The sequence below is a fragment of the Perna viridis genome, chromosome 7 (assembly GCF_037379345.1).
Source record: "Perna viridis isolate PV_CMFRI_1.1 ecotype Kerala chromosome 7, ASM3737934v1, whole genome shotgun sequence".
NCBI lineage: Eukaryota > Metazoa > Mollusca > Bivalvia > Mytilida > Mytilidae > Perna > Perna viridis.
Window position 1 is genome coordinate 5055877 of NC_142451.1, and position 143905 is coordinate 5199781.

The following is a 143905-nucleotide window of genomic DNA, read 5'->3' on the forward strand; positions in this document are numbered from 1 at the left end:
TCTAACTCGAATAATTCAGCGCCCGTTACAGGTCAAAGTCCTCTCAATCGAAGATCGCCCGAATATCACGACTGATATTATTCGGGTTACTATACTTCGTGAAATAATTTTTGACTGGTTGCAGTGTATATATTCTGGCGGGAAAATTACCCGTACATTTAGTGTAGTAGAACTTATTATAACCAGATTGTAAGTGTTAATATTTCCACTTGGCAATTTTCCTTTGCACTTTTATTTTTGAATCAAGAAATGTTTGAGATTAAGAAATGCATGAATCATGAATCTCAAGCTTTTGTCTGGTTATAAGACAGAGCTGCACATTTAAGTTGTCAAAACGCACTTAATTTACTTTTATATCTTATTCAGAAATACTTACATACCGTAAACAAGTCTTAGTTTGTCATTCGGTTGTTGCACTTTTGAGATAAAAACTATATAAATCATGTATGAAATTGCAAACAGGAGATAGGGGTCAGAAAAAATAATTACACAACGGTTTGGAACTGAAAAAAAAATCTGACATCCTTTATGAAAATTCTTGCTTTTCCACAGAAGAAAATGATGATAGGGTAAAAATAAAATCCATGGTGAAAAAATCCCCTCATGAAGTTAAATGGTTCTTCCAAAAACACATCTGCATGTTTTTGTTTTTTGTTGTTGTTTTTTTTGTGTTTGTTTGGTGTTTTTTTTTTTTACATTTCATATGTACAGGAGTAAGTCTCTTTTCTAGAATTACTCTTTTTTTCTTCATTAAAAAAAATCTTAACCCATTTCACTATGTTTTTTTTTCAATTATTGCCGTCATTATGCATTATTTTATAATCATTGTTTGTATAGGAGACGGCTTCGATTATATTGATATTACTTTATTCAAAACGCCTTGAATGTACTCATAAGTAATTAGTTGCGTGTAAGCTAAACCCATTTCTTTGTTGTAAATCTTTTCTTGTCGCTTCTTGACGTTACTTGTCGGCTCTTGTTACTAATTAGCGAGACCACTGCAGGATAATTTCCCTTTATTCCATCATGGCGACACAACAAATCGACCTCGCTCAGTTGCCTATTGAACAGTTGAATCAACTGACAAAGCAGTTGGACCAGGTTAATACGTATTAACTCTTTTAACAATATATTTTCCTCATTGCTAGTGACTACATTTTTCATTCTGTAAATAGACGGACCGAGTTAGATAAAGGCACATGTATACGAGCCTAGTATGACTACAGTATCTGAGTTACATTTCTGTATACTCGGCGTCACATAAATAACATACTGTTAAAATTTGAATAAAAATATTTTCTACGACTTTATTGACACCAACCGTCGTTTAAATTGTCTTAAATGACTTGCTCATTCGTTTAGCCAAACAGCTTCTCAAAAACAAGTCGCTTATTAGCTTAAATCATGCGTAACAAATCCTTACGGGAAAATCCCATACTAATATCCGCCATGTTGGTTTTTACGGGACGATTTGTTTACAAACGAAGTGCGTAAGTTCCCGTCGAACTCCGGTGACAATCGTCTGCTTGATCAACTTCTCGGTATTATACGTTGTTCGCGTAAAATAAATCCGAGATATCCGAAATAACGCCGAATTGCATTCTGGGTTCTTCGGTTTTTGGACAAACCATTTTAACGTAAACAACATCTCCTAGCAACCCGATCACTGTAAACATGGCCGACTTTTTACAATGTAAATATTGCCACCTAGAATTAAAATCTGACCGGAATTTAACGATTCAATGTTTAGGGAGAAGCCGTTTGGCTAAACGAATGAGCAAGTCATTTAAGACAATTTAAACGACGGTAGGTGTCAATAAAGTCGTAGAAAATATTTTTATTCAAATTTTAACAGTATGTTATTTATGTGACGCCGACTATAGATGGTTTCTTGGGTAAACATTTAAACAAATACGCACCTCACACTAAGTCAGAGTAGCATGTTATCCAACTATAGTATAGCTAATACCACAGTCTGAATATTTTATAAGTAACCAGCTAAATTCATATATCATTTGGAGGGAGGAGGATTAATCTGGGTTTGTTTGCCATGAACTTTGTTACCGAAAATTAGGTGTATATATCTAAAAACCTCAATTAAATATGTATTTTGTGATATACATAATTGCTTCCTACATTATTTAAATTTACATTAAATGAGTTTTTTCATGAAAAAAATCTTTTTATGCATATTACAATACTTTCTAACTTTCTACGAAAGTCTGACGTTGGAAAGAAGGTGACTTATTTCAATGTACTGTAATGCTGTTCATTCATTTTCAATAAAGAAATCCTGATTTTTGATAAAATAACTCATATCTATTTTCAGGAATAATCATAAAAAGAATATTTTGTTCATGAAAAACTTTTTTCAAGCTAGTTTAGATAATTTAGTGAGCAATTGTACTGTACACTCAGGGACATTTGTTTCTCCAACATTCAAGTCAGAGTTTTAAATCCATGTAGTGTGTCAGTTTGATTTTTTCTAGGTGAAATGTGAATGTTACACCCACCCAACTGGGACATTGTTTATTTTTTGGTTTGAATGTGTTAATAATCCTAAATGCACAGGTCACTTTGCGCTAGAAGACTCACCTGTAATGTTTGTTTTAGCAGACGAAATGATGGAAGAGGAAGTCTGCCATGGAGTTGTCTGAAGCGAAAATCAGACAAATATGCCAAAAATTGGGACAAAACAAACATATACATGTATGATTATAAAATTTGTCAACAAAAGTATCAATTTACTTGTATGGCTTTTTTCCCATTTGGCCTTGTTACATGTCCTTAGTACATGTATTAATAATCGACTCTTGACTATGTCCTGAAATAAAGTTGGTTAATAAAAGTATCAATGAATGGCCTTTTCCATATTGGCCCAGTTACATGCCCTTGGTATTAATAATGGCCTCGGGCATGTTACAGAGCCGATATAGAAAAGGCCATACATTAATACTATAATAATTAATTGAATACCATTTGATGACCAGACACACATCGGAGAAATTGTATTCAATCTGTTCATTTAAACTTCTAAAAATAGACAGCTATATGCGAGGTTGGTCCAGGGATTATGAATGTTGGTCAGCATCAATTAAGTTTGAAATTGTTTAACAAAACTTCTTATTAAAATAAAGGTAAAATTGGCTGTATTTGAAACATACTTTAAAAAAAGATATGTCTCAGAGTTAACTGGAAGCATTTTCAGCGGTCAAAACAAGGTAGCTGTCTCGTCATCATTTGGACAACATAATGCAACTTATTACTGACAATGTTTGCAGTCCTGATTAAGGGCTTCTTTGCAATTCTTTTGTACACATTGTCTAGAAGGCTTGGGATATTTAAGTTGTTTTTTTTTTATTTCCGGAAAAGCCATTCAATTATTTAAACTATCATAAACAAAAAGTGTTACCGAACTGTTTTTACAAGTCTGTCACTCAAATCAAAATTGTTGGTACAACAATTAATAGGTTCAAAGTGTTTCATTTATAATTATTATAGTAATTATCAATCTAAAGTGCAAAAATCAAAAGATTACATTACTACTTAATAAAAATACCAAATAATAATCTACATGATTTCTCCCACTTCTTGGACGTAGCTGTAAATAAAAAAATGTTACATCAGCATGATAAACATGTACAAAATAAAAAAATAAAATGTACCAAATTTTAAATGACATGAGTAAATTTTGATCCTAACTAGAGTTCTCCAACTTTACTGAGGATATACACCTGAGAAACAGAAAAAGAATATACATAATTTCTTACAATGAATTCCCCATTATGTCTCATTGAATTTTATGACTATTACAATGTACAAATGATCTGTGTTGTCTAGGTAGAATCTGGATGTTAAACACTGACTTTGTTGGTGTAACACTGAGTTTCACTCAGGTTGGACTTGAATGTTAAGAGAACCATTCCACTCTGAGTGTAGTGTACTACACGAAAGCATATTTTATTGAGGTTTTTGGGATATACATGTATATACCTGGTTTTTGGATAATACCGAGGTTTTTGGTTATTCGAGCCACCCTGTTTGTCCTATTACATTTTTTTGCCCAAAGTTCATTGGCTCTCTAAATATATTTATGTCTATCATTTAATTATGTTATCCATTTATTGTGATCCAGATTAGCCAAGAATCTCTTAGAAACAAATCTTAGATTTGAGAGTGAATTCCTGTAATGTCAAATAATAAGTAAAAATTAACTTCAGATTTTTTTGGTCAGCTTATTGTAAACATATATGTACAGTAGTATAAAAATATAACTTTGCTAAAAAAAAATAATGATATAAAATACTGAAGCATTTATAATTCATGGCAATGCAGCAGCTGTTCCTTTGAAATTGTGTACACATTTCCAATTTTCTTTATTTCTTTTTCTTAAATTTTATTAACTCTTTCTATGCTGCTCAGTAAAAACAGTATTTGCCTACTACTGCTGCATTTCACTATTATTATTATGCTCAAATTGTACACCTAATTTCAAGCTTTCTTACGTTTTTTTTTATCTAAAGGGGAACTGATAACATGGTTCCATCATATATGTCATTGGCATTTCTACATCATTTCTTGCCTGTTCAAATTTCAATATTTCTCAAAGAACAAAATTATTATTTATGTAATCCCTTGTATTCATTTTTATCGTCATATTCACCAAAATATAATTGGATAAAATCCGTGGCCTCATTGTCGGCCATTTTTATTCACATTTTGTTGATTTGCTTTATTTTCATTCCTTTATCTGAAATGTTCCGAAAGTGAGTACCTAGACTTTAAATGCAAAGGTGACATTCTGAAAGGTGAAATATTGTGCTCTACCAAAAGCTTTTTTAGTACTGTATTGGATGAAGTCTCACATTTCAATTTGAATTCCCCCCTCTCTCTATATATATATACGAATATAATTACAGTCAAGTTATTAACATCATGTTCATGAATGTTCAGATGAAATGATCATTTTGATATGATGGAAGTCAAGTTTCCAGAGTTTCAATGTGAACCTGGCTATTAAAGATGACTTTAGGATCAAGTTGCTTGATAGCACCCGAAGAAGAATCATTTTGCAATTTAAATGTTTGCAAATCCAGGGTCTCTTGATTTTAAAGTTTCTGAATGAAATTCTGATAAATGTAGTAAAATAAATTAATAACTATTTATACTAGACATACTGGATGAGACTATCAGGCTAAGTTAGTCAGCTGATCTGGTGCGTAATTGATATCAATGAGTTTGTTAAAATACTTCAGGAGTTCCCATTGAGATTCTCTGAGAAAGTGCTTTTGTGTCAACCATACCTGGTGCTATTTTTTGTTTGTTTTTGAAAGCCATTTAGTAAATTGCAAGAAAAAATATAGGTCTGGTTACAGTTAAACAAGTATCACGATTACTGTAGTATTCAAATGTATGTAGTCTAATCTTTTAAGTGTTAACTAAATATGATCCACTTCATTAATGATTACTTTTCTTTTATAGGAGATAGAGCTATTTACATCTTCGCTGAACCAATTGAAGCATGCCCAGGGTAAATTTGTTGAATCTCAAGAGAGTTTGAACAAGATATCACCTGACAGTCAGAACAAAGATATACTTGTCCCACTTACTGGATCTGTATCCTTTATTTAGTTTGTCTTTTTATTTCTTTTTTGAAAAGCTTAGAGGTAATCATGTGTGGTTTGAACAATTTGAGAGTTTTAAAAATTATTTCTACTGTTCCAATGTTATTTTCTGTATTTTAAATTTACAGTTCACCAATACTTGCAAAAATTTGTAATGATGCTTTAAGGAGGTAGACCTAGGGTAAGGGAAATAACTCTCTCAATCAGTGATATGTTTGTATCATATTCAATTTCACCAAAGACTTTCAAGCTTTCCTTTGAAACAGATTGAAATCTGTCCGAGTTACTTTGATGCTTACATGAGATTGATGTGAAGTTGTGAATACAAAGGTTACAATGATTTGTAACAGTTGTGTCCCTTACCCTAGGTGTACTTCCTTAAATGATATTATATCATTGATGTTTGATTATGTGATTATGTGATCATAAATTACTAGTGAAACAAGTGAATCAAGTAAAATATGTTTTATTAAATGAATTTTTGTGTTTTTTATACATCTTTTTAATTTTCTTGACCTGATAATAGATTTATGTACCTGGACAACTCAGTGATGTAAACAGTGTTTTAGTAGATATAGGAACTGGATACTATGTAGATATGGTTAGTTGTATCATACATATCATGTTAAATTTTTATCAACTTATTTTATTTTGGATGTTCTTTTTCCGTGTTTATATCCTTGCTCCACAGAAAGAGGTATACTAACTTACCTTTTTTGTCTGTCACACATTTTTCTTAACAGTTTTCTCTATGACAACCTCTCCTAGTCAGTTGATGTTTTGACACTAGTTTTTTAAAGGTGTGATAATGATTTCATTCCTTGAGAACAACTGCTTTCAGTTAAATGACTTTATATCATATACTTACTGTAAGTATATGATATAAACTGTTGAAGATATAGAAAATTATAAAAATATGGAAATTTTAAGGGAGGTAAATGACATTTTGAATAAACAAACATGTGCAACATGCAATTGTTTACACCTGTTCTTCTACAAAAATTAGTCCTTTTAACTTGAAAATATTTTTAAAATTAATTGTGCAGTAGAAATTAATTATGAACCAATGATTGGCTGTCCATAAAATTGCTATAGATCCAATCAGGATTCATTTTCTACTTGTCAATCATTATATGATAACCCTGGTCAGCTGATTGATCACCAATAATTACCTGAGGTTTACCTGAGGGTTAATTACGACAGGATGTAGTTAATGAAGGTGACACTTCTTAATTGGCTTGTGGTAATTTATTAACAAGAGTGGAAATCTTAAAGGGCCATTCAGATAATTGTAAATGGGCACTAAGGGGGTACCCGATGGGGGCAGAGGGGCATGGACGTGATAGGGCGCGTCACGGCGCCCTTCTATTTTGCCCTAGCTAGGACATATAATACATGTAAGTTGGTGTTCAGTGGTCTCACATCTGTGATTTCTTATTCCTATCCAATATCAATAAATATATCTATATACATGTAGAAATTTAAATTCAGCATGAACTTATGATAGGATTGATGTTTTTGGTTACTCCTTAATGGCACATATTTTGTGTTATTAAACATTTTTGTTTGTAAGAATATTTACTTTCACAGGATGTAAAGAAAGGAAAAGAGTATTTTAAAAGGAAAGTAGACTATGTAACAAAACAGATGGAAAAAATACAACCTCTACTCCACGAAAAATACAGGATGAAACAAGGTAAAGAAAACATACTGAATAACGAATACACCATTCACCATTTGATTAGGATGTTGTGATGTAAAATGAAATGGTTATAATAAGTATATCTTCTGATTTATTACATGTATGCATCTTGATTACTAGCCTCAACTTGCACAATAACTGCTTGAAACCTCTCAGATATTACGTTCACATTTTCTGCATGTGTCTTTATGATTTGAAGTTCTAGGCTGTCTCCTGTTCTGATTATTTATTTACTATTGTTAATCTTCAGTTGTAGTGTTTACACTACCAGCAAGATATATTTTGAATTTGGAATTATTTTGGATTTAAGAAAATAAGTAAAAAATTTATTTGTAAAACTCACATGCTGTCATGACTAAGAGAGGTTAGCAAGTTTTCCATGCTTTTTGTTAACCAACTAACCTTACCCCGTAGCCATGCCGGCATGCCTAACCTTCTTAGTAAGTATTAGTTTTTTAAATTATTTTTTTTTGTAATTTTCTAAATTCCAAATTCAAATAATACTTTGTTTACCATAGATTTTTTGCTATTTCAGTGTTTCTATTTAACTTACTAATAATCTCTCCATTCTGTTTCAGTTGTGATAGAGATTCTACAGATAAAGGTACAGGCGACGTTACAACAGCAACAGGCTGCCGCTGGAGGAGCCAAGTCTTAAACTGTAAAGTGACATTATGTACCATCCTACCATTTATACAATAATAATTTATCAGTCATTAGTGGTCTTGTTTTTAAGCCTTCTCGGTCTACATCATCAATCAATACAGTGGCCTTGTTTTTGTTTGATTAGAGTTTGGTTACATTATACAGTGGTTTGATATCATATGTAGCAGTGGTTGATGGAAGATATCGATGCTTGTAAAACTGATAGGCTTACATTAAGGTCTCAATAACCACTTCCGGGTCAAATGGCAACTCCTATGTAGTACCAAAAACCCACTGGACCTAGATCTACGCATTGTAAGTGCATTATTTGTGTGTATGCTGATCAGAAGTAGTAAAAATAAAGCTGAGAATGTGTACTTTAAAATCATTTTTGTAATTTACTACAAAAGTATATGAATATTGTTTACATGTGTGAGTAATTTGCTTCCAAGATGTCAGTTAGCAGAAAAGGTAAAAATGTGGATTTTCAGTACATGTATTATTTATTCAAGTAAATTTTGTGGAGAATTTCTACCATCATCATAATGATTTTGAAAGCCTTATTTTCCAAGCTTCACAATGGTATGCAACTTAAATATGTCATTTGTCCAGGGAATTTACAGTGAAACTTTGAAAATTACTTTTTTAATATGTAAAATAATGGAATCATTTGAAGTGGTTAAGGAGACCAGAGTGGTGTACTTTTCTTCAAGTCATGATGAAGTTTTGGACACTTTCTAACTAAACATGGAATTCTGGTACATGTACTCATACATATATTTCTGTCCCTTCAATTTTACATCAGTAATATAATTTTATTGCTACTGAAGTCTCTGTTAAACATAATGTATTAGAAGGAAACTTGGAACAATAAAAAAAAAATCACACTAACCAATCATTTCCTCAGTTGGAGAAAATGTTAATATTCCAAGGAACCAATTCCACAATTCAAAGTAAAACTACTTGTACTGAAAGCAAACAAAGTTTTATACTTTTATTCCCTGGTGTGAAATTATGTTGATTCCTCTGAAACTACTGGACAGATTCTTTTGATACTGCTACGAAGTGTAGAGGTGCATACTACACTGCCATTCTGTAGGGACTAATTTTTTTTTCAAGGTTTGGGAGTTTAGACTTTTTTCAGCTTGTTTTAACAAAAGAAGAGTCCTTTGAACTGATTCTTTTGATACTTTGGTATAATGTATTGATATGAAGTGTAAATGTGCATACTACACTGCCATTTTAATTTGACTAATGTGGTTGGAGTTTTGGGACTAAGATGTTGTGGATACAACTCCTCTGAAATTTACATTATTTCAGGAATTCCATGCATACTGGTTGACAATTACAATAAAACACTACATGGAAGATAACAAAGAAAATAACTGTATATTGACTAGAAATAAAAACAATATACGAATGAGGCTTAGAATTGGTGTACAACAGGAGGCTTGTCACCTTTTTTTTTCCGATTTGTGCTGAATTTGTACATCGTTTTTATTTCTGGTCAATAAGGTTATTTTCTTTATACTGCAATCATTATCATTTTTAATCAAGTTTTATTTTTATATGACATGTTTTTTTCATTTCTTCCCTACTTGTGCCCACCCTCATAGTAATGCTACGATAAACAGGTAGTTCATGCAAGGGTAGGAAAATAGGCGAGGCCTAAGTGTTCTATACTGTTAGTGACCATATATCACAAATAAATATACAGTCAACACATTTTGGTTGCTCAAATAGAACAACTGCAGTAGAAAAAACTTTTAGTAGCAAAAGAAAATCTGTTACAGTGGGGAAGATATGGCTACACATAGCTATCCTGTTCTTATCTAAAATAACCTAACTCATAAATTTATGTTTCTAGAAATAAAATGGACAGTTTTTTTTATATCTACTTTAATATAATCCATCACAGTCAATTTAACGATACACTTACAACAAAGAAGTCAAATCACAGACTATATACATAACAGACAGATGGTTCAAGTGAAGACTTGTCAATATCCTACCACTATCCATACAAAATGGTAAATCAATCACGATATGATAATCATTCGTTAAATATTTTTACTAGCCATTATCATGTATATACTGTATATATATCAGTGGCGGATCCAAAAAATCACCGAAAAAGGGCCCACAAAAAACCTTCATTAACACATTTCAATGCATGTGCTTACACACAAACTGAAAGTGAGGGGTTATATTTTAATTGTGTGTAAACCAGTCGTGGTTAAATTCATAGGAAATATCCTTTCAGTCAGTCTGAAATCATTACTGGTTATAATGAAAATATAGCCAAAATTAAGTTATGGGAAGACAATTTCCGAAAATGAATTCATGCCGACACTTTTGGGTACGTAGATGGGTAAAGATTAAACCAAGACGATAATTGTTAACTTAGTATTTTAAGCATATCATGAAAATAAACATGTTGCTAAAAGCACTAGATATAAAGTGACATAGAGACCTGTAAATCATAACGGGAACAAATTAGGGAGGAATTTATACAATGATACTAAATAAAGAAATAAAAATCTAAAATATAACTAAAATCCATCGAACAAATGAAAAAGATTTGTAATAACATATGGTATAAACTAAAGCAAAACATAGGAAACACATTACAATGGGAATTATCAAAACTAAAGAACTAGAGCATGTATGTAGCTTACTTACAACGTACTGTCAATTCAGAAATTATCCATTAATTAGAGTGATTTTCTACTTACAAGGTACTGTCAATTCAGAAATTGTCCATTAATTAGAGTGATTTCTTACTTAAAGTAACAAAAATGTTATTTTAGTTTTTGAGAATAATAGAAAAATCATATATTAGTTTTATTAAATTTAAATAATAATGTAATTAATTATTGTGATTTTAACTTAGCCATATTTTTAGAAATAATTTCTCAATTTACAGTACTTGTATTAACAGATAAAATATGTAGTTCTTTTTGTGTTGAAATATAATTCACTTGTGGACTAAATTTAAGTTTTAACGTAATTGTTCCTGACATCATACAATTTACAGCTGACATTCAGTACAAATAAGTCCAACCCATTAGTTACCCACAATATATCATAAATTGAAAAAAAGTACATGTAAGAAGAATGAAAGATGACAAAAATATTACAATGACTTAATATGATGACAAAGACTTGAATATTGTTACAATTTCACTGGGGAAAAGCAATACACAAGAACAGAAATAAAATAAAAAATAACATCTATAAACAATGGGTGTGACATGACAGTTTTATCCCAACAGAAAATCTCTCAATAGTTACCTCTTACATAGAAATTGGTTCCTTTTACAACTACAACCCAACAGATTGGTACATAGCTATTAACAATGTAGTTCCACCAAAATATGCTATTTTTAAATAAAAGCATAAATGTAGACATTTTGAGCTGAAGTAAAGGTGTGATATCAGTTTTAAGGAAATTAATAGTAATTTAAACATAATGATTTGTTAGAACTGATTATAAAAACATTGAATAAACACATTCTGTGTGCAATAATGTTCCAGCTCATAGTTCAGTATCTATACTTGTTTCCAATCAAATCTCTTTTGGGTAGAACTATATTGTTTGATGGCCCCATCTTTTCATGTTTCTGTGAGAAATAAATTTCTCACTTTTGAGAAAGGATATATATATTTTTAGCCATGGGTGAGACAACATAAGCATACATTTGGACATCACAATAAATGTTTTTCATGACTTGGTGTAAATACAAAGCAATTTCCACAAGCTGGCATTTCTTATCAACAATAATAGGCACACTAATTAAAAGTGAGAAAAAAATCAAACACAAAAAAATACAAGATTAACAAATCTCAGACACCCTCGTTAAGACTACTTGACATATTCCACTTGGATATCTTAGATTTCTCTGTCATGTACTCTCAGCTTTAATGTACCCTAAGAATGGGGTACTGAAAAAATAAATTGTAAACTTTTACATCTCAAAATATTTAGATCTGCCAATAGAAAAATTATATGGAAGGACAGATATTCTCTTAAAACAGTATATAGAAGAAAAAAAAATGGGGAAAAAAATCTGCAAAATATGAAACAATTCAAATTGTACATATATGATTTAACCCCAAAACACAATACTATTCTCAATTTTCAAAAAGCACATCACATTAATCAATACACTTATTATCTCTTCAAATCTGATGAAGTATAGACGTGTACAGAGAAAATCACAGACGAAACAGAGTTATCTGTACTTTCAAAATACAATCTTTCATCAACTTATGAATTATATTTATTTTCAATAGATATCACATGATCAATAACTTCTGGTCAATAAAACTAGAATCTTTCAATTTTGTGCAGAAAAAAATCATTTTATCCAAAATCTTTAAGAAAATGCAGTTTAATCAAATTCCATAGTTGTATCCTGCTCAGGATTCATATTTCTCTGGTCCAGATGCTTGTTGACATGGTGTTCAAAATCTTCATCTGTACAGTTGTCAATCATATTATGACAAAGAGGGCAGATCCTTCCAACATGGGCCAGAATGTGTGCCTCAAAGTTACTCTCAGAAACATCAGCTGAGAATGATGTCGAGCAAACTGGGCAAATTTTCATTCCTTCTCCAGGAGCATCTTCAAACCTAAAAAAGAAAACATTGACATGTGGTTTTTTTTCTCCACAAAACATCATTATATGGTGTACATGTAATATGTTTGGGAATGTTAATAAATATCTAACCATTTCTGATCTAGATATTTAAAAAAAAAGAAGAGAAGACTTATACTGACAAATAAAAAAGAATCCCTAACATCAACAGTTGGTAACCTTCAACTAGCAATGTTAGTTGCTGCAACAATTTGTTCAAAATAAAATTTCGGGTGATAAACATCTTACAAATGAAGTTGATTAGCGGTTTAAAACTATACAACTACTTAGATCTATGCCATAACTGCTCATATTTGATCATTCAAAATGCATTAATTGTGTATTCACAAGTGTTAATCTGTCTCAAGTCTGTATGCAACGTTAATGTCACACTGTTGTAAAAATAACATTAAGTCCCTGCTTCGTGACAAAGTTGTCTCTTTTTTTTTTAATTTAGTGTATCAGTATCAGGATTCTCCCCAGGATTTTCAGATAGCACTGTATTCAGTGCGTGACACAACATTAATATGTCTTGTGTCGAAACGCGCCACTTTGTATTTAATGTATTGTATAAAGATTGATCAGTGTATTAAAAATGTACATTTGTACATTGCTGTTTATGTTTACATGAATTATTTGTAGGTAAATATTTTACCTTTTTCTTCTTTTACAGTAATTATAACTTTAATACCATTTTTTATTTTTCCTTTTTATATTAACAGAAAAATTAACGATACTCTATCAAATAATGATAAGTAATTCTTCATAAATATTTCCTCTAATTCATACACACCCAGTGTTCTTCAAAATTTTCCTGACAACAGACCCATTAAAAATTACAATTTTTCTTTTGTTTTTGCCTCATTTGAATGTGACATTCATTTGATTAAGAGCATTTTCTATTAAACTCTTTTTCTAGTTTTTGTAACTTTCAATAAATTTATACATTTAGAATATTATCTAATCAGGTACATGTTATAGACTACTCTGGTCTTAATATTCATGTTTCCAAAAAAATTACAGGAAGTAGTGTGGAGTTGACCTACTTTTACCAGGAAATAAAAACTAAAATCTTATTGTTGTTATTTAAAGTCGGCACACTAGTTGTTTTGCTTTTAAATATTATGTTTATTCATGTAGTTTATTCATGGAAAAAAACCCATATCATGATTTACAAAGAAAAATCCCTCCAAAAAAAACCTGTTGTACTATTTTTATATGGGAGATTTTATGATCTATTTCTTAACTAATTTTTCCATCAAAAAACGTGCTCTTGATACACAACATGGCAATGTAAACATTTCCTTTTTCTTTTCAAGTGTTTTGGAAGTATCTGATGAAATAAATATTGTTTGGGAATTTAATATGTACTTTTATAAGATAAATCAGCTTCTTAATGTTGAAAACATCATCTGATTGTGAAATTATTCAACGTTGCATTTATAAATAGCCATGTGCTTTTGGCCAAGGTTGAGTGAATTTTTACCATAGTCAGTTTTGATATTAGCATCTGATTGACACCTTCATTAAAATTTATTTGTGGCTAGGTGGGGTGACTGATAAAGAATATTGTCGGCAATGTTGTAACTTTTATTGGCTTCAGACACCTGTGCGGTCACGCGGTGATCAACTGACCATAGCATGTTTACTGCTATCGGTTTCAAGAGCTAATTACCTTGTAGGATGCCGTAAATGACCTCAGGGCACACACGTTTCCTGCAATAATTGATTCTTAATCCTCAAATTTAACTTAATAGCACAGTACTGATCTCAATAGCGCAGCGCTTTAAGGGCCTGGGGAGAACATTGAGTATAAAAACAATAACAATGCACTTATTAAAACAAAATCCAAAAATACACTGATTTGCTTGAATCAATGAAAATTATTTGACTAAGCCTCGTATATTCAAGCCTTCTAAGCCACACCCTCATACAAATTTTCCATAAAGTCAGTACACAAGACAATCTGCTAGATACCATATTCACTGGCCATAAAATTTTGAAATGTCATAAATATTTATTATGACAAATTCGTTTACCTCTCTTCTTTCATGTCCTGTATTGGTTGGGCTGTTGGTACACTGTTTCCTCCTCCTGCAGTCCCTGTTAACAAATAATCACTTGATCAAGTTTTGAGAATACAGGTTTAGAACCAGGAAATTAAAAAGCATACAGAGTTTTTTTTTTTTAAATCAAAACCCTTTGAAGTTGAATAAGAAATAAGCATCTCATAGCTCTGTGGTTCAGGCCGTACCCCTAATCCTAAACTTCCACTTGTTTGTCAAATAGATTTAACAGAGATTCACTGAGTAATACTAAAGTAATTGTACAAAAACCTTATGTCTTCAGACAATGCTGATGACACTAACATCCCATTTGGTTATATGACCAATGAATTTTTGTTTATATATAACAGCAAAAAATGAATTCTACTTGAAATTTCTCCTCATACCAGATCACTTGCTTCAGTAGAAATACTTAGAATCATGCCATACATCACCAAATTTTACAAATTTGTTACTGGTCCATGCAAATATGGAATAATAGATACTTTTGATTTGATAATGACAATATCAAGTGGAATATTTTGATGTGGGTATGAGTCAAGATATTCAACACAATATTATCACTCTCCAAATTCCCTTGGGCCAACTACCATACCCAGTAAAAAACCGCCAGTTACAGAAACTAAAACAAGTGTCATAAATGTTAACTCTCTACAGTGTTCTAGGATTCCTATTTCCCGTTACCCGGGACAAGTGAAATTTGGGTCAGGAAAAGTTAGGTACTTAGTTATACTTTCTCATGGCAAATTGAAAACTTCATATGCTGTAAGGATTTATTTTGTTAGGAAAGCAGTCAATGACTGTGGGAAAGTTTATTTTATATGGATTTTTCCACGATGAAACCTCAATATCTGAAAAATCCTAGAACACTGCTCTAGCCAGGATATAGGCAACAAGACATCTTCTTGCAGATTGAGTCAGAGTATTTTAAGATCTTAATAAAAACTTCGTGTTGGAGCATGGAAAGAGAATATGAGGTAGACCATGCACCACCTGGCGTAGAACTGCTATGGATGAGGACAAGTGGGGATTGTGGCAAAAGACAGTGGGAGATGGCAGCAACTTGTGGTAGCCTTATGTCCCATCCAGGATGAAGAGGATATAAAGTAAGTAAGTAAATGTCAGTCTCAAAATGAAAAGTAACTTTAATTCTTTTATCAGTAATTCAATTATTTCATTTTTAATCATTTTAATGTAAATTTAGTCTTTGGACTATTTTTGTTCAGCAAAAAAACTAGTAGTGTCACTACACACTATTTGTGTGAGATGTCGTTTTCATTCAAAACTCTAACAGAAGGTGTGATGATATCACAGTCACTCTCTATGTTTTTTATGGATATTTTGGAATAGCTTATCATGTACGAGAGATCGAGAAATATTTGTCAACAGGATCAAAGGAAAAAAGTACAGACTACTGATAAACAAGATACACAAACTTACCTCCAAAATCACTCAGAAAATTAATGACCTCAGCCTTCTTAGCAGATTGTAACCTTTCAGGAATCATGGGAGCAGGTAGGGGCTGAAGGGGTGGGTCTAGTGTTCCTGATTCTGGTATGGCATCATCTGGATTGACTGTTTTCTGTAGGTCTGTTCTTCGTGGGGGCAGAGGGGGAGCAGCTGCTGCACTCTGTCCCTCTTCAACACGTCTTGGGTAAGCAGGAGGTGATATATAGGCCATCTGAAAACAGTACTTGAGTATTTACAAACATCATAGAAGTGTCTTTACTGTTTTCCAATACAAAAATTCATGTGGCTTTTTTCTTCTCCTATAGGTTCCCTTCAGTAAAAAAGTTGTGTAGTAAAAATCTGTATTATCACATATATTTTTATCTTCTTTAACCAAACAAGTTTTGGAATATAAAGTTTTAAAGAGCCCAGATTGCTAGGGTACACAGGAAAAATTGCAACATATGTTTTCATATCAAAACATATCATCTGGATAGTCTGTTTATAAATGGAAACATATGTTTAAGACCACTATAGACATATACCAGGATCTATTTTTGGACATAAAACTCACAAACTGCATATTTTACCTCAATCCAAGAGAAAACAGATGTTTTAATAGATTAAAATCTTCCTATTTATTGTTTAATGAAAGATAAATGATTAACAAATATTTATTTTTAATTGAAAACATGTTTTTCAAATATATCAGAAAAACATATATTGCAATTTTTCCTCTTTAGCAATCAAAAAATGACAATTGACTGACAAAAATAAAATTTAATTTAAGAATGACACCTTAAGAAGAAAATTAAACAGGAACTTGAGGCTTTAAAGAACCTGCATTGTTCATTGGAAGAATTGAAATCTACTATCCATATCATTTGATCACAAGGAACAAAATTCCTGCCAACATTTCCAAACTTTGGTAAGCATTAGCAGAACTAAAGGCCAAAATATTTCCCAAATGAAATTAATGATGCATGCAACAGTAATTCCAGAGAAGTTGATTTTTGAAAATTGTGAAAATCAGAATCTTAGCTTCTGACGGTGATCAATCAAAAGTGGACTTAATAACTGTAGATACTTTTCCGTACATGATTCCTACATGTATCTAATTCAGTGGAAAATGATCAAAGGGTTTTCAAATTGGCGAGGAAAATGTATACAGACAATGGGAATAAGCCATAAATATTTTCTTACTTTGAAGTATGTAGACTGATGGAAATTTTAAAAAAGACTGTTGAATTTTGGGTTATTAAGATTTTTTGCTATTACTGTAAAATCTAGAGCCTTGCAAAAACAATGTAGATTATAAAATACAAACTAACATTGTTAATTTCCCATGAAAAAAGTTTTAAAATGTTTAATAAGTCTTACAAGGACAGTAGGATAGCTGTTGAGAGAAAACTACATGTATAAGGATTTACTGGTTTACTAATATGTTCAAATGTGTGGTTTTAGATTTATTACTAACCCCAGGATGTGGATACACTAGTGGTACCTGAGGCGGATACATGGGTGATCTCCCCTGGGCAGGGTAAGCAATGGGTCCTGGTTGTTGGCCTGGATACACTAATGGTACCATGTATGGGTAGTTGTTCCCCTCTGCAGAAGTTTTAGGTTTCTCTAGTGATGAAGCAGCTCCACTTCCTTCTGAGGACTGAATCTTACAAGGTCCCTGAACATGAAAATAAAAACAATATATAATGTATGAATACAAATTCATAAGAAACAATTTGCTAAATACACAAGCATAAAAACCTGTAATTACAATTAAAACAAGAAAGAAAAGCGAAGTAAATTCATAGTTCTTTCATAAGAAACATTGATTAAAGATGATCATTTTTAAGCTTTGACAGGGAAACCTTAATTAAAGGAGTACCTAGAATCAACTGTACTGACAAAAACTTATGTTCCATGCCTACAAGAATGCATACATTTTTCAATCAATAAAAAAAAAATTCTTATTTTGTTACAAAGTATTGTTGGTCTATACAATTCTAGAGAAATCCAGAATCTAAAATACAAATTTAGTTACTACAGGTAAATTGTCATGTCTATAGACAAAAGTTTTAATTAAATTATCTATGTTGACTTACATCATGAAGATTAATGGAGTCCCTGATTTTTCTGTTAAGTTCATCTATTGTCATCTCTTTCTCTGCTACAAAATTCTGTAGGTAAAACAGAAAATCAGTCAATTAACAACTCTATCACTAGAATTATTTAAATATCTAATACACATTTATCCCCAAAACGATTGCATTAATCATTAATTCAAGAAATATCAAACTTGCTCACATCTGCCACACCTTAAGTAGCAGTCTTTATAAAAACCAGACAGGAGGTGATTCATGCGTGTCAAAAACCCACTGAACTCACTTTTATTTCTTGTTCAGAAACAGTTCCTGATCACATAACCAGTCTTAGTTTTTCATTTGGACATTGTGCTTTTGAGAAAAAAAAACATATGGAATGTACATGAAATTGACACTTTGCAAGAGTTATCTATCTTGTTAATTGTTTGATTTGTGTAATATTAGTGAGAGATAAATGTATGATTTTATCAAAAGTACAGATCTGATAGCACAAGTAGATTGAAAAAGCATCATTTTTTCTTCAACATGAATCACTTTAATATTGGCACTGTCTGATTTTTATGCGGACTGTTACTTAAACAAATAAATCTCTATTCTGTATTTGGTTTACTCCAATGACAATAAGTCCTACATACTGGTGGTAATTAATGTTCTAAATCTGGACTTCATAATTAGAAATGATACATATTAAGTTATTCAACAGAAATCAGTTGACAACTGTATGAATGAGCAAACAGACAAACAGACAGACAGGTATCTCAGCCATGTTATTTTTACAGGGTATAATCTAAATACTAACCTCAAGTGATCTGACTTTAACATGATTCTGATTTTGGACTTCCTGTAAATGTTCCTTTAGCTTCTCTATTTCCTCTTGGTTCTGCTGTAGTTCTTTCTTCATGGCATCAATCCTCTTCCTTTCCTCAATCAGACACATCTTGTACCTTGCAAATAAAAACATTGCATTCATGATCATTGGGATAAAGATTTTTGCAATATAAAATGAATTTTTGTTTTTAATGTAAGGATCCATACTGATAGTTATATGTCATAAATCTGTATATTTTCTTGAACTACATGTACCAGAAGAAATTGAATATAAAAAAATTCAACAGGTCTGAAAACCTAAGATAACTATTTAAACTAATGCACTGCCTTGAATCAAATTTTAAATCTAACTGAAACTACCCAGCCTAATTTCCTCAAATTGCATACTGTGTTTCATTGAATGTTTAACAAATAGTTCCTTGATTAAATAAATCAAAAGAATTAGTGTGTTTCTCAATATAAAAAAATTCTTCTGTCACATGTTAAATAGAAGTATGAATCAATATAAATAATCAATTTCTTAATTTTACAGTTTTATGAATTAGTACATTTTTTAAAAAATTTCTTTGTATGTTAACTGAAACTTACTTTAACTTCTTTTCCTGTCTGATACTGAGCTCTCTTCCAACACCTTCGAATTGTTCATGAAGTTTAGTTTCTATGGCAACCTCACCAGTAGATGATTCACTAGTAGATCTCTGGCACTGTTCTACAGTAACTACTCCTGTTTCAGATGTTTGGTCCTGTGGGGATTTTTCTGAAGAGTAAGTGAAGAAGTTGCAATGTAATAGAGACAAATAAACCAACCTATTGAAAAATCTCACTTCAAGGCACTTTCTATAATAAATGGAACAAAGTACAATAAGCATTATTTTTTTAATATCAACACTTTTTACAGATGCCTCCAGTATATTTTAGGCGATGTATATAAAAAAAACATGGCAGACATACAAATACGTAGGCATATTAAAGTTATCAAATTAAATTTCTGTTTACATGGCATTTACTACATGATCAGTACAATATAGTAAGCACTATTCAAATTAGAAAGGATACCTTACTGCAATAACCATGAGGTCAAAATATAAAGATAAACAGAAAATGATGTTGATTCACTAATGTTAGATGTTAAGTGATTGTAAGAAAACTGTAACGAAAAAGTAGTGGATGGAGGAATGATAGACAAACACCATAATCCTTGTCTTTATATCTTGACAACTTTAATATAGAAAATCATGGACATAACTGAAAAATTCACAATATGAAAATTATGAATCCAATTGGACAACCATTTTTTAAAGTTACTAGTTCTGTGTACCTATTTATGTAGGTTACTTTTAAGTGTCAAACCCTATGACCTTAAAACTTACTTTTCTCCAATTTTTCTACTTTCTTGTGTAGTTTTCTGTTTTCCAGGTACAAGTTTCTATACTCATTAGAGCCCATTGTAAGTCTTTCTTTCAAGTCTTCTATTTCCCGACCCATATCCTTGATTTGTTGTTTAAATTCTTTCTGCAGACAATGAATGAAAATACAACAACGAATTAGTTCAAAAAGCTGATTCAAAACATTAAATAACAAAGAAACTGGATAGCTACTAACATTGATATAGAAACTGGATAGCTACTAACATTGATATAGAAACTGGATAGCTACTAACATTGATATAGAAACTGGATAGCTACTAACATTCATATAGAAACTGGATAGCTACTAACATTGATATAGAAACTGGATAGCTACTAACATTCATATAGAAACTGGATAGCTACTAACATTGATATAGAAACTGGATAGCTACTAACATTGATATAGAAACTGGATAGCTACTAACATTGATATAGAAACTGGATAGCTACTAACATTGATATAGAAACTGGATAGCTACTAACATTCATATAGAAACTGGATAGCTACTAACATTCATATAGAAACTGGATAGCTACTAACATTCATATAGAAACTGGATAGCTACTAACATTGATATAGAAACTGGATAGCTACTAACATTGATATAGAAACTGGATAGCTACTAACATTCATATAGAAACTGGATAGCTACTAACATTCATATAGAAACTGGATAGCTACTAACATTCATATAGAAACTGGATAGCTACTAACATTCATATAGAAACTGGATAGCTACTAACATTGATATAGAAACTGGATAGCTACTAACATTGATATAGAAACTGGATAGCTACTAACATTGATATAGAAACTGGATAGCTACTAACATTGATATAGAAACTGGATAGCTACTAACATTGATATAGAAACTGGATAGCTACTAACATTGATATAGAAACTGGATAGCTACTAACATTCATATAGAAACTGGATAGCTACTAACATTGATATAGAAACTGGATAGCTACTAACATTGATATAGAAACTGGATAGCTACTAACATTGATATAGAAACTGGATAGCTACTAACATTGATATAGAAACTACAATATTACTCTAGAAATATCAAGTACCATAAAAAACTTTACTTTTGTTCAAGTACAATTTGCAATATGGTATTTGTTTTCACTTTAATCATGTAATACATGAGACACAAAAGTAGAAACAAGTTACATTTCAAAGTCAGACATTCAAACAATGACTTGACCATATGTTTCCTATGTATGAAAATTTATGACTTTGTGAACCTTCCTTTACATACAAATAACAGGCATGTACACAGGATTTTTGCTAACTTAAAACAGTAGGGAACTTTCTTCTATTAGTCACAGTTGAAACAAAACAATGAAACAATGAGCTTGTTAGTGCTTGATGGTTTTCAAAGGGTGTATAACTGCAGAGCCTCCCTCCTCCTACCCAGTGTACAGGTCTGAATAACCTAATTTATCACCCTGTAGGTTACTAAGTATATTGTTAGCTTTATATAATACTCAATACTAAAAGTTTTTTTTTAATTTATTCATATACCTATTAAATTTCAAAATTTTTAAGGACATACCTGGATTAAATACCCGACAAAAAAGTATCAGTATTTATTACCTGTTTCTTAGCAGATTCTGTTTGGTAGTGAGTCAAGTTATGTTCCATTTTAGAATATCTCTCCTTTAATGTTGACTGAGCCATGACCAAACACTGCATAGAACCAACAGAACTGGTTTCTATTGTCTCTTCTAACTTATGGGTTAACTTGACATTTTCTGATCTTAATTTCTCTACTTCCTATAAAATGATCACATGTTGAAAAAATGTAATTGAACTACATGTGCATTCATATAGATTTTAATGATATAAAAAATCTTTTTCAAATATTGGTCAAAATAATATATTATGAGTAAAGCACAATCATAATTGCCACAGAAATTGAACCAATTGACTATGTTTAGGATTTATTTCAGTTCAAAATTAAATAGTTTGTGTAGAAATTTTTCAAGACTTATCCATTTTTCTCTAATGTTTGTAGTTTATTGACAGTTAACAACAAATATGATGTTATAACACAGACTAGGTCACATCTACATTGAGTTTATATTAGAAATTGCAAGTATATCAAAGCATGTTTTGTAAAACTAGGAAACCTAGCGGAAATCTACGAAATAATCAGAAACTGATGGGCGTAGAAGCTGCTTGTAACACGTATAAAAATGAATAGATTATTATGCAGGAATATAATTTTTACAATCCAAAAACATACAAATTCCGTTACCCAAGTCAAAGAACATGCATAATGTCAGTAATTTAGACAAAAGTATAAATGTAACACTAAATAATTATCAGTGATAATAATAAAATATCAAATCGAGGCTGGGGTTGGGCTAACAAAAACAGCACCTTCAAGTAAAAGCGTTACGGAATTCACCATCTAAAAACACTTGAAATACAGGAAGATGTGTATAAAAAGAGCTATAAAGCTTACCGTTGACTATATAAATATCCACAAGTCCAAATGTGGCAAATAAACAGGTCAAGGGAACGACACAGCCGATCCCTGGGACAGTCGAATTTTCGAATTTTCCAACTTTGTTTTCAGTAGAAACACCAACGTCAGATTGTTGACGACAACGCATGAAATTTCCCGCAATACACTAATTTCGCGGAATAAAAGACGTTCACAACCCTGACACGACTGACAAATATGCAGAACGAATAAAACATAACTATATACAACAATATTCTATAACAAGACTAATTTACTCAAAACACAGAATTTAAACCCACATCTAACCAGTCCTGGTATAAAAATTAATGTACGCCAAAAGAACAATAACTCTACTTTTGCGGAAAATGTAGACGTCAAAACAGCGACAGACTTCTGTTAAAATGATAATAATTAATAACTTAAATGATAAACAATGCTAAACCATTATCCCTAAGTATATTTTTGTCTTCCCATAACTGCTATAATTCCCAAAATACTTCAGGATAATTAATGTGAAAACGTATTTCACAACACATGTTAAACAAGTTCACTAAACAAATTTTGTCTTCAAAACAAAAATTAGTTGATTGCAAGGGAAACTGGCCACTTGTGTATTGGTCTGAAATACACACCAAAAAATAGTTCTCATACCTCTTTCACTGCAGTTAGATTTTTATCTTTTTCATCAAGTTCAGACATACAGAGGGCTGTTTTTGTAGCCAGAGACTCTTTATCTTGACTATACGCCTGTCTCAATGTGTGGTTTTCTTCTTTACATGCCTGGAAAATTTATGAACAAAGCTTTGAAAACATTAACATTTGAAAACTTTCTTCTCGATAGAAACATGTAAAAAAGAGAAACATAGTTTGATGATAAATGTATTATTTTAAAAGTAGTTATTAACTCAAATCTCACTTTCTTTCCAATTTAAAAAAATAATCTTGAAAAGAAATTTTGTTCCGGTATATTTGATTTGAATCATTGTGGATTTGGAAATTACTATAAATTTTGGGTCAGAATTTATTAGTTGTCTGGTATCAACAAGATCTTATCTTGTCCATACTGGCTTCCTGCAATATTGTCCATAATTTCAGTCTTGACAATTGGACAGACATCATTTTATCACTTTTTGTGATTATTTTCATAGTTTTTTGTTTTTTTTGGCCCCGTGCAGGTCCGTGTGTCAAAAGAATAGACCTGCAGCAGCGCTAAGCTTGTCCTATAAGCTGACCAAATAGTGCTCAGAACCCTAGCCGGGGGCTAGGCCACTCTGCCCACAGAGCAACTGGTTTGTGTGTCCCAGGTGGTGGAATGGGGTACCCCTGGCGTGTTACATGCTGAGGTAGTCAGGCTATAATACAGGAAACCTGACTGCAAACCATGGTGGTGCACCGTGTTGGGAAAGATGTCACGTTCCTTGCACATTTAAGAACCCTACTGTGGTAATCTCCCGGAGTAGGAACCACAGGGCTCCACCACAGGAGGCTAAATTGTCCGACCTACCCACCTCTCCCTATTTCCAGTGGCAATCAAAAGTTGCCAACCCTATTATCCTTGTGTCCCATCCTATTTTTCATTTCATCATCATTTCATGTTCATTTTGTCATCCACTTCATGTTCATCGCCTAAATATAGCTGAAATATTGCTGCTCGGGTGTTAAACCCCAACAATCAATCAATCAATCAATCATAGTTTTTTTCACGAAACAAAGAGCACACAAAATTATAAGTGTAACCTTCATTAAATACAAAGCCATTTTATGATAATCACTTTGTCACCTCTATTCAGTGTGATTTTCTTGCATGTTAGCTATTCCAGCTGTTCCAGCTCAAGCAAGAAAATTTATTCTGTTCAGATGATAAGTTTTAATAAGTATTATTTACCTCTAGATCTCTAGCCATTTTCTGGTTGTGTTCCTTGTATGTATGTATTTCCTCTTGAAGTAACTGTTTAACATTATCAGCTGCGGACAATTTGTCTTCTAAGTTCTGTACCTTCTCAGTAAGCCAATCAATGTTCTCCTATAATAATTTAGATAACTGATATTATGACAACCATCTATAAATTACTTATTTTTTTTTTTATTTCTAAGGAGTATATAGTAAATGTTAATAATTCTTTAAGTAATATAACATCTGACTTATTTATAATACCAGTATGTATAATAAGGTTTAAAAGTTACCTATCAAAGGTAAATAATTCTGAGAATTAGAGAATTATCTTCTGTTAGTTTAATCAATAAATATAACAATTTTCAAAACAGTAAAATTGTGATTATCTACAGAACAAACTTCTAATTAAAGCTTTATCAGCAGTTAGATGAGAATGACTACTGTCATATTACGGCTCAAGTTGACCAAAAGTTTTAAATAACTTATACATAGTGCACTGTACTTTTTGCAGCAATCAAGGTAGATAATAATAGCTGTACCCTATCAGATTCTGAGATCTCCTGCTGTCTACTTAACAGAGTCTGTGTTTGTTCTAGTTCAGCTTTAGTACTTTCTAACTCAGACTTGAGGTGGTCTACAATGCTCTCCTGTTTGGCAAGTGTTATTTGTAATTCTTCTATCTGACGGGATGCTTCCTTGCCTTTTCCTTCTTGTATGGAAAAATGTTGCTAAAATGTATGAACATATATTATTGTAATATCAGTAATTGGAGAATACCTTACCACACAATAGCAGACTGGCCTGTAAATGATCCTGAAATCATTTTACTTCTCATTTTTTGAAAGACTGGAAGACTTCACCATCTGAAGAATCTGATGAGACAGTTACATACACAGGTGACAAAAAAAGAGTAATTGTTATTGGGTTACCATCCATAAAATTACAATTTACCATTAAAATTACTTGTGTTCACTACAAAAAAATTAATTTAACTCTTTGTATTAAAAAAACTTAGAAAGTGATATGTAAACAAGTGTCTCGTTGCTCGAATTTACCATCGGCAAAAGCTACTATAGAATAGGTCCAGGTCAATATATCCAATAAATGTATATTAGTCCAGTGGATAGCATGAAATTGAATAAATTTGTAGTTTTGACATACTTTGTACATTTCAATGCCTTTCTTCAGAGTTTCATTCTGTCCTTCTAACTCATCCTTTTCACTTTGTAACCTCTTAATGGCATCCTTCAGAGAACAGATTTCACCATCTAGTCTATTTACCCTTTCTTCAATACTCTCTCGTTCCTGTGTGATATAAGCCATAACAAATTGCCCCATTAAAATGTTTCTTATTGTAATTTTAAATAACATTGTTTACTTTATACATATGATAAAATGCTAGAGATTTTGAATTCTGTAAGTTTTTGATGAAATATGTTTGTTTGTATAGATGAAAATATACGAAAAATGTAAGCACAAAACTATAAATGGCTAAAAAATATTCTGACAGAAGTGATGAAACTTGTTGACATGGAAGTAGATGACTTAGCAAGTGCATTAATACTAGCTTAGTTCATCACAGGCATAGCCTAAAATCACCTACTTTTTTTTCAAATTTAGATAAAACTTAAGTATATTCACTTAAATACAAATTTTCTGGTACATTTGAACTACCACAAAATGGGCTTTTCAGGAAAGTAACGTAATACAAGGTAAATTAGATCAAGAGAAAGAGAACATTTAAAGCCTTTTAAACTTAATGATTCTTCACCTTTTTAACAGAATCAGCCTTCTGTTGCACCTCATCCCTGACCATGATTAAATCCTTTGCCTCTTGCTGAAGTTGTGTGATGGTCTGCCTGTCAACTTTCACCTGGTCAGCTAAATGTTTATTCTCCTGAGTCATTTCCTGTAGATTTTGGTCCAAGGTATACAGTTTGTTTACCAGGTCATCTTTCTCCAGCCCAAGCTCTTGTTGTATCTACAGAAAACAGTATTACAAACTGAGGACTAAGTAATAATCTTTTTAAATGTCGTTATGATTTTCAGCCAGCAGAACTAGAATGAGAATTAACTTAGCAATAGAAGTCACATATGGTATATTACAAATTTTTTTTTATAGAAATTAGAGTTGATATCTATGTTTTTTTACATTAATTTTTTCAAAACAACATGCTTTACCTGACAACTAAATATTAAAGTCATAGTACAAATCTATCTATAAAATGTAGTATAACATGTACTTATCAAAAGTAGGACAAATTTGTTGAATGATCCGCTTTTAAAATGGCCAGAGAATTCTCCATTTTTGATTTTATAATTATCCTTTGTATCCATTAACTTTTTACAATGCACTATTTACCTGTAATAGAGCACTTTTCTCATCTTCTAATTTACGAAGGTTCTCTTCCAAGACGATCGTCTTTGACCTAATAACTAACATCTCAGTCTCATCGTCCTCTATCTCTACAAAGTCATCAGCACTTGGTTTTTTGAACTGGAATGGTGTGCTAGCTCCTCTGATCTGTCCAGAACTGGTTACATAACAGAACTGGTAGAATTCACCATCATCATCTGGAAGCTTGTGGGCTGAAAGATTATTTTAAGTAATATTATACTCCAGTTGGGAATAATTGGATGAAAATGTACATGTACCATGATAAATACTTATTTTCTTTCAGTGTGTATACCAGTTTATTAGTCACTTTTATACTTACAATATTCCATGGGTTATGTAAATAAAAACATGTGATAAAACATACACTATGTCAATTTCCCAAGATTTTTCAGTTCTTTAATAGACTTCTGAAGTGTTCTGACAACTGTGCTAAATTAATTTACTTACATATAAGATTCATAACTTTGCTTACACCACATTTCACATATGTAAGAATAATGAATGTTGTGGATACTTGCATTGACTACTAATGACCTTTGACCCTAACTTACAGCCAATTTTGCTTTTGTCTGTTTCTAAGACTCATCAATGTGTATTTTAGTACAAAAATATACTAGATATTATAATGTTGTTGCATTGCTTTTCAGTGTCATTCAATGTTTCCTGTAACTATATAATGAAACTCACTGTAAACTATTTGTTTCATTACCATATGTGTGTATAATGGTTTGATTATTCCTCATGTAGACCTTTAAATAGAAATGAAGACATCTATAAATTACAGACATATACAAATGTACTGCATTAATGGTTTTGGTCTCTGGAAAAAATATTTTAATTAAAAACCATGAACAGTAAACTTACAAGGGAATAGAACACGGCCCTCAGCATCCTTCCCCTCCTCGTAATTGGATGGTATGTTGACCCAATCATAGTATATATAATCCTTGGTAGATAACCAACCCACTTTATACAATCCTATCCAATCACTTTTTGTTGGCTTCAGGTCAAAGGTTATCGTATAACCACATTCAATGTGTGCATCAGCAGGATATGTTTCTGGAATGTTATGGAACACAACCATTGCAAACTCCTTCCTCTTACTAGTTGGTTCTGCTGATACTACCTCCCCAGCTGTAGCTCCCTCTGTGGTTGGTTGCTCTTCCATATCTTCTACAATATATTTACATTTGAATGTGACAAAACATGAATATGATGTTTATACAGCATGAATTTAGGAGAATAATAATGTGTACCATATACATCAGAAATTTAGCATTTAGTAGGGTTGACAAATCTCAGTAGACATCCCATAATCTCATCCTTAACTAAAAATATTTTCTCCCTGTTAATGAGTCAAGACGGATTTTTCTTCAGATTTTTTTTTGCACTTTGAATGAAATTCATAATGAACTAGCAAATCAAGAAACCAAACTGACTTTAGTAATGTCAAAACCCACATGCATGTAAGGCCAAATAACAAAAAGTCTAAAGTTTCTCTCAGAATTGTTACAAAATCACATTTTCTGAATTTCATTTTTATGGATGTTTGGTGTTTACCGTCCCTTCCAGTTTCAGCATTTATATCTACATGAATGATAACATGGCAGAGGCCATGTTCGATTCCCCTGTACTTTCCAATGTGTTGTACAATTGAAACATGCCACATGTATGAATTCAACTAAAGGAGTGTGCAACAAAAGATAAAAGACATTGTGTCAATAAAATCATATCTCGGTATAGGTATAGCACATGTATGAAAATGTTCAAAGTTTTGTTTTAAACTGAATTATTTTCCAATCTTCCATCCCTATTTTTTTCCAGGTGGTACTATTTTGTGGGCCTAAAATTGAAACTGAAAGTAAAATTGTATACTGAAAATGTACATCTTAAATTATTTGAACTATTCATAACTGTCAAATATTTAACTATTCACATGTTACAGCTTACCCCATTAATATTATTTGGTTCTGTCAAGTTTAAATCTTATGCTTTAAAACTTTCTGGTATAAAAATGGCTGTATCAGACAACTATTTTTGTTGCACAAGGAAGTTAAATACATAACTAGTGTGTACAGTGACATTATAAATAATTCTTAATGCATGTTGTGTACTTGTAAAAAACAATTTATAAAATGTGATGTGAGGGTCTACAGGGAACTACACTGTATAAATTTCTAATAAACATACAGAATTAAGTTTCTACTTCCTTAATATTCTATGTGACACTTACATCTGTACATGTTCATGCATTGAATCAGTTTCAAAAAATAAAATAGATAATCATGTATTCCAGTGTATGTGAATGTTGTTGTGAAAATTGAAGTTCATTAAAGCTCCATGAAAATGCTTCCATGCAAATGAAGTTTTAAATAAAGGTTTGTGTCTTATGTTCATATACATGTATTGTATGTACAGAATAAAAGGAACCTTTTAAACAAAGGTCAAAGTAGTCAGTTTCCTTATGTTAAGTAAATTACACTTAAAAGGTAAAAAGTACATTTTTTTGTACCAATGCCAATGTACACCCATATATTTGTTTATATTTTCTTTTTTCTACTTGCTTATCATTCATGAATATTTAATTGGAGGGTCTAAATTGGGGTAGATATGCATACCGTCATTAACAGTGATACATGGTCTACATGAAGACTCCAAGTCCTAATGATCACAGCATCCAGTACTTTGATTCTTATAACACCACATATTATTTTTTTTCTGTATTTACTTTTTAAAAGTAATATGGGCCCAGGCTTTTAGAAATATAAGTAACAATAAAGAGATGCCCAATATTAAATTGCCAATATTCAACAGTAATAATTAAAAACTTAAATGATAATGTTGGTATATTGCCGTAACACAATATCCAGTCTGCGTGGTGATACAATGTATCATTCTAATATACCAGGATAAGAGGATATAATCAGAAAAGCAAGAGACCAAAAACAATTTTAATTGAATCTTGAACATCATTATAGGTAATTGTACAAGTACATGGACATCATGGGATAATTAAAATAAACTAAGCTTTTACATGTGGACATGTACGTATATGTATTAATTTAAGAGAGAATTTACATAAAAGGGCAGGGCATTTACAAAACCCATCAAAAAAAAAAAAAAAGCTGGTGTCCGCTTATATTCAAACAGTCTGTTTTTGCCCATCTAGTCTACTATAGTACAAGAGTGAAAGTATACCAGTGTTTAATAAATTACAAGCATGCAACAAATAAATACATATATGAAGGTCTGCATCAAAGTGATGCATTTAAGACTGAAAATTCTGTAAGAAACATTATGAAACTACAGTGTACATACATACATGTACAATGATTTAAAGACACATTGTACAATGTACAACTTGGTCAAGTACTTCAGGTTCATGTAGTTATGACAAAGTTATTTATTTTCTTTAGAAGAGCAATGGCATACAAATGTGTCTATAAAAGGAAGGAGGGCATTACACCCCTTTTTTCTGGCTAAATGGGACTATTGATAATACCAGTTTTGAATGTACAAATGTATAAATACTTGACCTGGGTAAAATGTAAAAATATGAATGTGCATTAACATATTACACAAGTACTCTAGTGTACATGGATAGTGGAGATCTGATCTATACTATATGTGTTTGGTCATCATAAATTTTCAGGATTGTCCTGCTGAATACATTAGGATTTAAAATAACTACATGTACTTGTAGTTTATGGACCAAGAGTAATACCCGATAACTCTAGTCATGAATAATTTTGACAATCCTACCACTTTCAATAGCTCACACCTCTGACAAATACATGAACAAATATGTGTGTACGCAAAAATCCTACATGTAATTGGTTTTTACCACCCATGATGAATGAATTAAAATTGAACCTATTATTTAATTGATCTTGCATGTAGAGACTGAACAGAACAATATCAGTAGACTTGCTTCTAATATTAAATTTTTAATGTATATGTCATGTTTCAAACCTTGAGTTAGCTCACCCTTTTCTATAACTTCTACATCAGGATCATCCAAACCAAACCTCATTGTCAATCACAATCATTCAGTCTTAAAAATACAAACAAACAAATGATTTGAATTTTATTAGGATAGGTAGTATTCTTACATGTTCTGGTAGATCCCTCTGCTTATTAATACATATTATGCAATCGTTCAATTTTGTAAATAGTATCCTGATGAAATAATCATTAAAATTGGATTCATACTTTTTGGCAATATTTATATCGTCGTTGTGTACTAAAAACAGATCAATTCTGTCCATATAATTTACGCAATATTTACGACATACTGTCGTTGAAAATGTTCAGAAATTTCCATTTAGTTTTGAAATGAAGTAATTTTCAATGACAAGGGCCAGGGGAATTGGGTCAGTGTGCCAAAACAGACTGCAGCACTATGTACTGGATACTACAGATTAATCATACCATTTCTACACCAGGATGGCTAATTCAACGAATATACAAACTCAAAAAACAAATGCCAACTACCTTCCTGCCGCTAGATTCTTAGAAACCGAAAAATATAACGTGTATCCACAAATGACAAATACTGTTTTTGTTGTGACGGATGAATCTATTTTTGGAATTTATCAATCACGTGGAACGGAAGTTAAAACAAAGGGAAATAAGATTGAGCCGAGAAAACCCGAAAAAAAACCAAAATGGTAAAACAAATAACAACGACAAATTACATTTCCAGTAAAACAATTTTCAAAACAAGTAAGTTATTCATAATCCGTAAAAAGGGAAACAATAATAAATTCAAACGGAAACATCTCGAACACGACTATGGAAGGTCAATCTAAAACCCTGCATAGGAAACCGAACGATTATTTTCCACATTTTTTTTTTAAAATACTGTAATACTACAGGGAGTTTATATCAATTAAAATACCTGAATGCTAGATCATTGAATTGAATTTATTTTAAAAAAGCTAGGAAAATCTGTAAAGAGGGAAGTTTTTACACCAAAGTATTGTTTAATCTCGTTACGCTATGTTATTAGACTCCTTTCTGTTCCATTTCCATAAGATACAGAAATGAGATAGAAGTAGATAAAATGATTATGGTTTAACATTCTATGACAGATATTGCATACATATCAGGACAAGAGCTGTTGACAATTCGAACTGACCCTGTTTTGTTCTCGTCCGACAAGCTCAGCCGGATCTTTGTTGTGCTAACTAACAGAAGCAACAGCAAAAAGGCAGATATGCCACCCTACTCGTACACATTATTCTGACTTCGAGCCAATTAGCCGACGCTGTACTCCGAATACCGTGTGCTTGGCGGAGAAGCAACTAGTGACTGACACACGACCTCCCACACTGAGGCGAGCTCGCTACTCTGAGACCAACGAGCGGTAGAAGAGTGTTGTTCTCAATCTCAAATTTGTTATACCAGCAGACAAAGCCTGAAACAACATTGTTTTTTTTCTCTGCAAAATGCACTACATTCTATTATCGGAGGTAGACGTAGAAAATGATACAGCAGTAATAAGACCTATAATGATACCACACTCTCCAAAGAAGAGATAATGGGAAACGATAAATTCGTGCTATCCTCTTTTGGTCTCGATTGTGATCTACCGTCTACGTACTGGATTCCTACATTCAAGAATCCATACAAACAACACTAAATAGCTGGATCTACAAACTTTACCACAAAATCTCTATCAAAACTTTTAATTTCTATACTCACAGCTGTCAAAGAGGTCAATCTTACCACGACACTCGCTACTCCCATAGTGGCATTAGTTCAATGTGTATCCTGAAAAATTCGAAAGATCGACAACATATTTGTCCACTGTGGTGGGACGCGTTTTTTTTGCAACAGACGGTCGGCATTCAAATGGGAACAAATTGTGCTCCTCTACTCGCTGACCTATTTCTTCACACTAATGAGGCCGACTTCATAGCTGATCTGATCCAAATGGAAGGAACATCGTCTATAGTCGGCGTCACATAAATAACATACTGTTAAAATTTGAATAAAAATATTTTCTACGACTTTATTGACACCTACCGTCGTTTAAATTGTCTTAAATGACTTGCTCATTCGTTTAGCCAAACGGCTTCTCCCTAAACATTGAATCGTTAAATTCCGGTCAGATTTTAATTCTAGGTGGCAATATTTACATTGTAAAAAGTCGGCCATGTTTACAGTGATCGGGTTGCTAGGAGATTTTGTTTACGTTTAAATGGTTTGTCCAAAAACCGAAGAACCCAGAATGCAATTCGGCGTTATTTCGGATATCTCGGATTTATTTTACGCCAACAACGTATAATACCGAGAAGTTGATCAAGCAGACGATTGTCACCGGAGTTCGACGGGAACTTACGCACTTCGTTTGTAAACAAATCGTCCCGTAAAAACCAACATGGCGGATATTAGTATGGGATTTTCCCGTAAGGATTTGTTACGCATGATTTAAGCTAATAAGCGACTTGTTTTTGAGAAGCTGTTTGGCTAAACGAATGAGCAAGTCATTTAAGACAATTTAAACGAAGGTTGGTGTCAATAAAGTCGTAGAAAATATTTTTATTCAAATTTTAACAGTATGTTATTTATGTGACGCCGAGTATAGTCAGATCCTTAAATCTAAGTTTCCGCTAATATAATCCTAATTTCGGGGATTTTATACATCGCATCTACCCAAAAGAACTTGAGTTAAAAAATACAACAGACACTGTGAAGTCAACCCTATATCTTGACCAACACATAGTTAGAGATAAAGGTAAAGGAAAACTATTGACCAAACTATACGACAAACGCGACGATTTTCATTCCGTATTGTCAATTTTCCTTCCATCTGTAGCAACATCCCTTCAGGACCTGCGTATCGAGTTTTTCGTAACTAACCAGACTTTTTGTATCGCGCTAGACTTCGTATTATTAGGCTTCTGGAACAGGGTTATGTTGCTACAATATTGAAGTCATCAATACAGACGTTTTATGGTTTTATATTAAAGATACAGGCACTTTAACAATGCACCAAAGAATGTTGCTTTCAAGGGCCAAAAAATCACGAACATCTTGTGCGAATCAACAATCGTAAGAAATATACACGAGTTTCAAATAAAGGTCATGTGATTTCACGTGAGAAATTCAAGTTACTTTATCTTCATGCAAAGAATACCCGGGAACCGATAACACATATATCCACCATCAAAGAAACTCTGCGTCCGACTGGTTCTCCTCAATGAGCTTCTGTCCCATCATCCTTTATAGAAATATACATTAAAGCACAGGGCAAGCGATCCAGGTTTTTTTTCAAAGTCATTGACATAAAAATATCGTTTAAACTTAGATTGCAGTTATAAGGTTTCCAAACAAATAAAATTTAGCGGTATTGAGTGGCGAATCACTGCCCTTCTTGATGGAGAATATTATCCAGGGACAGAGAGTAGACAAAGAAAATAGACACACACAATCAACAACATCAAATTAAAAAAAAACACAAACACGAATATAGAAACAAAGGTAATTGAACCCCAAAAATCAATCTCAGTCCTTTTTTGTGGAATGGCACCGTGTGGTACAATTTCAATGAGATTCAGTTACTAATAATCAATTTAATGTCCGGACATCATGAACATGCTTGTTTCTGGTCTCTTACTTTTTTAATTTGCACCAAATTCATAAACGGTTCAAGTAACAACTTTAAGAATTAATCACAGCCTTCTTTTCATGGTATTTACATGTAAATATGGCCCCAATTCATAAACGGTTCGAGAAAGAATTAATCACAGCTTTCTTTTTGTGGTATATAAATGTACATGGTACCTTTCGGTATAACTCAGCAGAGATCTATGCAGATTGCCATAATGACGCGTATAGTTTCTGAAAGTTAAGTTTAACCTTGCAGTCTAATGACTTGATAACATTCTATAACGGAATCGAACGCACAAACCTAGATATAAGTACCGACTTCCTTATTTCCCCAATATTTATATAACATACCCTAATCAAATTTCAATAATATTTCCAAACAATGTTTTTTTTTAAATAATTTCTATATGGCACTTATAAGAAAATGGATTAGGCAATGAACTTATGAGATTTTTAATACGTGTATCAACAAATTTTCTACATATAGTATCTTTAACAGAGTCAACGGTCTAAACTTATTTTTTTTCAAGAAAAGACTCTCTGGAATAAGCTCTTGGTTGAACAATGGCATCATAAGCAACCTTATTGCTCAATGTATGTTGTTCTTTTTATCACTAAAATATCAAATGGTTTTAATATGCCACTTCTGATTTTATTCTTGAACTAGACGCCATCCAGTTCTGTTTTCACTTCAGCAATTTCCTGAATTATTCTTGTTTTTGTGGAACTAGATCCAGGTTTCAGATGACACACATCCGAAGACGAACTAACTCTGACCTTTCGTCTTACATGTAACATAGATACTAGTATGTTAAATGCAACTTTATTCCGCTTTATACATCTTTGATGGCGGATTAGATTCAGTAGTAACATCACAGTTTGTTATATCTGAAGGAACAAACCGTTTTTATAAAGTTTCTATATTTGTCATTGGAAATTCTTTGTATTCGATTTTACACTGAGGATTCTGTGTGTCTGTACACAAAGATTCAATGTTTGACCCTTCAAAAACACCACAGTTAATCGGATCAACTAATGAGACACATGTGGGCATGGTAAAGCTATCCTCAGTATACTGAGCTGGTTGATTGTGAATAAATGATGCTTGGCTCGTCATACTTTGGAAACAAGGACCTAAGGAAGGATTTAACATAGAAATAAATCCAAGAGGTTGTTGAGGCGTATTAATTTGGTGAGATGAATCTGTTCCTTCATTATTAGAGCTTGTCATTCCACGAACATTTGAGTGTATTTTGTTATTAGGTAGGTAACTGTTTATGCAAGTCCCTTGCGAGTTTTCTTTTGGATCCAGTTTCAACAAGGAGTTGTCGATCATAGAATATGGTTGGGGCAATGGAGCGACTTCCGTATTTACCAATGCATTGTTAGAAAGATTAGAATTTGCCGGTAAGCCACCAGACTCAGATTCAACAGAGTGGGGTATATTTTGATTTACAGTTTTAATTGTCTTGTTCTTATAATTATTTTCATAATCTTCGAGAACAGGATCCTTTGTGATAATGATAGGTTTAGCTTCTTTGTTAAGAAAGACCAACTGTTCCGTCACCACCCGTTTGGCTAACTCGCGTTTTTCTTCTCTAACTACTAGTATGAGACCTTGTCTTAAACTAACAGTATGCTGGATATCCTTTCTCGTCAAAAAGTTGTTGAAGAATTGTAGCATAACCGACTCATCGACAAGAGCCACAGGAGAGGACTCGATGTCGCATTGTACTTTAACAGATACTTTCGGTATACTTCCTGTTGCTTTTTGTAATAATTCTAAAGCAGTGGTTGCTCTAGAAGATTTAGAAGGATCTTTATGCTTCTCCTCAAGCCAAATGATGTCAACTTTATGGTCATTCCGAAATACACCATTAGATCCTTCCATTGTTTGCATTCCAACATTTCGAAATCGGAAAAACTTTGAGAATGGTTGTGGTAAGTCTACTTTTCTTCTATTCTCTAGAACAAACATATTCCGCACACAATCATCAAATCTTGTATCAGTTGTTTGGTTTATTACGAATTTATAATGGTCTTTGTTTTCAACTTTGATTGGAACTGGGCAATCAATCCCTTGAATCACCTTATATGTTATTTTCTTTTCCATTGAAGATCCTTTAAGAATAACTTTTGTACCCAAGTAATCGTTCTTATCTTCAGTGTTTCGCGGAATGCGTGTGCTTGTTTGCTCACTATCTCGTTTCCGTAAAATTCTTTTTTTAAGAAGCATTTTTGTATCTGAGATATCACTTATATCTTCAGAGTTCAGCCGAATCATTGTGTTTGTTTGGTCATAATCTCTCTTTCGTTGTAAACTTCTTTTAAGAAGCATTCTTGTATCCGAGTCATCACTTTCATCATCAGACTCTTCAAAGTTCTGCCGACTCATTGAGTTTATTTGGTCATTATCTATCTTTCGTCGTAAACTTTTTGTAAGAAGCATCCCTGTATCCGAGTCATCACTATCATCTTCAGAATCTTCAGAGTTCTGCCGACTCATTGAGTTTGTTTGGACACCATCACTTTTTCGTTGAAAGCGTTTGTAAAGATTCTGTTTTATGTCCCAGTCATTACTTTTATGCTCTGAGTTCCACAAATTGTCTGTGTTTGTTTGATCACGGTCTCGTTTCCGTCGAAAACTCTCTCTCAATAAACTTTGACACCTTGCAAATGAAGATTGAATAACATCATTCCCGACACCAGATTTACCAGAAGATTTTCTACATTGTCCGTATTGCCTTCTTCTAGGTGACACGGTATCACTAACGTAACGACTCGCTGTGTCCACCAATATGACAGTATTGTTGACTTCAAATTCAAAAAAGGACGGAAGAATTTGTTCAATATCAATACTTCCATTACCGACTTCCTGTAAGTAATCTAGAAACTGTCCGTCACACAAACTATGTATCAAAGTACTTACTGATTGAGAATTCATAGTATATAATAGCTGTGTTGTACAACCAGTCTCAGACTTCTGTGCACAACATTTAGGTGAAAAATCTTTAGTCGAGAGTGAAATGTCAAGGTCACTAAATTTCCGTTTTTTATTTTCATCGTCTGACTTCTCATTCTTTATTTCATTTGTCAACTTATCTGGATCATGTTCAGAAGCAAATGCCGACAATATCCATCTCCTCAAATGATTCCTTATATTCACTTTAATGAAATCTTCCATATAAACTGAGCACTGTTTGATCTTTGGAGGTGGACTTTCAACATGCGTATGAAGTTCGTGGATGTTCTGTGTACTGTCAAGACAGCATTCTTTCTCTGATGTCTCAGAACACTCTTGCTTGATACGCACAGTAGATATAAACAAAGTTGATGGAACGGTTTCGCCTTGTTTGTAGTCACAGTTGTAAAGATGGCCGCCCATTGAATTGGCATTATTTGAAGTAGAACAGTTTACATCTGGTGGTGTGCTGTCTGCCGATGAGAAATGGATTACAGTGGCTGATACATTGGTCGATTCCGGGAAACCATTACTATTGACCCCATGTTCTGTATGTCTCTCGTCATTTTTTGACACGGAATTGTCTGGTTCATGTACCTCCATTCTGCAAATAAAATCAAAAGGAAAAGTAAGTCCGAAGTATAAGACATTTTCAACTATATACCAAAATAAAATATAAACCATCTCTTTTAAATAACTAGAGGCTTTAAATAGCCAGAATTACTCACCTGGCTTAATAAACCACAATATATTTTTTGTAAAAGCAGTCATATTTTTTCCTGGATGGAAATTCCTAACGCTCATACCTAAGGAGCAATTAGATTAACTTTCATTGAATTCTGTCCAGTAGTTTCACAGGAGAAGATTTTTAAAAGTAATAACATCTTAAAAAGACAAAAAAAAAACTCCCATAAAAGGGCATTTTGAAGGATTAATGTGCAATTATGATAAATTCCCCCTTTTTAGCTCACCTGACCAAAGGCCATGTGAGCTATTGCCATCACTTGGCGTCCGTCGTCGTCGTCAACAATTATACAAAACTCTTCTCCTCTGATACTACTTGACTAATTAGAACCAAACTTGGTATGAATGTTCCTTGGGGTATCCTGAATATAACTGACGTGAGGATTTTTGATTCGTCGAAAAACATGGCCGCTGTTACTAAAAATAGAACATAGGGGTCAGACAGTGTTTTTTGCATATATCTCCAAAACCGTTAGGTTTAGCAAAATTCTAACGAGAAGAAAAGTGTTCAGCATGATGAGATCTTTTTGTGGTCAAATTTTGGTTTTAATCCGTTAAGCCATGTTGGAGTTATTGCCCTTTTTCAACGATTTTTGCTATTTTTCATGTTATTTCTTTCAAAAATCTTCTCCTATGACACTACTTGACCAATTGAAACCAAACTTGATATTTAATGTTTCTTGGGGTATCCTGCATAGAACTGATGTGGGGATTTTTTATCCGTCGAAAAACATGGCCGCTGTTACTAAAAATAAAACATGGGGTCAGACAGTAGTTTTACGCATATATCTCCAAATTCGTTTGCTTAGCTAAATTCTTTCACTAGCTGAAATGATCCTCATTATTAGGACTACACAAGTCTTCAGGAATCAAAGTTGTCAGATGACTCCTTGTAAGAGCTATTGCCCTTGAAAGGGGAAAAATGATCGTTTATTTTTTACAGTTTCAAGTCAATATCTTGGAAACTACGATATATTAAAAGAAACTTTCAATTGTTGAAATGATCCTTATGATAAGTCCTACCAAAGAATTCTTAAGTCAAAATTGTTGGACAACTTCATGTTAACTTTATTGTCTTTGAAAGGCAAATTCAACAAGGTGAGCAATCCAGGGTCCTGGGAGCGTCTTGTTATGAAAAAGGAGGGAAAGAAGTCGAAAATAGAAAATCAGAAATATTCATAATTGAACAAGGAGCCAACGCCTGTAGTAATTAACAATTTTCCAAAGTTTTATGAAAATGGGTGCAACCATTACTGAGTTATTGTCTGTGAATCGTCCTTTTTATGAAGAAAGTCACATAACTCTAAATAGTAAAATCGGTAATTATTTACAAACAAGAACGCTAAGTCGTGCTAAGAATACCCAAAACTGGGAAAGGAAGACACAGTGCAATTCGTCATACAGAAGCAAAGTACCAAATATATTTATTAGCATTACCCTTCCGCAGAAGCTGAAAAATATGTTACGAAAATTTCCATTATGCAGCGCCCTAAAACCACGAAGTCGATCGGTAAACAGGAAGTAGATGAGCGATGAACCAGAAAAGGGGAGACACGATATAAGTCATCATCAGAAAGCAATATATCAAATACCTAAGCATTCCCTCCAGTCAAAGCTGAGAAATCCGTTACGAAAAAGGTGTGACGGACAGACGGACGGAGGTGATTGCATTATAACCTAAGCTTACAACATAAATTAACATTCTACACAAGTTTCATTCACATTCACATTGATGCAATATTTATTTAGTTAAAATTTAGTAAATAACCAAGTAGTTCGTCCAACACCTCAATAATGAGCTTCGAGAAGTACAGCATGATATGACCACAGCATGTCAAACTTTGTCATTTGATGCAAGTGTGGACACAATATAAGTTTTTGACAAATTTAAGCATAGGGATTAACAGTTAATTATTGACATGACATGATTGGTTTGGTCACAATATAGCACAACATTTAAAGTGCAATTAAACAATTTCGAAATCGGGCCAAAATAAAAGAAAAATCGATTTTTAGGGGTGTGATCCCTTTGGCGCCTTATAACTCAAAAATAGTAATAGATATCTGAAATCTGATAGCTAATGCCTTCATAAAGAATCCAATAAAAAAAACCCTCCAAAATCAGACAAAATATAAAAAGCTTCGCGGAGCGCAGCATGATATAAGAACAGCATGTCGCAATCTGTTCACTTGAGGCAGTTGGACAAAGTACTGACATTGCCCCTAACGGGACTAATACCCCGCAGCTTGTTGAACCATGTACATTTAGGGATCAATATGGACATACCATACATATTGGACACAGTTAAACTAATATAAGCACTTTTGACATAATTTGCTGCCAATTCTAACACACCCAACTCCAAACAGCAACCAGTACCTTTTTTGTTGACAACACAGTGACAGAATATGACATTATTGACAGTATGTACATATAACACTCCATAGAGTTTCATAACGATACTGCCAGTCATGAAGGATTTGTGGGCAACGCATCAGACCAAGTTTCGCCGAAAAATGCTGAAGTTCCAACGGTCATCATTTCTAGTTTTTTTGTTTTTGTTTTTTTTGTTTTTTTGATTTTTGATTTTTTGACGCCTTATAACTTAAATACCATATGAAATATCTGAAATCTGATTGAATATTGAAAGCACTGATTTTAATAAAGAACCAATGAAAAAAAATCGAACTCTAAACAGTTAGTGTAAGTGTGAACGCAACATTAGTTTTTGACATAATAATAAGCATACGGAATTACAATTCATTATGAACACAACAACTGGTTTGGTCAATATATTGCACACAATTTGATATTCAAATTAAAATGTTCAAAATCAGACCTAAAATAAAAAAGTCGATTTTTTGGTTGTGGGTCATTTGATCCTTTATAACTCGAAAACCAAAAGAGATTTCTATAATCTGATTTGCAGGGATTTTGACAAAGAATCCAATAAAACAAACAAAAAACAAAAATGAATTCGGACAAAAAAAATTAAAAATAGATTTCTTTTTGGGGTATGTGGTCTCTTTGACCCATTTTCAACTCGGATCCGGGGCAAAAGGCATCAAATCTGCTGATATTTTTGTTTCCCAGAATTGAATAAGGAACACAATAAAAAAGGAATAATCAAAATCGAAAAAAAAATTCTACATGGGTTTTACTAAAACACCTTTCTTACCCTTTTGGGCCCATTATTCTAAAACGGTATGGGCCACATACTCCAAATTTAATAGGAATCTTCCTTTAGTGCTTAGTAAAAACCATAGCAAAAGTTCATAACGACTGGTCAACCATAACTTAAGTTATTGCAAGAAAACCAAATGTCTACGGACGACGACGACGACGACGACAGTGCCATGTACCAATATACGACCGCAATATTTTTGCGTTCGTATAAAAATGAAGGCAGGGATTTTCTTAAGGAATCCAATAAAACACTTTTAAATGAACGAATTCCCATAACTCAAAAACGTAAAAACGGAAGGAAATATAACAAGAGGCTCTCGAAAAGCCTGAATCGCTCACCTGGCAAACAGTGCCTCATTTACTAAGTATGTAAAGGCATCATGCTTTGTAACCATGTTTGACCAAAAAAATGCTGAAAAAGAGCGTGTATTGATAAATGCTGTAAGTTCAGCTGTGTACCTAAGACACTGTAAAACGTTGGAAATGCCTTGAAAGTGTTTTTTGGAACCTGTGGGAAAAGTTTTGGTAGGGGTCCCCCCATTGTCTTGTTATTCCGCCGGGTCTGGAGGCATTAACCTATTATACATTTGCTGAGAAAGAATATAAAATGAAGTGAAATCATCTCTATACAACATTTTCATCATCACCGTTCAACGCAGGAGACCATACAATATAAACCAAATATCATTGAAATCAAAGTAAGTATACAAATTGGCGGGAAATTGACTGTTCAGAACCATTTCCGTTATCACCATTGAACTAAGGATACCATGCTGCATAGAGTAACGTCATCACCGTTGAACTAAGAATACCATGCTGCATTGAGAAACAAAAAAACTGGTGAAAATTGTTGAAAAATGGCAACCTAAAAAACTCAGGATATCATTTTTATCTTAAGTTATGATTAGCTTCATCTTCACTATTCTTCTATAGTTCAGGAAAAAATAGCCAAAAAAAAACAAAAAAAAAAAAAACATTTTGGCCCCTGTGTTATATTTTTTGTAACAACAGTCATATTTTTCAACCGAAGATTAATTTCAAACAATCAGATTGTGCAGGATATATTAAGAAACAATTAAGCCAACTTTCATAAATTTTGACGCATGGTTTCAGAGGTTTTCAAACCTGTACACGAAAAATAAGTATCATTGGTAACACATCTTTTTTCGTTTTTGTTAAATATTTAAAACCTTTCATCTCAAGTAATATCATGGGAGATCGTCAAAATGAGCTTGTACTTCCATTACGTGGATACAAATAAAAATACTAAACATGCAAAAATATATAGTATATTGTATCGAGATTTGTAACACTCCCGCACTTTGAGTTAAACCTTAACGAATAAAATGCTTCGCAGGGCTCAGCTTGGCATTACCACAGTGGTCAACCTTGAATAATTTGGGCAAATATGGACACACCATTCAAGCTGAATATAGTTCAGAGTTTGAATTGTAATTAAATGTTTGACAGACAATAAAATTCTTATACAGATTGAAACTGTTAAAAGAACTTTATAATTTCCATTTAAACATTGCCTAATTTGACCAAATATCCATTATTAAAACAAGATGCTGCAAGCTAGGTTGTGCTGAGAATACCCCACTCAACCTGGAAAGGGAGTCACTGAGGCGATCGGTAAGCAGGAAGTTGATGAGGGAGGAACTAGAAAAGGGGAGACATGGTGCAAGTCATCATGCAAAAGCAATATACCAAATATCTAAGCATCCTATCAAGTAGAAGCTGAGAAATATGTTAAGAAAATTTCAATAATGTATCACCTGAAATTGACGAAGTTGATCGGTACACCGGAAGCAGATGAGCGAGGAACCCGAAAAGAAGAGACATGGCACAAGTCACCATGCAAAAGTAATGCACCAAATATCTAAGCATTACCTTCAAAGGAAACTGAGAAACCTGCAAAATGTAACGGACGGACGGACCAGGTGATTGCAATATAACTCCCAGAACATGTAAAAGGACACGTTAGTTATGTAAGACCACATGGGATAAAACTGTAATACTGAACACCTAACAGTGTTGATAATACAAATAAATAGATAAATTTATTGAACTCCTTTGTGAGTATTAACTTTGAGAAATTTTCAATTTCAAAAGAGGTAGGCTAGTGCCACCCCTTCCCTGGATCCACCTATGAAAATATACCTAATAATAAAAAGAGGATAATAAATGTAAGTCCCCAAAAACTACAACATTGATCATTTTTATTTATATAAATTTGTTAGTTAGTCAGCTGGTTGTAGAAATTGAAAAATCATTTAATTTCTCAAAACATAGTGTACAATAATTATAATACTATAATACATTTATATTCCATTAAATGAAACCTATTTAACATGTTTCAATATGTTTATCTCACTACACCTGTTTACAATCAATAAACAATTAAAATACAATTATATTGAATAACACCTAAACATAGAACAATTTCTGTGTTGTGCGATTCCATCCAAATATTTTTTTTACCTTATCTATTATAATACAATTAATACACCCTATTGGTACATATTTGAACACGTTTAAATTCAACAAGTATGAACAAAAAATTCAAGTTAAATATATACATCTTTGAATTAGGATTGAGATTGAATGTTTGACACAGGATATATATTTGCCAGGAAATGATGTGGCCCCATTTTTTGCCCCAAATTCCTAATCAATACAAGTAACATGGCCCTAAAATTAACTCTTGTCTTCCTCTTACTACATGACACCTTGCTATATAATGTCAAGGAGATCTTAAATTATTGTTAGGACATCAGAAAAAGGCTTGTTTCCGGCCCCTTTTTTGGACAGTCATTCTGAAATGGTTCAAGTCAAACACATCAAAATTGACCATGGCTTTCCTTTGGTAGTGTGGCACCTCATGTTACAATTTCAAAGAGACCAAATCAATTTTACTCAAGTCGTCGCCTAAGCTTTAAAAAATATTTGGTTTCTGGCTCCTGTTAGGACCCTCATTTTCTAACAGTTAAAATCACAACCCCCAAATTCCATTCCAATTCTATTCTATTTTTGTTGCATGACACATTGTGGTAAAATTTAAAATAGATCCATTGCCAAAAAATTAAAAAAAAATGCATTTATATGGCCCATTTTTCGTCCCCCAATTTCAAAGTATTTCATATCATAACCCCAAAAACCTATCTAAACCTTTAAGTAGTATGGCACTTTGTCTTCAATATCAAAGAGGTCAAGTCATTGTCCAGATAATATCAGGGAAATGACTGTTCTAATCTTGGTCCCTTTTTTGGACCTTTTTTTTTAAACTGTTCCAAGTCACAACCTCTAAAAATCCTTTTGTAGTATGGCACATTGTAGTCCATGGGCTGGGGGTCTACCGTGCACTCCCACCCCACACAAGAACTTTATGATTTTTAGGTATCTTTATACCCCAATTACCGAATCGATTTGTCGCCAAAGAATATTCTCGGATTCTTTTTCAGTATAAGCCTATATTTGTACCCCATTGGGTCAAAAAGCCAAGATTTTTGTGACTCAATTGTTTGAGCGTCTAATCCTTCCAATGTGATATGAACAAACTAAACACGTTTAGGTATCATTATGTAGCCCAATGTCTCAGCTTTACAATGATACCATGAAAGTTGCAGCAACACCTGGGGTTTTGGTGTAAAACGAAAAAAATGTACCCCTACCCCACCGAAAAATTGCTTAAATTGACATATTTTTCCATGTCAAAACCTCTAGAGCATTTATGCTTCAGTAAAAAATAGCTTATTTGGTATTTTCCGAATTTATCGAAAAATGAAAAAAATGGATCTTCAATTTTTTCCCTAAAAAGTCAAATAAATTCAACTCTACAAACTATTGCTCGACTAAAACCTCTCAATTAAATTTGGTATCATTCGATAGATAATGCAATATTTCACATAAATAAATCACGAAAAGCTAATTTTCAAGAAAGAATTTTCAAAAAATGTTAACAATATTACCAATACCCCTTGAAAACTGGTCTCAGTATCAAACAGAGTTCTCATTCACTGCATACTGACACCGTAAAACTCATATTTTAGACATTCAAAATTAAGATAATGATGCACAAACATATCTGATCAATTCAGGTGCGAAGATTTTCCTTTTGGGGTGACAAATTCTATAAAATCAAAAAAGGGGAATTTTCATAATTTCGGAACTTCGTCTATATCACCCGTTATTGTTTTTTTCAGAATTCCGTAGTTTAAACAAGCTTGTGTGTGATACGATATAGTAATATAGTGTCTAAGCTTCCAAAATGATCCAAAATAATGAATATTTGAACTTTCCTATGTCAAAATAGGAGGAAAATTGCCACCCCTACCCAAGAAAAAAAATACCTCAACATGAACTTAAATTTTAATTTTTGGCATATAAACAATGTACAACAGACATGTTGAGTACTAGTTTTAATTGTCAATATATTCAACATACCTACTCATTTCAGCCGCGTATTTTCAGTTTTAATGTGACAATAATTTGTTTTTTCATACAAAGGGGAAGTTTCGGAATTTCATATTTTCTTCCATTTCACCTGTAATTGGCGATTTTCTTTTCAAATACCGTTCTTCAAACAAGATTTTGTACATTCAAACACAATAAGATAGTGTCTTAGCTTTCTAATGAGCCTGTGTAATAAATATTTGAATTTTTCTAAGTCCAATCAGGTGAAAATTTGCCACCCCTATCCATGAGAAAAGTACCTTAACATGAACCAAAATGTTAATTATTAGCATAAAATCCATGTAAAAAAATCAAGTTGGGTACTAAGTGTTTTAATTATCGATGTATTCAACATACCTACTCATTTCAGGTGCATATTTTTGAGTTTCAATATGACAATAATGAGTTGAACGACGGACGTGAACAACGGTGCATCATAATTTATCCCATCAAGAAAGACGAGCTCATAAAAAGTTAAAAACGACAAAAAATCCAATAACTAAATTATAAGGAATTCACAAACCAGACCGTATTCTTTGATTTCATTCGTTATCTTCTGATTACAAGCTTTTGTTTTTATATATAATAAAACAAATTAAGATCTTCGGTGCCATCGTTATATTCGGTTAATTCTTCAGTTATAGAAGTGGTACGGGTTACTTAATTTTCTGCGTGGAATCCAGAGGGGAATCAGTGGTTTAAAAAGAGTACCTTCTGGGACCAATTTCATTAGGCACTACCCTTTTCTGGAAAATAGTAAAATTACGTATGGTGTTTCATAGAGTAGCTGTAGATCGGTTACTTGGTATCTTTCAGTTCTTTTTTGTCTCACTTTCCTTGTACTACCTCAAAAATGCAGACTGTTTTTAATTATTTTATTATCAAATATGGCTTTACTCGTCTTCTGCTTTTGACTCTTTTAATGACAGGTCTACAATCAAAGTTTTTTCATACATGTACTTAGGTATATTAAATATTGTATGCAAGCATTTTGTACATCGGTCTGTATGCATACGCCTGCCCTGTCTCGCAAGGCTATTCCGTATCAAATAGCACTTTGAACTTCTCAGTATTTTTAAATATTTTTAGATCGAAGAGCCTATATATTGCATACCCCTTTAGCATCTGCAACTATCTCTTACACCACCGCAAGAAAAAAGTTCCATAGACATACCCTGTTAAAGTTTAAATATAACACTAAGTTTCATTTTATTTTCTAAAATATCAAGTTCAATTCAATGTTATTTACGCCATAAAACAAAACAAATTAACAACTTTCACCTCGAACTCAATACATATACGGACTAATTTGGTCTGAAACAACAACTAGTTGATCTCTAACCACTCACCAGTTCTCTGCATTTACTCGAATAAACCAGTCGTTGACCTTCGATATTCAAGTTTTTTACAAATGTCAACACATAAAAGCCATTGGATGTTCAGCTAGGAAGTAGGAAGAAAAAACATATCAAAAGTCACCTATCATAGAAAAGAAATATAAAGGAAGAAACCGAGTTCAATAAAATAAAAAGCTCTCTTCACATGTCATGCAGATCCAAATATTTACAAAAAAGGGGCAGTGATTCCGATGAAGAAAGGGGTTCCAGGCTATAACTAGCATTGGCTCATTTTGGGCTAAATTCTACACATAGTTACACAAAGGACGAAGTCTTCGTAACGGTATTAATGCGCAATGGTGTCATAGCCTGAAGGAACTGATGGCTTGATTCCAGTCTGGCAGAAAGTCACGGCCTTCGGAGCTCCCAATACAAAGTTTGGTATTTTCGTATCTTCTAATCACTAAGAAGCGTTTATTATGTGGTCTTAAATAATTATTTAATATCGGATACATTTCTTTCGAGTCCGACATGCCATAATAGTAGGCCTTTCTGGCTTTCGCCAGAAAGTCCGTTCGGAGTACGAACATGAAAGTCATATCGGTCTCACAGATTAGCGGGAATTACTAGAAGCGTCAAAAGTGACAAATGTCATCAAGATATCTGGGAAAAGCGACAAGAGGGCAAAAATAGCGACAAAAGTGATTTTTAAAATTATATCTATGTATTCAACTTCGTCCTCTAATAGGTTGCACCTGTCTCATTTAAACAAATAACCCAATCCCCGAAACCATTCTGAAGCATCCGTCACTCTTTCGTGCATTTCAGGATAGCAGATTAAAAAAAAATGCCACTCTATTCATTACTGTAAACCATTATGCCAAAAGGGTACGTTCTTTTATTTATGGCGACAGAAGACATTCTTTTCTCACATAAGTAGAGAATTCCTATTTACAGCTGTGCAAGATTTCCTTATCTCACTCAGGGATTGAGATCGACAGAACAAGTGCGCTTTCTTGTAAAAAATGGCACAATCAAGAAAAATGTAAGTTAACGATCATATCTTACCAATATGTGTTTGAATTCTTTTTCAGTAGTACTTCAGCTGAGATTCATGCAAAATGTGATTCATGGTTGGAAAGCCTACATATTTCTATTTTTGAGTCGCTAATATTGTTAGCGACTTCTTGCACTCATAATTTCAGTACTTAATATTCGCATATGATTTGCATAAATACTAGTATATAGTTATACGCCACGTAATGCTGCAGATCGTCGCCGTGTTTACCGCCATAGCGTCATAGTTTTAGCTCCATACGAGATAAACATGTACCTCTTAAGTATCATACACGTGTGTTCTTATAGTGTTTCTTGCTTGTATGAGAACGGGAAGTTTACATGAAAAGATCGGTGAAAATTGAACATTACCCAGTTTCCGATTCAGGCACAGAGGCTTGTAACAAGACTATGTCGGTTAGCACGACCCCAATATCTATGAATATTAATTGCCAGTAGTTTAATTTGGTTCCTCTTCTGGCACCTTTCAATATAATAAGCGACCCGAAGATCGCTACACCGTACCTATTTTAAAAAATATCAAACACATGTCTATGTGCGTTTTTTTTTCGCTTGTATGAGAACGTGAAGTTTACACTAAAAGATGGATTGATCGGTTAGCATTGAACTGATGTAATATTACCCAGTTCGCGATTAAAACACAGGGGCTCGTTACAATTGACTATATATATATACATATAGGTCATATAGATCAACAGGACCCCGATATCTATATATAGCCAGTTGTTTAATCTGGTTCCGGGAAGTTGAAAACATTCGGGTCATCGCGGTTACGAAAGAGTACGCAGTCATATCAAGGGAAACAAGATTTTAGCGGAAGTCACCTGATTTTAGAGCATAGATCGCATTCGTGCCATTTTGGATGTTGGGAGTAAGCCAAAATCAGTGACAGAGAATATTTGACGATTAGCGACTTTGAACATTTCAGTCTTTGATTTATAAATTGTTTAAAATGTTATAGTAAACAGAAATTAACATTTGGCGTTTCATATAACCCTTGTTCTTAGGAGATAAAAATCATATAGACTGCACTGTAGAATTCAAAATTAAGGGAGATAACTCTGTAAATGGCACTAAAATACAATTTTATTTAAATTCTGTTGGATTTTCAAGGTGGATTATCTCCTAAGAGCAGAAAGATTGGAATGAATGATCATACATTTCATTTTACAGACCCATTAAACAACTGAATAAGAAAAAGAAAAATGTGTACCCTTTTTGGGTGTATCACATATTACAGAATTTGCATGAGTCTTACAAAGACTGCTACTTTAATAGTAATGCTATAAGAAATAACCAGAGATCTCCTTATCTTGCACTCGACTCGTTACAAGTGTAGGATTCTTAATATCCCATATCCCTCTGAACAAAGAAAAAACCGCCAAATCAAACGATCTAAAAATCGATATCTATGTTGTATACTGATCTGGACAGATTTTAGCAGGGTTATAGCCTTGTGACATTAGAAAGAGATGACAAATAAAAATAAAAAAAAAATTGCTTTAAATAGTGTCTGTGGTTTAGCGTTTAATAATTCTATTTGACCATGAGTTAAGAACGTATGTTATTTCAAAACTAGACGTATCTATAATTATATGTGATAATAAAGCAGTAGTTGTTCACGTGACTTAGAAGTAAATGTCTTCACCACAACTTATTATTGAAATCGTATTCTTAGATTTCGTCGTTTAATCTAATGAACAATTCTCTGGAATTAGGTGCCCACAAAACATAGATGTCTATGCGACAATATGTAGCGCTTGAGCTTTAGTTTTCCAACTGAGAGAGTAATCAAGATTCTAGTGGAAATCAAAAGATGTTATCCTGGAACAAAGACCAGACATGGTAAACAGACAAACACAATAGAGAAACAGCTGAAACTAGATGAGAGGTACATGTATCTAAGGGAATGATTGGTTTCAATGATTGTGGCTCAAGTTCGAATGATTTGACAAACAGTTTCGACCTGGAGTTCGCTAAACATAATTTTGACTTGAAAACTTGTTGGAGAGTTTTGTGTTCATTTATCGAAGTATTTTATGTAAATCGACTACAAACCTGAATATTACGCAAACTGGCGCACTGCTACGATGTCACGTGTATTTTTGTGTAATATTTTACTGATAAATTGAATGTCTGGTAAATTTAGATCAAATTTTGCAATTTGACGAATCGATACAAATTCATTTAGTACACGAGAACTTTGATTATATTGATTGATTGATTGATTGATTATTGGGGTTTAACGCCCGAGCAGCAATATTTCAAATATATTCAGACGATGAACATGAAATGATGATAATGAAATGCTGCAGGCCTATTCTGTTGACACCCGGACCTGCACGGGGCTTGATTATATTAAAAACTCGTATTTTTACAGTTCATGTGGACCCGTCCCTTTCTTAAACAAATGAAATTGACATGGTCTTTTCGATTTATAATAATTAAGGTTTAAGATTGAAGAAAATATGTAATTATAGTGATATATGGTCAGTACTGGGCGATCGTGGTTACGATATCGGAAGTGAACCTTACCACATGTCGGATACATTGTAGAAGTTACCTGTACCTTATATTGATAACTTTCTTGTACACCGGCCCTGGTTATATTAACTGCTTTTATATAATTTAAGCCTTTAAGACAAGTATATATTTCATACGTCGTTACGTCGTCGTTTCAGCCAACACACACAAATTTTATTTAAAAAAAATAATGCATTATTGTTCCTTCTCATTATATTTATAATAATATATCAACAGAAATAAACATGCATATCTCACCTGAATATACATGAATTATATGCTTGTTTTGTCCGCCATCTTGCCTATTCTATAAATAGAATGTAAACTAACGCGGGATAATTTGAATGTTATCAAGACAAGAAACACTTTCATACCTCAATTTCACAAATGCAATTGAAATACTTTGTTTCAATCACAAAGAAACAAAAGGGGTGCAGTTTGGTATTTGTTTGGTCAGAGAGTATAATAACGATTACTCCACACTCCTCTAGTCTAGGCTGGCATTGGTCCGATACCCACGGCTGATCCCGATGCGGACCTTCTTGATGGAGAAAGGTAGCATCGGAACCTGCTCGGTTGGTAAACCCCAAAACACGAAGATGGATTAAGTGTATGTAAACAACTTTGGAATTAATTGTCATGAAACTAAGCGATTTTACAGGACACACGTATATGTGTCTATGCGACAATTTGTAGCACTGGGGTTATGTTTATTTATCAACGAAATACTCGTGTCTAGTTGAGAGGTACATGTATCTCAAGATAGGATTTATTTCAACGATTGTTCGATGTGGTCGACAGTATCGATTTGCAGGTTGATAAATTGATTTCGACTAGAAAATGCAGAAACTGGAAAAGGCAAATAAGTAGTTTGTATTTCAATTACGCAGGACGACGGAGTTTGTGTTCTTTCGTCTAGGTCTTCCGTGTACATGTAAAACCACGACAACGAAAGTGAGTGTCGCATTAACTGGCGCGCGGCTATGATGCCACGTGCATTTCGATTTTAATCGAATACCATTCCGGCATCCGTTAGAAGTATGGTGAATTCAATGCTAACAATTTACAATAACAATACGCTTGAAGTCGATCCCCGTTCCATTCTTTTATCTTATCCATATAATTGCAATTTGACGCTTCTTCGATGTGTATAAATTCAAACATTCGATATAAAATAATTCTGTACACGAGTATCTTGATACTTTTATTAGAAATGAACTAATTAAAAACTTGCGCAAGGATATGAAAACAAAATGAGTCTAAAAATAACTAATATTTCCATATTTAATGTTCGTATTCTTTTTTTAAAAAGTCCATTCTTTTAATTAGAGATAACATATGAATATAAAGCTATTTGATGAGATAGAATTTAAACGTATTGAAATGAAAGGAAGGGTGTTATTTTTATAATCTCTTTATCATATGAAAAATGTGACTTGTCATAATTCCAATAAGTAGTAATTTTCGAAGATGAAAACGAGGAGAAATACTTTGACAACACTAAGAACGCCAAAAGAACAAAAAGTATGTATACAATAATTAAAGAAAAAACCAACATGAACAAAACTAAAATAGCCAAGGGTAAACTCAGATGCACCGGTAGGGTGAGCAATTCCTGCAACTTACAAGACATCAGTCGTGTCATTCGTTGAAGTTAAAATCCGGTGAAGAGAAAGGGCATCGAAGTCAAAATATTGACTTTTACCATTCCTCTAAGACTGATTACGGTAACGCAGTAATATTGTGTAAACACACAAGACATACTATTTACGTGTTTCTCTTTTCTATGAAGTAACTTTATCAAAATCGTGGCAAGAAAAGAACTTACACAGGGACAAGTCAGTAATCACAAGTCAATTGTTTAAAAATTGTCCACTGTATAAAAGAAAAGCCATTTGATTTTTCAAGATTTTTAAGATTCACTTCACAGCACTAATGCTTGGAGAATTCCCAAGAGGAAAGTACATGCGTAATATTTCTTTTTTCTTCTTTGTTTAATATGCATTCTGTTCTATGACAAAAAAAAATATATTTCCATGTGAAATTCAAGATTTTTATACTTGTAAATGTGCAAGCAACTTTGCCACACCAGAATGGCACTTTGTAGTAAAGTGGAATATTAGTGCAATTATTTAATCGACTTTTTAGTACTTAAACTACGCACATTTCAGTACAAAAGGAAAATAGAAACAAAATATTTCGCAGGTATACTCCGGGTGTGGAAGATTTCTCATTGAAAACCATTAAACCACCTTTGGCTTTTTTTTTAGCAGTTTAGTTTGGTTATTGTCTTTTTGACGCAGCCTCTCTATATTGAACGAAAACAACGAATTTTAAGTAAATAACCAAAATAAATAAAATAAATAAATAAATAAAAGTTTTCAATATGTTCCAATATTAAACTAAAAAAAACACTTGAATTCCAAATAAAACCAATCCTAGAAGATGCTGTTTATCTTTTTTGTTTTGATTTTGTTGTTGTGTTTTTGACTTTTGTTTTTGCATGTAGGAATTTTTAGTTTGATTTGGTTTGTTATTTTAATTTTTATTATGCATTCTGTTTTAGCTTATTGGGTAAATTTTGTCAACAAGGCATGCTCAAAAGGCTATACGCCTAGACTTCCTATACAATAATGAAATAAAATATATTTCTCATTTTATTCCTAGAGAGTTTCAACTGAAGGAGTAATCAAGGGAATCAATATTCTAGTGGAAATCAAAGGAATGTAATCCAGGGGCAAAGACCAGCCACGGAAAACAGACAAACACAACAAAATAATACATACAAAGTAACAAAAGTACATGAGCAACTATTAATTATTTGACCCCATAGTCAGCCCAGTTACGACGAATGGTTTACTAGTATGGGTTTGAAATTGATTTCTAAAAAGTTAATTCATAGTTCTGTAGTTTAAGAAAAATGTATGCCAGTCAATTAGCATAGCAACTTAAAATGGTGAACTAGACAGGTTTCTAATTAAAATAATATTAATCAAACGCACATATGTCGTATACTTGAAAAAAAAAACTAGCTCGGTGTTCTTTCGGTTGCGTGCTCGCCTCGAGCGCGAGAGGACGACAGTTCGGTCTATGGTCGAGTAATACAAAAGACTCTCAAACAATTATGGCCATTGATTCTCGCGGCATATATATCTAGGGGACATAGCGACGACTGGTTAACTCGGATTTACTGATTTATAATGTGTCCAGGTGGTGGGTAGACTGCGAATTCTTACTTCTGTGAGGTAGCAAATTAAAAATTCGGCTCAGCCGCCTGTCGGACCAGTGTCGACCAACCTTTTCCGGAATGCATGAAACATCTGACATGTGACGTTTCACCACAATCAATTAACCAAAATATTCAATTTTAAAAGTTCAAAATTGTTGTTAATGCAATCTTGAAATTCAGGACAAGTTATTCATGCAAAATATATGACAGGTTTGTGTGTTCTTGTTTTAATTTTAACTTTTTCGTCAATACGATGCTGCCTTCCAGTCATATGCCAATATTATCAAAGCAAGTGTTATGATTCCACGACCTGAAGTAATCAGGTTGAGAGTTAGTTGCTGCGATTCCCAAGATTATAAAATCAGATGTCACCAGGACTTCAAAATGCCACCTGATATATCCTCATTGTGAAGGAATGCTATAATTTCCGATCATCTGGAAATATCTTCCAAAGCATTTTTAGTATCTACTTTATCATGAAAAACTGGCAAAACACCGGAACTGTTACAGTGGTAACTACGTTACTAAGGTCAAACACAGACCGGTTTAGTGATGATAAATGAAGCTATGTTTTATCTTGAAGATTCACGCTTGTATTGCTTCATTCTGCGTCTCAACAAATTTGAAGAACATTTTATACTCATTTTCAACAACTCAAGTATCAATTTGACACTTTTGAAAGTTTTTATGTTAATTAGAATTTAGAGTAATAAAGCAAGGAGACCACGATTAGAACGAGGAACATGAGTCAATCAACGGGGGCAAATAATACACTAGGAAAACATGAGGTAAAATAAAAAAAAATTAAACATTTACAAGGAAGCAGACTCATTCATTTACTCAAATAAATATACCGGAAGAAACAAATCCGCCATATTGTGGAGCATGCGTAGATAGAGGGCACTTTCGGGAACCCTCAATACCAGTTCAATGCATTTCATACGGATTTCACGAGAAGCATTTAAGGCATTTGTTGATAGTCCTTACCAATAGGTCAGCAACTGTTTACATACATATCAAAATGTAGTGGTGTATAGATCGATTGACGCATGTACAAAACCGTCTGACTTTTTATGTTGTATTTCTAATAATGTTTGTTTTTTATATTAATTGTGATGTCGTATTTGAGTTTAATTCCCCAAATTTACAAACTTGTATATCACAAGTTCAAGTGCAACGTCTCTTGTATTTCATATTGATGCCAATCTGAACTTTACGAGTATTAGCAAACCACGCTGACTGCGCATATAAAGGTCGCCATTTTGTTTATTGATTAGCATTGATCCATGTAAACATTTCTTGGTGTTCGGTCCTTGGCATCTAATCATTTGTCGAACATTTATAAATACTTTGTTACAATGCTTTCTTCCTACGACAAATTTATTTAAAAGTATAGTGTGTAAGTAAACAAGATTTCATACATTTTTATGATGACCTAAAAGATTACCAACAGTCCCGTGCTCTAATAAAGACATGAGAATCTTTTGAATATGTAAGAACGTCAGGAATGTTTTTAAAATTACATATTGTTTAGTTGAATATTTTTTTCATACTTATATATTGATAAAAATAATAAAAATCTGGCAGATCCGGGATTTGAGTTTACGGGGGTTGATAAATGAATTAAATGCTATTCAAAGCAAGGCAAAAAATATTATGGGGTGAAACTTGTGGTAAAAAATTTTTTCTTATGGATTTAGGGGGGCGTATGCCCAGTATGCCAGTCCTTGGATCCGCGCCTGACAATAAATTTGGTCAGTTGTATACTGCCACAGGCACTAGACATTACATTGTATAAAATGTATGCTTCTAATTAGCCCATTTAATGTAATGGATCTTGTTATTACAGTGATGGAAAAAAAATCTTCAGTTTATCAAGAATTGAGTGTACTAAGTTCATCTTAAAATTCTAAAGATTTACTACATTAAGTTTCCCCCGCACTGCAGTACATGTACATACTGATACAGATTCAAATGTTTTGCCAATCTATTGACTCATTACTGATTAGTTTATTTGTGTTTTTGGAAGGGACTTTGTTATAACTCTTATAGCTTATCATCATTTCACTATTAACAAGACATGTAAAAAAATGCAGTAAATTAAAGTTGATCTTTTTTGTCAATGTTTAATTTTAGAAAAAATCACATTGATTATTTTGAATTGCACACACCTTCAAATTTGTTGTTAGTCACTTTTTTTGAGTTAGTCTTTTCTAACTTGCAGATAGTTTCAGCAAGTTTGTAATTGTTTGGAAATATTGATCAGATGCTGGTAGATTACAGTCTGTTATATGCAGAAGCATGTATGATTTGAAAATCTTTCTTTTATTTTAATGAGAATCAGATATATATAAAACATATGTAATAGGTTGTTAGGTAATAAAAAATAATAAAGCATTATTATTATCTTGTCAAAAATAATAATGTCACTCTGGCAAATATGAAGTTTCCAATTTTTGAATAATGAATAAAAATCTGAAAATGAAAGCCGTACACGTATTGAAGTATATGTATGGTAATTTCTAATAAGAAAAACATCATCAGTATGAAAACCAATCAATGTAAATAAGACTTAGATATTTGACCGTTATTATAATAAGACTGATTGAAATCAAGGTTTTTTCATTATGGCTTTTGTCTAATGATAATGATAGAAAAAAAATTTAGTTCATTAATTTTTGTAATAGGTGACGCATATGATCAAGGGATAGTGGAAGTTTATTTGCTTACTATAACACCCCCTCCCCCCATGTTTATAATGTTAATTCATACATGTAAATGAGTGTAAACTCACAATCTTATAAATTATATATTTTTTAACATATATATATTGTTATAAGGTCTACATATTAAATGTTTTTATTTATATTTTAGATGATCATTCAGTCCCCATACATCAGAAAACAGTATTGTACAGCTATAAGAAATTGTATTACAGAAAAAAATATTACGCTATATGGGTAGGATATCAGTAGTTCAGTTCACCTCTAACATCTACATAGAGGCAGTTTGTGCAAAAGCTGGTTCATCTAGTAGTTTAATCATAACTTATTTTTTTTTAAAATGGTAACTGTAAACTAAAATGAAAAGTTAATAAGAAGCTTGAGTCAATTTGACTAGTCTAATACTTTAATCTAAAGCAGTGTGTTCACACCATCGTACTGGAATTTGGTCTTGCAATTACAGACTTGTGCAGGAGTCAGAGGACCAAACAAAAAATATACTAATCCAATCAACAATACAAAGTTCAGATTTTTTAACTGTTTGCCAGACATTTGGTCCAAAATATAGAAATGTTTGTCCAACTGACTCAAAATTTGTCATTGTTTTTGTCTATCAAATTATTAAAAGACTGTTGTAGATTTAATGATTTAAATTAAACCTAATTAAGAGTTACATGTATACTAATTAAAATAGACTAAGTTTAAACAACACAATTTTTACATTATAATTAACATACCATAAGGTAGCAAAAGGTATGAGTTTTATGTCACAGAAAAAGTCCTTTCCGAGTCGGTGTAATTAGTTCCACACAAATATAAAATCAGTGTTGACCTCCCAGGTTGACCATTACATTTAATTTCTATGGTGCACCCAATTATCCCATTGGCAACCCTGGAATGGGAAAGTGTACAGTGCTATCTGACTGACTGCACACAAGAAGTTAAAATCTAAAGAAATATAAAAGAATTATTCTAATTGAATACAACCAATCCTGTAGTTTTATGTGATTTTTGTATCTGTTTCAAATAATTGGGATAAATTGAAAACCAAACTGGAGTTCACAAAGAAAGTTTAATATTTGAAGATGCAAAAAAATATGAACTGAAACCAGAGGTAACATAATCTTCACAAAAAATTGCAGTATCTATTGACCAGGAATAGAAAAGAATGGAGAGTTATTCCATTAGTATGAACATTCTGCATTCGATTTTTATGAGTAAATAGAAACATCATATACATATGTTGTGTTTGTTATCTCAAGTTCAAATAAAACATGCTTTTGATTGATTAATTATGGTTTAAAATCCTGTGGCAGATATTTCATGCATTTCAGGGCTGGAATGATTGACCAAACAAACTGACCCTGCTTAGTACTAGACCTTCCTTTGTCATGTATATGGTGCTAGTTCACAAAAGCCACAGCCTGCAGGTAGGCATGCCACCTCAATCTAAAAGCAAACTCCTGAACCCGGTTCAGAAGTTTAGCCATTTGATAAATATTTATCCGCTGAATAATTTGTATAGATTGTACTGTACTTAGCCAATGGATAACTTTCGTCCAGTTGATTAATCTTTTGAACAACCGAGCCCAAGTGTGGGTTATTTCTTGACATATCGTTCATTGTATGCTTATTTCTGTGCTTTTTGCACTCTGGTTGGGCTGCTGTCTCCTTGAAACATTCCCGGTTTCCACTTACTCTTCAATGAATCTGAACAGACGTATCCAATACTCAAGTTCGGGTACAGATCCAGGAAAATTAAAAAAGGGTAGGGTGTAGGGTTTTTCGATCCAAAAGAATTATAAAATGGGATTCAGTTTATGATTTGGTATTTTTTTCCCAAAATTTTGCACAAAATTAACAAAGTTTTTTTTAAAAAGTTGGGTTCCAATCCTAAGTGTACTTTTACCGGCAATTTCATAACTCACAAGACATTTCATTAAATATCGCCTTGGTTTTATATGATTTTTTACTTCATCATACAAGGTGTATTTGTGTATAATGTGAATCATACACTTAATACATTACTCCCTGAACAAAAACACTCGTTCGTCCAATTGTTTGAATGATACGTGTACTTGATCATTCAGTTAATAAGCTATTCCGGAAACTACCGAATGAAGACGCGTGACATAAGTTATGCATTATCATTATTCAAATACAAGGAGATGTGTCAAAGAGACAACAACCCATCGGTATGAAAAAATGTTAGTTCAAGGCCACTAGGGGCGCATTCAGGCTGGGGTGTGGCGGGCGTACGTCCCCCAAAATTTACAAAGTATGGCTTGTCAGGGGTAGATTTAGGCTGTTTTTGGTTGAAACTTTAAGTTCTCGCTAATTTTACCACAAAAGATATCTACATTTTAACTGTGCGCCCCCACCCCCAATCTAAAATCTTGGATCCGCACCTGACCACCCATTGGTCTTCAAAGAACGACGAGGAAACCCTCACACCACTGGGCTGGCTTCAGTTGGCCCCCAAAAACATTATACACGGGTACAGCGAAATAGTTGTCTGGAGTATATTACAGAGAGCAACTATTTCGCTGTACCTTTGTACAATATTGTTGGGGACCAGCTTCAGCATGCTCTGTGGTGTGAGGGTTTCCTCGTCGTTCATTGAAGACCCACGGGTGGCCTTGAACTGACATTTTTCATCCTCGTAGGGTTTTTGTCTCTTTGACATATTCACCATATGCGTTTTTCTTATATATTTAACAGTGCTTGAGCCAAAATGGACATGCATAAAATATTTTGGGTAGGCACAAAAATAGAGTAGGTAGGGTAGCAAGAAACACACATTATTTTTTTTTGGCCTAAGTAATGAACCAATCTCACCTTCTTTATTTACTTATATAAGATGTGCACTCCCTTTTGTGGACACACTTAACCCATAGTTGATATCTATTAACTTGCCATTTTTTCAGCAGTAAAAACTATAATTTGTAATAAACGTTGAAATTTTTAACTTGCTTAATTTTTATATACATATTAAAGTTATTTATCTTGCGCGGTGACATGTTATTGGTCTTGTTATTCTATTATTGTAAACTATTAAGTTATAAACTGAAAAAAAATAGTGAACTTATGAGCCTTGGGTCATCAGTGTCCTTTTAACCATCAAATTTAAATGTTAATACTTGTGTTTTTTTTTAATAAAGATTCCTAAGAATATCATTATTGCCTCACTGTCGTTCTTTGGCAACTTCCATTGATATATTTTTCTCTAATTTCAGTACCTAACAGATGGCAGGGGAATCATCTGAGTTTGTAATTGATGCCGTTTTCTCTCTGGCTGACGAACTTAAATCACCAATACCAGATATTGAAGATGTCGTGAATAGTGTCAGCAAAAGTCTCTCACAGGCAGTACCAACACATCCGAAATCTGGACTTAGTAAGGAGAAGATAGACACTTTATTGGGTTGCAGTCCTTTGCCGATAAAAAAATGCAAAGTACGGATGGAAAATTTCATTGAAAGTGAAGTTCACAATAAAATAACAGAGGCTTGTAACAATGCTATTTTCAAACAAGAACCTGGAGTTGAAAATGAGAATTTAAAAACCGAAACCAACGAAAGCAACAGTGAAAATACTGATGGCCGGCCGTCTAGAAAACGGAAACCCAATCCAATGCTATTATCAGATGAATTTTGTTTAAATAAAAAGGACTTCGACGAACTATCTAAAAGGCACAAAATGAAAAAGCCAAAATCAGTTACTTGTCAAATTGACCACGATATTATAATGTCTGTGGCTGAGAAATGTCTTCCAGATGTTTTACACAAATCAGAGTTGAGGGAAGATATCAAAATGGTCAGCATACTACCTCCTACAATTGACGTAAATATCAATAGCACTCAAGTTGTTATCAACTGGAAGGAGAAGGTGTCACATCCGGTATTTCAGGAAACAACAAGACCGCAAACCGCAAGAACAAGGAAAAAACTACGAACACAGGAACAAATCGACAAAGAGAAAGAAGCATTAAAGAAGATAAAACAGAGAGCAAAGCCGAAGTGCAAACAAAAATGGAAATCACCTGATACATCCCCTCCACATTTAGAACCTTATGGTGGACAGTTGCCAAACATTCAAATACAAGTGTCAACCCCTAAAAGTCCTGACCATATGCCACCAAGTCTTCAACCATATGACGTCAACAGTGATGCCAAATCAAGTAAAGCAGCATTGGGTGAACAAAGCATTTCTATTATAGAGAAACATAATACTGATAATAATATGGGTCAAAGTCTGCTTTGCGAACAGCGAATACCCTTAAGCCTTACAGGCCGACTGCGGAAGCCGAATCAGCAGTATGAAGAGTATCTTACAAAGTTTGAAAAGCCTCAGGCAAAGTCTGCTGCTGGGAAAAAAGTTGGAGCATCTGATCAGAATACAACAATAAATCATGAAAAAAAATCCTTGCAAGTGATGACTAAGCTGGGCAACGCAAGTCAACCATCGTCAAAAAGAAGTGAAAGTTTGCTTTTACCTCAAAGCATGAATGTTGGAACCCCATCTTCTCAGTTAAAAACTGTAGTTTCAAATGTTGGATCTCAAATGGTAATAAGTTCGTCGAGTGCTTTAGGGAAAACATGTGTTACGTCTACAGTTCACAACAACAAAAAGTTGACGTCTGCCATCGGAGAACTCGCAAAAATTGAAAACACAAAGAAATTTTTTCAACTGGTGGTTGGTGATAAAGTTGTGTTAATTCCCACGAACGGCGACAATGTTGTACCGAAAGCTTTCGTAATGGACATTGCTGCTACTCGTCCTGGTTCCCAAATTGCTGCAAGACCGCAATCCCAACACAGTTTTCGACCTCGTACGCCACAAGTGTCGTCACCATTATTCAGACCCCAGTCATCTATTTTGGCTAGTAGTCCGACAAGTTCGACAATATCTCAACCGTCATCTGTTGTATCATCGGGTGGCGTTAAACAGATTTTAGTCATGTCACCACCAAGTGGAAGTACACAAGAACCCATTCGGGTTAAACAAGAGCCAATTCCACCGAAGACCTCGACCGAACTTTCTTCTCTTATTCCACAAATACCAAAAACAGCCATAGCATTGTCATCTCAAAGTATACAAAAAACGCAATCGTCGCCTGCACCACTGCAAAATATTATCATTCGTTCGTCTGGAAATAAACAACAATCTATTATTGTACAGAAAAAAACAGCGACGCCTACCCCCCAACCTACCAGATTTCAAATTATCCAAACCCCAAATTCAATCCAAAACTTACCAGTGCTTACTGACGCATTGAAAGGGGCAACCAGTGGAACTCCGTCCCTTTTGAAAAACGTTTTTGTCAACACGACTAGCGCAGGAGGAATACCTCAAAAGATAGTTTACCCGCTAATGCAAGGTGGGCACATAGTGTCTACCACTTCCGCGCCCTATCCTACGTACATAATGACTAACACGAGTAACACAACATCGGTGGTACCGTCTAGTGTACAACCAGCCACAAAAAATACGGAAACTGTTAATACAACAACGAAGGTAAAAGATGAGCCTGATAATATCGAGGAGTACGAGAAAGCGGCGAAATCATTTAAAGGTGTGCCTGATGACGGAAGTGAAACAGAGAGCGATGAAGAAACCAGAAGTGCACAGGCCGACAGACAATCTAAAAAATGTAAAGAACATGTACCGGAAGTTGCTATTCACGTTCCGGCGTCAGAGTCTGAAACTAGTGAAAGGATTCGCAAATTGAAAGAAAGAATGAAGCAACAGCAGCTTCAAGTAGAAACAATGCGAAAATCATTGCAAGCTAGTAAAACAGCGCAATGATACCTCTCATAGCCGACGCTCAGTTACCCAGCTGTATATTTTATATCTTAATTACATGTGTTCATTAATTGATAAAGAGTACTTTTGTCAATTATTTCATTTTTAGACGACCGCTAACTATGAGTGGTTGTATAATGGTATCCTGTTGTCGTCGTCCTAAGATACTTCATGTCCGGACAATAACTTTAGTATTAGCTTGTAAATCTTTATGAAACTATACCATAGTGTCAAAACCGTTTCAGAATTAAAGGCCAGAAACGAGACTCATAATGTCATGACGATAACCTGTTATTTTGAATGGATCTCTTAAATTGTACAAGGTGTCATACCACGAAATGAAGGCTAGGATTAGTTCATGGGTTATTACTTAACAGTTTATAAATTAGGGTCAAGGAATGGGTCAGAAAAGGCATTTTCATGACGATCGGAAAATACCGACTATAAGTGAATGTTTTCCTTTGAAATTGTTCGACAAAGTGCAGTACCACAAAATGATCACTCGGATATTTTTGGGTGTTGTGACTTGAACTGATAGGGAATGGGGACTAGAAACAAGCATTTTCCTGGTGTATTGGTAATATCTTGAGATTAAGTGAATGAAATTGTATCCAAGGTAACATACTCCCAAAGGACGGCTGAGATTGATTTTTGGGGATGTGCTCATTAAGGACTAATAGAAACTCGCAATTCTGATCAAATTCTTTTCGTGTCCCAACTATCGCTATCAAAATTCGTAGCTGTATCGAGCTCGAATAGTATGTCCATTATTGCCCCAACTGTTCGTGTTTCGACCTCTGCGGTCGAATCGAGCTGCGGCCTCCGCACAATTTTCTTCAAAATTCTTTGAAAATATTGTTAATTGTATCTATGTCCCTACGAATTGTATAAACGATTAATTCTTGATGACATTAACCGTTTAGTCGATTAAGTAAAGTCCAAATATTTACGGGAAGTTGTCTTCAAGCAGATATTTTACCAATATTTTCCCTGATTTCACTAGCTAATAATGTGGTGCTGTCTTAAAAGTTTGCTTTTCAACATGATCTATAGCATTGACGGTATTTAATTCTCTCGTATAATGTACGTAGTTTTTATTGTTAAAACTAAAATATATACAGTTTTGTGAAATGATATGTTTCACATTTTAATTGTTCAGGAACTAATTTACTAATTTGACAATTGTTTTGATTCGACCACATAGAAATTGTGACGGAATAATGATATAACGGTGTCGTCGTCGACAATGAACATAAGTTGGTTACTTGAAATTAAACAAGGTTCTAATTATTTAAGAAAGGTATGTATTTATTTTGAGGGTTATGGCCTCTACCATTTTGGAATAATGGGTCAAAAAGTGGCCAAAATAAGTGTTTCATAAGAATTAAATATACCATTCAAGTACATGTACAAACATAGGTTTTATGATATTGACCCACAATGTTTTATACTGCTAAGGTCAAGATTAAGATGGATTGAGGGCTAAGAAAAAGAACCCTTTATGGAATTAGAACTAAAAAGCTAAACAATATAAGCTTTTTCCCCTAGCTTTTAAACAATTGTATTACGAGTATATTACAAGAGAAAAATATTTTTATAGGAACAGTAAGCGATTGCAACGAAACTGGTATATTGCTATGGCATTCGATGCCCGAAGTAAAACTGAGTTTACATACCTCAATGAAATTTTATCATATTAAAAAAATGAGGTTTTTGATTGATTTTTGTGAGTGTGACTTGATTTTGGAGGATCTGACTGGAGCTGTTTTGACATTACGGAAAGAAGGGCCACTTCGACAGATTTTACACTTCAGATTTGTTTTTGTGAAATAGATCACAGTTCTAATTCTTATGGGTGTCTATACTGGTCAGGGTCCAACCTCTGCTGTCGTATCATGCTGCACCCGGCAATTTATTTTATTTTAGAGTTATTGGCCTTGAAAAATAAAAAAAAAGATGAAAGGTGATCTCTGCTGATTTTAGCTCAATTTTTCTTGAAAATATTTACAGAAACTTGTTATTGATTTTGAAAGGCAGGTATGATAGTAGGAGTTATTCGACTTGTTCTGCTTGATCAAGTGGATCACTAGGTATACAAATTTTCCAGATGAGCGATTTATATTGTTCCAACCGAGATTTTCCTATTGTCTCATTTTTTAAAGCATATTACGTACCTAAGAATCGTTTATTCTTATCTGAATCGATGAAGAATTGAAGGTACAAATTAAGTACATATATTTGCAAGAACCAGACGGGTTATATATAAGCTGGAATCATATAAAAACTTTGCGGAGCTTGTTTGGATGAAATACACTCAATGTATCTTAAACTTTCCTTATTTCCTACTGGAGATCCAGGAATGTTGAGATATTTTACCACTTAAAAATTAGTTGATGTGCAAAGGCATGATCTGTAGACCGTTGCTTAGTGTATGAATCTCTATAAAATTGTACAGGTTTATTTCTATCCAGTGAGTATATAGTGTTCAAAGCAACTGTCATGAGTACCTGTCTAAGAACAGGGACTTTTAGTTAGGATTTTAGGCTTGCCTTAATAAGGGGGCGGAGATATTTGAACTCATAAAGGACTTGGATAATGCATCACCAGGTTGTTATGTAGGTATTGTTTCGAACAACAGGATCTGAGCTTACTTTCAAAGTTAAACGATCACTTCCGGTGTTTTTAGAAAAGCAGAGGACGCTTACCCTACCGGTGCATCTGCTCCCAGTTTTTAGTGGAGTCCGAGTTGCTCATTTGCTTTTGTTACTTTGTATGTATGATTTTAGTTACTTCATGTTCTTTGTTGTGTATGTCTGTTTTCCATGTCTGGTCTTTGTCCCTGGATTACATTCTTCTGATTACCGCTATAACCTTGGTTCCCTTGATTACTCTTCCGAATTACGTATGTCATTTCAGACAATGATTTTGGTCCATTCATTTAGCAGACCCCCTACATATAGAAAATGGCTGGCGCTGAGTTTCTGTTAAGTGTTTTTTTATTCCCCACTGGGTAACATAGTGATAGGATGTCCTTCCTTGTGTTACACTAAGAGATATCCATCTCTTATCTACTAGTAGATGAAGGAACATATATGGGGAAACGCCACAAATTCGCCATCATATAACCTTTATAATAAAAAAGCTTCAGGATGCACTATACAGTTACGTTAAGGCGCACTGTTTCGCACACCAAGTTACCCCGGTCAAATTTTGTAAAACTTAAAATTAAAAGTTGAAATTTGGTGGATATATTGTTTAAATGTAGTTAAGCATTTATACATAGACAGATGTAATATATGTAATGGTAAACAGGTGTAATTTAAATGAAGAACAGTCGCCTGCCGTATCAGGTTTTCTCCTCAGCATCAGTTTTGGTTTTGTGCCATAACTTTACTTGTTTCGACCAATTGTTATGAAATTGTGATATGATTTCACTAACCACTAAAGGAAGGTTCCTATTAAATTAACTAATTTATTTGTTTATTTGTGAACCCCTACCTTTTTAGAATAAGGGGCCGAACAGGGTAAAAATAAGTGATTTATTAAAACCTAAGTAGAATTTTTTTTTTTGACAATCCCATTTGTAATGTGTTCCTTGTTTAATTCTGATAAAACAAATGTATGAAGTAGATTTGGTGTGTATTGGACCGTTTTCGAGTTTAAAGGCGTCTTGAGGCCACATCTCACAAACAAATCTATTTATTTATAATTTGGTTCGATTTCAATTTTTTTTCTTGTTTTGTTTTTGTTTTTTTGTTTTTTTGTTTGTTTTGTTTGTTTTGTTTTTTGTTTATTTTTCTTTCTTTTGTTGTTTTTTTCATTTTTTTTTGCTTGCATTTTTCAATCAGATCTCAGAAATCTCTTACGGTTTTCGAGTTATAGAGGTCAAAGGAACCACATCCAGAAAAAATCAACTTCATTTTTTGGTAAGTTTAAAAAATATATTTGATTTCTTATGAAAACCCCTGCCCGCGTTTTTCAATCAGATTTCATTTATCTCTTACAATTTTCGAGATATAAGGGGTCAAAGGGTACACACCCAAAAAAAAACCCGACTTTTTATTTTTGGTATGATTTTGAAAATTTGTATTTGAATTATAAATTTTGTGCAATATGGTGTCCAAACAAGTTGTTGTGTCCATAATAAATTGTAAGTCCCAATGCTTAAGTGTGTTAAAAACTAATATTGTGTCCACACTTCCCCCAACTGTTCAGGGTTCGACCACTGCATTCGTATCATGCTGCGCTCTTCGAGGTAGTACAATACAGCTAGGTCATTTCTAAAAATTTGGTCTCATTTTGTTGAAATAAAGCTGTTTTGAGGCAGTCCACACAGAAATTTTTAGTGTTTTGTCATAAAAAGTGCACATTTTCTAAATCCTTGGTGTGTGGAGGTTTAAGTCATTTATAAGTAATTTAGTGATTATTCTTATAAAATCCAGTAGCCATGGTAACATACTGAAAAAAATATTACTGAGTTTTAGTACAAATCAGGGGTGCCTTTCCATTCGATGCTTAAGTTTGGTTGTACAGAAAAACTAGAAAATGGAATTTCACGTTCTAGTTTTTATGGTAATGTAATGTAGTAAATAAAGCTTAAGTTTAAACAGAATCCTTTCAGTCTGGAACAATTATTTGAATTAACTTATCCGTATGGGTTACCTTCACCGTATCACTGTAAATCTTGGAAGTATGTTTTTATTGGTTCTAATATTGACTCTTTTATCGATAAATTAAATATGAATATTTTCACTAATCTTAGGATCCTGTTGGACGTGTTTATATTGATATTCGTGTTGAGTAGACCAAGTATGTACGAACGCGAAACGTTTGTCTTGTTTGTATGTATAGAGGAGGAAGACAAACTTTGATTTGCCCGCCTGTATTTCTACACTTGTACTTTCTAATTTTTTCCCTAGAATTTTCAGTTTTCCTTTTTTGTGTTGGAGGTCAAAATGGGAAGATTTAAAACTGTTTTGTTCTTTATATAAAGTAGAAGTTATGTTTTGTTTGGTCAAACGAAGTCATTTTTGAAACGTTTATTTCAAGAATGATAGTGGGACGAAAAGAAAACAAAAACATCAAACAAGAAAACCAAAAAAAAAAACCAAAAAACAAAAACAAAAAAAAAAACGAAACGAAAAAAAAAAAAAACAGAAAATAGCTATAGTAACAATCACCTTTTGTGTAAAAGTTAATAGCCCCTAAAACATTAACGACAACAGAAAGGTACTTCATCGGTTCATAATGCCGATAGGTGCTAGCTACAAAATTCTTTTTAAAGTAGGGGCATATAAATTACCTAGCTGCCCCCAAGATTATATAGCGATCATCATGAAGGTTCGATATAAAAAATGGCGGCCGCTATTAATAGGTTCTTGCTAGACTTCGATTCAAAATGCTTTCACTTTCAAGGAGAAGTTTATTCAAGACCATCATGGAAGCGAAGGAACTCACTGCTTCGTATAATGCAACTAAATGATTGACATTTGAAAAAAATTTCGGTCTCCATAATGCGCGTTTTCTTGTTATATATAAAATATTTCGCGTTATTACATTTTTTAGTCTACGAAAATGAGCTTAATGGGCTTTCGTAAGTATAGTATCAGTTGCTTTTGGATTTTGAACTAGCTTACAGAAACAGCGAGTACTCTTTCGAAGCAGGAAAAGCTTGTTGTATTTTGTCCTATTGGTTAAGTTGTTTGTATTCTGCATCGATCTCAAGAATTCGAATTTCACAATATTTCGAGTTCGTTTATTGTTGTATTTTCTCTCCACTATCCAAAGTTAGGGGGTTGAGCGCTCACAAACATATTTAACCCCGCCACATACTAAGTACTTTATGTACCTTGTTTTTTTTTTGTTATAGTTTTTTCTACAGATTAGGCCGATTTTCGTCCTTTATGAAATTTTTTACATCATTTATTTTGGGGCCTTTTACAGCTTGCTTAATGGTATGGGTTTTGTTAATCATTGAAGGGTGCGTGGTGACCTGTAGAAATTTAATTGTTCGTTGCTTGGCGGGTGACGGCCTCACTGGCAATCATTCCACATATCCTATTATTCCACATCTCCTATTTTATATTTAGGTCAGCTCTGAAAGGCTCCGACAACAAAAGTCCTCTGCTTTTCTAAAAGAGTTGCTCATAAAATGTCAAGTCATCGGCAATTCAGCTCATTACCACTGTTATAGCGTAATTGAACATTCAGATATGGCGAACGCTTCTATTTGCTTTCTGTTATAACATAATCTACCACAATAATTCTTGATTGTTATGATATTGAACATTGTGGTACAACTAATAAAATCGATAGAAGTTATTATACGGCAAACAGAACAAATTTTATTGCTTCAATTCTATTTTTGCCAATTATAACCAAACATTAAGGAATTTACCACTCGTGAGGTATTGAACCTTTGTGGTACAGTTGTATAGAGAACTCGTGTGGTATTGAACCTTGTGGTACAGTTGTATAGAGAACTCGTGTGGTATTGAACCTTGTGGCACGGTTCTATAGTGATCTTGTGTGGTATTGAACCTTGTGGCACGGTTTTATAGAGATCTCGTGTGGTATTGTACCTTGTGGCACGGTTCTATAGAGATCTCGTGTGGTATTGAACCTTGTGGCACAGCTCTATAGATATATCGTGTGGCATTGAACCTTGTGGTACAGTTGTATAGAGAACTCGTGTGGTATTGAACCTTGTGGTACAGTTGTATAGAGAACTCGTGTGGTATTGAACCTTGTGGTACAGTTGTATAGAGAACTCGTGTGGTATTGAACCTTGTGGCACGGTTCTATAGAGATCTCGTGTGGTATTGAACCTTGTGGCACAGTTCTACAGAGATCCCGTGTGGTATTGAACCTTGTGGCACAGTTCTACAGAGATCTCGTGTGGTATTGAACCTTGTGGCACGGTTCTATAGATATATCGTGTGGCATTGAACCTTGTGGTACAGTTGTATAGAGATCTCGTGTGGTATTGAACCTGGCACAGTTCTATAGATATATCGTGTGGTATTGAACCTTGTGGTACAGTTGTATAGAGAACTCGTGTGGTATTGAACCTTGTGGCACGGTTCTATAGTGATCTCGTGTGGTATTGAACCTTGTGGTACAGTTGTATAGAGAACTCGTGTGGTATTGAACCTTGTGATACAGTTCTATAGAGATCAGTACGTTAATACACCAATAAGGCAAAGAAGAAAGAAAACATGAGAAAAGGTCAATAGAATTTAAACAGTGATAAAATTCATCTTCTTGACCCACCCCGTCAAACTTGTTTTTTTTTAGTAATTAGCAAAAATATAGTAAATAATAAGTATAAAAAATAAATAAATACTGAAAAAATATTGATTGATTGATTGATTGAATGTTGGGGTTTAACGCTCGAGTAGCAATATTTCAGCTACAAAATGTATATTCAGGCGATGTACATGAAATGAATGATGATGATGAAATGAAAAATGGGATGGGACACAAGGATTATAGGGTCGAAAAATTTTGACTGCCACTAAAAATAGGGAGAGATGGGTATGGTCGGGCAATTTAGCCTCCTGTAGCGGAGCGCAAAAGTTCCTACTCCCATCGAATGCCACAGCAGTGTTCTTTAACGTGCGAGGAACGTGGCATCTTTTCCAACACGGTGCACCACTATGGTTTGCGGTCAGGTTTTCCGTATTATAGCCTGACAACCCCAGCATGTAACACGCCAGGGGTACCCCATTCCACCACCCGGGGCACACAACACAGTTGCTCTGTGGGCAGAGCGCCCTAGCCCCCGGCTATATAAGGTTCTGAGCACTATTTAGTCGCATTTTACGACAAGCTTAGCGCTGCTGCAGGCCGGACGCCCGGACCTTCACGGGGAATCAATTAATAAAACAAATCACTGAATGTCAACTGAAATAAGATCTCCACAGCATCCCTGGGTAGAATGCAGTAAGGGACATACTTTGATAATAATCTGTTGTATAGTTTTAGTGAAGTTTTTGATATAACAACAATAATATTACCCCCAAAACAAGTAAAAAAGAGAGAGAGACCAATACATTTTAAAGCTCACTGCTATCAACAAAGAGGGGTAAAAATTGAATAAAATGAAAAACTTCAGGGTAAATTGACCTCATAGAACTGAACTGAACTGAAGTGCTTAAGAAGTCTTAGTTTTATTATTTTTGTTATGGTTTTGAAATATAGACAAATACTGGTGTCAGACTCCTGTTATATTTTTAAAACGGCGGCCACGCTTTTGAACAATCAAAAATCGAAACAAAAACATCATAAGGAACAATTCTGTACAGTTTCAAGTAATTCTGTCAAGTAGTTTAAGAGAAGATGCTTGTGCATAATTTAATTATTGATTTCAGTAGATGGAGGAAAGACCAGACATGTAAACGTCATCGACGATGACTATGGACCTTTAGTATGATGATGGTTTGAACTCAAATGAACCTTCGGGATAGGTGAGCTATAGAAATAAACGCAGACCAGAACAAATGTAGCCTGTCATGATTAAGCAATGTACCAAATATCAATAAGTATCATCAAGCTTTATGATTAAATGCTTCACAGGATGTAGCTTGATTCGAACAAAGAGATCTAACCCGGAAACGTTTAATTTATAGCTCTGGATTTGGAACGTAAGTAACTGTTGAATAAGATTATGACAGGGAAAAATTGTCAAATAACCGTGGCCAATTTGCTGTTAGACATAAGAAGTAACATATACAAAGTAGAAGATAATTTTTATTTCGGAACCCATTTTGGCCTTTAAAGCCTAAAAAGTAAGGGTCATAACCCTTTTAATCCCCAAAACCTTTCTTTTATGATATGAAACCTAATTACACACTTTCACTTGAGTTATTGCCCGAAAACAAGACAAAATTTATTATTTGGGCGATGATTTTTTTAATGTATACAAGTGTGGATACAGACTGGTATTGCCCTAGGGTCAAGTATGGACGCAGACTGGTATTGCCCGAAGAGCAAATTTGAACATACATACGTTTTTTTCTAGCGGAAATCAAAGGAATGTAATCCAGGGACAAAGACCAGACATGAAAAACAGACAAACACAACAATGAACATAAAGTAACTAAAATAATACATATAAAGTAACAAAAGTAAATGAGCAACTCGAACTTCACTTAAAACTGGGAGCATGGCCCAGGTGCACCGTCAAGAAAACTCCTCCATCTACTGAAATCAATAATTGAATTATGCACATGTTTATAAATATATATGAACATGTGTCACTAAACATCTACTGATATCAATAAATGGGGAACAAATTCCACAATGATTTGCCACAACCATAAGACATGTCATATACATATTCTTCCTTGAAGGTGTACTTGCATGGATGTGTAGAACTTGCTATGTCATGTTAATAAGGATTGGACATTCACTTTATGTAGGTTAGCTTGGTAAAATCTGGGCTCTCAGTTTATTTTGATTGCGTTCTTTCATACCCCAAGCCAAGTCAGAGAAAAAATTGCCAGAAAATCTCTAGCACTACTGGAGTAATAAATAGACCACCCGTTTAGGCCTAAAAAATGTTTCCGATCACCCAACTGACCCTCCCTCAGACCCCCTACTCATAGGTTTTTATTTGATGAATTTTGAAGAAAAAATAGCGTAAAAATTCTGCTGATTGTCTTTCAGAAAAAAAAAGAAAATTAATTGAAAACACACTTGCCACGAGTATGCTCTTGGTCGTGGATAATCCCTTGGAATTCGGCACTTGAGATATTTTTTGTTTTTACCACCTCGTGCGCTGAATCCCTAAAGGGATTAGGCTGTGGACTAATTCTATTACATGTTTAGTCTTTGCATATTTGGTTTTCATTGTATCTATGACTTTGATAAGTCGTTTCAAACATATCAAATCAAAATAAAAATTCCTACCCACGGACCCTACAAAATGTTGGAATAGTGCTTTGGAAACATAACATTATTTTTTTCGGCTTAGGAAATTTCTCGTCAATTGCCTGGCAAGGATCTATATCTGTCTAACATGCACTGGAATTGTTGATTTTATCCAAAAAAGTGTTTTGCTGGGTCAGAGATTCAGCAAATGCTGCTGTAGACTATACAACGCTGTGTTTAGCATGTATATTACAAATCGAATCACTAGGTGACCGATCAACATTAAATCACGTGATAATGCATTAATTGTAATGAATTTAATGAACGAACGTGGTCACATGACAACTAATTTCCCCAAATGCACAAAGACCCACATTCACGGGTTTGACTATGCCTGGGGACTGTGTTAACACTTTGATGCTTTAGACCGTCCGTGAGAAACCCCAGACGTTAGCCAAGGACGTTAAGAAACACCTCAATCCGTCATGTATTACATATATGAGAGCAAACCGGGTCTATCAGCATTGAGTAAATATGTTAGCATGAAAACGAAAATTAAACCAAGTATAGGAACAGTCAGCTGATTGTCAGCGTCATTCATATCGTGCAAATGATTGGCTGACACTGTGTTACGAAAGATTTTTGGGGGGATTTTAGTGGTTTATATCCACAGACAGTCGAATTATCACCTAGAAGCAACGATGTTACAGCTTTAAAATGCACGAAATGAAGGATGTAACGAATATACGGAAAGTGCTATCATTTTAAACTTTGTTATAGTGTTATTTAACAACCCTAAAATCAACACAAGTCTGCCTGGTGGAACCTTGTAATACGAATTCCAGTAGGTTTACAATGTTTTAAAATGTGCGCATTTTGTCCTTTTTCTGAAATAGAAAGGGGTTTTACCCCAAAGTATCGACCAAAAGGGTGCTATGAGGCATCATGCTACAACATCATAGAGACTCCTATACATTTTCTTATGCTATTATTTAGAAACAGATAAAAATTGTATTTGCCCCTTTTTATCCCCAAATTCCTGAATGGTATAGATCATAGTCTTACATTTGTCCATCCTCCCAGGTCAGGGTTTTGCTGTATATTTTTATCCAATGTTTATCTATGTTAGTGGGTTAGTAGAACCAACTAGCGACTGGGCTCCTGTGTAGACTTTCTGGCCTACCCTCGATCACACGTGGATCTGGGAGCGTTTCCCCAGCCTAACTGTCTTGGAAGTATACATATATGGAATAGTGCTCCCCCAAACCCCTGACATCACTCATTTATATTTAGCGGGTATCATCCAGCCAATTCTGATTGGTTAAGTCTCCGGATACGAAGCACCAATGAAAATCGATTTAACAATTAACGTCAGTGGAAAGGTAAATAATAACACGAGGTAATGGACAATCCAATATAGAAGATGTCACAAATAATTCAATATGAGCAAAATGAGCAAACATGATAACAGTAGATTTTGTTTATAGTCTTCAAAACAGACATTATGTGTAGCCATTTTGTAAGTTATATCGAAGAGTTTCTATTAAGAGTGATTTGATTGGATTTTGGATCCGGGTTAAATTTAGGCAACTCACTAGATGGCGCTGCACGACACCCGCTAAATACGAATGAGTGACGTCAGGGGTTTGAGGCGCCGAAGGTGGACTCAAAACCCTGAGTTGGGAGGAAGACATTTATGGTAGAGATCATTTTGCTACCATAAGATATACATATGCACTCATACGCTTATACTTGAGTAATGTAGTTAAATTTTATAAAATGCTTGTTTTTGGCCCCTATATCCAAAAAATAACAATCGGTATCATTATCCAAAATGATATCATGTTTCCTTTAATGATTTAAAATATCTCGTTAAGAATTTTATAAAGGTCCATTTCTTAAAATTCGCACAAAACTGAAAGTCTGCGGACGACGACATGGACGAAGATTTTATTTGTGACATCTTATTGTAAAGGTTTATCATTACCTTTGAAAAAAAACATTATTAACTCAACCACAATATTCCAGGAATTTATGTAGGAGTAATCAAGGGAACCAAGGTTATAGCGGTAATCAAAACAATGCAATCCAGGGACAAAGACCAGACATGGAAAACAGACACACATAACGAAGAACACAAAATAAAACATGACTGAACCTAAAAAGGAAAATAGTGATCGTACATAACAGGTTGTTTTAAACTGTGTAAATAAGTGCACCATATGAAGTGAAACTCAGTTGTATATTTATTTTGTCAGATTGGATAAAAATATACAACAAAAGTCAATAGCGATTTTTATCTAGTTTAACGTATAAATGTATATCATATCTAGGGCATGGTACGACTTCATTGTTTTCTAGATGCACAGGCTTGACTATGGTCATATGGAAATGTGCCCAGAAAATAAGCCCATATTTGTCATAATGTAATGATGAAACTTGAGCAATATACCTAATATCAAATGAATAACTTCTAGATTGACAAAAACTGTCGGAACACTTATTTACTGGACGGATACACCAAAACATGAGGTTTAAACATTAAGTACCAGTCCATATAAAATTCAGACAATGCCAATAGTAAAGTGATTCATGGTGTAGAAAAACCCACGGAACAAACAATGCTTTTTCAATCTACATATGTTATTTATTTACATAATAATATTTTTTTCTGAATTCATATCTGTACTTTTGAGAAAACATCACATTCATCTCTCACTAAAATTAACCAAATCAAACAAAATCAAGAACGATAACTCTTGCAAAATTCCAATTTTATGTACGATCGACATAATTTTTTTCTCAAAAGCGCAACCACAAAATGAAAAACTAAGACTGGTTATGTGATTAGGAACTGTTTCTGACGAAGAAATTAAACTGAATTCAGTGGGTTTTTGACATGCATGAATCACCTTCTCTCTGATTATTATAAAGACTGATACTTGAGTCCTCTTCTCCGAAAGGGCACTGACAAACCACCTGGATTTGGCAGGTACATCACTTAAATCAGCTTCAACACGCAAATCGCTCATGTCATAGGTCGTTGTTCACAAAATAAAACATTGTGCCGAAAGAAATACATGTGTCCTCAAAAACTAAATCAACTGATCAGTTCATGATGACAAGGACCACAAAATATTCAGAGTAGTATATTGCCAAATCTGGTATGGTTTTTTGTTTATAAAAAATTATTTTTATGTAATGAATCCAGAGGGTTTTAACGAATTAAAACTATTACTATTATGATATATAGTCCTTTTTTCCAAGTTACTGCATTTACTCCAGTTCTATGACTATTTAGGCAAAGGGAATGACTCATATACCTGACAGTCTTTGTACTGCAACATTTTGCAAGAGCAGAACAGTTTACTATTTTCTCTTTTCTTTTAAAGTTTTGTTACTACTTAATAATTTTTCGTGGAAATGAAGTCCTTAAAATATTTCAGATTCCTATCCTATGTCAATCCGATTTTTGTTCTTTTGAATATAGATTTAATTAACAGTTTTTTTAAACAATTGTATAAAAGATTCACAGACGCATTCAATCATTTAATATTTTTCAACCAACAAACAAAAATAAAAAGTACACTTGCACTCATTTTCCCAAAGAGCGAATGATGTACTAGTATATCCATAACTTGTAACATATATCACTTTCTGGCATACATATATTATAGGATTAGACACTGTTTTTCGGACTTTTATGTCAGGTTTGAGAGTGAATGGTCAGATTTTACACATCGACAAAGTCTGGAAAACCCGTGTTTAATCCTTTTAATACCAATGCCTAACTACCTGAAATATATTGATAGTTGTTTTCTTGTAGACACTCATTCAGTGAAATTGACACCTGAAATCTACATTGCAAATAGCGGCACTCAACCAACAATGTGGCATGGTTGTCAATTTCAATATTCAAAGTATTTACTGGGTACTGATAACTATATTCTTAAGCTTTAAAAATATAGTTTTGAAAATACAATGCCATGTCGAAAATGAATGGAATTAAGCAGATAATACCGTTTTGAGCCTCTAAACCGCTCTATCTTTTGTCGAAAGAAGGATGGTAGCCATGTTGTTTACGATATGTACATGAAGTTTCCATTGTTGTAAAAACAGTCATGGCTGAGGTCGTAAAAAGGTGAAAAACCAATCATAATGCACGAAAAAGGCGTATGCTAATTAGATTGGAATTATTGTCTGTTAAATGGTTAAATGGTTATTGGCACACATTAATTATCTAGGACACAAATAAACATAAAAATGAAATAGTATATGGCACAAACGAAAGTAAAAGTGTTAGACATTTCAAAAACTTAAAAAAATTAACATTTGAAATCTAACCATTTGAAAAGCATTGAGATGATTGCTGCACCACTTCCTACGGATTTCTGGTGACATCTTACATATAGTCACATAAAGGTCTGTAATAAAAGGTTAATCAAATATCTATTGCTGTCCTATAAAAACTTTATTTAATCACCATTTGATAATATCCGACTGAACTTATTTTGTAATGAACTATTATTTAACATAAAATATCATTTGTAATGATAAAAAAACTATAAATACAAACTATTTTCCACTTGATACAAGTTCCTCTCTTGGTTTCTTTTTAAGATGTGGATAATTTGTATAGGACATTGACGAAACTACGCTATGTTGTTATGTATGTACAAATCATTAAAAATATGCAAATATGAAATAAGAACAGATTGCACTCTTTGATGCAGCACTAAAAAAATAAAATAAAAATGTTGACATGTACTCCGTAACATTCATAAGTTCCACAAACCACATAATAGATATAACAGTAATTTAATTAATTAAGGTTCTTTCCAGAGTGATCAGAAACGATTAGAAATTTATCATTGAGTTTTGTAGATGTACTTCCCGCTACAATGTTGAACATTGACACAGACTATTTCATAGCACTACAAAGGGGAAAAAGAATATTGCTGACTACACCTTAAAAACGTATACAAAGTGGCTTAGTATAGTAAGCTTACATCTCATGTATTTGACATTTTGTTTTGAAGTAACTTCTGTACAGTTGACTCTACAACTGCCTGTTTTCTTTGTAGATCTGGCAAACGTTGCTTCTGTAACTGTTGGACGATATGTGGTGGGACTCTTAGACCCTTTTCAACAATAGTGTTTTCCTTGATTAGTGTCTGGTTGGGAACAACGAATGGTTGCGTCGGTCTTAAATCCGAACCAACATTTGATGATTCCACTCTAGGCGTTGGTAATTTCTTAGGTATTATAAGGATAGGTGTTTTTGACAAACATTCTTTCTCTGCACTTTCCAAATTATCGACGATGTTAGGTTCCTCAATAGATGATTGCACCTTACTTGACATTGTGAATGTTTTAGTGGATGCCTGGGTGGATAGTAGCTCTTCCCTTGGCAATATGAAAGTAGTTGGTTTTGACGAAGAGTTTCGTTTGGGATTTACTACATCATCGGTTATGTCTAAAATATCGGGATCCACCCTTACAACTACTTGAGGTTTCCTCTTGTTCCGCTTCTCAAAAGTCTCTGTTATCTTATCGGAAGTTTTGATGGTAGTTGACTCTGAACTAGAAAAATCTTGATTTGTGAGTAATGAATGTTTATTGCCAAACATATTTTGTTCTTGAACATTGGATGAAGACTTTGAGTAACCTTGAGCAGGTATCAGTGTAGTTTCAGGTGTTTTCTTAAAAGTTGATATCATGTCACTTTTTACAGTCTTACAAGTTTTGTTCACCTGCATAATATTTTCAATAGGACAAGTTAGAGGTATTGTGGATGGCAACAAAGATGTGTTTTGTAATTGCACTCCATGTTGCTGTACTACAGGACTTTGCAGCAAAACTTGTATCGAGGTAAGAGAAGATGATGACGTTAAAGTTTTGTTTTTGCAGCCAATATTGCCTGAATGAGACATTATCAAAGTAGGCTTTATTTGTTGTGTCATTTGTCTTTCGTACGACTTCGACTTCACGGCTTTTTTTAACAATTTTGAAGGACTGTATTTCATAGTAGAGGATTGCGATGCTGAAGAGACTACCTCTACTGCAGCTTGCGGAACAGCTGTCATTGTTGAACTTGTCGAATTTCCAAGGCAAACTGGTAGAGATTGTTTAAGACATGAACTATCTGGCCGATTTATTTTACTTGATGCAACCAGTGGTGGTGGTTGTAATATTGAAGGCATGAAAGACACACTGGAAGAACTCAATAAACTTTTAGGCCGAGCTTGTGAAACTACCGGGACGAAGTGGTTCGTTTGAGCATTTCGACCTAATAATGTCATTATTTCCGAGGTACAAGGTAGCATAGCTGGAGCAATCAAGTTTGGTGTATCAGTGATTTTACCGTCCTTATTCGAAATGAACAAACTTGTCTGAAGTTGTTGGGGCTGTCTAGCAACACTGCAACCAGTAACATGTCCCATGTTTGCCTTTTCGTTAGAATTATCTAATTTTATTGGAATTAGAACTTGGTTAGGTGGCAATGGTAATCTGAAGTTAGTTTTGCTAATCTGTTCTGTAGTGTTAGATTGATTACCTGGGATAACTGGGACTACTACATTAGAAGAGATTTGCTGTGATTGTACTGGCAGACCCGAAGTATTAGGCTGTACTATCAAAATATTTGCTGGAATTTGAGAGTTCATATTAAGTGAGTTTTCTTCCACGTTCTTAAAGTTTAAAATGCCAGTATTTGACTGAATATTTGATTGTGGCATTTGAGGTACTAATAAACCAGTAGATGTTTGGTTTACAAAGATACTGTTCCCTACACTTTGATTGCTATTGGTTTGTAATTGAGAATTTGCTAAAAAGATTGGTTGGCCATTCGATGCCAATTGCCCAGTTTGCGACAGAAGATGATTCAATAACTTAGGGCCTTGTGCGTTTTCTTGATTTGGTTGACGAATATTCGCAGAACTAGGAACAAGAAAAATTGGCTTAGTTGCAGCATTTTCAAAGTTGGGCAAAGGTGATCTCACTTGTGTATTATTCTGATTTGCATTCAAGCCTTGAAAGACAGTTGTTCGACAAGATATTGCATCTTTTACTAAAGTCGACACAGGAGCTATTTCTGGTTGCACAGAATTTCCAACATTGCTTGGTGACCGTTGCTGACAACTTGCACTTTCTAAATTAGAAATATGACTTAATGGTACTTCTATTTTATTGACCATTTGCAATTTAGAATCTACAGAAGCTGGATTTGTTTTGGATTCGGAGACAGTTGCCACCGAAAGATTGCCACCTTTCAGTACATTGAACAAAACATTCTGTACAGTTCCGTTGATTAGCATTGACACAACAACTTGTTTCGACTGACTTGAACCAACGCTAATAGCTGCAGAAGATTGTGGCACAATGGGAGGTTTCGGCATGGCCAAAATGGGAGTATCTACTATTGAAGGATTTTTGTTTAAGGGAAAATGTCCTACTGCATCCGGTCTTTTCGGAATGCCAACTGAATGTTGCTTTCCTGAAATATCGACATCTACTGATTTTAATGCATTTGGCATATTTGTTTCCAAAGATTTGTCGTTGTTTACTGGCATATTTCCAACGACAACACTGTTAGATGACTTCACAATGTCATTCTGGGTAATATTTAAACCCCCTTTCTCTTCTGGAACATTTGCAGTTACTACGGACAGAGAACCATTATCCTGTACATTAAACAATACATTCTGTAAGTTTCCATGGATAAGCATTGGTGCTAAAACTTGTGTATGCTGATTGGCATTGACATTAGTCGTGAGATTAGACGACGTTACGTTATATTTCGACATACCACCAAGAGTATTAGCACCAGGAGTATATGGCATTGGGCTAGGTTTTTCAGCAAGAGTGTTTTTATTGCTTGTTATCTTTACATCTTTACCCTGCCTATTTAGATCACAATTTACCGGTCGCATTTCATTGGCTTCATCAACAGCCTTTACATCTACGTTTGCTCCACTACTTATAAATTTATTGTTTTTCTTCACAGGTTCTACTCTGTTTACCCCCGCTTTGTCACATAAAAACTTACTAGTAGATCCTATAATGTCAGTCGGCACAATTGTTGATCCCAGAATATTTTCGGAAAAAGCTGTAGATTGATAAGCAGGTAGTTGAGATGTCACTTTTTGTTGATCTCCTTTGTTAGGAGTGACAGTAGTCATTTTGATTGATTGATTCCCAGAACCAGTCGAAATAGATTGAATGTCATTCTTTAAAAGTGGATCTATGCATCCTCCAATTGCTCTCTCATTGTCACTTTGCATCATGGAATTCTTTGCTGACGTACTTTTACCACCCTGATGTTGACTATCACTATCGCCAACCCTAACTATGAAAGGTACACCATCAACATTAACAAGTCGAAATGATGCTATGGTTTTTGTGTCATTGGCTTGTTCTAATTGGGGCACTGTTGTAGGATGGCACACCTTTGGAGCAATCACAGTTCCCTGTTTTGCTAGCGACGGTATATCAGTATCAGTTAATTCAGTGGGAAGTTGTTCGTGTTTAATCGATTTGCAGACTTCTGGAGATACTTTAGTTCCTAAGATTTTGTTTGTTGAAGTTATTGGCTTAGTTGTTTTCGTGTTTAATCCCGAAACACAATGAGACGTACTAACATTTGGATTGGTACTTTGAATGAGAGAGTTTAATTTTTTCAGGTAGGCTGCTCTTTTATCCCTCGGTGCAAGAGCCAATTTCTGCAGTAATCCTTGAAAAGTTCCTTCCTCTTCTTCATCAAAAATTGACATATCAACAGAAGTTTTATCATCTAACGACTGTACAAGTGGTATATGAGGAGGTGTTTGCTCTGTTGACTCGGTAACATCTTTTGGTTCAATCTTAATAGTTATTAAATCACTTTTATTAGAATTTGTCACTGATGTTTCCTTTGGAATTCTGTTTTGTTTTCTATCATCATGGCCTGGTAACTTTCTAGAAGTATACGTCTTCTCCAGCTTTGCTGCATTAAATGAATTTACGTGTGGAGCACGGTGTTCGTTAATTCCTTTTAATTTTGAATTTTTGACTTTTTGTTCCATTTTCGAGTTCATATCAGCAAGTTCTCTGTTTCCAGTGGTGTCTTTATTAGTAGTCAAACATTGATGGATTTCTTTAGTGGTACCTGTTTCAGTTTTCAAAATTTTTTCTGGACAACATGAATCAATTTTATGAATGTCTGACCTTCGTTTTCTGGTCATCCTTCTAGCACAGTTATCAGCAGTGTCATTCACAAACTTAACTGGTGAGTTCATATGGCCTTTAGCAGTACAAGACGAATCACAATGTTTATGATGCATCATCCATTTCCGAAAAGACAAACTTTGCTTATTTTCTAGATCTAATCGCTCAAGAGTAACATAGCATTCATTTACCAATGAACTCGTCTTCAATCTATCTGATGGTACTGTTTTAGTCTTTTTCTTTTGCTTAGTGGGAGAATTGTCAGAGTCATCCTGAACACTAAGAGAGAACACTGAATCTATCCTTATGTCCATTGTGCTGTATAAGTACTCATCTACATTTGGCCTGTAACTAACGTAAACGAAAATATGACAAATAATATTAAAAAAATCATTTTGCGTATTCGCATATTTTTAGTTTTCTCTTCAATTGTTTTCTAGTCTAATGGAGTTTAAATATTATTCTATTTTATGATTTTAGATTATATTTATACACTCAAAAATAGTAACACATGCTGCCATTTCCAAAATCAATACCAATCAATTGTTTCTAGTCATCTTGTAGACCTACATGATAATGAAGTGTTCACTACTGCTCACTGAACGCCTAAAAGTAATTGAAATAGAGAACACAGAATTGGACCTTGATTGAAGTTGCATAAAAATAGCATGTCGGTCTGTTCATTGTAGTTGATGCATGCAACACATGTTGCCAAAACCAGAAATGTTCGAAAATAGGCAGTTGAATGATGCGCAACAAACCTTAAAAAGGTATTCTACTACATACCTCTCATGGACTGATTTCTTTCAATAGCAACACAGCATACGGGAGTAAATAACCAATCTACAAATACAAACGAATCATAGTAATATTTTAACATTTTCAAGATTTGAGAAAACATATGACTGTAGAAGCAATTTAAATATTTAAAAGATTATTTATGATGATTCAAAATTAAGACTGTTTGCTTTTGTCTCAAGTAACACTAGTATAATTAACCTCGATACTTACTTTTGTAATATTGGTAAAAGGGAGTGAAAAACAACAACAAAATTGAGTCTTCGTGTTCCACGCCCGCTCAATTTTTTTTTATACTAATAAGAATATTTACTGTTTTTTCCCAAAATTTAAAAGACCCATATTTTAACATGCCTTTGGTATCTTCCATATTTAAGTTCTTTTGAAAACGGAGGCATGATGACGGTTGATTTTCAAAAGTCATCAATTCCATAATAGAAGCCTTTGGTATAAATTTAATCTAAGTTCATTAAGAAATGTAGAGATGAAAGCGAAAAAGGTGATGATTCTTACAATTTTAGACCTTAAGATCGTTGATTTTTTATTCATGGTATCAACCTTTAAAATTAAGTTCCAACTCCACTGAAAAATGAATGCACGCAAGCACTTATATAAGTGATCATGAATAAATTTCAATTTCCAAGGGACGTAACTCCAGCAATATTAGTAGGGATCGTTAGTTCTTGAAATTATTCGATAGAAATACAGGATAACCTTTTTATTCAAATTTGTTGAGAAAAGAAAGTCTAAGAGCCTTACAAGGCGGACGCACGCACAGAAACATATGCGTTGAGAGAGGGACAAAAAATCAAAATAAAGTCATAATATATAAACTTTAAGAAATGTATTTAATCGGTGTGAATAAGTGGAAGGTATAGGGCGTCTTCATTGGAATAAAAATAAAACAATCATATGATATCGTTATCCGAAAGAAGCCGTTAACATCACTGATATTAACACTATTTATTTCAATTGAAGAAACTAATGATGACGAGATATTTTCTTCAAAAAAGTCACTGGTAAGCAATTGAAGTTATCATTTTTTTGTTGAAAAAAGTCTATATTAATAGTAATGGCAATACATGATGTACAGAAACAAAAGACAAAGAACCTGTTTGTATAGATGTATAGAGAAAAATTATCTAGACAAAACAATTCAGATCTACAAAAACTAGTTTGAAAAATTAGAAATGAAGCCAGGAGGTAAGTTATCAGCAAAGATCAGCAACACTTGCTTCTTATCAGTCATCACGTCGGTACCTCAGTGAAAGTCATGTCCAACGCACGAGAAGGACCATCTACATATCTACAAGTCTAAGGTACATCCAAACTTTGGAATCGATGCGAGGCTACAAATTAGCGATGCAAATGTTGGTCGCTCCATCAGCGGGATTCGAACCCCTTCTCTGCTCTGCCATCCATGGCAACACCGCCTGCACTAAGTTCAACACTCTAGATCACTCGGCCAACTAGGCTATATAAAAATATAGCTTTCATGATACTTCCTCGAAAGTAAATCTAGAGCGTGAACGTTAAAGCACATGATGTATAACTGGATAGCGTTTTTAGGCTGACTTCATAATGTCTGTAGTGTCATTTTATTATAACTTCTTTAGATACGATGTTTAAAATCCTCGAATCAACGATTGTTTAAAGATAAAACGTCATCTTTATAGCGGCAACTGTTCCGCCTTTTATTTTAGATAACATCAGTTATAACGTCAGCATCTATAGGGTGAAAGAAAGTAAGCGAATATCGGAACACAATTTGTTCCTATCGGAACGCCGACCGTCTGTTCAAAGACATGTCAACCACACTGGACAAATATTTGCCCAATAAAAAAAATCCAGGATTATGGCAACATCTTCTTTGGTACATAAAATAAACTAAAGATCATTTGGAATCCTTATTTTTTCAAAATAAAGAACTTCTACAAAGTACTGCGTATGTACATCAAGGTGTTCCTTCTTTCTTACCACGATGTATAATGCTTCTGAGTCCAGGTTTCAACTCAAAAGGGGGGATAGTAGTAGAAAGAGGTAACAAATCATAGGCATCGAAGGAATTATATTCAAATTATATCTAGTAATCAGAATTTCAAGAAAATCTTCTTTCAGGATCCATATTGAATTCATACCACAACGAGTGTAATAAGTGTCTTAGTAAGAGTAAGGACACTCTCTAGACTGCTTAGAAAGGGATTTTGTACGACTTGGCTGACCCATCAATGAAACGCTATTTTTTTAAATGGATTCTTACAAAGTTTGTGTATCACTTCAAACGGAAATCAAGGGAACCAGGATTCGAACAGTAATAAAAAAGAACACAATTCAAGGATAACGCCTAGACAAAGAATATAGATAAACACAACAAAAATGAAATAACTGTAAAAACACGTAGTGCAAAGAAACGAACAACCTACACTCCACCAAAAATGGTCGCATGGACCAAATGCACTGATAGGGTAAGCGTTCTTTTCTGGAAACAATCGCAGACTTGCTCATAAATGCACAGTCCGGGATATACGTAAAGGGAAAGGAAAACTATGAAACGGTGACCTAATCGGTTCTCATGGTTAAGATGGATACAACAACACGATCAACAAATTCATGATGACGACCATAAATATTTTATGAGATGAATTTAATATTGTAGCATCATAACCCTACTCCAGAAGCCTAATTGTAAGAAGCGCGATACGAAAAGTCCTCGTTGTTTCCGCAAACCGCATGCGTTGTGATATGAAAACTCCATACACAGCTATTGAAGGTATATTGACACATATGAGAGAAAAGGTTACGATACGGAACGAGAAATTATCGTGTTTGTCATGAGTTTTCCTTTAACATCGATATATAAAAGGAGGTACAGATATGAGGCTCACTTCATAGTGTCAGTAGTGTCTTTTTTTTCGCAAGTTGCGATGTATAAAATCCCAGAAACTAGGACTGTTTAAAGACAGAATGCCGACCTTCTGATGTAAAATACGTCCACCACAGTGAACAATAATGTTGTCGACTAAAAATGCCTGCATTATAACATCTTTGTTATTTTTAAAAAGGTGATTTGGATTTTGAGGAATCTTTGCTAAGTACTACTTATTTGTATCTAGGATTCCTTGTTTCTTAGATTCAAAGGTCTTAATGCCATAATATTTCGAATAAATCTAACAATGAGTTTTTACAGTTATTAAGATGTAATTAAGCAGATAAGAAAAAGATTTTGTATGACACTTGGATAATCAAACCGTAAAAACCGTTTGTATGGATACATATAAAGATTGTGTATCGGAATTAAGGGAAATCAAGGGAACCAGGGTTCGAACAGAAATGAACAAGAACATAATTCAAGGATAACGACTAGAAAATGGTATAGACACACACAACAAAGAACACGAGATAGCCAAAATAACACGTACAAAGAAACAAAAGTTAATAAACAAACCGGACTTCATTAAAGATCGGGACAATGAACAAGGCATATGGTAGGGAAGGCGGCGTCCTCTACTTTTCTAAAAACACCCACCGAGTTGTTCATAAAATGGTCCGTCCTTGGTAGACAAAAGAGGAAAGGAATATATGACACGGTGAACAAATCGGTTTCTCATTGTACAGATGAATATAGCATAACGATCCACAAGTTCATGATGATGACTATAAACGGAAGGAGATCACAATCATTGTATATCGTGAAAACGTCCAAGTAACATAAGACTGATTTGCGATTATCCATGATTTCGTACTTCGAAAGCTTTGCTGTTCTATACATATTGAAAAAGTAATCAAGGGAACCAAGATTCTAGCGGAAATCAAAAGAATGTAATCCAGGGACAAAGACCAGACATGGAAAACAGACAAACACAACAAAGAACATAAAGTAACTAAAATAATATATACAAAACAACAAAAGCAAATGAGCAACTCGGACTCCACTAAAACTGGGAGCATGGACCAGGTGCACCGTTAGGGTAAGCGCCCTCCGCCTTTCTAGAAACACCCGTCGAGTTGCTCATAAAAAGTTAAGTCCGGGGTAGACGAAAGAGGAAAGGAAAACTATGACACGTTGAAACAAAATCAGTTTTCATGGTGCTGATGGATACATCGTAACGATCCACTAGTTCATGATGACGACCATAAAACTTCTGTAGTGATGACTTAATCTTGTAGTAACATTACCCTGTTCCAGAAGCCTAATTGTAAGACGTCTAGCGCGATACAAAAATTCTGCGTAGTTACGGCAAGCTCTGGTATAACGTATGAGTTGTGATATGAAAACTCAATGTGCATGTGCTGAAGGGATGTTGCCACAGACGAAAGGGAAGGTGACAATTCTGAATGAGAAGTCGTCATATTTGTCGTAGTTCGACCAATAGTTTTCCCTTACAATCGATCTCTACGTGTAGGTTAAGATATTAGGCTGACTTCACAGTATCTGTAGAATCCGTTATCTCAAGTTCTTTGGTGGTAGATACGATGTACCAAATCCCCGAAACTAGGATTGTTTAACGATAATACGTCATCTATATAGGGGAAACTGAGATTAAAGGATCTAGCTAAACGATATTCTTTCTTTCGGATCAGATTAGCTATAAAGTCAGCCTCATAAGAGTGAAGGAATGGGTCAGCAAGTAGAGAAGCACAATTGGTTCCCATTGGAATAATGTTTTTTGAGTCACGATTTCAACTGAGTATGGGAAATATAAGTATACAGTGTTGAAAAATCATAGGTTCTAATGTTATTATATTCTGATATTAATCTTGAATTGAGAGTCTCCAAAAGATCTTTCGAACATTGAATTAATACCACTACGGGAGTAACAAGTGTTGTGGTAAGACCGGAAACTCTATTTGACAGCTGTGAGTATAGAAGTTAAAAGTTTTGAAAGATGTTTGGTGGTACATTTTGCAAATCCAAAATAATGAAATCGATATCTTTTAATTCCGAAGACTTATTTGGACTGTCTTGTGCAGTTCAAATGCACATTTCTTTGATCAAGCTATAAATGTTTAGTCACTTAAACAGATAAACGATGAATGTTATTTTGGTGTTTCATTGGTAGTGATATTATAGTTTTCAAAAAAGGCGGTAGATAACTTTCCAACGCCAGGATCTTTAAAAGTTAATGCTGCTGCTTTACTCGATGACCTTTCAAGAATCCTGATTCGTTTAGGAATCTTAGGTATTAAAAGATATCGATTTCATTATGTTCTTGTTTTGAGTTGGCAAGATCCACCTGATCAATAATTTGGAATTTGAAAATTGAAGTTCCAAATAATGGTTTCTGTTCGCAACATTCAGAACATTTATCAATTATATCATGAAGACTAGTATATTCAATGAAAGTCAAATCCCCCTTTAGGGATCAGAATCAGTAATAAAATCAGGACTGTGACTTATCTGAGAGCTGACAAGAGCGGTCATGTGGTTTTGCACTAATCAATGTTTAGTTCCTACAATACACCCTTATGATTGAACGTTTACAGTAAAGTAAATAGTAAATGTGTTGCAATTTGGGGGTTGGACTCAAACTTCAACGATGACATTTCTATAGAAACGGATTAGTTGTACAGGATATTGCAAATATATATTGATAAAAGCATCCAAGGCATTCTTTGCAAAAGAAAGCAGCATAAATTGACCATGGTCCTGTTGATCCGTCTGTAGATTTACCGGTATGAATAATTTATGACAATCAAGCATCACAAACTCGTTTGCATAAAGGTGGATTGAGGAAGTAGGCTTTGTAATATGAGTAAGGCACAACGTATAACCGAGCATAACACTTATACTTTTTTTACATTTGTTAAGGCATTGAAAAAGGGATGATGGCTAAAGAGTAATCAAGGGAACCAAGGTTATAGCGGTAATCAAAAGCATATAATCCAGGGACAAAAACCAGACATGGAAAACAGACACACACAACAAAAAACATAAAGTAACTAAAATCATACATACAAAGTAACTAAAGTAAATGACCAACTCGGACTCCACTAAAAACTGGGAGCGTGGACCAGGTGAACCGGTAGGGTAAGAGTCCTCTGCTTTTCTAGAAACACCCGCCGAGTTGCTCAGACAAAGTCAAGTCCGGGGTAGACAAACGAGGAAAGGTAAACCAAGACCCGTTGAATAAATCAGTTTTCATGATGCTGATGGATACATCATAACGATCCACGAGTTCATGATAGTACAATAAAACTTCAGTAGTGATGACTTCAATCTTGTAGCAACATAACCCTGTTCCAGAAGCCTATTTATTAGAGTTCTAGGGCGATACAAAAAGTCTGCGTAGTTTCGGCAAGCTCTGGTATAACGTATGAGTTGTGATATGAACATTCCATACACAGGTGCCGAAGGGATGTTGCTACAGATGAAAGGAAAGTTGACAATTTTGAATGAAAAGTCATCACGTTTGTCGTAAAGTTTGGTCAATAGTTTTCCTTTACCATCGATTTCTAAGTGTAGGTCAAGATATGAGGCTGACTTCACAGTGTCTGTAGTATCCTTTATCTCAAGTTCTTTTGGGTAGATGCGATGTATCAAATCCCCGAAATTAGGATTGTTTAAAGATAACACGTAATCTATATAGCGGAAACTGAGATTGAAGGATCTAGCCAAACGATAGTCTTTCTTTCTGATCAGATCAGCTATAAAGTCAGCTTCATAAGAGTGAAGAAATAGGTCAGCAAGTAAAGGAGCAAAATTTGTTCCCATTGGAATGCCGACCGTTTGTTGAAAAACACGTCCACCACACTGGACAAATATGTTGTCGATCAAAAATTCCAGCATTTTGTAAACATCTTCCTCTGTATATTTGGAAGATGATTTGGAATTATTTCTTACAAAGTATAAGGAATCTCTACCAAGAACTATATATTTGTATCTAGGTGTACCATCTTTGTAGGAAAAACAACGATGTATAATGTTTTTAAGTCGGGATTTTAACTGAGTATGGAGAATAGAAGAACACAGTGTTAAAAAATCATAGGTTTTAATGCTATTACATTCAGATAATAGTCTTGAACTGATTGTCTCCAAAAGATCTTTCGAATTTTTCAGGATCCACATTAAATTAATACCACTACGGGAGTAACAAGTAATGTGATAGGACTGCAGACCATCTTTGACAGTTGTGAGTATAGAAGTTAAAAGTTTTGAAAGAGGTTTGGTGGTACATTTTGCAGATCCAGCTATGAAACGTTTTTTGTATGGATTCTTGTGGTTTAGGAATCCATTACATAGACGGTAAATCACAATCATCGTCCTTGGTAGAGAGACCAAAAGAGGATAGCACAGATTTATGGTTTTCCACAATCTCTTCTTTGGAGAGAGTGGTAGCAGTATAGGTCTTATCACCGCTATTATTTTCTACGTCTACCTCTGATAATAAACATTGGATATAAAACGTTTTGCAGACAAAAACAATGTTGTTTTGGGCTTTGTCTGCTGGTACGACAACATATTTGTCATGTATAGTAGACAATGTTTTTGCTACATCGGAGTCTTTGAAAACTGATGTAGCCTTGACACTCATTGACCTACTTAAAACTTTTATTCGTTTCAAAATTAAAAACCTCACGGCCTTTAACCACTCTGACAGAGAATCAATGTCTTCTTGTTCTCGTTTTATCCATTTTCTTGCATAGTCCTCGACGGCATCCATAAGAACTTTAAAGTTATAATTCCAATTTATGGAGCAGGGATCAGGGTACTTGGGACCTTTAGAAAGAATATTACGTAGAGATTCGTTTTCGATAATGGTTAAATCTCCCGTAACGACGTGACCAGAAGGACCATATTTGAATGGAGAGCTTTTGCAAGAACAGTCAGGTGGTTTAGCCTTGAAGTCCTCAATCTCGAGGTTCTGCAATAGCCTTTTATGCAATGGGTGAAGTATAGGAATATGAAATAATTGGTATGGATTTGTCTTTGAAATATGGGGGAATTTTGTTGGTAACGTTTTTGTGATGGAGTATGTTAGCCAAATTAATTGCATCTATACCTTTGTTGACAAACGGTAGTGGAAGAAATGATCGTTTTTCTTCATCTTGACTTTTCACACAAACTGGTTTAAAGAGTCTGTGGAAACCAATATCCAAAATGATGGCAACAAGTCTGTATAATGATGAGGTGGGGTCAGAAACAGGAGTGTCAAGACTTGTTTTGTAAAGGGAGTGTAGTAGAGTGAGGGGTATAGAATAAAGTTTGGTTCTAATGTGATGAAGTCCAAGAGGTTTTTGTATGAAAGGAAGGAGACCATCTATGGAGACATCATGTAACTTAGGTGACGTATAATGGCGATGGCCATGACTCCTTTCCCGTCTTGGATTTTTGTCAAATAAATTCATCACATTCATGCTATTGTTATATTGGCTTGAAAGGTTTCCTATACTTTTGATGTTGTCATTGCATCCATAAAGTATTGCAGTATACGTACCTAGTCTGCGTATTCAGTACTCCTCTCTTTCCCTACGATAGTTTTTACTTAGAACGGGACTGTTCGTAGGATGGTAAATTTTTTTCTAAAATACGAACTTTCATGGAGAGGATTGAATGATCTTGTTGATTAAAGTGTTGATAAACTGTCGGGAATTTGGTGGTGTTAATTCCCAAACGATGACCGCACATTCTTTTATTTATTCGTTCTTGCGTTTCTCCGACATATATTAAACCACATAAGTTGCATTCTAATCCATATATTAAGTTTGTTGATTTGTAACTTAAGTCATCGTGACTTCTTGTATGGAAGGTTTTGTTTGTAAGGGAACTGGAGAAGTAAGGGTCGGTTATAAGAATGTTGCATGTTTTGCTAAAGGGGCGAGATGGGATAGGTAAACGGTTGCCCATTTTTTGCGAAAAATAGTTCAGTGTACCGTATCTAGATACTGTAAATAATTATTCTTTTCTATTTTTTCTCAGTTTTTGAATTGCACATTTTAATTTTAATTTATTTAAAATCAATTTAAAAGCCACTTTCATTTTGATTTCATTTCCCTGACCCATTTCTGCGGGCCTGTCTGATACCTATTCCGGTTTCACTGAACTTCTATTGTTAGCCCTGCATGCAATGCTCGATACAAAACATGCACGCCAGGTGATTTAAATGCTGTGGTTTTGAAACATTTATGGTTTGTGTTGTCAGAGACTAATCCGTTGACATAATTGTATTTGGAACAAGATATGTATTTTTTTTTAAACCAACAAGGTACTGCTGCTGCTCCCAACTGACGTGTATAGTATTTTTGCCTACGAAATTGTGTACTTATCCATAGATTATTAGTTGGATGTCATATCTTTTGAATAAGTATATTTTTCCGGGGGAAAATGGAATCTTGTTGATTAAATTGTACGCGAAAGGAAACGCGTTGTGATTTACGGATGACCGATGTCGACAGTCATTTGTTATATCGCTGATATCTCGACCAACGGGAATCTGCAAGACCTCCTATAAGGTACGCTGTGCGTCTGCGTTAGAAGTTCAAAGAATCACATCCTAACGGCTAGTATCTCTTCCAACAGAAAGGACGTCATTCGCATTCCGTCCCTTTTACATGGCTCAACTTCAAGATTTATGAAAAGCATAACCAACTGCATTCTAGATAACATAAGCTTTGAGAAAATTGGCATTGAGAAATGTCTTCAAGAATAACATGAATTATAATGTTACAGTGTCTTAAGATTAATATTAAAAAATCAAAGTATTTAGTATTTTCATCTTTTAAAATTAGGTGATTTCCGATTAATCGATTATCAATTTTAACATCGATTAGTATCGGGTGACTTAATTAATCGATTGATCGATTAATCTTAAAATCACTTATCTCATGCGTAGACAATTTTTATATGCAAAGTAAATTTGGCGTGTTTCTTAGAACTGATAGTCATAATCACTTGTGAATTATATATCGGATTTTTAATTGCACAATATTTGCATTTTTTTATCTTACATTTTATATTTTGAATGCAGCTTTCGTCTGTGGCAGTAGGGAAAACATATTTATCTACTTAATAAAGGCTTCCTTGCAAAAAACATAACACTTTTATTTGTTCAGATTGTAATATCTTAAGATTATGTCTTTTTTCGATTAAGAACAAGAGATATCAATTTATATAAAAAATATATGAGTCATTGACCAGATACTGAAATACTTTAGGTTTATATGATCACTTTGAGAAACACTAAACACAAAAATACCAATCATATATGTAGCAAATTTCGATATGCTGTACATGTGTTTCAAGGAGTGACCTCTCATCAGCAGCATCAGAATAAAATATATTGAAAGATCTAACCCTAAAATTTATTGTGTACAAGAAGTACTCAAAACTATCGAAATAGAAAGCCAAATCCATCACCAAGATGTTCTACTTAGTGCAATACAAGGAATGAGGCCACAGTGTTTTAGATATTTAGAAATTTGTAGTACTGCAAATTCTGATGATTATGATAAATAAAATCTGATATAATTTGGGTCAGACATATCTACCTACAGGATCGGTAAATATTATCGGGAACCTTTGGACTACCAGTAGTGGCATCGACGCAGTGGTTATTAAATACAAAAATATTCTGACATATGCAGTGCATAAAATACTTTGATAGATCGTTTTTCAGATGACAGTGTAGATCTTTCATCCGTCAATAAAATCTATTTTTATTTTAGGCCCCGCCCAGTCATATAAGTATGAGCATGTGACAACAAGTCAAATATGGCGGTCGCTGATACACAACGAAATGATATTTCATTGGTCGAATGTTATGACGACAATAATTTAACTCTCTAACAAATGGTTCTCTTTATCTTTAGGTTACTTACTTGTTCTCCTTATTCTATATAACTGGTTTAAGAAAGGGTAAGTGTGCTTTTTAAATCCAGACAACGCTTGTAACAGCCGTCTCGCAAAATTCATTAAAGTCACGAGTGTATACGTCACTAAGTTATGACCAATGAACAATCTTTTAAAGATCCGCCCCTAATAATCAAGGTCGAGATTTTATATTTGGTCGTTTCAAAACATAAATCAAACATATTTATCAATGTAGTAAAATTGTATTCCATATAGACCCACTTTTAGAACATAAAGAAATTTATGTAGAACACCAAGAATTTTGTGAGATATTATGATACAGGTATAAAATCGCGCTTGGTATTTCAAATCTAGTGGGTTGTCCCATTTTTTTTGGAACCCAGAAATATAACAAAACTTTATTTTAGCCAAAATATAAGAAATTCAATACATCTTTTAAATCATTTAAAATTTTAAAATAGGGTGAACAGTGCGCACGAATGGTCACTCAATAAATTTCGATCCAGGATTTTTATAAAAGAAATATTTAGCCCATTGTTTCGATTTCTAAATTTTACGGAACTAAAATAAACAATAATGGGGTTTTTCGGTATGTTTTTTTGTTGTTGTCAGGTCTAGCCGTCATTTGAACTCTGGTAAAACTATTAAATAATAAACAAGAAAAATATGTCAAGATTGACAAGAAGGTTGAAAACGATTGTTTTGATATGTGCCCCCAAAATTACAGGGTATTCAACCAATCAGATCGAAGACGAAAGCAAATATGGCGACCAGAAATTTCCGTCCTGTTGCGACTTGAAATAAGAAATCCTATAATATTTAGACATGTGATCATCCTTTCATCGCCTTTCATGATGTAGTTACAACGATAAATGGATATATATGTCTTGTCTATTTTAGAGTAGAAGAGAAAATTCAGGTTTGTTTAAAACTAAGACTAATAAATACATGTATTGCGGTAAACTGTGTTCACGACTGTTCTTGTACCATTTGGGATTCTTAGCTGCCCCTATTCCCCCTATTAGACTGATGTCTATCAATAAATCAACGTAATAGCTTGCATTCAAGTGAATGTTTCTTCAATCTTTGTACAGTTTCAGGAATTTAAATAGAGATCAATTATAGTCCGATTCTCAGACCTTGAACAGCTGAAGTCTAGATCTAAAACGTACACTTGTACCTAGTGTACGTGCAGTTCGTTTCAAGCTCATTGGTCTCAAAATGCCATATAGCGTACTTGTTTGTTAGTGTTGTAGCCAGGACCATTTTAATGGGGTAGCCTTTTGTATCAAGTGAAAGGGGCATTGATTTTTTTGTTGTTGTTTTCTATTGCAAACATGTTGAAGCCTTCAGAGGATCCCTGGCTGAGTCACCTCAAACAGCCAAAAACTTCTAATTTGATAGTCATTGCTTCTCTACCAAACACACCATATTTAAGGGGATAGAATGACAACTGGTTGGCTCAGAGTCAGAATAATGTGTCCAAGTTGGATGGCATGCTTTCTTATGGGCTGTTGGGTTCTGTGAGCTACACTCCTTGAGACACTTAGGTTTCCTGCACATACGCTAAACGCACGATAGACGAACGACATAGTAATAATATTGACATATAATGAAGACAGAAAAAAATACAAAATACAATTAATGAAATTATATAAACTAATAATAGCAAAAAAATATAAAAATAACAGCTACCCCAGGAAATAATCGATGTACAAAAATAAACAAACGCTCATATCGTGCGTTTAAACGAACTCTCCCAGCATTTAAACAAGCGCTTCTATCGTGCATTTTTCATGCATTTAAACGAACGTGATTCAATGTGTAAACGCATGATAAATGATGCACCAAGGCTGAAATGGGAAATGTGAACGTCTCAAGGAGTGTAGCACAATAAAGATATGGCTGAGCTTGTTGGTATAGTACTAAACAGGATCTGTTCAATTCGTCAATGTTGTGTTACTTTTAATCGGTTGCTTCGTTTCCTTTGTAACTTCAGTCGTTCAGAATGCATTTCTGTAATGTATCCAAATTCCACGAATCACTACCATTCTGTCTCTTTAAGTTTATTTTACAGGCATGATTTTCATCCATTTTTTAGGGGATTTCCACTATTTCCAATCTGGATTTTACCGTTACAATTCTTTTTTTATTGTATATTTACCTCTGATTTTGCCAGTTTCTGCTTTGTTTGTTGACCTGGTAAAATCATCTCTGATTTTAACTTCACATGGTAATTTATTAAGAATAATGGGAATTAATAGGATTTTGAAAATATCACATGATATACTGAGTTCTTCTAAGCTTCTGATGGAAGTCTCTACTTTATTGTAAAAATATTGTAGACTGTAAACAGTATTATTTTCTAGTCTACTAAAGCTTGCATGAGGGTATTTGTAATCGTTTGCTTTTGTCCTTAAAATTCTGTGAGTAATCAAACAGCTTCCTAGTAGTTGGCATTGGATTGGGAAAATCTGTCTATGGTTTGCAGTGCTTCCTCTGACAACTGTGCTCTCTAATAACAAAATTTTTGGACTTTTTTGAGTGAAGGATTTAGGTTAATGGTGGATGCAAGAGTCCCAAAATGTCTGCCGCAGCAAAATTTGCCCATCAAACTTAGTAAGAGTGAGTTTTGACAACTTATAACTACATGAATGTGACTCAGATGATGACAATGAGCTGCAGTAGATCTTGATTCAGTATAGAAATCTGGCGATGTAGAGGAAAGAATTTTTTGTACTTATCATATCATGGAATCTAAATCATACATATAAGAATTTTGAATTTCCTCAGCTACTTCATCGTCAAAAACTGCATGTACAACTTTGTCAATACATCTAACTTAAACTTAGAAAGATTTTATTTGTATAGGAATAAAAGTAGATATGGCTTTGGGAGGAGGGTTGCTTTACTCTGCAATTTTTGTGTCCATGAATGCATACAATGTACAGTCAGGGTGGGAAACCATTTTTTCCCCAACTTGCCATACTGGCTAGTGGAATATTGATCTTGCTAGCCAAATAGAAATTCAACTAGCCAATTTTTTTTGGTTTTTTGTCTGTACTATCATCTGTTTTCTCTTGGATTTGACTATCTTCTGCCTTTCTTTTTCTTTCTTCAACTATCTTTTCATTTGTTTCTAGATTCATCAAAAACTTTTCCATTTTGGACTATTCCCCCCAGTTGAAGTTTTTTAAGTACTTAAAGTACTCCATTTCTGAACTCATATTTTAAAAATAAAATTATATATCAACAGATTCTGAAACAAGAAAATGTTTATCATTTGCTTCTTGTTCATTTTTATTTTGACAATAAACAAATAATTTGCAAGGTAACATTTCATAAATTACCCAGATAATTTCGTTTGACTACTAATACGAGATCTGGACTGTCACATAGGTTTTGGCACATCCCGTTTACTGGAAATTAAAATGGCAGATCGTTAACAATGCTTTACAGGGCAATAAAATTGTGCAAAATTCACTTGACATATTCAAGATAAACCTCTTAATATGTAGGGAACATATTTTTAATGTATGATGTTGAGGGATGTTTAACTAAATAAGCTGTTGGCTGGTTAAATTTCATTGGAATTCGCCAATCAAATGACGGTCGCCAAATTGACAAGTGTAAGCTAATGAGAACTCGCCAAAATACACATCAACTCGTATTTGGTGAGCTGGTGATCAGTGGTTTCCCACACTGACAGTGTATTTACATTTCATGCATATTACTAAAATACATGAACATGTAAACTTAAACAAACATATCTGCCATCACTTTGACAAAAGACAGAGAAAAATTGTTAAATGGTATTTTTTGCTTTCTTATTTGACAAAAATAATTTGTTTAAAGAATATGGTTATCAGAAATTTCAGTATTTAAACTTGTAACGTCGTTGGTTGAATGTTGCAGCACTGTTAAGTAATATTGTTCATCTTAATTTACCTCTAGTAAAAATTTTGGCTGTTGCCCTTTGAGAAACATTCCCAATTTGTAAATATCGAGGCTTAAACTTTGTCGTAAAGGCATGTAAAAATTTCCCAAACATAGAAAGTTTCAATAGCTTACAATATAAGCCTTTAAATAAAATATTGTGTTTCAATTGGAAACCGTTTGTTTTTGCTATTATGAAAGCACTTTAGAGATCCAGATTATGATCAACACATTGTTTGTAATGCATTTGATGTTTATTTTGGAACTACTTAAAAAAATATGCATAAAGGGTGGGGTAGTTTTGAAAAAAAGCCAACAAAGCCACTGCTGTTTTAAATGTCTATTTCACTTAAGTGAATGAGGGTCCCCAATAAAAATGAATACACTTCAGATAGTAGTCAGACTGTTTACTCCTGAACCTGACATAAATGCAAACAAGTAATAAATTAGTACATTTTTTATTGATCCAGAACAGTGAAGTCAGTCCTAATCCTGTGTATGATTCATTGAAGAATTGGATAATGAATAATTTTGTTCCATTTTTATTGTACATGTAAAAGCGTTGACCATAGTACATTTTCGATGATGCAAACTAGTGCTTAATGTTGAAAATATGCATCCTGTTCACCCTATTACATGTTGATGAAACATCAGAAATTAATCATTTATTTCTAATTATTACATTAGACATTATTTGGACTATTTACAATATGTCAACAGTAAATGGTTATGGCAAATTATTAACAGCAAAAAATATTTAAATAATGCATGTGATACATGTTTCTCTTGTTGAACATGTACATGTATATAGGAATCACCCCATTTGTTGGTCTGTCTGTCCACATTTCTTGTATGTGCAACTCCTTCTTAACCGCTCAATGGGTTTTGATGGAATTTAATAGGAAGGTTAGTGTACTCCTTAGGCCCTTAAAGTGCTGTGGGTTATTTAGTTTGAATACTGGGCTATTGAGGACAGTACACTGCCATCTTGCTACCAGCACTTTGCTATAAGATTTGTTAAAAATGGGTATTGTGGTGATTACAAACCAGTATTACAGGAAACCCATGAGCCCCAGGTCATTTACAGCATCCTACAAGGTAATTAGCTCCCTGGATAGCAGTAAACAAAATAACCTCATGGTCACCCAAGTGTCTGAAGCCAGTCAATAATTATATCATTGCCAGACAAGATTTTTAATTAGTCACCCATACATTGGCCACAAATTAGTTTTAGGGAGGTGTCATTCAAAACAGGCCATGGTCAAAGGTAAATCAGCTCTGACCTAATGCACATGACCATTTATAAATGCAAGGTGATGAAGTGTCGATTGTTACACAATGTTCAACATACCTAAAAAAAGAACATCAAATTCCCTAACAATAGTTATTCTATCAGATACAAAAACCTTAAAAAGAAGAAGGAAATAGCTGACTTTTGTTTACACTGTCATCCAATGTAGGGAGAACACATGCTTATTGGCTGGAAAATTGGTAAGATTCCCAAAGTCCTTAAATAGTCCTAAAGGTGTGAGAAATTATTATTATTAATATTGACTTTAGTCCTGATTTCAAGAATGTACGTTGGGTTTCTGTCATGAATGAATTCCATTTTAGTGAAAAACAGGCTTTGTGTCAACTTATTATTTTTTTATTCTACCAACAATACTGGTTCAATGGTTTTTATAGTCTAGTATAAAATCCTAGCTGGGCTGGCTCTTCTAATGACTTCCTGAAATTTGGCAACTGCCACTTTTCTATCAACATCAATTTTTAGGCCAAAGTTGTCTAGTACATGTACCTCACTACCTGGTATTTTCAATTCTAAACCTTTAAATATAATTGAAAGTTGCAGAGACTAAAAAGGAGTTGAATAGTGAAGGAAGCTATTAAATGATCAAAAGCAACAAATTTGCAGGTAAATATTTATCCATGAAGAACCCTGGGTGTTTGTATGTTTTGAAGAGAATTTTTATGAAGAATTATTTATTTTAATTTGATAGAAGGTCTTTTTACTTTTAACATATGTGCAAGTATATAAAGAAAAAAAAACTGCAAAAAAGTGGTTATTATTGCAGTGTTAAACATAAAATCCAAAAATACTGGGGAGAACACTGATGAGGTTAAAGCTTGGATTGATTTTGGAACTCATGAATTGAACCATTTGGGAATTAAGAGCATAAATGGGACCACTCTGATTGATTGACTTGACAAAGTCATAAGGTGTGTCCACATGTACCTTTAAGTTTATTGTTATAATGCATTAAAGGTGTAGATAACTAATAATGGCCATTATATTTATACATATGGATGTTGTTTATAGAAATCAGCAGTACTTATGGTACCAATTAATTCTTTTATAAATAGCCAGATAACTGCTTAGTGTTTACTTGTAGTTATATGATAAAGCTTGAGTATTATCTGGCTATCGACCAGAATAGATCTTGATCATTGAAGCGTTTTATTTCATGTTTAAACACCTATGGAAATGTGCCTTTGTTGTCCTTTAAAAACAGTATGGCTGACATACTAACATTGTTATAATCAGGTAAATTTGAATGTATTGACAGTAAAATATACTTGCCACTTGTATACATCTAATACTTGTAGTCTTTGCTGATTGTGTGTATTTAAATTAGCTCTATTTCTGTTTTTTCTATTGTACTATGTCAAGAGAAATTAACACCTGAAATTCACAGCACTATGCTGTAACCTGAATATTATTTCTTTCCCCTCATTTTTGCAGAAGTATAGATTGATCAGATCCATACTACACAGTTGTATGTACATACATTTGTACATTTAAGAATGTTGTTTGTTACTATGAATATTAATTTGCTCTCTTCCATTTTAGATCAAACAAAGGACAACAGGAAGATTTATTTATACTTCCTTGTTTGGGATATTGTGGACAGGTAATTATTTCGGTTACATTATTAATGTTAGGCACCACAGATTGAATTTTAAAAAAATGTTTCCAAATCTATTTCCTTTTACTTTGAATTTTACTATTTGAAATATTCAGTTACTGGTAGTGTATCATTCTTTTGCACAGACATTTCTCTTGAAACCTTCCGAGAAGAATGTTTCCTTTCATTTATGTTGTCACAAACCCATTCTTAATATGTAAAATTTTTGTCTTTTACATTAAAAAAAAGGTGTAGTTTACATCTGGAGGCACTTGTACAGTTCCTCAAATGATCCCCACATCTATTTGACTGATCGATGACTGCTGATGGATCACCATCTGATGACCAGTGACCCATCTCTATGGCAGTTTTGTTATGTAAAATGACAATGATTGGTTCATGTAAATTTTGGAATTTCCATCAGAATGAATACAGTATAATACCATATTAAATTTATCATAAATTTAAGATATTAAATCAACATATTGTGAAAGAAGCATAAAATAAAAGTAATTAATTGATGTTAAAATCTATTGCATTTAGAAGATATGTGTAAAAATTGACAAATGAAACAATGGAATTCATAAATTATATTTACTGCTCAGTGGTCGTGTGATGCAATCACAGGTTTGATAGGTTGATGACTGATCTAAAACTGATCTACGATTGATGACTGATTGCAATTAAAGTTGCACAGATCATTTCAGATAATGTGACAAAATCAATACATATATAAATTTTTAAATTTTTCGAAAAATGTTCATAGATATAGTTGAAAATGTAGTATTCATTCTAATTAGAATCTTGCAGACTGTGGCTTCTCGAGTACCTAATTTAAAGAAGTACTATCTTTAAAAATAAAGATAGCCAACACAGTAAAATTTATTCTTTTTACTTATAATTTTATACATTCATTCAGGAAATAACATGTGTCGTGCAATTTCAATTTTTGATACAGTTTTTTTAACACAGTTATCAGTATTTGGCCAGTCAGGAAACAAAATTGTGATCAGATGACTTGTGTTTCCATGGAAGAGCATCGTTAAGGTCAAAGGGTAAAAAGCAAAACTATATCAGCTGTGTCGAAAAAAAAACCATCATGTACAAGAATTTTTCAATTTAATTTTGCACTGCCATAAATGTTGACCCTGAATTTTAAGACTGGACAATATCATGAAATTTAACATTACAACAAACATTTATATTAGTGAAGAAGCCATGCTGAAAGAAGAAACAGATTTGCAATGAATTTTCATTTACAAAACTTACTAACCTGTGAAGTACATTCAAGTGTACTGTGTTAAACATAGAGTATGGAACCATAGTTAATGCTGACTGTCACATCAGCTTTTAAAAAGGGTAGAAATAGTTTGTATAGGTACTGGTGCTTTATTGCCATTATGTTTTACTTCTATCGTGTCTATGGATATTTTGTAAATGACATTTTGTCTGGTATTAGTCGGTTTATTTGTTTTGTCTTGATTCCAATTGATCAGTGGTGGTAGTACACAATGTTAATGCTTTATCAATAACTTTCTACAGATCTATCTGTATTCTACTTGTTATATCTACGTATATTGTACATGTGCATAAAATAGGAAATGATTGTACTAACCAGCATGGTTATATAACATTGATTTAGATATAATCTAATCTACTAACTGACTATTGATTATACATGACACAACATCTATCTTTCAAAAGTTTTACATTTCTCCCTTATCTTGCTCAAGAAGGGCTCTATCATCACCTGACTATGCAGATTACATCATTCAATTCTCTTGTAAAATCTGTTCTATATTCAGCAAAGTATCTGAACAACAAATATTTCCAGATTAGATCTGTCCATGCATTAAACCTGGATAACATGGTTTGATATCAATTTTCCTTGTCAGTGCATTTTGTTGATAGAAGAGAAATACATTTATTATGCTTTGGATTATTAAAAGTACTGATGAGTCAATGACATTTACGCCTTCTGCAAGCTAAGTTTGGAGATATATAGGTTTCAGTTTGTCTGTCCGTCCGACAACAATGTCCACAACTACTCGTAGTCTTATATTACCAACTGGATTCTAACTTAATGCAGTCTTAGTTCAATATATGTAGATTATGAAAGGTGTGGTATTTTTTTTTGCCCTTGTACCTATGTCAAGGCAAGGTTCTGAATGCTCTAAAATACATGCTATACTGATCTTAAGCACCGTTAGGCCCATTGTATCAACTATCGTACAAAAAAAGTGCATCCATTTCGAAGGATTGAGGACCATTTTTTTTAATGTTTTTTCTATATACATGGTTTTGTTACCTAAGCTTTTTTATTAGAAACTAATTTAAAATTCAGCAATATTCCCAAAAAACTACAAGAAAGGCATTTTTGAAAGAAAGTAATAAAATCTAAACAATGTATGTCAGCCAAATCATGTTTACATGTCCAATAAAGAGGTACATACATCTTATGATACATGTATTACTATGTAGCAGTGATAGAGATATTACCAGATATACCACTGAACCTTGATTTGTTTTTAAGTTATTTAAATTTCATTACATGCATTTGTCTGCTATTGCCATACTAACTTTACTTCTCCCAAAATAACTTGCTTTGTAATTGAGTGGCATTTGTCTGCTATTGCCATACTAACTTTACTTCTCCCAAAATAACTTGCTTTGTAATTGAGTGGCATTTGTCTGCTATTGCCATACTAACTTGACTTCTCCCAAAATAACTTGCTTTGTAATTGAGTGGCATTTGTCTGCTATTGCCATACTAACTTTACTTCTCCCAAAATAACTTGCTTTGTAATTGAGTGGCATTTGTCTGCTATTGCCATACTAACTTGACTTCTCCCAAAATAACTTGCTTTGTAATTGAGTGGCATTTGTCTGCTATTGCCTTACTAACTTTACTTCTCCCAAAATAACTTGCTTTGTAATTGAGTGGTTCATAGTATTCATTTGTATGTCATTTCATATCAAAACAGTGAAGTATTGACCCACATTGAGACAATATTTTGCTGTGATGAATAATGAATAGAAAAGTAGAAATAATGTAAATTGATTGAATGTTTACAGAGCATGCTATCTGTTTGGTAATGACTGGATATTGGGTTTTAATGAATTAGAGATGAAGGATCAATTCAAACCTGTGTTTGTGGTATTCTTTATTGATTTTCTAGCATCACACAAAGTATAGAGGTTGATCTCAATTAAATTAACTACCTTAATACAAACTGGGTTTTACATGTACATTGATATTATGTGTGAAGTTCACATCTTAAATGCATTGAGAGGTGTCATTGTGTGTTGTTAAAAGGACTGTATTTAAAACTGTACTCCATGAATTAGGAATGATATTTAAGGTGTCTGTTGCAGGTCTTAAAGGGAATTAACTTTGGCTTGGTCTACTCAAGGAAATAGTGTGTAACTGACCAAGGGGACTACTTAATACTTTTGACTTAGAGTATTTGAGGATAACCAAAAAGCTGAGAAAAGAAGTCAGTTACTGGCTCTGATTATATATCTACGGTAAGTTGTAGATGGTAGGTAAAGTTCACTTTGTGAAAATGATGTTACATTAAAATTTGGGCTTATAAAATTTTGAATCTCAGGAAGTTTCATTTAAACATCATTTTGTAAACATGTTGACTTGAACTTTCAAATTCCTTGTAATTGTTATTTCTATATAAACTTTGCTTTGTATAAGTCACACCAAGATTTTAACACAAAAGAAATACCATTGAGCCAGGGTGGAGGAGTTAAAGACAACACAGCTTTACATTATAGTTAAAATTCTAAACTTTTAGTTGGTTATCTAACTTAGTAAACTTCTTTTTTTGATAAAATGCAGAAAAAAAATACAAAACACTTTGCTGTTCATAAATAGAGTATAAGAAGTTATTTTATTTTACCTGTAAGTAATTGACTTAAAAGTAAAATCCATATTTAGTCAATATTTCATTATTAACACCTTTGTGTGACACATATGGTGTAATGGTTGTGTAAGGTTATCATTGGTTGTATGTTGATATTCCTGTCTATCCTGTAAATTACTGGAGACTAGTGTTTGACAGGCTTATTTTTATGAAAATTTATCATATTTCGACTTGTGTTATAATATCTTAAAGATAATCATAAATTAATTGTACATGTAGTTAGAATTAAGTAATTTCCTTGTTTGGAAGCTTCTTGTCAATAAAACTGTTCAGTTTTATAGCATAAATAGCTAGCCAACTTTTTTCATCCCTGAGCTTTAAAAACAGGAAGATCCATTGGATTCTCTTATTCATCTATGAACTTTGTATCTCTATGAATTATACAAAAGCTTTCACCTTTGTTCAGTCAATACTGTTTAACCAAAAATCAATATTACATATCCTGTGTTGTACATGTAAATAAAGTATTTAAAGAAACCACACAATGAGATACTTATTTACTTTTTATGTAATCAATGTTCTTGGAGAATGAGGCAGAGATCAGGGATGTTTTAAAAGGTCAGAAATGGTATGGTACAGTTCATGTATTGGAATATTTTAAATAAGGATCAGTTTGAGTCTTCAACATTTCAAAGACAGGAGAAATTGTTAACTAATAAGTCATTTATATGGTAGGATGATCTACAGTTTCTAAAGAAGCATGAACTAGTTTTTGACAGCTGAATAATTTTCAAGATAGCTTTGCTAGAGTAATGGCCAAAGTTGTTGAATTAAAAAACTGATGGTCCATTTCAGTTATTAAATTATTTTTCTGAGGCTGAATTGTTGACAATTTTGACACAATTTATAAATTTGCAATTAGATGTGCATGTATGAATGTTTTCACATTAATGAGGTATTAAAAAATGAATATTTAGTGGACAGTGTTTTCTGACAGAGATAAGGTTTTTCTTTCTTTTATTAGACCCCTCAAGAAGATTTTCAAATCTTTGCTCTGAACTTACAATTTATGAAAGGTGAATTCAAAATATTTGTTGTGATTTCCGTCAATATTGGAACAGAAGTGTAACATTTTTTTTATTAAGGTAACATCAACATATCCTGGTGAAATCAATTTTGTTTTTCACTGAAGTAAAAATAGTTTTAAATTTTCATTCATACATTCAGCTCCTGTTGTCATTTGAGTATCAGTGCTAATTGTAACTGTTCAGTGTTTTAAGAAGGTAGACCTAGGGTAAGGGACATAACTCTTGAAATCAGTGATATGTTAGTATCATATTCAATTTCACCAAAGCTTATCAAGCTTTCATTTGAAACAGAATGAAATCAGTCCAAGTTACTTTGATGCTTACACAAGATTGATGTAAAATGTTGAATACAAATGTTCCAATGATTTGTAAGAGTTGTGTCCCTTACCCTAAGTATACCTCCTAAAATGGAACTATGTAAATAAACCAACTGAATTTTGTAAATCTGTATAATTACTTAATTCAGAATTTATATTAAAAAGATGATTTACACAAAGTTGTGGGTATTAAAAATATAATTACTTGTGTCTCAAAAACTGCTTGTTAAATCACTGCATTATACATGGTATTTATTTCTCACCAATTTTATAATCTATTGGTAAATATTACTCATTGCATTGGTTAATATGCATGGATTTTTTTGCAGGTGTTTTTTTTGTCAAAAAGAGTAGATAAAAGATGAAATCCATGGTGACAAAGCCAAGCTCAGGAACAGGTGCTGGTACCAGTTCTGGGACCAGTTTACCCAGTGATGGTGACGGGGGTCCCAGTGGGGACACAGATAAATCATCAGGTAAAGAGCCTTTTCTTCTTATGTTCTTAAGTTGCTGTATAGGAAGATCTTTTATATAAATGTTCAGGTTAGTATAATGAGATGTGTGACCTGTCTCCAATCCAGAAGTAAGAAATCACTCAGTCGTAATGATTTTTTTAATATGTCAAAACAAATTCAAGTCAAGATGTCGCCATTTTCAAGTGATACATCAGTTTCATTAAAAAAAAAATAATTTTCTTGTTTTTTTTTTCAATTAAACAAGAATCATATTGATAATTTGTACTTCAGATATTCTCTGATCACTTTATAAATGAGATGAGACTTTGTTTTGACATCTAGTAACATTTTCTTGGGAACTATAACACAGACACTTATGTTGAAATATTTAGTAGTGGCATTTACAGTACATGAGATATAATATTGAGTTCTTTATAAGTTGTTATATGTTTATCGTTCACAATTGCTTTTATTTTCATCTTAATTCACTAGTCTTTCATGCACTGTAAAAGGATAGCTCATTAGCCTAGCTGCTGTTCTATACAACTACAAACTCATCCATATATAGGAAGATAAGGTCAATGAATGATTAACATATTTGTATTGATCTGTCAAAAACGCATTTGTAATTAAGTCATAAATGGTGTTGTCTAGAATAGTTAAACATGTTATCCCTGGCATTACTGTACAGTACGTAATGTATAGGCAGAAATGACCATTTATGGCAATTTTTGGCAAGAGAATCGATAGGGTTATCATGTAATGCAGTGCCATTTTATTTAGCTCTATGGGTATATTTGATAATTAAAGAACGAATGGTAGACCTGTCCAATGAGCTGTCTTTCACTGTAGCTGCCATGTGTATATTTTATCATGGTGTTAACTAGTTTTGGTAGAAACCATTGACCTGTTGTTGCATGCTTTTGTTAAATAAAACTTCTTTATACAGTAATATGCAGAGCAGTTATATTTTACACATCTTTTCTGTCTTTTTTCATTAATATGAAGATTTCTCTTTATATTTTCAATAAGTTTAGTATTTGTAGTCCATAACCATAATTGACAATTTCTTTCATTTTAGAAATGACAATAGTTATTTTAAGAAACATAGGAAGCATTTTAAATTATGATATGGGTATCTTTTTGTCTTTATTTGTTTTAACAGAAAGTTTTAAAGGCCATATCATGTTCATGTAGATAACCAAAACTGATCTTTTTTTTAAAAGCATGAAAAGTTGAGGATGTCTAATGAATGTTTACCCTTGCAGGATAAGGAGAAAAGTTAACAAGGCATTCATTGCTAGTAAGATGTGAAACAAGCAACTGCATTTCTTTTCCAGTTGTTTCTTCATTTTTGACCACAAATAAATTAAATCTTTGACCAAACTTCAAGGCCAATCACACAGTTATTATCCTGTCACAAACTGCTTAACTGTTGATTAAAAAAAAATCTAGATTTTTTTTTACTACTTCAGGCCTTTTTAATGTCCAGAAATGCACTTTGTGGCTTTAGTTATGTGAGTTTTTTAACCAGTAAATATTTTTCAGGTGTGCTGTTCCGGCTTGTTTCTACATAACATTAATGAGCAAAAATCTGATTTGTTTTCAGTCGGAATAAATGACAAAGATTGATGAAGGTAAATAAAGATGGAAAATGTAACAAGTGTAGGATGAAATATTTCTCAAATTTGATGTCTAGAAGAAAATTAACAATTAGTAAACAAAAGCTAGACTGGTTGTCTATTTCTAAAATAATTTTATCAATACATGTATCTTAGGTTTAAATTATACAAAAAATCTTTTGTTTGAAACTTGTGTGTTGAAATTTTGGCACAGATTTCAGACACACTATTTATTTAATATCATTTAGGATTATATTAAGTATTATTTTCATTTTATACATAACTTTCAATGGAAGGATTTATTCTTAAAACATTGAACTTGTAGACAGGTGTACTAATAAGAGTTTTTGCCCTTGTCTTAAAGGTCATGGCCACTATCAGGTAATGTATTTCTGCATTTTATTCATGCCTTCTTTGTATTATAAACATCGACAACAGTTGTAAAATTCTCAGATTAGTGTAGACATTCATGCAGACAATTTGTTTCCTTTTCTTTGGTAAAATTTAGAATAGCTAATTTGGGTTGTTTCAGAATATTAATGAAAGATTGAAACCAACTTTTCAGTACCTGGATCAAACTCACTTATTTTAGTTACAAAAATTGACATGTAGTTTGATGTACAAGGGAACCGATTGGCTCTGAATGTCTGTATTGAAGTCGGAGAAATTCAAGATATTTAAGTATTATCCATCTTTGCGTGCCTTTGGTTTGTAGAGAGAGCTCTTTAAGCATTGTTTTTACTGTACAGAGTGGTTATAATTTCACTAAAAGCTCTAAAATGTAAGTTAAAAGCCTTTTTGGAAAGGTTTTTTTTTTTTAATCAGAATTGCTTTAAATTTGATTACTAAGCATTTCAGAACATAAGACTTAAAAAAAAAATAAAATTCTCCTTTTTTTTCTGTTAAGTTTTGATCTGATACCTAGGTTTATATTGCATGGGTATGGGATAACATTTTCAGCTAGCATGATCCATTTGTGATTTGTTCCCAGAAATATGACTTATAAAGAACTCAATTTAAGTTACATATGAATTTGTTGATTTTGAAGTTTATCACTTGAAAAAAAAACAGTGTGTTATCAATTTTTGTACTACAATTAATTCACTATATGAATGTTATTATGTTGTTAACCATGTATGTAAATGCCACTATGTATACATGTTGATTGCTGTAACAAGTATTTTGAAGAGTTATCTTCCATTTTTGTCATGAATTTCGACTTGAATTACTTTGCAAGGCTTTCATTCTCAAGCAATTAATTCATTGGTACAGTAAGCAGTCAATAAGTGATGCATTTTCCTTCTGATCTATAATTATTGAGGGAATTACGTATCATAAGAGTTTATATTAAAGACTCACCCATTTATTTCATGTTGCTTATCCCTCCTCATATAGTCAGTGTCATTGAATTAGACATAAATTTGTGCACACAGGTTAGGGGTTCATGACCTCTAACCTTGTAACTCATATGTTTGCTGTCTACTCTCAGGCCTGATTCCTCCATGATTCAACAGCAGGTTAGAGGGTCACGACCTTTGACCTTTGTACGTTTGTGTTTCTCTTCTAACACCTATCTCTGTCTGCTCTGCCGCTAGTTGTATTAGTGGCGTGCGCCGGTTTTGGACGTTGTGTTAACCTTGCTGTTTTCTTTGACTAACCCACCCCATTATATTCTATACTTTGTAACTATTTAGCTGGCCCTTTAAATGGTGTTGTTTATCCTCTCTGCACACGACCAAACTCAACTTCAAATGGTTATGCAGATCTACAGTTTAGTTCAAGTTTTAAGAAGTCTTAAGTACTAATTCTTTACAAGTTGAAAAAATGATTATTTTTGAACATTTAAATGATATTTTTTTCCATGCTAGAAATGTGAGAACAAATGAAACCTGTGTAAGTTGATTTTGGTCCTCTTTGCTTTGATCATAGTTTTATCACTATATGCTTGTTACATTTAATTCCTTATTTGGGAACACTTTTAATGAGTCATGCTTGGTACATCAATGCACCACAAAACACACGGTAGGTTTGGGTAGATTAATTGTATTACATATAGTGGAGATTAAATAGTTCAATTTTTGGGATGTTCAAGTATTAACAGAAGATGAATTAAGATGCAGGAAAAGTGAAATGTAGAAAGTAGCTAAGTTTTCAATAGGGTATCATTGTTAACCTAAAAATGCCTTTCTTTTTTACTTGAAAGCTTTTTTTATTCAATTTTCAAACTGCTTTTAGTTTTTATTATCTCCCTTGATATAATTGTTGTACATTTTTCCATATGAATGTAATAGCCAGTTAGTTAGTATATGACTAATAGTATTATCCCTGCATGCAAAACTATACAGAATAATCCTTTCTTTTTATGCTATTTACATCTTCATTATTTAAATTATGCATTTCCATTGGTTAAAAATGGCAATTAAAATTTATTATGAAATCAAAGTTGATATGGTTTTAAGTATAATGCTGATAAAGATTTAAATTAGCCCATCTAAGGGCTTAGTCTTCAGTTATATACATTCCTTATTCCTCATGATATAAATACTGATGACAGAGAACGTCTCAAGGTTTTATCACAAGATGTTTTTTTTTGTTTTGCTATTATTTGATTTTTCAGCATGAGGAATATAACGGGGAGGTATCTATGTACCACTGTTGATGCTTCATTTGCTTGTATTTAATTTAGAACTCCCTTTACATATACTGCATCAAAACCCAAGAGATTTTTTATTACTACACTTCTCTTCACTTATGTGTGAATGGGTGTTCAAATATTTTTTTCTTTGTCAAGATCGTTTTGTTTAGATTTTAATTAGGTTTTTGATTAAAAACCTAATCAAATAAAATGTGAGTATAGAATCTGGAAACTGTTTAGCTAGTTTTTGTTATTGTATACTATTTATATTGTGCTATTTCATTAACATTTGTTCCTCATTAAAATAGGATTTAACAGTTTTATATCAACAAATTCCCAGCAGGAAATTCGCACATCTAGTTTTTCCGTCTTCTTTCACTCTTTAATGTTTTGGTTATTATTGTTTTTACACTGTACACAAACATTGAACAACAACATTACTAATGCATGTTTGTCATACAATTGAACAACCTGATTCTTTTGAATTCTGAAAAAAAAATGTCATGCTTTGTAGCATTTAAAAAAACACAGTTAAAAAATGAAGAAGTGAACTGTTTCATTTCTGGATCTGAAATTAAGTAATAGGCTACAGTTTGTAATTGCATTGAAATTAAAAATGCTCAGTTAATCAGTCTTTTATTAATTAAGAATGACATCTTCCACTTAGCCTCAATAGCTCTCACAATACAGAAGCATAATGGTCATTGGGTCAACAACACCTCACATGATGGCTCTTCTCACTAATCCTAACCTTTGAACTTTATACCTAAGTTGGTGTAGGATTGCATGTTATGTTGTCAGAATGAACTTTGACCTCTTGAACTTGTTTGTGACCTCTAGATTTTAACATGGATATGGTTGTGTGAAGATATGGTTCATTTTTCATTCATAAGAAATTTTGAATAGAGAACACGTTTTATACTGCATTGAAATTTTATGGACTCTAGAAGTTTTATTCTAATAAATGATGACATTTATGTAATGATGTGATGGGAAAAGTCAATACCTGTGACAAATGATTTGTTTTGAATCTTTGTTGTATAGATTTGATGTCTGCATGACTGTATTTGGTCAGTTTTAAGGTGCTTAGATTGTGCATGAAATGTTTTTATTGAGAATATTTAAATGAGTAATTAATTCTAGCCAAATGAAAGGTAACTTCTTAGAAGTGTGTCTTGTCTTCTCCACAAATATAAAGTAACTGGAATTATATATGAGATATCTCCTTATAGTGAAGTATTTGCTAGAACCAAGTATTCGTTTAAGTTAAATATTTTGATGGACTTTTTAGTAATGTATTGATTTAACAAAAAGTAATTTGTTTCAGTATCAAATTGACGATTTATTGAATAGAAGATAGAAGGTGTGTTTGAGGAGATATCTCTTGATTAGATCAGGACTTTAGTAGGCTTCAAGTATCACTAATAAGCTTTAGCAATTTGTTACTAGAGCATGGTATGAACAGTTGATACAAATTGCATGTGATTTTCATCGCTATAGCAGAGATATTAGGTCATTGGTTATTTATACGCTCTGATATTATAGGAATAAAGATGTATAACTCTAATTGACAGCTGTAAGTCAACTTCTATAAGTGGAACATGTAGCTTTTCACACCTTTGTCTTGCATGGTTATTTCAATATAATATTTTTCAAGCTTCTTTTGTTGAAATCCAATATTTAACACATTTATTTTGTTATCATTACTCTCATCATAACAGTCATGGTAATGTTTGCACTTCTAAATATATTAGAGATGATTTAGCACTTCCTTTACATTATATTGATGATTAAAACAAGGGGAGTTCACTCTGTTAGCTTACATCATGGTTTTAATATATGCCTTATTTAAAAGTGGAATTATGATGTCTTTACAGATAAAGTCATTCGTTGGTGACATAATAATTTAAATAGCACAATGTTAAATTTTTAATAGGCAATTAAAGTGGACTGGTAATATTAGAAATATGTTTGCACCAGTTAAAAAAATGGTTGTTTATATTCATTTACATTATCGTACAAACCTTCAGGTAAAAACAATTGATATTGTATATTTTTGTTATATCCACATATACCTGGTATTTATATGGTGTTTTTGTTCCAACAGGTAAAAAAAGCTTTGTGTATGTAGTGATGTTCTCCTCTAGCAGTCAGCCTCTCTCAGTTGGGTTTCCAGTGCTTAAGTACTTTGATTTTTTAAAACATTTATGGTTTGAATGTAAAAAAAAATACTTATTGAGGAAGATAAACAGGATACAGGAAATCAATGAAAATATGATATTAAAACTATACTTGTTTATTATGTAAATGATGAATATACAAAAATAGAACTGATCAGCTGAGAGACATGACAATCAATTTATTGAGATGACACATCAGCATTGATCTCTGCCAGATGCTTGAGCTCTTGTCAAAGTTTACCTTCTTTATTTTGAATGCAGATGGGAGAGTTCAATGCCATGTATAATTGATGTATTTCACAATTTGGGAATATTGCACGAACTTTTATTCTAGTTGGTGGATGTTAATACATGCACTGTGATTGCTACATTTTTAACAGTGTGAAGCTACTTATACAACTAATCATCAGAAGTTCCTATAAGTCCACCCATACACATATCCTATCAGGACAATCTTTACATATAGTTTGGGTTCTCAGAAAGTCATGATATAATACTGCATGGACTTGATTTTATTGTACTGTCATAACGTAGTCAAACCATTTTTTTTCTCAATATAGAATATTTGTTATAAATTTTTATGATTTTTATCTTTCAAATAGAAAATTTAATTCTGTTAATAAATGTAATCATTTATAAATAAGAAACTTCCATAGAAAGAAAAACTTGATGAAACATGATTGATAATAATACGTGGATAATATTCCCATGCTATAGTATGTATTTTGATTTTGTGCTGAATTATTACATGCTATTTGATACTTGGAATATAAGTATTAATAGTTTATATATTTACATGTAGTTCCCAAGCGTGAAAGGTAAGATCTTGTTTCCTTTCTTTTACTTAGCAATGCTGTGTGTCAGTCATGACTTTCTGACTTTAAAATTTTACTATGATTTTTTTTTTTGAGAGAGAACACTGTATAAACTATTTTTTCATTGAAACACTGCTTAAGTTTTAGCACAATGTAAATTTGAGATGCCCTCTGTTTATTCCTTTTCACCTCTAAATTGGAGATTTCCACCAGGTATTTTTACCTCCGCATAAAAGACTTCTGGTGTTTAGTTTCCAGTTATCCTCCTACTCTCTGGCATTTGGTTTGTCTAGCTTGTCAAGTGTATCCAGTATCTTTGTAGTGTAGTCATCAGATTACTGGTATTAACCTGCAGTAGTGGAGATATTTCCTCATAACCACCATTCTAATTCTTATTTTCATGTTTTTCAGCTAAGACAAATGTGGTGAAGTCTGTTCAGAAGGGAGAGAATGGAAGTGGCGATAGACCTCTTGAGGTAAACAGATTATGAATGAGAAAATAACAAATTCTGAGTAAATTATGGAACGCCCAAAATCCCCTGAAATAAGGAGCATTTTAAACAATCATCATTTCAACAAATATATATATATATTTAAGTTTGTATGTTCGTGCAAATAAAAAAAACTTTGAGGTTTCTGTCACAAAACTGACAAAAGTGTAAAATTGTGAAAAAGTTAGACAATTAACAGTACTTTTCTTCAGGTTAAAAAGAAGGGAAAGCTACAACGTTTAGAAGTTGGGCCACAAAAGAATGGACCTGACCAACCTGAGAAGACCCCAGACTCACTTGGAAATGGACCTTTGAAGGTTGATATTCCACTCCCACCACAGAAGCAAAATGTAAATTAAATGAGAATACAATTGAAGAACTAGTTCAATATTTCAGTAACAGTTAAAAAAAAGCATATGAATATTACATTGTTATTAGGGGATATTGTCTACATGTATTTATATTGCACAAGCTTTGGAGAACAAAATATATGCTTCTAGGGATAATGTTCCACAAGATTTTTGTTGCATAAAGAGGCATGAAGAGCTTTGTTTCTGTTATTAGTTACCTCTTGACTTCAAAGCTTTATTTAAATTAGTGAAGAACGAAGAACAGAAGTAATATGCATGTTAACATGTTTCTGTTTTGAGTAGTATGGTGCTTTACAATACCAGTTGTGTCTTTTGTGATCAATGAAAAATCTTTAAAAACTGACACCATCAACTTTATTTACATTAACAATAAAAAAAGAATAATTATCATATATTTCTACCTCTACATGCATTATAAACAAAGAATTAAAAAAAAGCCATTTTTTCTGAATTTTGTTGTTTTATAATGATTTAGCAATGGGGTTTGAATTCCAACAAACGAATACCTCTCATTGAAACCTGATTTTCTTTAGCAAGTCTATATATTTAAGTGTAAAATATATCATACAGCAGTTTAAATCATGGAACTCATTTGTTGATTTCATTACTTATACTAATAGTTATATTTGACCAAGTCTATTAAAAAATTACAGGAAATACATTTGTGTAAATGCGCTGATAAAGTTATTGATTCTGAATGTTAGGGTTACTATATACATTAAAAGCTTCATTTTATTTTCATTTGGTACTTTTATAGTTTTCTTGGTTCACTCAAAATACAATTTAAGTTTCTAAAGAAATTTGAAGTTTTCATACAAAATTTAAAAGTTCTACTGAATTCTGAAATCTACTTTTTTGTATACCACACACATAAATTAAATTCCAAGAGACCATGAAAATTGAAAACACCAATTATAAATACCTGCTTGTAATTGAACATGTTTAATTTTCTTGTTTTAATTCAGAATTACTTTTGGATATACGTCCATTTGTGTGATAAAGAATATGCAGTATAATTGAATAGGGAAAATTATTAAAGCATTAATGGATAAGGCACATATAAAACACATGTAATTCAATCATATCATATGAAGTACTAAATAAATGTTGTCACTGACATTATTGATTTTATTTGTTCAAAAATAATCATGAATTTTAATATCATATTAATGATGTCAGTAAGTCGGCCTCATTTTACCATAAAGTCATTCTGCTTAACAAACTTATATGCATAACATTATGTGGTGATTTCTGTATTTTTGTTATATTAGTTATAAGTCGGCCATTTTTTGGTCACCTTTGGTTTGCCTCAGGTCAACACATCAAGTCATAAATCGTGACCAATACTAAATTATCAGGTTCTTTAACATAATGCTTTATCTTATTACTATGTAATTACAGGATGTTAAAGATGCACAGAACAATGGACCAACTGACAAGTAAGTTTAATGACAATGACACTCATGTGATCAAACAAACATAATTCTTAGGACTCATTCTTATACTAAACAAAGGTTCTAAACTCGTATATCCCTATTATACTAAACAAAGGTTCTAAACTCGTATATCCCTATCGTACTAAACAAAGGTTCTAAACTCGTGTATCCCTATCGTACTAAACAAAGGTTCTAAACTCGTATATCCCTATTATGCTAAACAAAGGTTCTAAACTCGTATATCCCTATCATGCTAAACAAAGGTTCTCAACTCGTATATCCCTATCATGCTAAACAAAGGTTCTCAACTCGTATATCCCTATCATACTAAACAAATGTTCCAAATCTGTACATCTCTATCATACTAAACGAAAGTTAAAAGCTCATATAACCCTATCATATGGTTCATACCAATATGTGAATCTATACTGAGGGCTTTTAAGCTCAAATAGACCAAATGACCTAAGGTCTAAGGGAGCTATTTCTTGGTCAGTCATCTTTTGTCTGTTTTCCATAAAACCTCTTTGTATATAGATCTACTACATGGAAACCCCTTGACTGCTTTAAACCAAACTTAAAGGAATTATCTATAGAGTAGCCTGTATTGTTAGCCCCATTTTGGTTTGTCTTGTTTAAACAGGAAGGCTGCTTAGGGCCTTCTAATCATCTGGTTTTACCAAATGTTGAAAGATGAAAACCTCTAAAACAGTAATTCTAATAGAATAACTGGAGCAAATTTGGTAGAAATTATGTAAGGAAAAATCTCTTTAAAGGATATATGATTTGTGACCATTCTGATTTTTCAGGCTCTAGTTTTTTTGAATTATTTCCCTTTGTACTGCATTCTACTTCTCATGATGGAATGTGGCTATTTAAAACTTTTGTAGGAGGTGGATATGTATGTAGCTTTAAGAGTTTCTTGTTGGTTGTTTGTCTGTAATTTTTCCGAAAGGTTGTTACTTTACATAATTATTACTCATCAAAACATTTAAATGTTGTTTTATAGAAATCTAACATGATAAAAAGAGACATTTAGTGCTTAAAAAAATAATTAAAGATGAAAGAAGAAATGTTTGCAGTGTACTGATTTTCACTAAATAAGTGGGTATAATGATGCTCTACAAATCAACACTGATGAAATTAGTATACATGTAATTTTATTTAGACAGCAAAACTGAAGATGTTTGTCTATGAATCCTTGAAAATAAATACATTTACAGCATGTCAAAAGAATATATGAAGGAACCATATGTAAATTAGTAGAAAATATCAAATAAACCACTCAGGATGATAAAAAGTACCATCTAAGGATGTTTCCATATATACTTCTGTTATTTTTTAAATTTTTTATTTTGATAACCCAATCTTACAAAGGCTGGAAAGAAGTGCAGAGAAAGGCACTCTAGAAGAAATTAGTATATAAAAAAATAAACAAAAACAGATGAAAAGCTAACAATCAAATGTGCAAGGATTTATATTTATACTTGAAGGGATATTAGTTAAGAACAGTTACTCTTTTATTGTAATTGATATCAAAAGTTGGCGAAGAAGTTAAAGTAGCATTTATAATAGCAACAAAAACAGTTATATTTTTTTAACGGAACAGGAATGGACAGTTTTTTTTTCTATTTGTAGGAAAGAAGGTGGAGTTGTGTCTTTCTCGTTCAAAAAGACTGGGGCTAAATTAGGAAATGCTGCTTTTAATACTGAAGAAGAAAAGCAGACGGAAAACAGTACTGATGAAAAAGTTTCAGAAAAACCAAAGAAAATACTTAGTGCATTTACAAAAGTGAAAAATAAGGATGGTACGAAGGAGTTAGATTGGCCCTCAGAAATGATTCAACACACCACTACACAACCTGAGATAACATACAGTTGTAATCCACTCGAGTTTGATTATACTGCATTGTTTTCTAAACCAGTAGCCATATCACAGAGATTAAAAATCTTCTTGGAGGAGGATAAGAAAGAGGAATTAAATACAAAATCTGAATCAAAATCAGAAAATACAGCTACTGTCGATTTGAATAATGACAATGAAAATGATAAAATAGAGGTAGAGGGAGTCAGTTCAAAAAGCAAAGTGAAAAAGAAAAAGAAGAAAAAACGCAAGAAGCACACTAAAACTGCAAAAAGTGATAAAGCAGAGAAGGATAGAAGTGACAAGAAAAAGAAAAGTAAAAAACGCAAACGTGAAGACAAAGATGAGAATAAAGAAAACAAAGAAAGTGTGTCCAAAAAGCGTTCATACAGAAAAAGAACAGCAGAATCAATTGTTGAGTCTGGTCATGATTCTGATGGGACGAAACCAAGTAAACATAAAAAGAGGAAGAAAACTAAAAGGTCTAAAAAGAAGAAAAAAACTGAGGTGAAGTCCAGTGACAAAAAGAGCTCTGAGAAAACCCCAAAGAAAACTAAAGCAAAGAAGTCTTCAAATGTGTTAGAACATCTTATAGATGAAGTGGATGGGACTGATGTCAAAGTCAAGAAAGAGACACCAACCGAAAATAAAACAACTCCTAAAAAGGCGAACACTAAACTTACAATGGAGGTAGAGAGTAAATCTGTGACAAAACCCACAGAGACCAAACTAACTCCTAATGTTACTAACAATCTAAAAACTGATTCAGGTTCTGCTTCTGCAAGGAAGAGACAAACAAGTGAATCTAGTCATAGTGAAACTACTCCAAGTTCAGCTAAGAAATCTAAACTTACACCACGTCTTTCAAAAGAACCTGAGAAATCCACTGTTGTCAAGCAAGAGGATACTTGGAGTAAAATAGAACATATTTATGAACCTAAAATGGAAGAAAATCCTAAATCAAAGTGGGAAACAAGTGATAGTGAAGGTGACAATAAAATGGAAGAAAATGTGAAACAGAAAAAACTTACGAAGAAAGCCCCTGTTACTACTAAAAAAGAAATATCACCTCCTATTGAAAAACCCAAAATGAAAACAGAAACAATTTCTGTGTCAAAAAAGAAATCAAGGAGTAAAAGCTATGAATCGAGTGATAGAAGTGATAGAAGTTACTCAAGGTCAAGGACACGTTCTAGGTCAAGGAGACGAAGTAGGAGGAGTTCTTATTCAAGTTCTAGCCGATCTAGAAGTCGTTCTTACAGTACTTCTTCATATGACTCTCGATCTCGTTCTAGTTCATACAGTAGGTCTCGTTCCCGTTCAAGACGTTACAGATCCAGCTCATACAGTAGTTATTCTTCAGACTACAGTCGTTCAAGATCTCGGTCATCAAGACGTTATACTCGCTCAAGGTCACGGTATAGCTCTTATTCTAGAAGCAGAAGCAGGTCATCATACTACTCCACTTCACGGAGTAGATCAAGGTCATATTCTCGTTCATGTTCAAGGCAAAGCAAGCGTTCTTATTCACATTCTTCACATTCTAGCAAAGGAAGTATGAAAATAATGAATAGAAAACAGAGAAGGAAAAAGAATTTGCAGAAAAAGCAATCAGAAATGAGCAAAATAGATCCACTTAGTATTCCTCTACCTGATATAGGAGCTACTAAAAGTGAAAAAGTTGAAACAAAGGAGAATGATGATAAAAAGGAGAACTCTGATCCAACAAACATTCCCCTGCCATTGACTAATGATAAAACAGACAAGGATGATAATGTCAGTCTTCTGGCTCCACCCCCACCACCTCCTGGGGAGCAGAAACATATTCATAATGCTCCTCAACATGTTATGCCTAACTTCTTGGCCCCACCCCCTCCTCCTGGAATGATGGGGCCATATATGCCACATATGCCTCCTTATGATCCAAGGATGAGGATGCCACCACCACATTATCCTAACATGCCTCCACCTCATTACAATGGGCCATACTCTGGTCCTCCATATAGAAATCATCAGGAAACAATTAGGTCTAAGTCACCACCACCATTGCCTCCACCGAGGTCACCATCACCAAAACCACCACCACCACCGAAAAAGGAGGATAAGGAACCAAAGGCAATGTCAATGGACATTCCAGCTGATCAAGCTGCCCACTTTCAAAAGTTACAAAAACAGGCTCAGAAACATGCAATGAGATCACTGAAAAGACAAATGAAACAATTAAAAGGTGAAGATCCAAGTGACATTTCTTCTTCTGAATCTGAGGAGGAAGAGAAAGTTCCAAGCCAACAAGGAGAGGAAGTGGCAGAGGAGGATGTTCAGCTTTTACCAGTGATGTCCCCATCACTTAGTCTAGGACAACAAACTTACATTATAGCTCAACCAAATCAGGCATCTAATGCTGTAGGACATCAAATAGTTGTTGGCAGTGATGGCCGACAATTTATTATACCTGGAGCATCTGTCAGCTCCTTTTCTGGTCTACCTATACAGGCAGGGGCACCTGTCTTTGCTATGCCAGGGGCAGGTCAGCCTCAAGTTGTAGCTCTGACACCAGGTGCTGGTGCCACTCCAGCTCACTTAGCTGGAGCTGTTCAGTCTCCATTTTTAACTGGTGGCCTGCCTTTGGGTGCTTCAGCGTTGTTACCTGGACATCATCCACTATTAGCAGCACAGTCTCACCTGGGTGCTCTTCAGCCACAGTTAGTACCCGGAGCATCTTCTTTAGGACACCATGGACCTATTGTTGTAGGCAATCAAATTCTTGTACCTCGTTTTATAAGACCTGCCATATAGACAAACTGACTCGAGCTGTTTAAATTGCAGTTATATCATTATTACAAAAAAGCTGTTTTGTTCAATGCTCTATTTCAGTAGATTTAAACTTATATACTTCCTGTTAGCTTTGTTTAGCTGGTTTCTTTATTAAGCTTGATTTTCTTTTGTTCTTAATCTTAAAATTGAATTTAAGAGGTTTTTTTTTCTTTAAATGTATTTGGGTATTTTGAATAATGTGATTCTAAGTCACTTGTATATAGGATATTTATAGTGCTTTAATATTTCATTTCAAATTGTTATGCAAATGATCTTTTAAAAGTTTGATGGAAGAGAAAACAATTATAGTGTAAGGAAGAATGAATTGATATTTGATTTGATTCCATGCCTTATTTTATTTGCCAACATTAAAGATAATTTTTAGGCTTTTTATAGTGCACTTCAATTGTGTAAATTGAATTTTATTAATTTTGTGACAGGTGGTATTTATTTTTTGTTGATTTTGTTTAGTAAAATATTGTCATATGTGAGGCTATGCAAACATGAAATAGATAATAATCATATTGTCACAACTCCGATCATAACTTAATGTAGACATAACAAGTCTACTTTGGACTATTTTAGAAAAAATAATGAGTTGACATGTATTGTGCTACATGTATGCTTTGTGATAAGGATCAGGGTCGTGTCATAATTTGGTATTTTTTTTTATTGTTTTTGATATGGGTGAATGTGTTCAGTTGGTAAATTCCACTGTAAACTAGAATTCTTAGAGACTACTGGGTGTGTGATGATTACCATATATACTGTATTTATGTGTATATAGAATATATGGTCAATTAGATTCTAAGTCAGTATTGTACATTGGGAAATGTTTTCTTGAATTGTTTTTGTATGGCTGAATCTTTCAACTTGAACATTAAAACCCTGTTTCAACTTATTCAATTTCACCCTAATATTGAACAGGCACACGTTTTAGTCAAGAACCTTTTCCTTAGTAATTAAAAAAAGTAGCTATTAACATATATCATATGATTATTTCTGACCATCTTACTATTTTGTATTCAGTATGTAGGCTGATGCATTTGTTACTGTCTAAAAAGAAATATTTGATGGGGTAATTTCATGTTGTATTTGACATCAAGATTCAGCTATTTTAATTAAAGTTTGTGATTGAGTGCTTGTGCTTCAATTAAGATTATACTTAATTGTTGGTGATAATTATATTATTGTTTGTTGATAAATTAAAATTTGTAAAAACTATTCTCTAAGAACAAGAGATCATAATTTGAGTAATTAAAGCATTACTTAATGAATAGGAATAAATTTACTTGCCTTCTCTCAAAGTGTGGGTGTTAGTAGACAGGATTACATAAATCTATTATTGGTTTATGTTTGATAGGTTGAACGTCAATTCCCATAAATAAATAGAAGTATTAGAAACATCAAATGTTAAGTTAAAAATATTGTGTTAATTTATTATTATTATTTTGTCATTTTACTCCTACAAACTAGGTTCTGTTGATATATTTTATTTTGGTCAGGGTACAGAGGAATCGCTTTGTCTACTCAAGAAATACCAAAGACTGGACTTCAAAGTTATATTCTGACTTGTCCCATCCTAAGTATGGAGGGAGGAATTCCAAATGTAGGAGTACACTTTGTAATTCAAGGACCTGATCAGTAATGTATTTTGAAACCACTTCCTAACAATTAAATATATTGTAATGAATTTTTATTTAAGGTTGGGCATCATATGTAGATGTGCAGGAAACAAACCAAAAATAATTTGAAAAGGATATAACCCAATTAAAGAGATTGACATGGTCTAGTGCAAATGGGGATCCCCCACATCTATGACAGACTTTAAATGCTATTTCAAATTTAAAATCATCACAGACCAGCTGCATACAAAAAACAAAATGTGGAGCAGGAGATTTTAACATGTATTCTTACTTGTTTGACTATTCTTCCGCTAATATGGAATGGAGCAGTCGTCCGTGTCAGTCGGTTGATCATTTTATATTACAAGGTTCCAAACGACAAAAGGAAAGTTGGTATTGATTTTAGGGGTTCCTACCATAACAGTGTTTGGTATTGGGGAATGAAAACAAGCATTTCATAAAATTAACTGATAAGAGACAGGTGTAACCAGTAAAAGTGTAAAGCACAAGGTGCCATAAAACATGGGCGGTTGTGACTTGAACCATTTAGGAATTGAGCGCAAGAAACAAACATTTTCAATAATCCTGTCCGGAAACGTAAACTGACCTCTGAAATTACTATGTGACATACCACAGATGGAAGCTTTAGATTAATTCTGACATTAAAGAAGTAGGAGGGGTGACCGAGCATTTTCATGATAACTTGACTAGAACTTGTATGAATGGATCTCTGACATTGAACCACATGGTGTCTTACCTACAGGAAAATTAATGGGATTTCTTTTGGGGGCTGTGACTCAAAACTTCAGGGATTAGGGACAAGAAACAACCTTTTCGAACAGACAATTACTTTAACATAAGTTAATAAATCTATTGTGAAATTGTACCATTGGGTGCCATACTATCAAAGAATTTTGGTGGTTATTATTTGCACTGTAAATTGGGACAAGAAAGAAGTTTTAATTGTTTTGGCTCAATAACTTTGACTATAAAGGAATGAATTTATTTGCAAGTGCATCAAAGGATGCCATATACATATACAACCAAAGGAAGACTCGGGTCGATTTAAGGGGTTATTACTTCGGTTGTTTACAAATTTGGGCGTAAAAAAGGACCAGAAAAGGGCATTTTCTTGGTGTCCGGGGGGATTACTATAAGTGAATGGGTCTCTTTCAAATTGTAGGACAGATGTCATACACCGAAGGGAGTTGATTTTGGGTTTTGTGGCTTGGATTGATAAAAACTGAAAAGAAGCAAGAAACAAGCTTCTTTTTATGTGCAGAAAATAACTTGCATAATCTCTGAAATTGTTCAAAAGGTGCCATAATCCCCAAGACAAGGCTGATATTGATTTTTGGGTTTGAGCTTATAAAAAATTGAGGAAAAAAGGGCCACCGCGATTCCGACCGAATTATTTAATAATATTTAATATTAAATTCACAGCAGTATCAATCGTGGATAGTGTGTCCATGCTTGCCTCAACTGTTCGGGGTTCACAGGGATTGAATTTCAGAATTTTTTTCCACTAGGTAAATTTAGCAAGTACTGAAAATTAAACTCGCTAAATTCAAGTTTATTGAGTTATTTACCTATATTACATATAGAATTCCACTGGCAAATTTTAGCAAGTGGAAATAGTTACTACTAGCAAAAATTGAATTTCAACTTGCATTTAGCAAGTATTTCCCCTTAAATTCGATCACTGATTCACCTCTGTGGTCAAATCAAGCTTTGCCCAGCGAAGCATTTTATTTTTCTTCGTAATTTAACAAAATTGCACCACAAGGTCATCATCATATATTTATTTTATTTATTTTTCCTCTTTACAGATATTTACATTAAATAAACATGGTACAAGTATACAACAAATATATATTCAAAATATTATGATTACACGCACACACACACACACATTTTGAAAAAATGAGTCAGTGGCAAGTTTCAACTCACAATTATTTATGTACATGCAAATGTTCATGACGACAGTAAGGTTATGGAGGGAATAGTCGTGAGAGTATATTTGTAATTATGTAATGTTCATGGGAAACGTACTCGGTTCATGAAGACCCTTTAAGATTGAAATAAGACAAGTGAGATTTCATGAAAACTCGTAATGCTAAACATGATAAGGTTAGATATATATATATATTTATCAATGAATACCGATGAAGACTACAAGTAATTTATAATAAGATATGAATACTGTTCATGAAGACCAATTATCGTTATGGAAACATTTGCAATTAGAGATGTATACAGGTTAAGTACGCACATTTGCACACACACACATACAAGTATGCACATACATAATCAAGACACTTACAAATATTCTACATAAACACCCACGCCATGGTACACACATAATCACACTTACAAATGCATACACGCATGTATACGCACACACACACACTTGTACAGAGTCATAATATGGATCATCATATATAATGTGAGACTAAGCAAGAAAAAATAGTATATACATGAAGACTTTTATAGGGTTATGTTCATTAAATCTTGAAATAAAAATAAAAATTTTGGAAAAAAGTATGAATTTAAAAAATTTAAAGGAAAGCAATAAAAGTTTCTCACATAGTTCACAACTCATGTTCACAGAGACCTCTATTATTTTTGAAAAGTTTATAAACACTAGTTGAATGAATAATTTAATGAATTAACAAGTTTAAAGACAAAATACATTATAATCAGAAAATGTATATACAATACAGCACGGTTCAATATAAATCTATTCTAACTGATATTTTAAAGTTATTCACTCGGAAAGATATGAAATGTTCATGAGTCTTAGAAGATGAAATGACAATCGCAAAAAAAATCCTCTTTTGTGGAGTCACTAAATTTGTCATCAGGGAGAAATTTATCCATCATTGTTTGAAGTAGTATTTCACTTTCAAGGTTGTCCAGATAAACAAACAGATTAACGTCATTGTCAATTACTTTGTTCCAGAACGCATCCCATAATGGTTCAGTGTACGAACATTCAATAACACTGTGATGTATTGTGTCACTTTTCGCACAAAGTTTATGTTGCTGTTGAGGTGGACATGTAATCATTTTTGAGACATAGAATGAATCTCGTAGTTAAGAAGCCGTCTTTAGAATAGTCCAAACAGATCCAGGGACATACTTGTTTTGGATTTCTTTGAATCTTATTAACTCATTATCATTGTTCATTCGAGATTGCAATTCGCTAGCTTCAAAGGTATGTATTGTACGGCCGAGAATGTTCTTCCATACAGTTTTACTCGGGGATGTATACTTGGAAACATACTCGTTAAAGACATATGTTAGGTTGTATTTGACAAATAGTTCGAATACATCCGGTAAGAAAACCAATATGACTGTCAGGCTTATACACAAATGAGTAGAGTCGTTTTAGACAGATTTTCTTAATAATTGACGAATATGGTAAGTCTGTAAGTTTTTGAAAAAAGGATTTCCTCCTGTCGATTTCAGTTACCAGTTAATGTATACCAAGTAAACTTTCACTCATATCCGAGCGGGTAAGTCTACGAAAGTTCTGTATAATTTTTACTGCATAATGCTGAAAACGGTTGACTTTTGTGATATCAATTTGACTTAAGTTAGTCCATGTTTCACAGCCATATAACACTGTCGGTATGACAACTTTTCGGTAAAGTTTTACAGTAATCATTGGGTTTATATCAGGTTGTTTGTGTCCATATCCAACAATGGAATGCATTACGACTTTTTTGACAAGCTTTATCAAGTTATCAGTAATATGAATACCTAAATGACACTGTGTATCCATTACTTCGATAACGTCTTTTCCTAAGGTCCAAACATGCCCAACCACACGCGATTTATGTCCAAAAAATAAAATAGAACATTTAGCTGGATTAAACTTAAATTCCCAACGCATCGAATTATCAGAGCAACAGTTCAGCATGACTTGCAGATTATAAGGAGTTGTAGCTATTTAAGCAAAATCGTCAGTTAATGTCGGCGAGCCAGAATATACCATCTTCACACTGGATCCGATATTCAGTTCTTCAAGTATGTCTAAAAGTTCATTAATATAAAGTTGGTAGAGGAAGGTGGACAATACTCCTCCTTGGCGTACTCCTTGGTGAATCTTAAAGTTAAACAAAAAGAATACAGGGATTGGTTATGTGACTTTCTTTCCTCTTTCGGCCTCTCTTCACATCTTGTGATAATCCGTACATGTATTGGTTCCCAAAGCTCCACAAAAATCAAACAACGTTTTATTTCTACATTTTTATAGATCTGCAAAATGTACTACCAATCCTTGACGTACCGATACTATCGACTTCAAACGTTATGACTTTTCGATCAGAATTGTCAACTTTCCTTTCTTCTGTGGCAACATCCCTTCAGCACCTGCGTATGGAGTGTTCATATCACAACTCATATGTTATGCCAAAGCTTGTCGAAACTACGCAGACGTTTTGTATCACTCTAGAATTCTAACAAATAGGCTTCTGGAGCAGGGTTATGTTGCTACAAAGTCATCACTACAGAAGTTTTATGGTCGTCATCATGAACTCATGGATCGTTATGGTATATCCATCTGCACCATGAAAACTGATTTATTCAACGGGTCATAGTTTCCCTTTCCCCGGACTTGACTTTTCATGAGCAACTCGACGGGTGTTTCTAGAAAAGCAGAGGACGCTTACCCTACCGGTGCACCTGGTCCATGCTCCCAGTTTTTAGTGGAGTCCGAGTTGCTCATTTACTTTTGTTACTTTGTATGTATTATTTTAGTTACTTTATGTTCTTTGTTGTGTTGTCTGTATTCAAAGTCTGGTGTTTGTCTCTGGATAACATTCTTTTGATTTCCGCTAGAATCTCGGTTCCTTTGATTACTCTTTCAAAAGACGGCCGGTATTCCAATCGGAACAAACAGTGCTTCAGTACTTGCTCACCTTTTCATTCACTCTCACGGTACTGACTCGATAGCTGATCTTATCCAAAAGAAAGAACATCGTTTAGCCAGATCTGTTGGTCTCAGTTTCCTATAGATAGATATTGTTTTCTTTTGATGATCACAGATTCAGGGATTTTATACATCGCATCTACCCCAAAGAACTTGAGATGAAGGACACTACACACTATGAAGCCAACCTCATACCTAGACGTTTTTAGAGTTCAATAGAAAGGGAAAACTCATGTATCCATCCGCAACATGAGAACCGAAATGTTCACCGTATTATAGTTTTCCTTGCCTCTCTTGTCTACCCCGGACATGACATTTTATAACCAACTCGAAACAAGAAAATCAGAGGACGCTTACCCAACCAGAGCACCTGGTCCATATTCCCATTTTTCAGCGCAGTCCGGGTTGCTCATTTCCTTAAGTTTCTTTGTACGAATTATATTGGTTATCTCATGTTCGTTCTGTTTTGTGTAATACCATCTCTATTTTCCTTGTCTAGTTTTAATCCTTGTAATATATTCTTTTGCTTCTTATTGCTTAGGATTTATATTTCATAAAAAACATAATTCTCAAGAAGTTAACCTGTGGTCTGTATGCATCTAGTCATATAAACAATAATATAGTCAATAACGCTTATCGAGACTAGACAGTGTAGGAGTTCTAGATGGTATTGAAAAGATACAATACATACGTCAAGAAACGAAGTCTAATATTTTCGAACTTTAAAAATGGAACGTGACGAAAAGCATAAAGGCAAATACGGTTTTATATAGCCACAATACAAAATCGAGCACTGGTCTAATTTTGAAACTATGGCAAAAGTAGACAAATGCAGCGTAGAAAACTGGCAAATCTTTCAGATTGTAAACTGTAACACACATGTACGCGTTGCATGTCTTACATCCAATAATGTGACATAAGCACCCACCCTTGAGATTGAGGTGCTGATAATGCAGGTAAATTTTAATTTGAAATAAAAAAAACCCCCTAAAATTCTGGACTAACTTTAACAGTATAATGGAAGAATATGGACTTTATGCTATGGACACTTAGTACTTGAATTTCCGTACTCGGCATATATCAAACTATTTGTTTTTTTTTTCAGTCTCGGTTTTTTTCTTTCAGAAAAAGGGGGAGGGAGTGGCTGTACTTTGAAATAAGCAAATTTCCACATGCATAATAATACATGTAGTTGCTGTTTTTCCGGTACCGGCAATATAGTAAAATATATGAAAAATATTCTGCATTGATTTCTGGAATTCCGACCAGTATTAGTATCAATTCTGAACTATGCCACGATCTTTTAAAGTTGCTGGGTTACCTTATATCACCGGGTAATGCCTTGAACTTACCTACTATTTCTGAACTCTGCACAAAATTATAGTTCATAATTCATTTTATATCATTCAGTATCTCTTTTATAACCAGTAAATATGGTTACTGAAATTGTTCAGCTCAATAATATTTAATTATTTCTGCATAATAAAATCATAATCACTTGAAGATTTCAGGGACTCCTTTTTGGCCTTAAAAGATGTTTAGTAATTTAGGGAATGTATTTCTTGCAGTGATACGTCAAGAAACATTAAATGTGTTAAGAATGTTCCATTTAACACATTTATCAGTCAAAATCTCCATACTGTCATTTATACTTTATGATAAATAATAAATAAAGAAGTGAAAGGGAGTGGTTTTAACCAAGTAAAATTAGCGGGAAAATTCAAATTAATTAAACAAGTGTCTAGTTTTGGAAATCTTATGTTCATCAAGAATTTGATTTTATTTGAGTATAGTTGCAGCGTCGGATAAATACTCAATTAAAATAGTTTTTGAACGTAGATGCAAATTAACTTTTGGACAGGTTTAAAATTTTGGGAAAAGGGTGAAATGAAACAAAATTTGTAGGGTGAGTGAAGTTGGACGCTGTTTCGCTATTGATTACAGTTCATACTTCAGAAATCAGTAGTAAAGATTGAAATTTAGTTTCTACATTATGGAAAAAAGACAGTTCTTAATGATTAGGGAAACACAAATGTATGATTACAGTTTTATTTTACATCATGTTATTTTTGTTCATGCTACATTTCACTAGAATCAAAAACCTTCAGTGCTATAACAGCACTTTGATTATCGTTATACGTTATCTATGTTTTGTTAAAGTCAAAACTGCTTCAACAATTACTTTTGAAAGAAAAGTATCTTCTACAAATACCGACATCTCTAGGCTTTGATATACACATTCCATCGTTAATTTGTTACTGTCATGAGAGTTATTTATTCACGGAATTTTAGTAGAGCGAGGGTATAGTCAAATAAGATTCTTAGTCTAAAATGGGGAATTGCCGCTATCAGACCAGGACATGCTTTACCTTCCAAAGCGCCCTATGTCACTCCCGATTCACATTGCAAGTGTTCTACATTTTTGTGCTGTTTTGTTTTTCTTGTCTCCAGTTTTCATACGTAGTTGTTTTTTTTTATTTTGTTTTCTACATTATGCATGTGGATAGTCTCCGTTTCCTGTTTTCATGTTTTGGACATATCTTTGGATTCTGATGTATATGAATTGTTTTTCGCTTAATTTTCGGGATTTTGTCGATAAACTAAAATAGCCTAGTGTTCGAGATGATTTTTTAACCAATAAATACCATACTAGTATTTCCACTATATTGTTTTCCTTTCTTTTATTGGTTCAACGGTGTTGAACGAAAGAGCGATTATCTTGTTTGTTTGTTTGTTGGGGTTTAACGTCCGAGCAGCAATATTTCAGCTATATTCAGACGATGAACATGAAATTGATGATAAAATGAGCATGAAATGATGATGAAATGAAAAAGGGATGGGACACAAATTTTGATTGCCACTGGAAATAGGGAGAGTTGGGTAGGGTCGGGCAATTTAGCCTCCTATGGCGGAGCCCTATGGTTCTACTCCGGGAGAATACCACAGTAGGGTTCTTTAACGTGCGAGGAATGTGGCATCTTTCCCAACACGGTGCACCACTATGGTTTGCGGTCAGGTTTTCCGTATTATAGTCTGACAACCCTAGCATGTAACACGCCAGGGGTACCCCATTCCACCACCCGGGGCACACATCCCAGTTGCTCTGTGGGCAGAGCGCCCTAGCCCCCGGCAAGGGTTCTGAGCACTATTTAGTCGCCTTTTACGACAAGCTTAGCGCTGCTGCAGGCCTATTCATTTAACACCCGGACCTGCGATTATCAAAATACATGTTTACTGAACTTGTGTATGAATTGAACGTTTTCTGAAACAAAACTGTAGATACTGATCACACCTTAGTTGTGATGCAACAGTAAGTCTGTCTTTGGATACATGAATCAACGGTTTCCTCCCTTTTGCCTCTTTACGGAAAATTATCAAATGATGAACTCTGTCTTCAGTACGATTATTCTTTTTTCCGTTACTCTTTGTTTTCAGTCTATTTATTTGTATCCGCATTGCCGTTAGCTATCGTTATTGATTGATGACGATGATACACGATGATAATAACAATTTGGTGTAGATCTGCAGCAGGTCACAGTAGTGTAATATAAGTTCCAGGCTTATCATTTTTCGGCGGGATCTTTCTTTCGTTTCAAAATTGAAGACTTCACGGCCTAGAAACTTACCATTTTACTGATTTCAATAGCCCATGTATTGATTTTTAACCGTTTTTATTGTGCTTTATGAATACAGTACAGGTGTAAGGACGTGTTGTGCAATGTTTACCTCTCGGACATTAATTTTTATCTTTGTTTTAATTATTTTTGTTATAATATTTTTTGTATTCAGTATGAAATTTTGACTAACCACTAATGATTATCCTGACAATTGCATGTAAGGTTTACAATTGACGTTTACATTTGGAACGTTAATAGCTTTTGAATTGTGTATTGCCTTTCATTTTTATTATAATTAGATTTTTATAGTCGACCGTTTCATCACCTATTACAGACACGCTCAACCTTTTCATCGATTTATCCGTGTTATGGGGTTCTATTGGGTAAACCATTGATTTGTTGATTTATTTTATCTCCATATTTTCATTCGTATTTTGTTTCGTACGCCCTATTTTTTTTTAAGTTTGTGTGCTCATTTAATGTTTTCCTTTTCTTATTATAAGGAGATTGAACTTTTTACTGCTATAGTATGTTTTCAAGTTACTTAACCCAAACTTGCTTTGAACGTGTTATGAGGCTCTATCGGGTAAACCGGTTTCTTTTTCATACTTTCAATGTTTACATGTCGCGTGTACTAGATTTGACCCGTTATGGGGGTAAACCATTGAACTACGGAATTTTATTTTTCTCTCCATAATTTCATTCGTGGTTTGTTTCCTTCGCCCCCTTTTTTGTTTAAGTATTGTATGATGTTTTTTTTTTATTAGGAGATTGAACTTTTTATTGCAATAGTATGTTTCCAAGTTACTTACACTCAAACTTTGACCCATGTTATGAGGCTCTGATTGTAAATGTGTTTGTTATGTTGTCGCCAACGGTTTAAATAGGTGTTATCGGTTTTGAGCTACCCTGTTTTGTAAGGAGGTCTTTATTTAGGATAGTTTTATTACACAACAAGATTTTTTTTCTTTTATATTTTATTTACAATTCATATTCATTGTTCCATTCGTCGGGGTGTCGTCTGTTTTTGGAAACCGGGTCCTGCTCAGTTGTCTGTTCCATCAAGTGTTCTTCTTCCCCTTTAAATACCACTTCATAATCCGATGTCCTTAAGATTCCGCTTTAATATGAGTATTCTTGCCGTTCGAGTATCACCGAGTATCAAGACTTTTCCACTCTATTTAATGATTTCTGGTGGTGTTCGTTGTATATCCCATATAGCTCCCTATTTTTTTTTATGAACTATCCTCTCACTATATACGGTTCTGGCATAGTAGATGAATATGATTCATCTTGTTGAACTTTTGTAACTTTCTTGATTTTTTAAGGTGGTTGTTTCTTATACAAGGATGCACGTTACTCCACTTGTATTTGATATTTTGACTTTGTACCACTTTTTTTACGTTCTTAATACATCCGTACGATCTTTGTTCCGAAATCCACTCTATACAGTTCCATTTATAGGTATCACATCTTTTTCTGGTTGGCTTTCTTCTTTCCTCCAGCTGGTCTACCACGAGGTCTTTTTGTTACATTGTGCACGTTCTGTCGTCCATTGCACGTGTATGGCATCGCGTCTGGTGACCTCTTCAAATGAATCCCTCGACAGGGAACTATCTTGTAAATCTTTATTACTCCGAGTGCGTCCATCTCCTTTGCGAGTCGGCCAAGAAGTGACCACATATCCTTTTTCATCTCTATTTATACTTTTCCTCATCCAAGAACGCATCCTGAATTTCCCATGGGAAAATGTTGCTTCTCAATCTGAACTTGTCGGGAGTGCCCTGTTTCATCTCGATCAGTAAATATCCGTGGGGTTTTGCGGTGGCATACTCGATTTCATAAAGTAGTTTGTTTCTCTCTTTGGGAAACATTTGTTGGGCCATGGTCATGGCCTGTGATACGTCTCTGGGATTTTTAAAAAGAACCATGTAATGGGCATTCAGACAGATGGTTCTGTGATACTTGTTTTTGTTGAACAGATTCTGAACTAGCAACATGACACTTATATTTTTATGGTGGGAATATTTCGTGAAGAGATGCGAGATAGATTCAGTAAACGAATTCATCATATCGTCTAGAACAAGCAAGTGTTTCTTTCTGGGATCCAATATGTCAAGGTCGGGGAGTCCATGTCCAAAGTCGACATTCTCCATGGTTCCATAAATGGTCTGGTACACATCGTAGCACCACGTTATTTGATCGGGTCTTGGTATCATCATGTGTTTCAAGTTTTGTACTTACCCCAACTTTAAACAAAACCCTTAGCCTAACCAAACGCTTTACCATATTTGTATTGGTTAAAGCTTTGTGTAAAACCTTTATGTTATGAATGTTATTGTTAAAGCAATAACCATCTAATGTTAAACATCATGTCAGGTTAAAAGTTTAGAGTTAAAGATAGAAATAGTTCAGGTTAGGAGGAGTGAAGGGGAAATTGTAGGTGATTAGAATAAGAGGAATAGAGAAATGAGTCGTTAGAGTCGGGGGTAAGAGTCAAGAATCTTTAAAGTCGGGAGTAAAAGTCAAGAGTCGTTAGAGTCGGGGGTACGAGTGAAAAGCCGGAGTAAAGAGTCGTTAGAGTCATGAGTCGAAGTCAAGTCGGAGTCAAGAGTCGGAGTCGAGAGTCAATATTACGGGTCAAAAGAAAAAAAGGGAGAGTAAAGAGCCAAAAATAGCCTTAAAAGGGGGGTTAGAGTATGGAAGAAATATAAGCGAGAAGACTTGCAAAAAAATGTCTTAAAAGTAAAGGTTAAATAGAATTGTTATCATTTTCTTCTCAGTTGTCGAAGAAGGTCGTCGTTTACAAGATGTCCACGACCTGTCCAGAATGCAAGATGATCTTTACAAGAAGGTATAATATGAAACGTCATTTTAGGAAAACTCATGAATACGAAGCTTCAATTGATCTACCCCATCGGAGTAAAACCAGGTGTTCTCCATATTCTAGACCATCGCAAGGATCACTGCGTCTATCACGCTACGAGAACCATGCAAACAGACCTATACAGTCCACATACGCATCCTATCCAGCAAAAGACAACCTTAGAAAGACAGAATCGATGCGAATTGGTTTATCTGACTACGATACTTTGATGACAGAACTACACCAATATGTTTTGAGAAAAGAAAAAAAAACCAAGATACTTTGATGAATGGACTACGCCAAGACCCTTATACTTCGATGAAAGGGCTACCCCAATCGATCCAGGATGAAACTCAAGAAAACTTACCCAAGGACCCAACTGACAAAAAGTTTTTTTTTCATACACCCGACAGATGATTCCCTTGCTTTCGACGTACCTAAGGGATACATGGACGACCATTTTATGCCGTGGGCCCATCCCTTTACAAGCGTCATAGCAGGACCCACTAGAAGTGGAGTATGCCACTGCCAAACCCCACGGATATTTACTGATCGACATGAAACAGGGTACTCCCGACAAGTTGAGATTGAGAAGCAACATTTTCCCATGGGAAATTCAGGATGTGTTCTTGGATGAGGAAAAGTAGCAATAGAAATGAAAAAGGATATGTGGTCACTTCTTGGCCGACTCGCAAAGGAGATGGACGCACCCGGAGTAATAAAGATTTAGAAGATAGTTTCCTGTCGAGGGATTCATTTAGAAAAGGTCACCAGACGCGATACCATACACGTGCAATGGACGACAGAACGTGCACAATGCAAACCAAAGAATGAACAGACAAAAGGAAAAGAGGTCCCAAAAAGACCTCGATGTAGACCAGCTGGAGGAAAGAAAAAAGCCAAGCAGAAAACAGATTTGACAGATCGTGCGGATGTATTAAGAACGTAAAAAAAGTGGTACGTCAAAATATCAAATAGAAGTGGAAGCCAGAGCGGAATATCGTGCATCCTTGAATAAGAAACAACTACGTTAATAAATCAAGAAAGTTACAGAAGTTCAACAAGATGAATCATATTGATCTACGATGCCAGGACCTTATATAGTGAGAGGACAGTTCATAAAAATATTTAAAAAAAATAGGGAGCTATATGGGATATACAACGAACGAAGGAAAGGAAGAGAGGATTAAACAGAGTGGAAAAACAGTCTTGACGCCAATGATACTCGAACGGTAAGAATACTCATATTAAAGCGGAATCTTAAGGACATCGGATTATGAAGTGGTATTTAAAGGGGAAGAACACTTGATGGAACAGACAACTGAGCAGGACCCGGTTTCGAAAAACAGACGACACCCCGACGAATAGAACAATGAATATGAATTGTAAATAAAATATAAAAGAAAAAAATATTTGTTGCGTAATAAAACTATACTAAATAAAGACCTCCTTACAAAACAGGGTAGCTCAAAACCGATAACACCTATTAAAACCGTTAGCGACAACATAACAAACATATTTACTATCAGAGCCTCATAACATGGGTCAAAGTTTGCGTGTAAGTAACTTGAAAACATATGGAGAGAAAACTAAAATTCCGTAGTTCAATGGTTTACCCCATAACGGGTCAAATCTAGTACACGCGACATGTAAACATTGAAAGTATGAAAAAGAAACCGGTTTACCCGATAGGGCCTCATAACACGTTCAAAGCAAGTTTTGGTTAAGTAACTTGAAAACATACTATAGCAGTAAACAGTTCAATCTCCTTATAATAACAAAAGGAAAACATTAAACGAGTGCACAAGTCACAAACATAAACAAAAAAGGGCGTACGAAACAAACCACAAATGAAAATATGGAGAGAAAAAAAATCAACAAACAATGGTTTCTCCAACAGAAGCCCATAACGGGTCAAATCGTTACGCACGACATGTAAACATTGAAAATATATATTGAAAAAAGAAATCGGTTCACCCGATAGTGCCCCATAACACGGATAAAATCGACGAAAAGGTTGAGCGTGTCTGTAATAGGTGATGAAATGGTCGACTATAAAAATCTAATTATAATAAAAATGAAAGGCAATATACCATTCAAAAGCTATTAACGTTTCAAATGTAAACATCAATTGTAAACCTTACATGCAATTCAGTTGTTCTAATGAAATTGGTCTATCTATTGAAAAGTGAAACCGAAAATAATACTTCACCAAAAGTGCTGAACTGTCACATTTATTTCATGCATGCATATTGGACGAGACAGCAATAAAAATTCCTCCACAAATTTTGATCAGTTCTAATTTTATAACTTAATCAAGGTTAGGTGTAAAAGTCCCGTTACGGAAGTTATATTCAACATTTGCCAAAAAGAATGTAAAAATGTATGACTATTTGCGATAATTTTGATAGTGTTTTCCAATACCATGCTAGTTTCTACAAAACATAGATAATTTAAGCTTTTACAAAAGCCTCACTGAGGAAAAATAAACGAAGTTCAATTAATACACTAAAAATGAAAATCATAACCTTTTTTGTGAACAGCTTACTTTTGTAAAATCTATAGGATATATATATCGGGTCTCTAATTTGTTCAAACATTTACAATTAAAATAATATTCCTATAAAGATATTGGCATTTTGTTGTTTCTTGTTATGGGGTTGCAATTTGAGCAGGTTGTGGTGTTACGGAAGTTAGTCAATACAACCAATGTTACACTTTATATTTAATAAGAACAATTAGAGAGCAAATTCCCGTAATTTACAGCCAAAACGTAATGAATATTTAACAACGTTGCTTTATATATCTTTGATCCACATCTTTAAGTCCGACTAATTCAATTCTAACCGATTCTGATACCACAAAGTCTACTTGTATCGGCTGAATACTTTTTCTGCATTGTCAATTTCTCTTTGGTCAATTTCGTATGTACCTACTGTGCGTTTAGTCTTTCCAGTTGGTCTTGGTTCGTGTTGTAAAACGGTCAGAATGTGTTTTCTAGCCCTCCAAATCTCGTCACGATCAGGAGTGGGCCATTTGTATTTTCCATATTTTCCTGATTTTGTAAGAAAATGTACCTCGAATTCATTGTCAGGATCATCATGGTCAACTGTTACTACCTGTCTGATGTACCAATTACTCTCGTATGCACACGAAACCCACGAATTTATTTTAATCTCATGATCGGGCTCGGCCAATAGCTCTTCTGTTTCCATTTTTTCAATGACTTGATCAGTTTTGTCATTGTTGTCATTTTAATTTCCTGCTTTACAAAGTGTGTGCAGTTTCCATGAATGAGTACTGGTTCTAACGTCCATTAGACATTCGTTGCAGGAACAAGACATATCTCTTGTCATGATTGTGTTCCTACTAATCGGCACGACGGCGTGCAATCTGAAAGTTCCAGAAATCGGAGGAGGCTCTTCTTTTTCCTGCAGGATTTTCTCAGCATTATCAACTTCACCTTGATTGTAACATAACCATTCTTTTCTGTTTGCTTGGCCCAAGCGTAAAAGTCTTTTCCATTCTGAATCAGTGCTTTTCCTTGGCGGATGGCCTTGTCTGCTCCTCTTTTAATACTGGCTCCTAGGCCGTCACATGGGCCTTTTCCATGGCCCGACTCTAAATAATTCCATCTACCCAACACTCCAAAGTCATCACTATGGTCTGCTAGTACCTTAAATATTGTTTTGTTTCGGTATTGGCTAGTAGGGGAGTCAGTGAGGTAGTGTATTTTACTCAACTCAGGATAGTCGACCTTCAGCTGTGGCATAAGTTTTTGCAGTATGGTATACACGACAGTAGCATTGTGCGAAAGTACATCTGAAACCGCAACATAGGTCTGAAGACGTTGGTCTTCATCTTGTGAAAAATACGCCACCATGGTATGCAAACTTACCATGGCCTGGTTCCAATATGATGATTGGACTGCCTCAACCTAGGTACACATAAAGTTCTCGGCGAAGTCCATCCAGAGAACTATTTCTTTTTCTGGCAAGTTTTCTCTGAGTTTTCTCATTTCAGAATACTGGTTCTGTACCCTTTTTACATGATCTCTAAAGTTTGAGGTTTGAAGGTCAATTATTTCCAGGAAGTGATTCTTTGATACAGTTTCTTCTATTTCCTTCCATCTGTTTTTGTTGTTTTCCAGCACCTTCTTCCATGAAGTAAATTTGACATTTTCCGGTAACTTTGGTTCGATTGTTTCTCTAACTTTCTCATTTGTGTCGTTTTCTTTAATGAAGGTATCAGGGCTCCTTGAAACACTTAACGCCTAAGGCTCTCAAAGCTTTAAGTTTGAGTGCAATATTCTGGTGGCGGGAGCAAAGGCATGTTCTCCGTGAGGCAAAGTTTGCGAGCAGAAGATACTTGGGTCTTGCATTATAAAACGTTGCACTTGAAACTTTCACTGTAGGATTTTCTAACCTAAATTTTTCGTGCAGATTGTGTGTGTAATCATTTAGGATTCTTTTTTGGTGTTCCGTCTCATTTATCCGAACTGCATCGGACTTCTTCTTTCCAACTAATACTGTGCTATTGTCTTCTCGGGTGAAGAATGTCGTGATTGTTTCCTGAAGTTTTTCCTTTCTTATCATTTTTTTAGGTGTTTCCATTTTCTTTTTGCCGATTCTTCTACTGATTCCTGTCTGCCTGTTCAGTTCTGACATAAGCTTGTACTTTTTGGCAGCGTAGAACGGACGTTTTCCAACGATTTTCTTATTCACCGACCCCATAGATTGTTTTAAGTCGCAGATTATGCATTCAGCGAACAGAATTCGTTTACAAAGTAGCTTTCGTCCGGTCTTTGTAAGTTTCAGTTTATTCACAAACTCTTTGGTTTTGGATCTAGGAGTTAACGTTGGCGATTCAGACCGTGACAATGTACCATCTGTTGTATCAAGATCTCCGTCTGATGATACATGCCTTTCTTTAAACTCGTTTGCCTTGAGTCTCTCTATCCTTTTTTGTATTCTTTTGTTGTTCCTGATAAGTGCTGAATTCTTTTTTGTAGTTCTTCTATTTTTCTATTCGCATTCTTTAAAGAAGACTTGTATCTTTTCCTAACAAATTTTCCCTTTGTCGGAAACCTTGGTAGTATCGATGTAAGAAAACCGCGTTCTGTCGATGCTGATCTTGTTGATGTTGATGGGCCTTCATCTGGGGAATTTACAACTACCATTTGTTTTAGCTTTTTACTCTGATACTATTTTTTGAATCGCTTCCGGCCATCTTTTTTTCTTTTTGCGTGAGTTTTTTTCCCGAGATTGGCGACAGGAACATAGGCCTCTCGTTTTCTTTTTTGCTCTATTCCCATAAAGTTGTTCAGGTTAGTCTCCTTTTGTTTCTGTCTCCATTTTCGTTGTCTCTCAGCATTTGTTAAAGCCATGTTTAACTGCAGAAAAAAAAATAAATAAAAAGGATACATTTACAGTTTTTCTTTAATATAAGCGATAGAAGTTGTACTTTCTCTATTTCACAAATTGCCGGTAATGCCAATCGTCAAGTACTGTAAGAAAATTTATTGGATAAATGCATTAGAAAAAATTGAAAGTGTATCTCTGAAGCAGTAGGTCTATTTGTCACAAAACAATGGACTTTTAGATTATTAAACATTATCTAACCATCTGGACAGCTTTTATTGTATAAGCACTATAGTTCATTATTCCTCCGAGTTTCCATATATCACCGTTTATATCAAACATAATTGCTCTCTCTGATCATTTGATCAATAAAAATACAATTTAAAACCTTCCTAAATGACTTCTGACGGTAGATTTCGCTATTTTATATTTATATTTTATATAATTTCCGTAACGGCCCGGTCCTAATTTGTCGAGACCAATTTTTTTCATATTGCACCGGTATTTTAGCAGACGAAAAACGTGTATATTTTTGATAATTGGTTAATTCTATCAAAATCGAGTATAAACTTAAACTTTGATATACAAATATTGAAAATAAATCATCAATGCATTGATTATATAAAACTTACCTTTTGTTTTTACTGAGTTAGCTTTATTTTCATAAACAATTCTCGCAAAATCATCTAAATAGCATGTTATTTTATGCGACATAGGAAATTTAACTTTGGCCTTATTTCATTAGAATGAGTGAATTGTCATGATAATCATTAGTGGTTAGTCAAAATTTCAAACTGAATGCGAAAAGTATTTGAACAAAAATAATTAAAACAATAATAAAAATTAATGTCCGAGAGGTAAACATTGCACAACACGTCCTTACACCTTTAATGTATTCATAAAGCACAATAAAAACGGTTAAAAAGCAATACATGGGCTATTGAAATCACCAGTAAAATGTGAAGTTTTAAACAGATTTAGATTAAAAACAGATTCTACCAATTTTTGTTTGAATCTTGTCAATCTCTGCGTTTAAATTGCTTATTCGATCACCAAACTGTAAGCAATAAGAAAGGACATCATTACCATCTTGTAATTGAAATCGATCAACATTTGGTCGTAATCATCTGATAATAACCAAACCTTTCACCAAACACCACCGATGTGGATACTGGGGAGGGTTTTGTAAATTTTACGCAGAATTTGAGCAAAAATAAGCAAATAATAGCCCGGAACTTCATTTTCAAAATCTCTGGATCCGTCTCATACACCAGATAACCCTTTATGTAGGAACTGTATATCGAAGTTCTATTTAATGACTTTCTAATGATTTTAACGACAATACCTCATATCATGTTTCCTACAAGAGGTTAAATGAAATCAGTGACTGGAAATTTTTTTCTTTCTATTTAGAATACAAAAATTACAATGCATGATGAAGTCTGAACTGTGATTTTTGATTGTTTTAGGTTTAGAAAATATTTTGATATACACAAATATACCATCGGCATTTTTGTATTTGGTACCACAATGGGTAAGCCTTTATTGTGCACTTTTCATTTAAACACATTGTTCTTTTAAGTGACACCACTTTTTGTAGTTTTTGAATTGAATTCGCGTTATTGATGGATAATGATAATTCATATAAAAGTATCCTGGATATACCGGAATGTTGTAAAAAATACGAACATAAAGCCTCTGACAAAGAATCATCTGTGAATTAATTAATAGTTTTTTTCTTCTTCAATCTTTAAACAGCACAACCAGGTGTCGGTCAGAAAAAAGGCGCACAAACGATAAAGAATGTCATTAGACGCCACCGCTGTCAGCCTTGCAATGAACAACAGAAAAAAGTTATGGCAGCTTCCTGGTGCACAGAATGTCAAGTGGCCCTCTGTTCAACTTGTCACAAGCATCACAACTCTTTGAAACTGACACGTTATCACCATGTCGTAAGCATGACTCAGTTCCAAGCTAAGTTAACGGCAAGCCATGTTACACAGAAACTAGAAAAGATGCAGATCAAAGAGTTTCAAAAAAAGGTATGTTAATTGTAGTTCATCGATAATTGTATTCGGTAAGCCTGACCCAAAATATTATGGACTGTTGTAAATGATAAGTCATTAGACCAAAAATAAAATGTACTACTAGCACAAAAGTTTAAAACAGTTAATTGGGGTTATCTGTCACGAGTTACTGATATTTGTAATGTAATGTATGTACTAAATATAACCGTTACAGTTTTCTTCCATCAGGTCCCAAAAGGAAGACAAGGAAATTTTAAGAGAGAAAATATCCTAGCAAGGAAAGCTTCACCGCCTCTTGAACCGGAAGTTTTCACTCCAGATGACTTAGAAAAGGAGGCGAGAATGAAAGCTGTCAAGTTCACATACTTAACATCAATTTCGCTGTTAAAGGGAGATAATGCACCAATAATAAAGGATATAAGAGTTCTCGGTAATGGTCATGTTGTAATGGCAGACGGAAATAATAGGCGTCTTCTTATTTCGGAAATAGACGGAATTAAACAAAGTGAATTCAGATTACCTGGAAAGCCGTTTTGTCTTGCAAGAGCCCCTGACGACACAGTGGCAGTCTCACTATACGAGCAAGGCAAGGTCGTACTCTTAGATGTATTCAAAAGACAAGTATTCCGCGAGGTCGTCATAACCTGTTATGGTATCGTCTTCACAGATGACTACCTTATTCTAAACTGTGGAGTGACTGGTTTAAAGGCGATGGACATGAATGGTGAAGTGTTTGAAGCAGTGAAAGGAGTACGTGGTGATGGATACTTATACATTGGGACAGATGGCAATGTGTATTGCAATTGCTCTGGGACCAATCAAATTCTCTGCTGCAATATGAGACGTAATTTAGCATTGGCATTTTCGAAATTGAGCATGGAACATCCATTAGGAACAACGGTTGACGACGAAGGTTTTATTTACGAAGTTGGTGTTCAGTCACCAAATTCAAATGTAATCAATGAGGATGGCTGTAGAGCTTCCGAAAGTGTTCATATGATCAGCTGTACCGGAAAGCATCATCGTCTCGTTTTGACAAAAAAAGACGGAGTTAATAATCCATATGCCATATTTTTCGACAGATGTAAGATGACACTCTTAATTGCAAATGATTATGGAGAATCCGTTGTTGTGTTTAAAAAGGACGAAAGAGATGACGAAGAAAAAAGCACTAAAACCGAAGAAACTTTATCTGAGTACCCAATTAATTCGTATGTCAGTTCGACTCTTTACTCGTCACTGGCGCTTAGCTCTCCATTTCAAAAAAATAACTGAAGAAGAAACTACATCATGGTGTAAAGGAAATTCATAAACCAGTACTACACGTCATTGTCACTTTTCTTGCCCTTTCAATAAAATTTAAAAGGCCGTCATTCTCTTTGGGGACTGGTCAAAATATATGGGAGCATGGGACCCTTTCAGCACTACAGATGTCCTTGATCAATTTCTTACAACGATGGTTGCAACGATATAATTTGGATATCGGAATAAGGTAAAAAAAATTCCTACCATATTATGTGCGTTTTTTCAATAGAGATTGTTAATAATGAAGTTTCGTGATTGATCATTCGAGAGTTTATTTTGAGACCAATAATTTTTGTGACAAAAAAGTTTTTCTGTGGTTAAATGTTTCATATGCTTACTATAATACATAAACAAGCGTGCTTAGTTCAGTAAGAGATCGATCAATTTAGTCCTTGGGAATGCTGATAATTAGTCTTCTGCAAAATAAATATTTTGGCGTTTAACTTTAAAGAACCCAAACTATAATGTATGAAACTAATGTATTCCTTAGTTAAGTGGAATAGAAATCATCATCTTTCAGATCAAAGAAGAAAAAAAAAATTGTCGTTGTATGCATCAAAACAAAAAAGTCAACTAATTGTTCAAAGTTTAAAGGCAAAAAATGTTTTGAGAGGCCGTTTTCTTCACCTCAGTACAAATCTTCTCAACATGGATTGAGATTGATCAAAATTCAAGCCTATGCACAAAGGCTGCATTTTCGACAATACCATATTTTTTATGCAATAAAAAACATCAATAATGTTTAAAATAAAGGTAGATCGAATGTGTTTCATTATAATAATAATTGTTTTCCGCCGAATTGTTTCCATAATACATTTTGAATCTCCGGCTCCATTTTAATCTTAGATAATTAAGGACGTAGCCTAAAAATTCAGGCAGAGCAAAAACATCTTTATAAAAATATTTGAAGGCGAGGATTGCAGAACATATGAAGTAATTTACACAAAATTTTTACAATAAGTTTTTTTGGTTCAAAATAAAACAAAATAATACGTTATAAACTAAATAACGAAACCTCATTTTTGACAATTGTTCTTGTGAGAGCGTTGCTTATAAATCTTTATTGAGAAAAACGCATTTCATATATATATCAATACAAACGTCTCAGAATGTGACGACTCTATTCGCTACACTGCTCCATCGGATCAACTTGATACAGGGAAGATAACGTAAACGTATAGAAGAATCTGAACAATTCCCAACGATGTTAGAACTGTCAAATTTGCGATGCCAATGTTTGGTCGTTCCCTCCGCAGGAATCGAACTCGTACCGCTGTGACATCTATGGCAACACCGCCTGCACAAAATCCAGCGTCCTAGACCACTCGGCCAGCTAGGCTATATAAAAATATAGCTTTCGCTGACGGGGTCATTCCTCCTCGTAGGATATATTTAGATATATAGATAGACAAAAAAATTTAAACGCTTAAAATCAAGCTTTTTTACCTAATTTTGGTATAAAATTAAGGATTGCAACCGTCGTTAGAAGATAGTAAAACCGTGATCTGGCAAAATAGAGAGTACTCATTGAAAATTTAAGAACTCTGCAGACAAAATTATGACAAAAAGATGATATGCATTTGAGGTTCCTGGTCGACCAATTTTACCTCTGTAGACAAACAATGGCTTAATGGTTGACCATTTTAGAGTCGAATGCTCATATTGGTATATAAATGGACTAAACGGTCATTCATATCAGAGTAATTTACTTGCGGTGCCCATTTTTTCTCATTTTTAGCATATGACCGTAAATCAATCAACACCGGAGTTAGAAAAAAAAGACAAAACA

At 33.7% G+C, this 143905-nt stretch overlaps 7 protein-coding genes across 26 annotated transcripts; 4 read left to right on the plus strand and 3 right to left on the minus strand.

Annotated features, from left to right (window-relative positions):
- Nucleotides 1-974: 974 nt before the first annotated feature.
- On the plus strand, nt 975-8045 carry LOC148611055 (prefoldin subunit 5-like). The gene is made up of 5 exons (XM_088591147.1): nt 975-1101; nt 5482-5616; nt 6151-6225; nt 7215-7320; nt 7905-8045. The coding sequence occupies exons 1-5, from the start codon at nt 1027-1029 to the stop codon at nt 7982-7984; spliced, it is 471 nt and encodes a 156-aa protein (XP_088447273.1). The 5' UTR covers nt 975-1026; the 3' UTR covers nt 7985-8045.
- A 1986-nt stretch (nt 8046-10031) lies between these two features.
- Nucleotides 10032-32051, minus strand: LOC148611056 (uncharacterized). Of its 12 annotated transcripts, none has more exons than XM_088591143.1 (18): nt 31669-32051; nt 31225-31291; nt 28102-28410; nt 27202-27428; nt 26611-26820; nt 26001-26144; nt 25379-25567; nt 24831-24968; nt 23597-23725; nt 22069-22248; nt 20427-20568; nt 19645-19813; nt 19028-19172; nt 18229-18303; nt 17631-17807; nt 16118-16358; nt 14651-14714; nt 10032-12606 (listed from the first exon to the last, which is right to left on the minus strand). In XM_088591143.1, exons 2-18 carry the CDS (start codon nt 31268-31270, stop codon nt 12366-12368), a joined length of 2826 nt encoding a protein of 941 aa, XP_088447269.1. In that variant the 5' UTR covers nt 31271-31291; nt 31669-32051; the 3' UTR covers nt 10032-12365. The 12 variants fall into 12 exon arrangements, with proteins under 12 accessions (XP_088447269.1, XP_088447262.1, XP_088447265.1 ...); XM_088591136.1 differs by having other exon boundaries at nt 17604-17807; XM_088591139.1 differs by having other exon boundaries at nt 17604-17807; nt 28102-28407; nt 31732-31841.
- A 3240-nt stretch (nt 32052-35291) lies between these two features.
- On the minus strand, nt 35292-51450 carry LOC148611057 (uncharacterized). The gene is made up of 2 exons (XM_088591149.1): nt 51398-51450; nt 35292-38420 (listed from the first exon to the last, which is right to left on the minus strand). Exon 2 carries the CDS (start codon nt 38417-38419, stop codon nt 35762-35764), a length of 2658 nt encoding a protein of 885 aa, XP_088447275.1. The 5' UTR covers nt 38420; nt 51398-51450; the 3' UTR covers nt 35292-35761.
- Nucleotides 51451-55223: 3773 nt separating this feature from the next.
- Nucleotides 55224-62990, plus strand: LOC148611058 (uncharacterized). Of its 5 annotated transcripts, XM_088591153.1 has the most exons (5): nt 55244-55361; nt 56593-56671; nt 57243-57328; nt 58426-58521; nt 60328-62990. In XM_088591153.1, the coding sequence occupies exon 5, from the start codon at nt 60338-60340 to the stop codon at nt 62897-62899; it is 2562 nt and encodes an 853-aa protein (XP_088447279.1). In that variant the 5' UTR covers nt 55244-55361; nt 56593-56671; nt 57243-57328; nt 58426-58521; nt 60328-60337; the 3' UTR covers nt 62900-62990. The 5 variants fall into 5 exon arrangements, with proteins under 5 accessions (XP_088447277.1, XP_088447276.1, XP_088447279.1 ...); XM_088591151.1 differs by lacking the exon at nt 56593-56671 and having other exon boundaries at nt 55224-55361; XM_088591152.1 differs by lacking the exon at nt 58426-58521.
- Nucleotides 62991-76305: 13315 nt separating this feature from the next.
- LOC148611059 (uncharacterized) lies at nt 76306-93710 on the minus strand. 2 transcript variants are annotated; one of them, XM_088591156.1, is made up of 3 exons: nt 93587-93710; nt 82760-82816; nt 76306-82318 (listed from the first exon to the last, which is right to left on the minus strand). In XM_088591156.1, the coding sequence occupies exon 3, from the start codon at nt 82285-82287 to the stop codon at nt 77782-77784; it is 4506 nt and encodes a 1501-aa protein (XP_088447282.1). In that variant the 5' UTR covers nt 82288-82318; nt 82760-82816; nt 93587-93710; the 3' UTR covers nt 76306-77781. The 2 variants fall into 2 exon arrangements, with proteins under 2 accessions (XP_088447282.1, XP_088447281.1); XM_088591155.1 differs by having other exon boundaries at nt 76306-82324.
- A 616-nt stretch (nt 93711-94326) lies between these two features.
- Nucleotides 94327-121657, plus strand: LOC148611060 (uncharacterized). Of its 3 annotated transcripts, none has more exons than XM_088591157.1 (8): nt 94327-94497; nt 100366-100426; nt 103796-103948; nt 106030-106176; nt 113819-113883; nt 114111-114248; nt 115671-115708; nt 117341-121657. In XM_088591157.1, the coding sequence occupies exons 4-8, from the start codon at nt 106062-106064 to the stop codon at nt 120360-120362; spliced, it is 3378 nt and encodes a 1125-aa protein (XP_088447283.1). In that variant the 5' UTR covers nt 94327-94497; nt 100366-100426; nt 103796-103948; nt 106030-106061; the 3' UTR covers nt 120363-121657. The 3 variants fall into 3 exon arrangements, with proteins under 3 accessions (XP_088447283.1, XP_088447286.1, XP_088447285.1); XM_088591160.1 differs by having other exon boundaries at nt 114111-114215; XM_088591159.1 differs by lacking the exon at nt 94327-94497 and adding an exon at nt 99968-100059.
- Nucleotides 121658-124994: 3337 nt separating this feature from the next.
- Nucleotides 124995-142138, plus strand: LOC148611061 (uncharacterized). Of its 2 annotated transcripts, none has more exons than XM_088591162.1 (3): nt 124995-125222; nt 140543-140826; nt 141040-142138. In XM_088591162.1, exons 2-3 carry the CDS (start codon nt 140641-140643, stop codon nt 142084-142086), a joined length of 1233 nt encoding a protein of 410 aa, XP_088447288.1. In that variant the 5' UTR covers nt 124995-125222; nt 140543-140640; the 3' UTR covers nt 142087-142138. The 2 variants fall into 2 exon arrangements, with proteins under 2 accessions (XP_088447288.1, XP_088447287.1); XM_088591161.1 differs by lacking the exon at nt 124995-125222 and adding an exon at nt 140202-140318.
- The last annotated feature ends 1767 nt before the right edge of the window (nt 142139-143905 follow it).

Excerpts from the sequence above, each read along its gene's own strand:
- LOC148611055 (XM_088591147.1), top strand. The coding sequence starts at position 1,027 with ATGGCGACACAACAAATCGACCTCGCTCAGTTGCCTATTGAACAGTTG. Across the intron at positions 1,102-5,481 it reads TGACAAAGCAGTTGGACCAG|GAGATAGAGCTATTTACATC; the intron begins GTTAATACGTAT and ends TTTCTTTTATAG. Across the intron at positions 7,321-7,904 it reads AAAATACAGGATGAAACAAG|TTGTGATAGAGATTCTACAG; the intron begins GTAAAGAAAACA and ends ATTCTGTTTCAG.
- LOC148611056 (XM_088591133.1), bottom strand. The coding sequence starts at position 31,270 with ATGAGGTTTGGTTTGGATGATCCTGATGTAGAAGTTATAGAAAAGGGT. Across the intron at positions 20,569-22,068 it reads CAGAATCTGCTAAGAAACAG|AAAGAATTTAAACAACAAAT; the intron begins GTAATAAATACT and ends CATTGTCTGCAG. Across the intron at positions 17,808-18,228 it reads ACTCCATTAATCTTCATGAT|GGACCTTGTAAGATTCAGTC; the intron begins GTAAGTCAACAT and ends TTTCATGTTCAG.
- LOC148611057 (XM_088591149.1), bottom strand. The coding sequence starts at position 38,419 with ATGGAGGTACATGAACCAGACAATTCCGTGTCAAAAAATGACGAGAGA.
- LOC148611058 (XM_088591151.1), top strand. The coding sequence starts at position 60,338 with ATGGCAGGGGAATCATCTGAGTTTGTAATTGATGCCGTTTTCTCTCTG.
- LOC148611059 (XM_088591156.1), bottom strand. The coding sequence starts at position 82,287 with ATGGACATAAGGATAGATTCAGTGTTCTCTCTTAGTGTTCAGGATGAC.
- LOC148611060 (XM_088591157.1), top strand. The coding sequence starts at position 106,062 with ATGAAATCCATGGTGACAAAGCCAAGCTCAGGAACAGGTGCTGGTACC. Across the intron at positions 106,177-113,818 it reads GGACACAGATAAATCATCAG|CTAAGACAAATGTGGTGAAG; the intron begins GTAAAGAGCCTT and ends CATGTTTTTCAG. Across the intron at positions 113,884-114,110 it reads GTGGCGATAGACCTCTTGAG|GTTAAAAAGAAGGGAAAGCT; the intron begins GTAAACAGATTA and ends ACTTTTCTTCAG.
- LOC148611061 (XM_088591161.1), top strand. Across the intron at positions 140,827-141,039 it reads TCAAAGAGTTTCAAAAAAAG|GTCCCAAAAGGAAGACAAGG; the intron begins GTATGTTAATTG and ends TTCTTCCATCAG.